At 37.3% G+C, this 144,179-nt stretch overlaps 3 protein-coding genes and 1 long non-coding RNA gene across 5 annotated transcripts; 3 read left to right on the top strand and 1 right to left on the bottom strand.

Moving 5' to 3' along the window:
• The first annotated feature begins 31,079 nt into the window (after positions 1–31,079).
• Positions 31,080–71,475, top strand: ARHGEF4 (Rho guanine nucleotide exchange factor 4). Of its 2 annotated transcripts, XM_083364553.1 has the most exons (10): positions 31,080–31,187; positions 51,810–51,989; positions 53,275–53,469; positions 56,319–56,498; positions 58,067–58,299; positions 59,060–59,189; positions 61,261–61,392; positions 66,216–66,459; positions 67,856–67,937; positions 69,803–71,475. In XM_083364553.1, the coding sequence occupies exons 2-10, from the start codon at positions 51,864–51,866 to the stop codon at positions 69,948–69,950; spliced, it is 1,470 nt and encodes a 489-aa protein (XP_083220679.1). In that variant the 5' UTR covers positions 31,080–31,187; positions 51,810–51,863; the 3' UTR covers positions 69,951–71,475. The 2 variants fall into 2 exon arrangements, with proteins under 2 accessions (XP_083220679.1, XP_083220678.1); XM_083364552.1 differs by lacking the exon at positions 69,803–71,475 and having other exon boundaries at positions 67,856–68,020.
• Positions 71,476–74,656: 3,181 nt separating this feature from the next.
• FAM168B (family with sequence similarity 168 member B) lies at positions 74,657–97,513 on the bottom strand. The gene is made up of 7 exons (XM_083363660.1): positions 97,228–97,513; positions 91,110–91,190; positions 90,310–90,393; positions 81,089–81,231; positions 80,434–80,611; positions 79,279–79,406; positions 74,657–79,174 (listed from the first exon to the last, which is right to left on the bottom strand). Exons 2-6 carry the CDS (start codon positions 91,177–91,179, stop codon positions 79,294–79,296), a joined length of 588 nt encoding a protein of 195 aa, XP_083219786.1. The 5' UTR covers positions 91,180–91,190; positions 97,228–97,513; the 3' UTR covers positions 74,657–79,174; positions 79,279–79,293.
• A 3,549-nt stretch (positions 97,514–101,062) lies between these two features.
• PLEKHB2 (pleckstrin homology domain containing B2) lies at positions 101,063–122,272 on the top strand. Its single transcript, XM_083364470.1, has 8 exons — positions 101,063–101,195; positions 104,346–104,391; positions 106,700–106,852; positions 109,479–109,581; positions 113,429–113,468; positions 116,738–116,827; positions 117,784–117,886; positions 120,359–122,272. Exons 2-8 carry the CDS (start codon positions 104,355–104,357, stop codon positions 120,493–120,495), a joined length of 663 nt encoding a protein of 220 aa, XP_083220596.1. The 5' UTR covers positions 101,063–101,195; positions 104,346–104,354; the 3' UTR covers positions 120,496–122,272.
• A 1,684-nt stretch (positions 122,273–123,956) lies between these two features.
• LOC310640754 lies at positions 123,957–131,721 on the top strand. Its single transcript, XR_014492600.1, has 3 exons — positions 123,957–123,967; positions 131,194–131,261; positions 131,650–131,721. It is a non-coding gene; the product is annotated as an uncharacterized lncRNA (long non-coding RNA).
• The last annotated feature ends 12,458 nt before the right edge of the window (positions 131,722–144,179 follow it).

Raw genomic sequence — 144,179 nt, 5'->3', positions numbered from 1 at the left:
AAAGCCAATGAAATAGAGGGCTGGTGAGCTGCAGGCTATAAGGGTTGTAGTGGTTGAATGTGGATTCTTGTGCTGAGATAGAAGTTGGATTCAAGGCCTAAAGAGTCCCTTCCAGTTCTGTGATTCCCTTCATAATATTTGACTCATACTTAAAGGGCTGGTAATCTGACTGCTCTTTTAAACTGTCATAATAATCTGTCTTCCTTTTCTATCTTTACTACTTAGGTTTTTACATGTCTATATTTGGAATAAGCAATTCTGTTGTCATGGAAATAATTGCATTTGTTACCGTTACATTAATATGACTTGATGCCATGATAGGTGATCAAAATGATTCATTGAAATTTAGGTCTATTTAATAACCATTATTAAACAGCTATTCTTCAGTGTGAAAGGGGTTACATGTTATTCTTGCTTTTCTATTTCCTAAAGACTTTTTTTTTAACTTCAGGTTTTTATATTGTAGCATCAAGGATTATCAATAGTGCTATAATATGTGACATCAAATTGTTCAATGGAAATTCCATTCCTGTCTACACTCATTTTCCCATTAATGATGTACAGTGATACCTCAGTACTTGACTACTTCAAAACTTGTTGAATTTGGTACTCAGTGCATTTTGACGTGAAAATGTCCAGTACTCATTGTTTGTTTGGTACTCAGTGCAATGCAAAAGAAAGTGGAGACAGCCACAGAGGGCAGATAGGAAATTGGCCATTCTGAAAAGATTGTTGACATAGAAAAAGGGATAGAAGTCCTTCCTGGCCAAAACAAAGGGTCACATGCTAAGTCACATGACTTGTTTGGCACTTATTGTTTTTAGTATTCATCATGCTTCCCTGAACCAATTAATAATGAGTACCAAGGTACCACTGTATTTACGTAAGAAATATTTGCAAATAGAGATAGGAAACTGTTTGGTTTATATTTAAGTATAAATTTATCTAATTGTTGCTTCTCAGATCTATACATGAACTAAAATTCAGCTATCTTTTTAAATCTGGAATTTTGTAGTATGTTTTTTGGCCTGTCCCTAAAATGTGCATTAGTTCAAAATGTATTAATAAGTTATCAGACAGACAGTTTCTCTGTGTGTGAATGTATGTGTATAATACACAATTTAGACACATTTATATAGGGAGTATGAATTGTTGGAAATAATGTACAAAATGGCATATAAAGGAAAGCTGTTTACAAAAAATGGATACAAAGCTGTACATTGGGAGAAATGCATATAATATCTATAACTGTATTTTTTTTTAAAAAAGTGCAGATTAATGCAAAAAGGTGAAATATAGATCAAAAAATCTTGAACGAAAACAAATTTAGTGAATAATTATACATCCGGAATGTCCTTACCTGAACTAGGCTGTTGATGGCCTGTTACAATTGCATTTGGGAAAAGAAAACAAAAGCAAATAACCAAAGTAATTCTTTGATAATACAATAATTAAAAAGTTATTCAATGTTATCTGAATTTCTTCCTTCTCAACCATTTATGCACTTTCTGAAGAAAGTGAGCATAATAATAGAATGCAGTGACTTGGCTCTCTGGATTTCAGTAGTTACAAGTAGACTACATATGCATAACTACCATAGCATAGCATGTTAGTTGATAAACTGGTGCAAATATTCAGTACAGAAATGTGGAAATGACCTTGATGAAGCAAAGCAGAAACCATGAAGGGAGATGAAATGACAATTAGTCCTGGGAAAATAGAAAACACGAGAAAGAGACTCAAATTAACTGTGTCTTGATTCTGTTTGGTATTAAAGAGGGCAGAGGGAAATTCTAGCAGGTTTTTAAGATTCTGCTGTTATACCCTACAACATTAAAGGAGCATTCTTGCAATTCTTATAGCATCTGTTTCTTAACCTGGCACCAGAAAAGCTCACATATTGACTCCTTTCTCCCATATTTTTAGCTCTCACTTAGATTGGAGAAAAATATTTCATGGTTCTGCTTGGATCTACTTTTGGATATTTCATGGTGTATCCCTAATTATTGCTGAGAAGAGAATTGTTATCATTTAGGGATGGGAAGAGTCAGGAAAGCATGAATTTGACTAGAAGGTATTATGGGACACAGGTTGCCCTGCAAGTAACCAGGGACTATGCTGTGTAGGACTTTATAGGTAACAATTAGCAGCTTGAATTGCACCTGGAAGCAACTGGTGTCGCTCATGAAGCACAAGTGTTACATGGACACACCAAGTCTTGCCCAAGTATTGCTTGTGCTGCTGCATTCTGAACTAGTTCAAGCTTCTAGGTGGTCTTCAGGGCCATCCCCATGTAGAGTATATTATAGTAGTCAAACTGCAAAGTGACTAAGGTCTGAGTGACTTTCAGAGAGGCTCTCTGATCTAGGAGAGTGTGCAACAGGTGCACTAGGTGGAATTATGCAAAGACCTTCCTAACCACAGCTGACACCTACTCTTCAAGCAAGAGCTGCAAGTCCAGAAGCCAATGTAGCAAAGAGGGTTCCTGGAAGAAAAAAACAAAACACTTTTCTTAAATTCCAGGATTCCCACAGCAGGAGACACTTGTTCTTGTAGAAGCACCTGCAGGAAGTCTTTGGAAAATAATTTCATGGAAATGTTGTGATATATTGAAAGGTACATTCTTTTACTGCAGAAAATCAGTTAAGAAAACAAATATTACTCCTGTAATACATTTATCCTATAGATCAGGGATGTCAAACTTGCAATGTCACATTGCATTGCTGGCAATGGGGTGGGCACAGTTTCGCTATAATGCATCCAGCCTATGGGCCAGCAGTTTGACTCCCCTGCTATAGATCTATGAACATGTGGTTGTAACCATCATCTCTCTTAGCCACATTGTATCAGAGAAAAAGAGCAATGTTGCTACAGGAAATAAAGGCAATAAATTATGATTGGAGTGAGACATTGTGTTGTTCTATGCTCTAGCCATGGTTTACTAAATATATCTCAGTTAGCTGGGTTTAGAGAATAGCTAAACATAAACCATGGATTACAGCCCTTCAATAGTTGAATTCAAAATCATTTAAGCAAGAAAACAAACAAGAAAATTGCATTGTCATTTAGTCTGACATGTGAACTCAGGGTATTGTTGGACAATCTTGCATTTAGAAGAGAGCCATTCATATATGTATGATGTCAGTAATCATTATACCAATCCCCTTCTTTATCTCAGATTAATTTGCAATAATAATTCATAATTATTATTTTAAAAAGTCTAAAAGAAATTGCTGATACCTCCATTTGAAATTGCTGATACCTCAATTTAAAATTATTTGAAAGTGAAGCATAGTCTAGAAGACTGTGACAAATTTATTTGATACAGGACCTTTTTCCCATTAACTTTAGTGATAGAAATTGTTTCTTTATTTTTTTAAAGCTACCCATGCATGAAGATGGAATGGTCACTAACTGTGTCTTGTAAAGTCATTCAACCAACATTATACCAATGCATTAAGAACAAAATTTGCATTCAGCTTGTTCAGTGCGATAGATTTGATCCTGGGCTGAGAACCCCAGCTTTAAATAATTATAGATAGGTGTTATGTTTCTAACCAGTAGACTATGAATGAAATCCAAAGTGTGCCCAATCTTACTTTAGTAATAGCTAGAAGTCAGTAGTGGTGAAGTGGTCTCAGACAGAAATAAGCTTTCATGCTTTTTGATTTGATTTGATTTCTGCTGACCTTAATCCTTGCAACTCATTCCACTTTGAGAATTCTATATGTATCTATCAAGTTAGAATAATACTGCAGGCAACTGATGAAACAGATTTTGTAACTGCTCTAGTTTTCTAGAATCCACTTCTACAAAAGGCCTTCAAAACAATTAAAACATACGATTTTAATTGTTTTTAGTGTCTCAGATTTTAATTTTGTTATTATTGTAAAGTCGCTGGGGCAACTTGTTAGTTTTTATTTATGTGGGTTTTTTTGCAAAGTAAATGGCCCATCTTAAATAACTTTAGGCAGGTAACAAAGCATAAACAAAAGCATCCTTATTAAAAAGGTAAAAAGAACAACAGATATAAATAATTGTTTTCTATTCATTAACAATGCAATACCAAGTATGCAAAAGAGACTAATTTAAGAGAAGAGTTATTTTTAAGCTCTTTCAGAAAACCAACAGGATAGTTGGTGGTATGAGTTTAGTAAATTAATGCATGAAAGTTTATGTCATATTTTAAAGATGTTCCAAGATTCTTTGTTATTAATAGAATAAATAAAAATATTTCATGGAGGAGAAAATATTGTCTACTTTTGTCCTTTTCTCTGTTGATGATTTTCTGACATAGTGAGAAAACAGAATGGAAATGTGACACTTAACCATTATAAAGTATCATCTGGATTCAGTTGGGGCTAAAACATGGATAGCAAGTCCCTAGGTTTTCCTCTTGACTTTGTCTGAAAGAAATAACTTCATGGTATACAAGGAGCTGGCTCAGTTCATGACAGCATTCAAGTAGCCAGAAGACTATTTAATGAAGTGTTGACATTCACTTGCTTAGTTGATGCCCGGGGTGTCTTACAAGGTTGGGGTTAGAACGACTGTGTCACCATATGGCAGACACAAGTTTTTTTTTTATTTTATATTGGTTCAGATTCTGGAGGCTTTGCTTCTAAAGACAGCTGTTGTTCTATTCTTTATGTTGCAGGCATATTAGGGAGCCTTTATATTCTGATCTATTCTGAGCTCAACCATTCTGCAAGGCTTCAAAAATATAATTGATGAGCATTTCTGTCAGAATGACTTAAGAGTTATTTCCAGACATGAGGACAAGTATCATGGTCTAATTTTGCTGATGTCTCCTCCTCTTACTGTCCCCATTTCATCATCACTGCAACATAGTGGAATAAGGAGAAATGCTTATTAATTACTTGGATCAATGATCTTAGGCCTAGTTTGGTTAACATTCAAGAAGTCATATAGAATGTCTTCCTACTGGATACCATAGTACTTGTTCATAGTGAAACAAGTCATATGTGTGTTTGCTGGTCACTCTTCTTCCTAGCATCAGTTAAAATTGCCTTGATAATATAGTTCCATGAAATTTGTCTGAAACTGTTATTTGAATCTGATAAGCCATTAACATTATAATATTGGTAGAAAACCTATTTGACACAGCTCTCCCCCTTTCAACAAATTTGGAAGCATTGCTTTCTTTTTTGAAAGATCATGCTGGAGGAAATAATTTAACAACTTATTTTTGTCATTTTGAGCCAATTATTTTGCTTTTTTTCTGGTTAGAAAAATCTAATCTTGATCTAGCCTATGTTTAGTCTAAATTCTAAATTGATACATCTTCTTGTTCATCTATTTATTTTAGAAAAAAAATTAACTCTTATTGAACAAAATATAAATTTGTTATGCAACATAATACAAATGAAATGCTGACAGATACTTTCAGAACATAAGTTATTTGAAAAATAACTTGTTTTTCATTTTGTTTCTTCAGGGAAATACACCTGAGAACTAAAAATATCTATAAATATAATTTTCATTTATACAGTCTTTCTATTTATTTTTAGAAGCCCTTTGTTATGATTGTTGCAGTGGCACCTAAACTATTTTTTGGGGTTAGTAATTGTAGCCTATCTACCCATCATCAGATGGATATATAGTTGCTTAGAAAAACAAATTCTGGTCATATCAAAAATAAATAGTGTAGTCATATTTTCTAGATTTAGATGTTACTTTGGGTAGGGATAATTCTAGACAAGATAGCAAACTTCTTTCTCTTCAGACCAATTGTAAATATCTGGCAGTTTTAAAACCTTCATTCCATATTGCATAAAGTTGTAATTGCTTGAAGGCTTGAAGGCATGGAGATACCTGAAATCACACTCTTGATGTCTTTTTCTTTGACAAAGTATCTACACAGTTGTATTATTTGTATGCAAGAAGGCTTTTTCTGATACATGAACATTTTCTTTATAACTCATCTAAGTGACTAGGTGACTAAGCTGTAAAACTATCTGTGATTCCATGAAGAACCAGCTCACCAATCATACATACCAATGAAAATGCCATAGGAAATGCCTTACTTACTGTATAGGGACACAGTGGCTCAGTGGGTTAGGACACTGAGCTTGTCGATCAGAAGATCGGCAGTTGGGCGGGTCAAATCCCGAGTGCCGCGTAGCAGAGTGTGTGCCTGTTACTTGTCCCAGCTTCTGCCAACCTAGCAGTTCGAAAGCACGTAAAAATGCAAGTAGAAAAATAGGGACCACTCCGGTGGGAAGGTAACAGCGTTCCGTGCGCCTTTGGCGTCTAGTCATGCCAGCCACATGACCATAGAGATGTCCTCGGACAAGCACTGGCTCTTCAGCTTTGAAACGGAGATGAGCACCGGCCCCTAGAGTCGGAAGCGACTAGCACGCATGTGCGGGGGAACCTTTACCTTTACTTTACTGTATGTTCCTCCTGACAAATAGATACCCCATTTCCCCTTTTCTAGCTCTTTAATCCTTTAAATGTTCTGATTATTGCAATCCTATTGCAATTTTGGCCTTTTCATACCCACGTAGTTTTTTCCCCTAGTTGTGTAAAGAGCTGTACAGAGGCAGTATCTAATACTGCCCTCTGACCAGGAGAAACGTTCATTTCATGTGTTGTTTTTTTTTAGACAGAGTCAAGGAGATTGTTTGTTGGCTCCTGGGAAATAATTAGTTTTAGTTCAAGTCCTATCCTTGCCTACATGTTTGAAAAAGTGGTTTGAGACAGTACAAATATGCCACTGATTATATTTAGCAGGATCATTGTCTCTGCAATAGTTATGTAAATATTTCTGCCTAGAGTTTTAGAAGTATATGGGAAGTACACCCTTGTTTTTCTTCTTCTTAACAGAACCTTTGTTAATTAAACATTCACTTATAATATCTTATTTGTAATTGGATTATTTGGTAAGATGACAATATAACCCTTTTTGAATTGATGGGGAAAAGAAATAAGAGCAAGAAAGAAAGTTGTGTGAAATTTGGTGAATTTCTCGTTTGCTCTTCTTTGTTCATTCTCTAAGACTTTTAAGGAGGCAGACATGAGAAAAAGAGCTAAGTATCTTGCTTAGAGTATGACTACCAGATCTGGGTTGCAAAAATCTTAACAATAACTAGGTGACGATAGGGAGTGACAGGTGCCAATTAGTAGTGGTATGTGTTTTTGGAACTCAAATTCGGTAGACTTAGCTTAGCGCAGTGGTCTCCAAGCGTGGCAGTTTTAAGACTTGTGGATTTCAGCTCCCAGAATTTGTCATCCAGCCATTTATCTGTAAACTGCTATCTTCCCAACAGAATTTTTCCCCTTAAAGGCAATACAGAATTGTTAGCTGTTCAGTGCAAGTTAAGAGGAACAGAGGTAAGATATAAGCCCTAGCTTTCTACCACATATCTTGAGTACTGAATTCCGTCTCATAATTGTTCAGCTGCCACAAAGCATAGAATTTGTTGTGTTAACCAGAATTGGGCAATTTCATGGCTCAGGCTGATTTCAAAAGACTCCCAATTTAATTTAGACTTCTGTGTGCAAGTCATTACTTTATTCCTCTGGTTTGTTTTATCCAGCCAGCCAGATGCTTGAAAGAAAACAGTAAGGATAGCAGAAATAAAGAATAAGATGGTATCAGAAAGGGAATGACTGATACCACCCACTTTTTTTTAGGGTTCTCCCAATGCTGGTATCAGTCCCCCCAATCTGCCTCTTCCTAGCAGGCATGCTAAAACAGTCCTAACAGAAATAGATTGCCCATGTTTACAATAAAGAGCTTATATAGTACAGTGAATTAGTCTTTTCAGCTAGCTTTTTCAAAAAACCTAATTTTGTAAAAATAAATAATATTGTAAATCATATTTGGAAGAGGGCTCTTATAATCTTTATGCCGTTACTAACTCACAGAGGTCTATTACTTTAAGCATCCTTTATCAATCTCAGCCCACATAGAAGTTCCTTAATAGAATAAGTCACCTCGTAACCTTCTTCATACAAACAAGCCGGCCTGGCCTGATGGGGGATGGGTTGGGATTTTATTGTTGTTTTTAATATATCTATTTATTGTTTTAGCTTGGGCATTGTGTTTAATTCTTTTTTAACTTTTGTATCTTTGTATTTTTATATGTTTGCCCTGTTCACCACCCTGAGGCCTTCGGGAGAAGGGCGGTATACAAATAAAATTATTATTATTATTATTATTATTATTATTATTATTATTATTATTATTATTATTATTATTATTATTATTATTATTTTGCTTCCTGCTTTGTTTAATTTATTTTTCTTTGTTTAAAACATGCAATCAGTTAAATACTTGGAGGGAAGAATCTACATGCAAAACCAGCATTAACCAAGAATAAAACTACAAATAGAACAAGGCTATAAAACTATCATTTGATAAAAGATAACAGGAAACTCTTATGTAAGAATCTTGTTGAAAGAGAAGCATGGACTACTCAGATATGGGGGCTGTTGGCCCTAGAGCCAGAAAAGCTCCAGCGGGTCAGAGTAGAGAAAGTTTGCTGAGATTTGTATGTGCCTGACTATTGTTTGTACATTATACTGAGAATGTCAGTCTGATTCTTTTTTTTAAAATTTTCTGAACTTTTGAATTGTCTGATAGAGAGACAAAGGTAGATATGATACGTCTGCATGGTAACCTTTTTGATCTGCTATCCACCCCCCCCCCCCAATTTCTGAATGAAGATCTGCAAAAAATACTATCTGCTTGCAGGCAAAAAACTGATGCCATCGTAAGACTGAGAAAGTAATAAAAAATGAAGAAGCTAAAGTGCTCTGGGACTTTAGAATTTAAACCGATAGGGACCTGCCACATAACACCCCAGAATTAATTATAGTTGCTAAGAAAGGCAAAAAAGTCTGGATACTGGATATGGCAGTGCTTGGAGATGGCAAAGTGGAAGGGAAGGAACCAAAGAAGATAACAAATTACAAATACCTGCAAATAAAAATAGAATGACTGTGGCAAAAATCAAAATCAAAATCAAAGCTAGTACAGTATCAATAGTAATAGGTGTCTTGGGTGTAATCCCAAAACAACTGAAGCACCACTTGATTATTATTGGCATGGACAAAATCACTGTCAAAGATTATGACAGTGGCAGCTTTACTTGGAACAGCTTACATCCTGCAGCAATAGCTTTAACACCATCAAGCATCCACATCTGTCTATCCCAGATCCAAGGGAAAGACTCTATGTAAGGCAGATTTTTTAAAAAAGGTAATAAGATATTTTCATACCATAAGTAGCAGAACTTGAGGATAAGCCCAACATTTCTGGGATGAATGTTCTGTAGGGCTTGTTGTTGTATGATAGTGTTTTGTTTAAATGGGGTCCCCCAAGGCCCTACACATCTTTCACCTTCGCAATTCTAAAGGAATGCTAGTTTTTGATATTTCAGTGAAACCGGGATACTTCCTTTGTAATTCAAGAATAGTACCATAATTATCATTTAAGATACCACCTTTATCCCCTATCATATTCCCTTTATTCTGCTATTATAATTGCAGATTGCATTCCTCATTGACAGGGTGAATGCTACAATTGACAAACTATTTGACTATAAACATTCTTTTCTATCACTACTGGGACATCACAAGTCAGCCTAAAATCTTATTTCCTTACACATCATTAAAACAAAAAATATAGGTCTACATAGCTTTTCCCTGTTACCTGTTGGTCCACTGAAATACTGTAAAATACAAGCTCTTATTTCTTGGAAAAAGAAAGTGGGATACAAATATATGAATTACATATAGAGGATGCTTTCTTGTCTATATCCAAGATTACTGGCCATGGATTAGAGCAAATGAGATGTACTTGTGAAGAGCAAAAATAATTACAAAAAAGAATTTCTGAAGCAGCCCTGATTATTTTCAGACCCTGGCTGTTAACCAGAAGCATTGCATTCCTTTTCTAGTGGCAAGTTAAATATAAAAAAAATCACTCACATCATAGCTGATTTTTTATTAATAATATTTTAATTTTTAAAGATTTCTTCAAATAAAATTGGTGCAAGAATACAACATGGGGATAAGGACTTAAATATGCAAGATAATAAACTTTGGTGGTTATAATCTACAAAATGTCATCATTTGCTAAAATATATCTTTATGTTATAAGCAGAAAAGAAAATTGGACCGAAGAAAAAATAGATGCAAATTAATAAAAGGAAACTATATGTCTTCAAAGTTACCTTTCTTGCTTTACCCTTTATGTTGATTTCCCTGCTAAAGGAATCAATTGTAGTTATCCATGGAGTACTAATTGTCTGGCTTTCCAGATTTTTGCCCCCCAGCAGTTTTTTAATAGAATACTTAGCACTCGATATTCATCTATGTTATGTAGGTATTTATGGACAGATCACTTGTGGTGTTTCGCACTAAAAAGGCAGTCCTCAACTTATGACCACAATTGAAATAGCATTTCTGTTACTAAGCGAGGCAGTTGTTTCATGAATTGCACCCAATTTTCGGACATTTTTGCCACAGTTGTTAAATGAATCAAGCAGTTGTTAAGCAAATCCAGGTACCACCATTGATTTTGCTTATCAGAACCTGACTGGGAAAGGTTGCAAATAGCAATCATATGACCCCAGGACACTGTAACTGTTGTAAATACTTGCCAGTTGTCAACTGTCCAAAGTTTTTTGATCACATGACTCTGGAGATGCAGCAAGAGTCACAAGAAGAGCTGTTGTCCCTACCTTAATGGTTGTAAGTCAAGTTAACAAATGATCCCTTAATCATTTTTGTTAATAGCCAAGGTAAAAGGCCATCTAAAGTCACCTGACGTGTAATTTATTTAAATTCCTTTTTAGTGACTGAAGTAGTGGATGTATGAATCAGTACTTTGCGTATCCATGACTGGCTGAATAAACCACAATTGACTGCATTACACAGCTTATTAAATTATAAGCCACCATTACAAATGACAATAGCAGAATTTCATTAAGACAAAAGGCTTACACACTGTGTGTTTTAGGTGAGTGTTTTTATGACTATAGCTCTAATCAACAAAGTGTTTTACGGTTTGTCTTCCTGATCTTCAAGGCTTTATTGCTTTGTTTTCGTTTTATAACTGCTGGATTGTTGAAGACCACCTAGTTATTTCAAACTGAAGGTAGCATTTGCTCATGAAAATTCTAATTAGTATTTATCTTCCAATGAAGCATTACAGTATTGTTTCTCATATTAACATGGAAATAGCAGTTTATATTACTTTCAAGATGAAATTATTGGGTTGAATCACCTGAGCTGTTTGATCTACAGGTATATTTCCTGTTCTTGTTTCTTCCTGCAATCTTGTTACATAATATGCATTAAATATGCTAATCATCATGGAGAATCATTCCTTGGGATTATCTTTGAGATTCTTTTCCTTTTCAGACAAGATTTTCAAACTCAATTACTCTTAACAACTGCTAAAGATGCTTGACATTTTTATTGGATGAAACAATCCAATTTTGGTATAAACTGAGCATTTATTATTTTAATAAGATGTAAAAAAAATCTTCTGTGTTTTGAGAATGATGTGTTTGTTAGGCAAAATGTTAGACCTTTCAAAGCCCAAAATGAACTTCTGAATGATTTGGAGGAAAGAAGCAGTTATTTGAGCACACTGTGCATTCAAAGTATTTATTTTATTTATTATTCATTTATTAATCAAATGTATATGGCCATCCATCTCACCAAAGATGACTTTGGCTGGTACACAACAAACAGATAAAATCACATATAAAAAGAACAAATACAAAAATTACAGATACCAACCCTATGCAAAAAGATGATAAGAATCAGCAATGGAGCATCTGAGCTACTCTCCAGTTGCCTAATAGGCATGATAACATAACCAAGTCTTCAGGGCCTTCTGGACTGTTAAAAAGGATGGTGTTAATTTACTTTCAGGGAGGAGGTGGGATAATATGTCATAACTCAGATGCCATGGCAGAGAATGAACATCTCCTGGAACCCGCCATAGGCAAGTCCCTGACTGATGCTATATGTTGCATGCCTTCTCTGCCAGACCTAATGGCGAGGGCTGGTAAAACTGGGGAGAGGTGTTTCCCCAGGTTCCCTTTAAAGGGCTTTAAAGATCAAAAGCAGCACCTTGAACTGGAGGCAAACTGGCAAACAATGCAGTTCATAGCATAGAGGTATACAACATTGTTCTAGGAGTGCACATAACCATCTGTGCTACTGCATTATGTATCAAATGAAGCTTCTGCATACCCTTCAAGGGCAGCCTTATAAAGAGCACATTGTGGCAGTCTAATCTGGGTGTCACTAGGACATGAATGACTGTGAGCACGGTCTGCCAATCCAGGGAGAGGTGCAACTTGTGCATACGATGAAGCTCTGCAAGGGCCCTCTTAGCTATGTATGCCACTTGTTCATCAAGCAGGAGTTGTGAGTCTAGGAGGACTTTTGCATTGCACATTTGTATGAGAATTATAGTACATGTAGCCCTCGACTTACGACTACAATTGAGTCCAACATTTCTGTTGCACAGTTGAGAAAGTCGATAAGTGAATTTTGCACCATGTTACGACCTGAGTCACTTCAGTTAGTATCATGGTTGTTAAGTGAATCTGGCTTCCCCATTGACTTTGTTTGTTGGAAGTTCACAAAAAGTGATCACATGACCCTGGGACATTACAACCATCATAAATATGAGGGAGTTGCCAAGGATCTGAATTCTGATCACATGGCTGCAACAGTTGTAAGTGTGAAAAAGGTCATGAGTCACTTTTTTCAGTGCCATTGTCACTTTGAAAGGTCACTAAATGAACTGTTGTAAGTTGAGGACTACCTATATATTTTTGTAAATTTGGAATTTAAATGAATGCCATAAATGTTAGAGTCCATGAACAATTGAATAAAATGAAGTAATAAAAGCTATGAGAATTCTGAAAAATGGTAAGGCTGCATTTGTAACTGGAGAAATGGATGTTATCTCTTTATCCAATCAAGAAAGTTGTGTCTAGATACAGTTGATGAGATCATCAGAAAGAGTAAAAAAAACCACTAAAGAATAAAAGGCATATATGAATTGGCATATGGACAAGGTATGAGCAAGAATGATTTGCAATAGCAGAAATACTTGGAAGAGTATAATGGTATTGATGTAAACTAGTTATGTACTGTATGTATGTATCAAATCTGGTGAGTTTAGTGCAGCTATTTCCGTTGCATTTACAGATTTCCTACTGATTAATATTGGATATGGTTCTCATTAAGTTATGGCTCCTATGGATATTATCTTTAAAGTTTTTGAAGTCTATAAAATCACATGTAGAATTGGGATATGTATTAAATGCTGTGCACATTAATGGATGATGTAGTGACTCCTAATCATCCACTCTGTATTTTATGCATGGTTGTATAAAATCAGTACATTGCATTGCAAATAAAATGCAATAAGTGTGTTCATGAAACAAGAGCTCATAGTCACTGAAAATCATTTAAAGTAGAGTATTAAAACATGTGTAAACTACTCTACTTTTTCATTATATGAAAAACTCTCCAGTGTACAACAGTAACACATCATAATTTGTTAACATTTTATACTGATGCAGGATCCAATCTGTGTTGGTCACCTGAACCAAAGGGTTAGTTTTCTGAGCTTTTGGACTTGTACTGGAGCCCATCCTTCAGTTCCTTGAGGATGGATCTCCAGCACAAGTCTGAAGGCTTGAAATACTAAACTTCTGGTCCCAGTGACCAATCCAGACTGGATCCTACAACATTATCCTGGGACACATATATTTGCCTTCATTCATTTCATACTGATTTTTCTTAGTTGACCAGCATTTCATAGTTGTAATGAAATGGGTTAGCTATTTTTCCTCTAATATCAGAATACAAGGGCATTTGTATTCAATTCTAAATGCCTTTGGGTACTCTCAAAAGTGAAACAAAGTTGGATCTGGTAGGGTACATTAAGATATTGGAAAAAGCTTGCAAAGGACACTGACAAATCACTTTCTTTTTGTTACCAAGGAAACAACATGGATGTTCCATAAAGTCATGAAATGATTCAGCTCAAAGGAAATTTTAGTTTTTTATCCATAAATCCAGGTCAACTTATTGTAACAGAACTTGCTGATTTTTTAAACCATCTATCATAGGTACAATTCAGTTATGCCTTTTGTTCTGCTAGCTCCAATTAGTTTTGCCAGCTGAAACTTATCTTTCCTCCAATCTAAAGGCTTTCTAAAACTGCTGCCGAAAAAAAGTCAATCTTAAGCAAGATTGTAATTCTTGCTGTTCTAGTATTTTCTACCTTTCTCTTCTTGCTATTTAAGAACCTACATTCTACTGAAGGTGAGCTGTCTCATGACTATTAAATCAATATGTTGTGTGGATTTTTTTAAAAAAAATCACTCCATTCTACTATGTTCAACCCAAGCCAGAACCTGCATACCCTTCATAAATATATAGACACACAGCGTTAAAAGATTGCCTGAAACAAATCATTCTGTATCCCACCCCCACCCATCTGACATTTAGATTCCATTTCTCATTTGTGATAATGAACTTTTTATGTGCACTTTGTTAAAATAAATTTCTTTCAGCTGCTTAATTGTTTAGTGAATCATGTCTTGTGTAGTACACAAGTTCTATTTGTTCAGCAACATATCGTAAGGTGGATGCTTGTTCCGCTTAGTCTAATACAACTTAATCTTCCATAAAGAAGAATATTTGTAGCTCAGGGTTGCAGTGAGGGGTCCTTGGAGCTCTCTGAGTGTGTTTGATTTCTTGCAGATGTTTCATTACCCAAACTAGGTAACATCATCACCGCTGACGTAGTTACCTAGTTTGGATAATGACCCTTCAACTTAACCTTGGTCATAAAGAAGGGATGATCAGGGAACCTTAATATACTGTGGTATCATGTTTGATATTACTGAGCATAACTATGAACATATTCAGGGAGAAATTAATTTTATTTTGCTCCTTAAGCATCTTTGGGATTAGATCACAGAAAGATTTTCTGTCCCAGCATTTTATGTATTCCAGGCATGGCAATTCCAGGCAGAACTCCCATAAATTAGACCTGAATGAGTGAGAACCTCCACAGACATCAATTGTAGTACTTTTTCCATGCAAAAGTATATGAATAGAGAGCAACCTACTTAATTGTAGGCCAAATCATCCATGAGTGCAGAGAAATGTCTTCTCCAATGAATTCAAAAATCAGTCTGCAAATTGCTCAGACTCAGATTTTAGAAGCACTTTATGTTCCAGTATTTCCAAGATATACTTTAGATAGCTTAGGCCACTTTGAAATGAAAACAATAATCTTTTAAGCCCCAGTCTTAATTTCTTAATTTCCATCCCTCCTAAAGTAAAATAAAAGTATGCTGATAGTTTTGAAATTCTACTTGAGATGTTTTGACAGAACAACTGACTTCCCTAGGGTCAAAAACTGCAGAAAACAGAGTTGTTGTTTTTTTTAAAAAAAATCATGTATTAGATTGTTATGTTTGTTTTTGTTTTTGTTTAGAAATTCATTATTCTTCTGGAAGCAGATGTGACATGAGAGATCTTTGATGACATCTGTTAATGTTATGATTTTAATAATAGAAACAGAAATCAGCTGGAAAAGTGCTGCTCAGTCCTGTTTCCTGCACAACTGCCTTGCTCTAAAACCTAACCTTGTGTATCTTCTACTTCTTCCTATTTATTTATTTGGAAGATTTATATGGCCATCCACTCACGCACAGTGACACTGGGTGGCTTACAAACAGTAAAAACCCAGTATATAAAAAAAACAATACCCCCCCATCCCCTGGTGACCACCCATAGTCAAATGAGCCACTTGATGGGCTCCATCCCATTCTGAGTTCCCCAGGTCATCTGATATTGGGCAAGTGATTACTGGACAAGCAAACTTTATTTTTAGCTAGGTTATGACCTAATCAGATATCAAAATAAAAAATAAAAAAAATTGCAAGTTAGTGTTCTTGAATCTACATATTCATTTCTTTCTTTACAAAAAGAAAGAAATTATCAGCAGAAACAAATATTTGGATTCTTTCCCCTTCATGCAAATGCATGACAGCTTGGGACCTTTTGTTGTGTTGTCTCTGTTTCTCTATGTCCCATGTCCAAAGCCACTTAGAATAGCAAGACTTTTGTCAAGTTTCAGCCAATCTAAGACAGGCCAGTTCACTAGCTGTCATAATAGGATTACTTATAGAAACAGAAAGTCTTTAGGATACCTGTTTAATATGGCATAAAATACTGTTTTCATCGTATCATACAATAGATGTTTTTACTTTTTAAGGTTACTTTGCTTTTTCTGCTTCAAATGGACTAATGCAGGTACTTTTCATCAATCTTAAATATAAAGATTGAACAACTGTAATACATAAGCCAGTTTTTCTAATATTTCACATGCCACTGTGAAGACTGTGCTACATGGTTTGTAGTACAGTAGCTGGGTAACAATGACCATTATTATGGTTTGTTGCATATCAGCTAGATGTTTAGACTAGATTTGGCAATTTTATCCACATACTGAGTCCTTCTCAATGACCTGGGATAGGCAAATATTTGATGGTGTTAAGAGCAGAGCAGAACAGAACAGAACAGAACAGAACACTTTTCAAGTGTGATTAAGACACATAGGGAATTTGTCTCTGGTGTGGAGTTCTCAGTGTACATGTAAAGCAACAAAGTAACAATAATCATAATAATGATGCCAATAAGAGGGGTTAGTAAAGAAGATGAGAAGGATAATAATACTAAGCCATACAACATATACTTATAAAATATACTTAGACATAAGATAGTCCTGTGAGAATTAGGTGTCCAGCAGAGTAATGGTAGCAGGGGGAAAAACTGTTCCTGTGTAGAGTTGTTTTGGCATGCAATGTGCTATAAGGATGTCCTGAGGATGTCCTAGTTGAAACACTTTGTGTCCAGGATGTTAGGGGTATGCAGATATTTTCTCAGCCCTCTTTCTGACCCATGCAATATACTAGTCTTTTATGGAAGGCAGGCTGGTTGCAATTGTTTTTTTTCTGCAGACCTATTTGTTGGAGTCTGCACCTGTCCTGTTCCAAGTAAAGCTGCCTTTTGCAACTGACTGATGGTGACTGTCAATTCCAGTGGTATTCAAGTGATGCTCCACATGTTTTGGATTCCACCCATGGCACCTACTGTATCACTGTTGGTACTGCCTTTCCTTTCTTTTGCCACAGACTTTCTACTTCCATTTGCAGGTCTTTACATTTTTTTCTTCTTTTTCTTCTATTCTGCTTTCTCCAGTTTCTGCTGCATTCACTATCCAGACCTTTCTGTCTTTCCTATTGACAATGATTTAAGTTTGGGGTGTTATGTATTATTATTGTTGTTGTAGTCATTACTTTTTTTTAAAAAAAAGTATTTTAGGATGAAAAATGTTTGGCAGTAAATTTGCCTATTTCTCTTTTCAAGTGTAAGGGGAATAGAAAGGGAATAGAAAATGCACTGGGTTTCCTTTGGGTATTGAGGGTTATTTTAAGGACCTTTATGCTCTGAGAAAGAAGACATTGCTGTTTACTTCCCCTTAGGAATTTCTGAACTTTAATAAACAAAAACAGCAGCTAGCATTTTCTCTTGGTGTCACTAGCTTCAACACAATAAGAACTGACAGCATCTTTGCCCAGGAGATGATTGGGCCTTTGATAGATGAGTAAAAGTGACACACTTCTTGGATTATTAATGCCATTCAAAGACATGTGTGTAAAGAAATCAAACCCCAAAATAAACATAGGTAATGCCTGGCACGCTGAAGGGAACAAATAGAGTAGTTTCGCTTTTTGATGGTGGCTCTTTCAACATGCTGCAAGGCAACTGCCTACTATATTGTGTTTTATAGTTTGGGGTGGTTCAGAAATCTGAGTTCTAATTTCAGCCTATCTGAAGAGTGTCCAGTTATGGGAAACTGATTTATTAGTATAGTCTGTGAATGGTGTCAGAATGATCAATGTTCTATAAAAAAGGCTTTCATATCCTTTGATATTGTTTATGTTGCTAATTTATATGAAGAGCGCAGGACCTGTTTATAAAAAGTTCTGTCGAGTGATAAGGTTTCCTGTTAATATTTCCCCCCAAACATGTTTTTTCCTATTCTTACCCTGGTCAGCTGTTCATTTTGTATGCAGTTCTGTTATTTCATTGATTTTGAGTTATTCTACTTTTAGTGTAAAAGGCACCACATCTTTTAAAACTATAACTATTTTGCATTCTTAGGATTTTGCAAGCACAACCTTTGAGAAACCACAATTGTGCTTCTTCTCCTTGACTGATTTGTATGGAATTATTTGAGAGCTCATGCAGTGTGACCATTGGAGTAACATCCTCAAAGAATTAGCTTTTTTAAAAAAAAGGTTCTAAAGGCTAATTGGTGATGTTCTGTTGGTTTGATACTATTTTTGATTATTTTTAAATTCTCAGCTACCAGTTATTGGATTGTAGGTTGTATACTTCAAGGGTTATATACACATATAAGGGTTTTACACACACACACACACACACACACACACACACACACACACACTTTGCTACCCAGATTTGGTGGTCATATACATTTAAATGAGATGAAAAATAAATAGTAATGTAAATATACAATGTTCAAAATGCAATGGCTGACAAATTGCAGTTGGCCAAGAGCTGTAGCCTCAAGCAATACTTGCTGTTATCAAAACTTCTGAATTTATTCTTAAAATGAAGTATAGCAAGTGAAGAATTATGTGATAACTCCTGGACACTTTGATAACTGCCATTAAAGTTTCTGCAGGAAAGAGAATCAGACAATGTGAAAATAATGAAGAAAAACCCCCTTATTTTTTCTCCTTTTTAATGATAGAACACCCTGCTGGGCAAAGGAAGTAGACAGATCCAAAGTCTCAAATCTATACTTCTTTGCTGTCTTGTTTTTATTACAAGTATCCCATTTCGTGTGATTTTTTTTATGCTGTTTATTCCAATAAACATTGTGAGTACAATGTGCAGTCTGTACCACATCCTGTTCCTTGTTCTAGACTGCTATCATAATATAATAACTTCCTTCATCAATTGATAGGACACATGGTTGGGCTTTCACATCCTATGCACCAGCTGCCTGTTTTTGCCTCCCCCCAATATATTTTGGTAAACAGTGTTATGGGTGCAAATACCAATTTACTTCCCAGTTTGCAATATATATTGTTTTCACAGCCCTGAACTCTTCAAACCTCAATCTGTTATAGAGACGTATATGTTCTCATTGTATTTTTGTTAGCATGTATGTAGATAAAAAAATCATTTAAGCATTCACCTCCATGCTAAATGAACAGGTAGAATAAAAAAAGATCCAGAAATAAATGCTTTAAAACACTTAGGAGAGTATGGTAGAACTTGAATATACATGAATATGCTTAGTAATATCAATAGGACACTAGACTTAGATGGGATATTGCTGTGAAGGCTATTAAACACAAAACAGGTGAACTTGTGTTACTCATATTACAAGAGTGCATTTCTTTTCCAAGGAAGAACAAATGCTAGCCAGACTTCATTCATTCAACCTAGTGTTTACTGAATGCAAAACATCAATATTTATTTGTTCTTTTTATGTTTTATTTTATGGTGAAATTATTTTTTAATCCCTGACAGAGATATGGTATAAGACTTGATAATCTCAATATTCAAATATCTCTGTGTTAGCTACTTACAATCAATTCAGAGAAAAAGGACATCATGCATGGGTTTGTGAAAGAAAAAGAAAGGCCCCCAAATCACAATCCAAACTAATTGTGTGTAAAAGCATTCCCTTTGTTTAGTTATGTCTGGTGCTCCAACTGAATGCTCTCCAGTGGGGGGGGGTATCAGTTATGATGTGTTCCTTTTGAGTGTTTTATTGGCTTAGGTATTTAAAACTATATTTCTCACTATTATTCTCACTAAAACTCTTTGATTCTTAAGGGGACATAAAGGTATTTTGGGGCATAGTCTCATTCTATATTTATTCCAAATTCTCAAGATGGCTAGCCCAATAAAGTAGTTTCTAAAATCAAAGTTAACTTTAATTTTATCGTATCACAGATACGCATGCTATCCAAATCTCAAATCCTGGCTTTCTAGAGCTAGTAACCTTGTATCCCTTAACATTAACCATTCTTTTAACATCATTTGGCAGTTTTAAATCGCTTTCTTTTACAAAAAACAACAACTATGTATTATATAGTCTAGAACAGGGGTGTCAAACTGCCAGCCTGTGGGCCGCTTGCATCATACGGATGCCATGCCCACCCCAGCTCTGGCAATGCAAAAAAAAAAAGTCGCAATATGTCGCGACACATCACGCAACGAGGCGAGTTTTGATACCCATGGTCTAGAAGTATAAATAGTTAAAGTACAGGGGAATCTAAATCTGGTCTCTGCTACAAATGGTCTCCCTTGTTAGTTGCTGTTTGCCTTCTTGGCTGATAATACTGGAGATAACCTTTGATCTTTCTAACTTTATATGTTTAGAAATGTTTAGAAATGCATAAAGAAGCAATGGATCAGATACCTTGAGGTTTATAAGAGTGACCCTGGAGAATTTATGTGAGACTCTGACTCATTATTACTTTGTCTGATTTCTGTGTTGAAGGCTTTCTTCAACCTATCTCTAGGAAGATCAAGTCACAGAGGCTCCTGTAGAAACTAATGTATTCTTGATAAAACTGTGTGAAATTACAAAGTTTCCATCTCCAACAACAACTGTACCGATTTAGGCATGCAGTATAAAATAGAAATAGAATGAATAATGACTGTATTTAGATCCAAAGTAGATCCTTGGAAACAGTTTGTTATGATTATCATTAAAACAGTTTTATCATGACAATTAAACCTGAACATTCTTTGCATTACTGTGGCAACTGGGAAGAGATTTGGAAAAGAAAGCAATTCAGTGGTGCTCAATTTTCAGTTACTATGCTGAAAAATAGTTTTTCTTAGAATAATAGAATGTAAGACTTGAAAGATCATCTAGTTCAGCCTCTTGCTTACGGCAGGAATTCATTGCTATAACATTTTCAACAGATGGTCATCTATCTACTTAAATGTTTACAGTGAAGGAGATTCCACTACAACTGATGCAGCCTATTCCACCGTTGAATAGTTCTTACCATTAGGAAATGATTCCTGATATCTGCTTCCTTATGATTTAAATCCATTATTTATCCTCCACCCCTTTTGTAACAACTCTGAACAATTCTTCTCCACTCTCTTCATAACAGCTCTGTAGGTATTTGAAAACAGCTATCATGTCTCTCCACAATCTTATCTTCTTGAGGCTAAATATACTCAATACCCCCAACAGTTCCTCATAGTTTTTTTCCTCCATGTGCCTTTTCTTTTGGTTGCACTCCTTTGGACACACTCTAGTTTGTCATCTTTCTTTCTAAATTGAAGAACTGGATGTAATATTATAAATACGTGCTGACCAAAGCAGCATAGAAAGAAACTGAATTAACTTGATCTTGATGCCATGTACTTCCATTGACATGGATTATGTTTGCTTGTTTTGCAGTTTTATCACATTGCTCATGTATTGCAGCTTAACCACCTTGTGTATGCATTGCTGCCCAGTATGAGTCCTGCCATCCTATATTCATGCATTTAATTTTTCTTACTGAACTATTGGACTTTGCACTTCTCTCTGCTGACATTCATCTGATTAATTTCTACCGTATTGGTCCAGTTTTTCAAAATGCTCATGAATCTTCATATTATTAAGAATTTGTTGAAGCTTTGCTGAAGTCAGGGCACATCATCTCATATGAACTAGTAAAAAAGAAGATTGTGTTAGTTTGGTTTGACTTGTTATTGATAGAACCATGCTAGTTCTTACTAAGCAGGGCATCGGTTTCTAAATAAGCACAAACTGATTACATTTTGTTTCACTGTTTTGGTCCACTAATGACAAGTTGACCGGTCCCGGGTCTTTTTTTTCCTTTGAAGATAGAAACAGTATTTAGTCTTTTCCATTCTTCTGGAACTATGGTCATTCACAATGATTTCTCAGATATTTTTATTTTATTTTAAATTTGTTTGCTGCCCATCTCACTGCAAGGTGATTCAGAGCAACTTACAACATTATATAGAAAGTACTATTAAAATAACAACCACAAACTCCTTCAAAATCCCTGGGTGTAAGTGGCCTAGTTGTCACCACTTAGACACATCACAGGTGAAACTCGAAAAATTAGAATATCGTGCAAAAGTTCATTTATTTCAGTAATGCAACTTAAAAGGGGAAACTAATATATGAGATAGACTCATTACATGCAAAGCAAGATAGTTCAAGCCGTGATTTGTCAGAGTTGTGATGATTATGGCGTACAGCTCATGAAAACCCCAAATCCACAATCTCAGAAAATTAGAATATTGTGAAAAGGTGCAATATTCTAGGCTCAAAGTGTCCCACTCTAATCAGCTAATTAAGCCATAACACCTGCAAAGGGTTCCTGAGCCTTTAAATGGTCTCTCAGTCTGGTTCAGTAGGAATCACAATCATGGGGAAGACTGCTGACCTGACAATTGTGCAGAAAACCATCATTGACACCCTCCATAAGGAGGGAAAGCCTCAAAAGGTAATTGCAAAACAAGTTGGATGTTCCCCAAGTGCTGTATCAAAGCACATTAATAGAAAGTTATGTGGAAGGGAAAAGTGTGGAAGAAAAAGGTGCACAAGCAGCAGGGATGACTGCAGCCTGGAGAGGATTGTCAGGAAAAGGCCATTCAAAAGTGTTGGGGACTTTCACAAGGAGTGGACTGAGGCTGGAGTCAGTGCATCAAGAGCCACCACACACAGACGGATCCTGGACATGGGCTTCAAATGTCGTATTCCTCTTGTCAAGCCGCTCCTGAACAACAAACAACGTCAGAAGCGGCTTACCTGGGCTAAAGAAAAACAGACCTGGTCTGTTGCTCAGTGGTCCAAAGTCCTCTTTTCTGATGAGAGCAACTTTTGCATCTCATTTGGAAACCAAGGACCCAGAGTCTGGAGGAAGAATGGAGAGGCACACACTGCATGATGCTTGAAGTCCAGTGTGAAGTTTCCACAGTCTGTGTTGATTTGGGGAGCCATGTCATCTGCTGGTGTTGGTCCACTGTGCTTCATTAAGTCCAGGGTCGACGCAGCCGTCTACCAGGAGATTTTGGAGCACTTCATGCTTTCTTCTGCAGATGAGCTTTATGGGGATGCTGACCATTTTCCAGCAGGACTTGGCACCTGCCCACACTGCCAAAAGCACCAAAACCTGGTTCAATGACCATGGGATTACTGTGCTTGATTGGCCAGCAAACTCGCCTGACCTGAACCCCATAGAGAATCTATGGGGCATTGCCAAGAGAAAGATGGGAGACATGAGACCGAACAATGCAGAAGAGCTGAAGGCCGCTATTGAAGCACCCTGGTCTTCCACAACACCTCAGCAGTGCCACAGTCTGATAGCTTTCATGCACACGGCATTGAGGCAGTAATTGCTGCGAAAGGGGCCCAAACCAAGTACTGAGTACATATGCATGCTTATACTTTTCAGAGGTCCGATATTGTTCTATGTACACTCCTTGTTTTATTGATTGCATGTAATATTCTAATTTTCTGAGATTGTGGATTTGGGGTTTTCATGAGCTGTACACCATAATCATCACAATTATGACAAATCACGGCTTGAACTATCTTGCTTTGCATGTAATGAGTCTATCTCATATATTAGTTTCCCCTTTTAAGTTGCATTACTGAAATAAATGAACTTTTGCATGATATTCTAATTTTTCGAGTTTCATCTGTACTTATCTTGGATTGCCACTCCCTTTGTGTCAATTGTTTCCCCTTAGATCCATTTGATTGCAGTCCTTCTTTGGGGCGATTGTATCTGCACCCTGAAAGTGCTCCTTTACCTCCAGCTGTTTCTGAATTCCTAGGGACATCAATGGTAAGAAATACATTTGCACAAATATATCTAGCACAGGAACTGCAACCATTCCTGAAGCCTTAAACCTGTTAACAATTAAAGATGCTTCAGTTATAATCCAGTTGGTGTACCACAATAGATTCTCTTGTGGCCACCTCTAAGGCATAGCCAAAAGCTTCAGCTGATTCAAAAAGTACCATTTAGGTTTCTGATTATCCCAAATACTGGGGTGTATTATGGCCATCTCAAAACCTTGCACTGATTGCCATTCATTCCTTGGACGCAATTGTAGCATTACAACTCTAAATCATTTAGGATGTGATTATCAGAGGAATTACTTCTTTTGATGTAATGAAGATAAGGACAGGCTATCCTAAAAAATTGTCATTTTCAGAAATCCATTCTTTTGTAACAATGGGAGTGGGTGTTGATTCAAAACTAGGTAAACACTTGTTGAAGGAAAAATCTTCATCATGGTTCAGTCCAAGCCAGGAATTAACAACATGGCGACTGCTTTAGAAAGAAAGTTGCAGTTTATTGAAGAGGAGAGGCAGACAGAAAGATGGCTCTGAAAGAAAAGAGAGAGAGCACATGTAGGAAGTGGGGTTTTATACCCTGTGGGGCTCTTGAGGTTGTTTCCTGTTCCTGTTTGAGGCTTTATATTTCCTGTGTCATGTATTTTGACCTGTGTCCCTTTGGCCTCTGTGGGTTAATCCTATTATGTCCTGTCTTAGAGTTTGGGTGGGGTATGTAGATTTTAGGTGTCTTTGTCTTCTTAATCTTCTAGCTTCAAGGTTCCTGAATGGTTTACATCTGCATTTCTACAGAGCTGGTTTCTGCTTGTGGGAGTGAGACTTGGGGCTATTAAGAAAAACTGGGCATGCTTTTCTGCCTTTTTAAGATCCCTTGAGGAAATATATTTTTCTGCCATTTTAATATTTCCTTCTCTGGGGAGATGACTTCCCATACACTTCTTTTGGATATCTGCTTATGAAAAGTGTTGAATCTCTATTCAGCCAGATCTTTCTAGTTTAATTTTAATAGTGGATTTATAGCAATTTTAATGACATAATTGTTTTATGCTTTTTTGAAAAAAAAATCTGATCCACATTAAGTGCCCTCATCAGAAAGGTGGGGTGCAAATTGTATAAAAATGTGATTGGAATGCAATGGCTTGTCAACTTTTTTCCTGCCTCCAAGTTTAGAGCATAAATTGACTGACTCTCTCTCCCTCTCTCTCTTATTTTCATCTTACTATTTGAAACAGCTTTTTTGCAGTTGCTGCAAGCAGCAGAACAGTTGGCTGAAACCTGCCACTGCAGTTTTCTTTAATTAAGCTTGAACAGCTAATCCAGAGTGAAATAACATTTTGTAGGATTGCTTAGCACACTGAAGGAGCTGACCCCTAAACGAGGGTTAAGCCAAAAAAACAAAATATGTGCTTGACACATTGGGTTACAATGGGGCTTAGGATAGACGGAATAGATTTTAGCATACATTATAATTTTTTATTTTCATATCAATACGATTCATATAGCATCAGAGTGGGCAAGAACAGCAACAAAGGGGAGAGCAGAAAGCTGTAAAAATGGCAGGAGAGATTTGTCTTAAAGCTGAAAATTATATAGCTCAGTAATGGAACAGGCAGAGACAGCACTTTAAAGAAGAAAATAATGAAACATTTGATGAAACAATAAAATTCCATGCTGTGGAAAAGGGAACAGTTCAAAAGGAAATACTTTGATCTAAGAAGACATTCCTCCCACATCAACCATTTATTTTTTCAAAAGCTTCAATGGCTTGGTTTAGTAACTGATCTTGTTAGAATGATTTTTTTCCCATTAGAGGTGGGGGGTGCAAAGAACTGACAAAATGGGGTTTACTGAGTTGGAGAACATTGCTTAATGGCTTAGTGGGCAGAGGCAAACCTGCATGTGCCTTAATACTATTCATATGTTTTACAGTATATATACACACACTATAGTCTCTATATGTGTATGTGCAACACACCAAACAAAGTTTCATTATTGCAACATGCATATGATTGCACACACACTATACTGATGTACTATTGTTCATACGAAGAAACCCTCTTCAGGCATTATTCAGACAAGTAGCAATTGACTCATGTTCAGGAGGTGCAAGGATGACATTGCTAATTCTGCAGCCCTTCATTGTTATCGTGTTTGTGTGTGTGTGTTCGAGTCTGCATCAGGGTTGACTCCTTGTTACTACCTGGATAAGTCCCTGCAGTTTTCTTGGCAAGAGTGCAGAAGTGACTTGCGAATGCCACTGAAATGTTAAGAGTACAATCATTCGTAGTTGTTGGTTTTGATAGTGATCAGTTGTATATAGGATAATGATGCAATACAGATGGTTATTCTGGACATGTGGAAAATAACACAGAGGGGCCTAGGCTGTGCTTTTTCTCTCACACACATATAATCAGACTTGCCCATTACTGCATTAGTAGGCTAGGATGGGGTTTTTAGCAATAGCATGTAGACACAGACTTTAACAAAATAACAGATTTGGAAGGAACCTTGGAGGTCTTCTGGTCCAACCCCTTGTTCAAGCAGGTGGTTATTGCCTCATGGTTGACTCTGATAACATAGTGGCATGATAGTGGAAATATTAGTAGTGCAGGCAGGCATGGAGGTTTAGGTAGAATAAGCAACTTCACTTCTTACAAATTGGACAATTAATGCACCTTCCTTCCTTCCTTTCTCTTTTGATTTTATTAACTTCGCAATTGTTCTTTTGTCTTGTGCTGTTTCTGTGTTTTTTGTCTTGTTTTTGATTTTAAATATTGCAACCAATGTAAATTAGTCAATGCTGTATTTTTATAAAATAGTTGGTCATATATTCAGCAAGACCATTTATATTGGATTTTGAGGTCCTGCCAGTTTATGCTTGCAGGCATGACTTTGTCATGTCATTGTTTTTAGACAGTCTGTGCAATCTTCTTGCAGCAACTAACTAGACAGTGCACTGTTTCTTCAGCTTCTTTGCAGAGCCAGCATTTGCTGTCACTCTTTTTCCAATTCTGACTTAGTATGAATTTGTTCTTACAGCTTGTTCTCATATAGCCAAGGATTCTTCAACTTTCCTGCTCTTAGTAATTGCCAGGACTTATCTGTTTTGCCTGCTAGTGTGTGTGTGTATTTATTGGCCATGTAATTCTGCCTTGCCATATCTTTTTTCTGTTCTTTATTTGGTCTTTCTTGTGGGCCAGTTTGGACTCTCCACTGTTCAGGAAGCCTTCATGGTATACTAACTTTAGTGCATCTTCTTCACTGCTCTTCAGATATTCTTCCAATGCTTTTTTATTTCTTTGTCAACTGTCTTGTGTACTTGCAACATTCCATGCCCACCTATGTTCCTTGGTAAGTAGAGTACATCAGTGTTGCTCAGTGGATAAAGGGCATAATTCATTGTCATTATTTTTCTAGTTTTCATATCCAGAGCTTTTAAGTCTGCTCGAGTACATTCCATTATTCCAGCTATGTATCTAATGACTGGAATACCCATATGTTAATTGCACTGATTGTATTTCTACCAGTGAATTTGGACTTTTTAAGATATTTTTCATATGATGTATTTACTTCTAATCTTCTTATTGACTTCAGTGTGCTTGATGTTATAAACTTGAAGAATGCCTGAGTATTTGTAGTGATCTTCTTCATCTAGACCAGGAGTGTCAAACTGCTGGCCCCTGGGCCAGATGTATCTGTTAAAACCACACCCACCCCATTGCCAGCAATGGAAAAAAATTCGCAATACGTCATGACACATCACATGACATTGCTAGTTTGACACCCCTGATCTAGACCCTGATGTTATTTCCATAGGGCCTCTTGATTCCTTTAGTTTTCACTATTTTCCCCTTGTTGATGGTAAGGGGGGAACATTTGTCCAATCAAAATTCTATTTCAATATCTTGATTGTATATATGGACAGTATTGAGCAGTGATTCTATTTGAGATGATGTTTTTCCATACAGCTTCAGATCATCCATGAAAAGGAAATGAATAGCCTAGCAGATGTTTTTGATATTTGATAGCCCTGGCTTGACTTGTTCAATATTATTGTGGAAGAATCAATGCAATGATGAACAGTAGTCTTGATAGGGAGTCTCCTGGAAAGATTGATCTATTGAGATTAACCTATCCCAATTATCACTATAGACCAGCAATTGTTACTTCTATTATGCAGTTGATCTTTGCACAAAGCTTCTGATGTTTCTACTTACTGTATTCTTTTGCACACAGCTTCTGATCGATCTCAGCATCCTTGTCATGCTACAATTTTCATTTGGATGTTGCTTTGTATATCACTGTTGTTGGTATTTAAAACATTGGAAAGCCTGTGTTGTCATAAATAAATGGAAGGAGCTAAGACAAGCAGAAAAATGAGATATCCAGACCTGGAAGGATTCCAGGAATCAAGGATAAGTAGATGGGGGGAAAGTTCAACACCTAGGCAGGAAATATTTTCTTCTTCCTATAACAAAAACTACAAAGCTGGCTTTTTCCTAGTTACCGTATACTATTGCTTTTTCAGGTTCATTAACCAGGAGTGTCTTTCCTACTATTTCAAATGGATGTATCTCTCAGTACTCTGTGGTGCTTCTGTGACTGAATTGGGATGATTGGTGTGCAACAAAAGTTTTCACTGAGGCAAGAACTGAAAAAGAAGGGCAACTTGTGATCCCCATAAAGGTAGTCCTCAACTTACAACAATTCATTTAGTGCCCATTCAAAGTTACAACAGCACTGAAAAAAGGTACTTATGACTGTTTTTCAAGCTTATGACAGTTGCAGCATCTCCATGGTCACATGTTCAAAGTTTGGATCCTTGGCAACAGGTTTATATTTATGATGGTTGCAGTGTCCCAGGGTCATGTGAGTACCTTTTACAACCTACTCACAAGCAAAGTCAATGCGGAAGCCAGATTCACTCGACGACCATGTTACTAACTTAACAACTGCAATGGCAAGACAGGTCGTAAAAAGGGGCAAAACTCACTTAACAAATATTTCACTTAGCAACATAAATTTTGGGCTCAATTGTGGTCGTACGTTGAGGACTGCTTGTATGCATTCTCCTGAGATAGGGCAGGGCTGAGCAATTGTTTCTCACACTTTCTCAGCTGTAACATTTTAATAATCCAAATAACAGTCCTTTTGAGGCCAGATACTGTTACTATCTTTGTGGTCCTTGTGTTTAACAGATTGCAGCTTCTTTTAAGGCCAGCCAATGGACTAGGATCTTCGGGTATTTCATGCTAATGCTTTGCACCACTTTAGAATCTTCTCTGCACCTGATGATACTCACAATGTCAAATATTTTAGAGAATGGTTTGTTTTCTTATTGTATTCTGTTTATTAACAGAAAATATGATCCTTTTCTTGGAATTTCTGTGACTATACATACTGTATGGGCAATCTGTTCTCCAATTTGTAGAAACTTCTGCTTCATTCTACTTTTGGCTCCAAGATTCAAGCTATCCCATAGAGATTAGCATCCTGTTGAACTTGTAACTTCCAATAGATGGAAGTGTAAAACTTAGTTATCTCTTACCACCATCATTCAGCTGCCTAGAAACATAAAGTGTTAGTGTCAATTATTGGGGAAAGCCTGGTTCTAAATTGCTTATGAACTTAAATTTCCATCTTAACTACTTTTTTTGGTTGTTAATGCAACAGAGAAATGACAGCAAAGGATCTCAATGTTTTTGCTAACTTTTTTTTTTACAAATCACCTGATTGCACACCTACACATATTCTGAAATATAGAGAAAGGAGAAATTCAATTGCAGTTTATTTTATAATGGGATTTTTTTTCCAGTCAGAGATAGGTCTTTGTATTCTGTCATTGGTCAGGGTTGGTGGTGATGGGGAGATAAACACTGTTCAGGATGTTGTACATTCTCTGCATTTTGAGATTGGCAGATGGAAATACAATTATGTCTGGTTTCAAGCTGTTGTATGTGGGATTGGGGTGAAATGCTGCTGAAGCAGAAGTGCCCTTAGAAGAAATTAATTTATTATAAGAAGATGCATGCTATGGTATAATAGATTCCAATTTTTTATTCTTTTTCCAAGGAGTACTAGCTAATGCACTTTCCTCGTAAGACCTCTGTAAAACACTCCTATTATATTTTTTATAAATTATTGACAGGGAAACATGCTGGATTCAGTAGCAAAAAAGATGCTTCAGAGTGTGGGGTTGCATACATCATGTTTCGATTTCTGGGAATGGAGTTAAGAGATGATCTGACATGGGGAGCAAACACCAAAGTTGTGATGAAGAGAGCACAGCAGAGGTTATACTTCTTGAGAATTCTCAGGAAGCATAATCTCTCAAAGGACCTGTTGTTGGCATTCTACCACTGTACCATAGAGAGCGTGTTAACCTATGGTCTGTGTGTGTGGTTTGGGAGTTGTACAGTCAGGGAAAAAACAATGCTGTCCAGGGTCGTAAAGACTGCGGAGAGAATAACTGCGTGTACTCTTCCTACTTTAGATCAAATCTATGCCTCCAGGTGTTATAAGAAAGCTGTGGAGATTGTGCAGGATTGCAAGCACCACGGAAATGATCTCTTTCAGCTTCTGCCTTCTAGAAGGAGGTATAGGGTCATAAAGACCAGGACCAGCCACTTGAGAAATAGTTTTTATCCAAAAGCGGTTTTGGCTTTGAATGCAGTAGAATGCAGTTTCTGAGAGAACTTCTGTATTTAGTTTTTAGCGTGTTAGAGTGTTTTTAGGGGTTAAATGTGTATATGTGGGGTGGATGGTATGTTGATATGTATTTTATTGTTTTTGTTGGGTTTTGTGGGGTTGATGTGGATCTTTCAATTTCGTTGTTCTGTATGGGACAATGACAATAAAGATTGTCGTATTGTATCTGCAACTCCTTAAGACAAAGGTGTCTTTTCCTGGGATTCTGCTGTGACAGAGCACATGCTTTGCAATATATTTTTGCCTGCACATCTAAAGCACTTCATAGCCCTAAAATTATTGCTTAATCACAATACTTCCATCCTGATTTTGCCAACATCTTTAAACAAATATGCCTATATATATATATGTATTTGTCATTTTAGTAATTGCTGATGGATCACTAGACAAAACCAGTGATGACATTGGGAGTGAAGAGGATTTATATGAAGATTTCCGAAGTTCAAGTCATCGTTATGGCCACCCAGGTGGTGGAGGAGAACAACTTGCTATCAATGAGGTACTGCAGCTCTTAGTAACTAAGGCAAATAAAATACATTTCATGTTGTGCATTTTCTAGAAACTCATTTATCTCATGGCAGGACTTAAAATTGCAGCTTAAAAGTATAGACTGATATCCTTATGAAACTGAAAACATATTTAAACATCCCTATCATTAACACTTCAAAAAGAAAATACTTAGTAACAATGCTTAAAACACCTCTCAGGAGAGATGGGTTCCACAATGCCAAAGCAATAAATGTCTAAACCTACCAGTGAGCCCATGTCACCAATTATAAAGCAGTCCTTTTAATAATGAAGTATCACCCATAAGTTCAAAGGAGTCAAGGGCCACATTTGGCATCCTTATCTTCTGAAGAATTGCAGGAACATATCTCATAATTGGTGGAAGTGACATAAACATTTTTTTATTTGATCTGTTTTTTAATTTTTTGGAAGAATCGAGTGAAAGACCACTAGGAGTCAAATTGCTACCATGTAAAGTAGGCAATAGATAACTTTTCAGGAAAGGACATTTTATATTCTATCTGACTCATCTTGCTGGGAGGAGTTTGAAAAAAAAATCTCAGTTTATTCTTGGATTGGCATGCAGAGGAAAGTCAGTCCTTAAGACAATATGAATAACAATAACAACAATAATAATAAAGTTGGAAGGGACCTTGGAAGTCATCTAGTCCAACCCCCTGCTCAGGCAGGAAACACTATACCATTTCAGACAAATGGCTGTCCAGTCTCTTCTTAAAAACTTCCAGTGTTGGAGCATTCACAGCTTCTGGAGGCAGGTTGTTCCACTGATTAATTGTTCTAACTGACAGGAATTTTCTCCTTAGTTCTAGGTTGCTTCTCTTTTTGGTTAGTTTCCATCCATTGCTTCTTGTCCTGCCTTCAGATGCTTTGGAGAATAGCTTGACTCCCTCTTCTTTGTGGTAGCCCCTGAGATATTGGAACACTGCTATCATGTCACCTCTCGTCCTTCTCTTCATTAGACTAAACACAACCAATTCCAGCAACCGTTCCTTATATGTTTTAGCCTCCAGTCACCTGATCATCTTTCCTGCTCTTCTCTGTACTCTTTCTAGAGTCTCAACATCTTTTTTGCATCATGGTGATCAAAACTGGATGCAGTATTCCAAGTGTGGCCTTACCAAGGAATTGTAAAGTGGTATTAACACTTCATGTGATCTTGATTCCATCCCTCTGTTAATGCAACTTAGCACTGTGTTGGCTTTTTTGGCAGCTGCAGCACACTGCTGGCTCATATTTAAGTAATTGTCCACCAGGACTCCAATAGTTGCTACTATTGAGCAAGGCACCACCTATACTATACCTGTATGTTTGGTTTTTCTTGCCTAAATGTAGAACATTACTTTTTTCACCATTGAATTTCATTTTGTTAGATAGTGCCCAATGTTCAAGTCTGTCCAGATCTTCCTGTATCTTAAGCCTGTCTTCTGGAGTGTTGGCTATTCCTGCCAGCTTGGTGTCATCTGCAAATTTGATGGGTTCCCCATCTATTACCTCATGAAGATGTTGAAGAGCACTTGGCCCAGAACAGAGCCCTGAGTCAATCAGTAAACCTAGCAATTTGCTGACCTAAAATTATTGCTTCATGATCATCATCTCCAATTAATAGCCTATTTTGAATTAACTGATTGGTCTGTAGTAAGTATGATGTAATCTAGTAGATGCACAGTAAAGGGTTCTAAACATTTTGATATTTATCTGATGCAAGATTTACTTCAAAAATGGTGCTAAGATGCTTAGCTCTTCCATGAATGAATCTAAGTTGTGTGTGTGTGTATATATATATATATATATATATATATATATATGTGTGTGTGTGTGTGTGTAAATTACTAACAAATATAGGAATTGTCCGGTGTGACTACTGCCTGTTCGATAGCCTTCAAGATAGGCTGAAAACAGGAAATAAAGATTTGCCCCATGTTTGGGGCCTAGCAAGGTAATCTAAAGAGTTAACATTTGAAACATATATATATATATATATATATATATATATATATATATATATATATATATATATATATATATATATATATATGTTTTCGTAGATTCTCGCGGGTGTCTGTATGTGTAGATCTAGAGTCGGGTTTCTTCCCACCTTCCTTTCATCTTCAGAAAGTTGTGGCGACATTTCGACGAAATCCCATCCGTCATCATCAGGCCGGAGTGTTCCTCCTGCTGCTTCCACGCATTGCTCCTGGAAGCAGCAGGAGGAACACTCCGGCCTGATGATGACGGATGGGATTTCGTCGAAACGTCGCCACAACTTTCTGAAGATGAAAGGAACGCGGGAAGAAACCCGAGACTCTAGATCTACATATATATATTTTGTTTGTTCCTGTTTGTTCCTCTTTTTTAAACTGCCAGAGGGGGTGTGTTCTGTGGAGGTGTGCTCTGATTGGGTAGGGGACCAAGTGTGTTCTGATTGGGTGGGAGTGTGTTTTGAATGGTGGGTGTGTTCTGATTGGGTGGGGGGGTGTTCTGAGTGGATGGGCTGGTCTCAGCTGCCAGCTCCAGACCTGAGCTGGTGAGTTGTGCTGCTTTTGTTCGGCTTCGTGTTTGTGGTGGTGCCATGTTTTTATAGTGGGTGTCAGTTTGCTTATTGTGTGGTTTGGAGGGGTTTAAAGTGGCTGATGTTGCAGCTGTAGTTAGGTTTCTGTTTTGTGGTTGTGTGTCTTTATCGTTGTGGGTTCGGATTTGCTTTTTGAATGGTTGTGTGGTGGTGATGTCATGTGATGTTATCATGAGTTTGGGTCTGGTATCATTCTTGGTGGTTGGGCCAAAATTGAACATTTTAACAACAGAATAATCAGAGAAGCCATTGAGATAGAAAAACGCCCCCACAGCATGAATAAACGAGATGATACCTCTCGTCTACCAGCCATTTGGAAACCCGCCTTGATTGACAGACGAGGCCCAACCACCAAGAATGGAACCTTGACACTTTTATTATATTGCACTATTACTAGACTGTAGAAGGTTGGCAGTTTGGCGGGTCGAATCCCGAGTGCCGTGTAGCAGAGTGAGCGCCTGTTACTCGTCCCAGCTTCTGCCAACCTAGCAGTTCGAAAGCACGTAAAAATGCAAGTAGAAAAATAGGGACCACTACGGTGGGAAGGTAACAGCGTTCTGTGCGCCTTTGGTGTCTAGTCATGCCAGCCACATGACCACGGAGACGTCCTCGGACAAGCGCTGGCTCTTCAGCTTTGAAACGGAGATGAGCACTGGCCCCTAGAGTCGGAAACGACTAGCACACATGTGCGGGGGAACCTTTACCTTTTTTATATATATATATACACACAGTATATATATATACACAGTATATACGTATATATATATATATATATATATATATATATATATATATATATATATATGTGTGTGTGTGTGTGTGTGTGTGTGTGTGTGTGTGTGTGTGAGAGAGAGAGAGAGAGAGAGAGAGAGAGAGAGAGAGAGAGAGAGAGAGAGAGAGAGAGATGGATTAAATCATTCTTGCTTCATATAAAAGGAAAATAACAGAAATTCTTGTGATATTATCTAGAGATTTTATGAGCAAAAGCTATATTCCTCTGATTTAATCACTACACCATATTGGTTCTCCAAATACATAATACCAAAATATCAAGCTAAGCTACCAAAATAATATTTGTCTTGTTATAGATAATACATACATAAAATCACACTATTTGCAATTAAAAGATTAGAATAAAAGCATTGTATTCAGAAACATCACACAATTAATTAAGGAGCCAAAGTAAATGTCGATTCAAATGTCAATTCATGACATCTCTTCACTTCAAAATAATCATTTTCTTTTGCCTGCAAAATCCTCTTCATTGTTATTGACAAAGGTCTCTTAATTCAGTCTGAACTTTTAGCAAATGTAATAAAATCTTTCCAAGCTTGATAAAAGGGACACTAATCCTAATATCTTGCATATTGCCTAATGTACCGTTGAGTTATTCCTATGAAATGGTTTCTAATAATATGAAGTACCAAATGTCTGAAATTTGCAATACTGGTTTCCTTCCATTTCTTGATGCAGTGACCTTGTGTATTTTTTTTCTTCCAAAGATTTTGACAGACATAACTCTCATATTGCTGGTACAGAGAGAGTAAACAAATCTTATTTATTTCTCTGAAATCTGATTTTCATCATTGGACATGATTATTATATATTTTTTTAAAAATTAGAGACTACCTTGTTTTGTTCCTTATTATGCATCATTACAGAATAATAATAATTTTAACAGGTTCAAAGCAAATCACAACATTAAAATAATTAATATCCCTTTTCCTGGCAATGTCCACAGAACAACCTTGACAGATCATCTAAATATTGAACAGGTGAGTACTGTTTATCTTCATGTGGGATCTGCTTCTATATTCACCACTCAGTTACCAGCAGCACATGATAAACCTATCATACAAGTCTTGGTACTTTATAAACAAGTATCTTCAACATAAAGAGGAAAATTGGTGTTATTTTTTAAAAATGGTTCATCTGAGAGAAAGGTAAGGTTCTTTCCACACTAGCATTTTATAATGTCCTCTAGAGCAGGGCTTTTCAATCTTTTCACCCATTGTATCACTTTTAGGATAAGACAATATCCGAGTACCACCAGTCCCCCAGCAAGGTGTCAAAAACTTGACCCCAAAAAAAGGAAAAAAATGATAAAATACAGGTAGTCCTCGACTTACAACAATTCACTTAGTGACTGTTTGAAGTTACAAGGGCACTGAAAAAAGTGACTTATGACCATTTTTCACACTTAGGACTATTGCAGCATCCCCAGGGTTATGTGATTTACATTTGGATGCTTGGAAACTGATTCATACTTATGACATTCTGTGTCCCAGAGTCATGTGATCAACTTTTTGACAAGCGAAGTCAATGGCTGGGGGGGGCAGCTCATCATCCAGGTTGCAGGGTGCCTGTGTGTGTGGAATCCATGGGTCTCTGGTAGAGGGGGGTGGGACTGGCGTGGGTGCCTTCCTTCCCTCCCTTTCTCCCATTGTCCCTACATTTCTCTCCACATATTCAAGGTGCTCCAGGTGAACATGGAACTCCACTGATGGAAAGGGGGCGGGTCCCCAATGCTCCCACCCTCCGAGGTGAAGGGAAGCAGGGTGTCTGTGATGAGGAGACCAAAGTGAGGCGGTGGCGGGAGGAAGCTTGATGTAAGTAAAGATCACCTTCAGGCAGGCAGAGCTGAGACTGGCTTGCGCTGAGAGCCGCTGCCAACCTCTCACCTTCCCGGCTGACAGGCGGGCTGGTTGGGCGGTCCAACCTGCTGCAGCCTTCCCGGGACCCCGGCTGCAGGGACCAGTGTCTCATACCTCTGCTTTCCTGAACATGGCATGCCGGGGCAGGCATGCACCCTGTCCCGGGCAAAGCCCACTCTCTGCAGGACCGTGTCGGCCAGCTGGCAGACACACTTCCCCCACAACCCCCTCCTCCACTCCCTCCAGGAAGGCGCGGTGGTCCCACCTCGCCATGGTCACTCCTTCAGCCCTGGGGAGTGTCCTCTGGGAGGAAATAAAGTCGCGCCCATGCACCGGCCTTGCTGCGTCAACCCCGTGCACCCAGGAGGCACTTTGGAGAACAGCTTACTTGTAAAGTAAGAAGAGTGGGGGAAGGGCAACATGAGAAGAAGTCAATCAGGTTGCTGAACAACGAGTCCCTGGGGAGGGCGGGGCCTCACTCTGCACCTGCGCTCTTGGCGCACCCTCAGTAGGGTTTCTGCAGGCCGCTGCCAAGCAGCATGTTTTCTGCAAGCAAGTGAGCTGGGAAAAAGCGGAGCAGGGGTGGAAGTGGGGGTAGGGAGGAAGGCGACGCCGGGTACCACCAGCCAGGTGCTCGCGTACCACCAGTGGTACGCATACCACTGGTTGAAAAGCCCTGCTCTAGAGTTATTAAATCACGATGGTTACTTGAATACCCAGTGCATCAAACCAATCAAGCCCAATTAAACTTATTCTCTGGCCCTCCACCACAATTACATCTAGGAGGCCCGAAAACCCTTTGAACCTGACAGCCAAAGTGGCCTTGCCTTTGATGGCTACCTGGGAATTTTGGAAGTCAGTTAAAATGATGTTGGACAGCCTAAGGTTGGCCCACCTCTTGCTGCGGTTGCACACGAACTGGAAAGTCTCAAGTGAAATAATGGATACTCCTGAACCAGTGTCCAGTTCCATCCTGAAAGGAACGCCTTGCAGCTCGACTTGAAGCCAAAGTTTTGGTTTAAGTGGGCGGCAAGCTCCCATGTGGCAGACAATCCTGCAACTGGAGCAGAACCCTATTCTATGCTGTCCCAGTGCCCTGGTACCTCTCCTGTATGGCTCATCCAGTTGTTGGTCCTTGTGATGACCTCTACAGACAGCTGCAATGTGGCTGGATTTCCCATAGGCCTGACATGTGGCTGTCCGGAATCGACAGTCCGCTTATTGGTGGCGGCCGCCACAGCCCAAAAATTGAAGGAAGGGAACTGCCTTGTAAGGGGGCTTCAGTTCCTTGTTGTGGTGCCATTGGATCTTGTCAACTATGTGGTTGGAGTCAATGTCTTCTTGATGTTTGGCTTCAGTTGAAAATGGTCGCTGAGCCATTTCTTCAGGTCCGCATAAGTAATGGACTCCAGCTGTGCCAGTGCGACTAAGTTCTCTGTGATGTCGAATGTTGCAGGCCCACAGACACAGAAACGTGTTGTAGCCTTCAGGCCATCTTCGGTGATTTGGTTTACATGGAGGTAGTTCTCTACTCTTGAAATGTAGGATGACCATCTTTCCGGGTGTGTGACATTGAATTCCTCAAGCTTTCCGACCTTTGACATGGTTAGACATCTTCGCGGCTCGTGTCTCGCATTGCCTCGTGCTGCTTCTTCTTCATAGGCCCTGGAACTGGTCCACAGGGCGGGGTGGTCTCTAGTGTGGCTTGCTAAGCAGATCAAGGGGGGGGGGGAACGTGGTTCCTGCCAAGCTCTGTGCTGGCCTCACCCCTAGTGACTTCAAGCTCTTTCAAAGAAGCATCATCCCATCCTCATCGCCAGTGTTGTATAGCCAGTTCTTTGCAGGCAATAAGCGAGATGGAAGGTTGCAAACAGGAACATGCTTTATTTAGGGAAACAGAAACAGAACTTAAACAGAGGCTGCTGTGCAGCTACTTATATGGTTGGCCACTAAGGAACCCATTCCTGCCCCAAATCATCCAATGATCTTCTTGGAGACATGAAGTCTGGCTTAGTCAGTGACTGTTACACAGACACACCATTGAGCAACCTTAAGCAGCATTCAAACAGACATGTGAAACAGTTCAAGTAAAAATCCCAATACATTACACCATTGGCCAAAGAATTTTGACTTGCAGGGTCCAGGAGGAGAGCCTTTTCTGGTGTGACCCTGCCTTCAGAAATATTCGCCCATTGGAGGTGAGATCTTCCCCCATACTCATGGCCTTCTGGTGGCCCAACGGGCCTACTGATAGGATAGAGAAGAGGTGGGCGGTAAAAGGTAAAGGTAAAGGTTCCCCCGCACATGTGTGCTAGTCGTTTCCAAATCTAGGGGCTGGTGCTCATCTCTGTTTCAAAGCTGAAGAGCCAGCACTTGTCCAAGGACGTCTCCATGGTCATGTGGCTGGCATGACTAGACGCCAAAGGTGCACGGAACGCTGTTACCTTCCCACTGTAGTGGTCCCTATTTTTCTACTTGCATTTTTACGTGCTTTTGAACTGCTAGGTTGGCAGAAGCTGGGACGAGTAACAGGCGCTCACTCTGTTACGCGGCACTCAGGATTCGACCCGCCAAACTGCCAACCTTTTGATCGACAAGCTCAGCATCCTAACCCACTGAGCCACCGTGTCCCTTGAGGTGGGCGGTATAGAAATGTAATTAATTAATTAATTAATGGCATGTTAAGGTACCAAAAGCTTCTCCTTGTTTTAGTTGCAATATATTTCAATATATTTCTATCTACATCTGCAGAAAAGCATCTAGTAATTTATGTATATCTAATGTGCGTGTGTATATAGCTATATTGTGAGAATGATATGACATCCATTTCTGCAGCTCTCCTGGAAAGCCTCATGCCCACCCTTTCTCTAGTTGCTAAGGATTGCCTGTATCCTAGCTACAGTGCTTAGCAAATAGCCGACAAGCTCTTTGGGAAGCCAGTCCAACTGCTGAGATCCCTGAGTTCCAGCACACAGAGGCTTCCTGCTACAGGAGCTTCACTCAGCTAATGCAATGAGGCAGCTCTTTTCTGGAAGATAAAATGAAAAGCTGATGATTTGCTGAGATAAAACAAAGATAAGAATTTCTTGGAAAGGGAAGACAGCGTTCCAGCATGTGCATGCATTATGCTTGAAAGTTGATAATAATGGTTGCAGGAAATTGATTAAGTTTTGCTTTCTGAAAGCTGACTCCATTGTTTGTACCCTCCCCCCCTCTTCCTTGGCTTTCCTTCCAGAGACAGTGCTGCTAAGCTGCTAAAATATTGTTTTTCTAGAGCCAGAGCTATTGTCAGCATGGCAAAGGGATCTAATCAGAGCAGGCACCGATGGAGTGCTCTTCACACATTCCTCCGGTGCAATATGAACCCGGACACTCAACGTGTGGTGGTGTTTGTCATTTTGCTTTTTCTCATCATCATTAACGTTGTGCTTATGTTTCTTCTGGCATTTTACTGAGAAGCAGGACTGTATGAGGGCTTCCAAGATTAATCAGCAGATCAGCTCTTCCTTGTCTGATTCTGGTTTGGCATCTCTTCTGTCATAACTGTCTACCTGCGCCTGTCTCCTGTTATTCATCAGCACGTTGTCTCCCAGCTCACCCTGTTCCTCTTGCCTATCCTTCTGCAAGGAAAAAAGACTGCAGCTAGATGGTAAATTGAGCAGGTGCCAATAACTTCTGGATGGATCCCTACATTGCTGAATGCAGAGGTGCTCCCCCTCTTTGGCGAGTGGGCTTTAAAGTGCCCAAAGGCTGGGTCAATGGGTTTTTTAAGGAGCACTTAATTGACGAACTATTACACAAGAAAATGGCTCTTTGTCTGCAACTACTGTAAGAAAACCTCAAACTGCTAGAACCAGGACTGCTTTATAATTGAGACTATTGGGCCTCTGAGAATATATGTGCAGAAATATAAGTAATGCTCAATTAGCTGTAATGGATTAATGATGGATCATTAGAGTACATTAGGAATCTGTGTTTACAACTGACAGCTGCACTGTGGAATGTATGTCTTCAATGGTGATTATCCCATTCTCTTAATTATTTTAGAGCATTTGTGTGTAGAAGGGCATGAACAAAATGACCAGTGGGAACTTTGGACACAAAAGTGATTTCTTTCCCCCTTTTCTCTAGCAAAAAGGCATAATAGCTGAAACAAGCCTTCTATAATATGGAAAAATCATTTTTTAAAAAAATAATGATATATTTTTATTGCCTACTTAGTTCCATTCAGAAATTCAGACACTGATGTATAAGTGTATAGGAGAAAGGTAAGGAAGAGGATTTGGACTTTATCAGCAAAAGCCATTAATTCTTCAACAAATACTTCAAGTTCAAAATAATCCTGCAGTAATGTTAAATGGAAAATATGAATGTGCTACTTGTTATCAAGCCTTTGAATAAATCCTCCAATCTCTAGAAACTCAACAACCCCTTTCTTAGCCTAAAGTTACTAAAAAAACTATGATATCTTCTTGTTTGATCCCATGTTTGCTAATGGAACTACTGTTTTTTTCCTAGGAGTTCAGCACTGATTCTAAAAGAACTGAAATCCAGTGCTAAATGCAATTTTCCCCTGTTTTTTTATAATATAGGCTAGACCTATATTATTCAAGAAGTAGTGAAATAATCAATTACAGATGTGAAGGTAGAGCAGGGGGAACCAGAATTTTATTGGTAGTCATTGCTATTAAAATCTTGAATTATGAAATAAATACAATGTATAAGATAAGGTATTCAGAACAAAACCTTTTCTCCTTCCAGACATTAAACATTGTATGATAAGACTTTACTACAAAAACAAACAAACAAAAAACAAACAAAAACGAACCTATGACAGGTTCTTTGTTGAGGATGAGCAGAACTTTGAAGAAAGTTACAGATCAGAACAAAAAAAAAAAAATCAGGACCCCCGATGTTCTTGCAAGTTGCAGTAGGGGTGGCATAGCAAAAGAAACTGGAAGGGCAAAGGAAGTTGGTTTTATTTTTGAGCACACAATACTAGCTACTAAATACATTTAATTGATACCTTGGCAATAGAAAAAGCAGTCTAGCTTATCTTCCTGCAAAAAATAAATAAATAAATAAAGGACTGTTTCCTTGGATATCTTCACAAAATGTAATTGTGGCTTTATCAAATTGTTAGCTATATTCCATGGATGCCCTAAGGCTCCTAGAGAACAGGCCAATCTGTGGCTTGAAGCTAAATATTCAGAAGTACTATGCTGCTGGAGCTTAGTTTTTGTGGTAGTGTGAGCAAGACCCAGGAGTAAACAGGGCCTCTTTCCTTGCCTTTATGTCCTGCCTGGGGAATCACAAACTGCATGGAGGATATGATTAGGGAGAAACATTTTGCAGGGAATTTTAACTCTGCTGATGAAGGGCCTTAATCTCTGTGGTGTATTCCATTCTATCTGTGAGTATAAATTTGTGAGTATCAAATTTGCAGACGACACCAAACTGACAGGAGTAGCCAACATCCCAGAAGGTAAACTGAGAATCCAAAAAGATCTTGATAAACTTGAACAATGGTCCCTATCCAACAAAATGAGTTTCAATGTGGAGAAAAGCAAAGTCTTACATTTAGGCAGGAAAAACCAAAGGTGCAAAAACAGATTGGGTGAGACCTGGCTTAAAAATAGTAACTGTGAAAGGGACCTTGGCGTCCTAGTGGACGATCACTTGACTATGAGCCAGCAGTGTGTAGTAGTAACCAAAAAAGCAAATACAATCCTGGGTTGTATAAACAGAGGCATAGAATCAAAGTCACATGGAGTATTAGTACCACTTTATTAAACCCTAGTAAGACTACACCTGGAATACTGCAGCCAATTTTGCTCATCACATCACAAAAAAGATATTGAGAGTTTGGAAAAAAATCAGAGAAGAGCAACTAAGATGATCAAAGGCCTGGAGACTAAAGCATAGGAAGAACAGTTACTGGATTTAGGTTTGGCTAGTCCAAAGAAAAGAAGAAATAGCAGTGTTCCAGTATCTGAGGGGTTGCCACAAGGCAGAGGGGGTCACATTATTCACCAAAGCACCAGAGGGAAGGACAAGAAACAATGGTTGGAAACTGATCAAAGAGACAAGCAACCTGGAATTAAGGAGAAACTTCCTGACAGTGAGGACATCAATCAGTGGAACAGCTTACCCCAAGAAATCATGGTCACTCCATCACTGGAGATTTTTAAGAAGAGACTAGACAGTCACCTGTCTTAGATGATATAGGTTCTCCTGTCTGAGCAGGAGGCTAGACTAGAAGACCTCCAAGGTCCCTTCCAGATTCTATTCTATTCTATTCTATTCTATTCTATTCTATTCTATTCTATTCTATTCTATTCTATTCTATTCTATTCTATTCTATTCTATTCTATTCTATTCTATTCTCCCCCTGCCCCCCACCTGGGCTCTAGAACTACTTCAAAGGAAAATCTGGTCTACAACCAAGTGCCATGGGAAACAAAGACTTTCATTAAAATATAAGAAAGGTGGCTGGAAATGAGTGCATCGTTTTGAAATATTTCAAGCTAGTCTGGAGGGATTTGAAGGTAGCAGGGAGACAACTGGAAGAATATAGGTGATCCAGTGGGAAGATGGAAAGTAACCCTGCAAAGAGGAAAGAACCAAGAACTACTGAGGTAGCAGAAAGCAATGGGTGAGAAAAGCTGTAAGGCAACCTGAGGGAACAAAGACAGGTTAGTAAGGGTTTAGTAAAGTAGAGCTACAGAAATGTGATTATAAGAGAACAACAGAGTTGGAAGGGACCTATACCATTTCAGACAAATGGTTGTCCAATCTCTTCTCAAAAATCTCCAGTGTTTTGGAGCAACCACAACTTCTGGAAGCAAATTGCTCTAACTGTCAGGAAATTTCTCCTTATCTCTAGGTTGATTCCTTCCTTGATTAGTTTCCATCCATTGCTTCTTGTCCTGCCTTCAGATGCTTTGGAGAATAGGTTTACCCTTTCTACTTTGTCGCAGCAACTGAGATATTGGAACACTGCTATCATGTGACCCCTAGTCCTTTTTTTCATTAAACTAGACATACCCAATTCTTGCAACCATTCTTTGTTGGACTGTGTTGGCTTTTTGGCAGCTACAGCACATTGCTGGCTCATATTTAAATTATTGTCAACATTGTGGTTGAGAAGAATGTTCTAATATTGTATTTAGAAATAAAATCAAGAGTGCAGCGTTACTCCATCTGCTCAAATATAAGTCAAAATGAATTGTATGGAACTCCTACTACATGAATATAAGATTGCAGCCTACATGTGGTTTTGTCCTGGAATAGTTATAATTTGAAGAACCCTGGTAAAGGTTTTCATACTGTAATTATACAGCTATAAATACATTGCAGATGTGTAGGGGAGACTTTCTATTCCTGGGCTTCTTATAATAAATACTCATAGATAAGCATTGTATCTACTCTTCCCCCGTTGCTCCCATATTCAGTATTCAATTTTGCCCAAAGATATCTATGTACAAATTGCATTTATCTCCAGTTTGGCCATGTAAATCAATCCATGTTCACAGATTTATTTGGTTTATTTTCCATATGTTTGAACAGAGCTTTAGTGCAAATATGTATGTTTGCAGCAAAGTATAAATATCTGCAAGAAAGGAAAATTGTATATTTTCCATAATTAAACTGTTCTCAAGAGCTTCTTATTTAGATTATCCTCTGTACACTTTCCAGTGTGTAAAAGAATACTGAGTCAATTAGTTGCTGATTTTAGTCATTATTTAAGATTAAAATCTATAAAGGGGTATCTATAAAGGGGGCTTCCTGATTTATTCTGCAACCTAAGGGAAGTTTGTTTTGAAATGAACAAATGATGGTGTAAGAAATATTTGAAATGGCTGTTATTGTTAACTAAAGGATTCACAGCATGGCATTAATCATAGGCAGAATGAGAAGCATAAGAAGCATATACAAGATGGTTGTTGACTTAGAACCAATTGTTTAAGGACTATTCAGAGTTACAGTGGACTCAAAAATGTTACTTACAACCTGTCCTCAAAGTTATGACTGCTGTATCACACCCACTGTAATGTAATTACATTTAGGATGCTTGGTAACAGGCTAACATTTATGACTGATTGTTGAGTCCTGCAATCATGCGATCACATTTTGCCATTTTCCAGCAAAAACTGGCCATTTGAATAAGCTTGATTTGGACTTCTGACAATGCTTAACAACTGTGGTGACTGTTGTAAAAATTATCATAAAATTGAATCTGGTCACATAGTGACCAGTCACCTATGACTGCAACAACTTACAACTGAAATTCCAGGTTCAGTTGCGGCTCTATGTCAGGTACCTGTGTGTTGGTACTTTTCATGAGCATACAAAGCTTTGAATAAAGTTCCCTAAAATTATTTTGAAATGCTGGTCTGATTCTGAAAAGCTGTAGATATTCCAGCATTCCCAAATATTCAGCATTTTCTGTTTACATTTTTGTTGTTCGGTCAGTTCTGACTTTTTGGGACACAATAGACATGAGTTCAGAAGGAAACTTTCAGAAACTGCTTCCTTGAATTCTTGTATGCTCATGCTTTTGTCATCACTGGTAATGTCTATCTACCTTATCTCTTCTGTTGGCCTATTTTTTATTGCCTTTGATTTTTCCAGGTCTAGGGGTTTCTCCATTGACTCTTGGTATTATATATTGTGTCCTAAACTTTTAAGCATTGACTTTGTTATTAGCACTTCCAATGAGGAGTTTGGTTTCACTTCATCTAGTATGAAATGATTTGTTCTTTCTACATGCCAAAATATTTTCAACAGGTTTCTCCTGCAGTCTCCATTCATTCAACCTTCTGATGCTCCAACTTGCAAAGCTTTGTGCTACATAGAGAAAAGCTGTGGTCAGTTTATATCATTCACTTAATGTCTTAGTATTTTAATGTTTTTTCTAGATTCCTCATGTTCTTTCTCCCAAGCAGCAGATATATCTTTATTTTATGGCTAGAATTACTATCCCTATACATTTTTTAGCCTAAAAATCGGGACTTTGGAGGAAGAAATTGGGACTTTGGGGGAAGAAATCGTGTACTGAAGACAGGTCTGCTAAAAGCAGAGCTGTCCACTATGGCTGAGTGAAGAGTGGGCAAGCAGACTGGTTCTTCGTAATTCCTCTCTGGACAAAGAGAGGACTTGAGATCACCCATATTGTTCCATACAGTTGCTCCTTGCAAGGAGACCCCAACCTATCTCTGGCATGTTTATTGCTTTGGGGGATAAGGGAATAGCCATCTTTCTCAAACAATGGTTGGCGCCTTTAAGGTTCACGTAGTTCCTTTTCTAATAAATTTTGGAAATTGCTTGTTAACTGCTCTTTAGCTATTAGCAATATTTGGATTGAGAAATCTGGAAAAGACTGGTGAATTTTTTTCCATCTCATTAATCTAGTTTAGACATACACTAAATATTTTATTGCATGTTTACTGGATACCTTGGGACATATTTAAGAAAGACTGATGGTGAATTTCATTATGATGGAATTGTAAAATTACATGGGGAGAAAACATGTACTCCAAGGTTTTGGACTTGTCCTATTATTTGTTGTTATATTTTTAAATTCATTGATAACAACGTTAGAAAGATTGATATCATTTAAATGTGAATATATTTTTGAACTTTATTCCAATGTTTTGGCATTCATATGATGTGAAGAATTATGGATTTGCTGAATAGCAATTATTCTTTGATGTTAGAAAGACAGTATGAACCAGAGGATCACAAACTTTATCCATTTTCTGTTTACTTTTCCTTTTTGTTCATGGAGGCAATAAAAATTGGGAAAAGTATATAGAACATGACTTCTAGGATTCTTTCTAGCCACTTCACTGAGTGGCTATAGGAAGCATCTGTATTTTTCCATTTAGCATTACTCTCTCTGTCTTTCTAATTTTATACTAGGGTTGTACCTATGTTTTTTGTGCTGGTGGCACAATGGTTAGAATGCAGTATTGCAGGATAATTCTACCCACAGTCTGGAATTTGATCCTAATGGGTTCCATCCTTCTGAGGTTGGTAAAGTGCGGACCCACATCCTCTCATGACTATTAAGAAAGGATATTGGGCCAATGAATTGTCCTAAGAATGCAGCATGTTCAGGCCCCATTCATTAGGTATTAATATTTGCTAGGCTATCTCTGTGTATGGGGACATATTAACAGGTTTTGCTGGGAAAGAGACCATTGTTACTTGTTGCTTAAAGTCACTTTGAGAAACATTAATATGGTGTAATTTCAAATACTATAAATAAATGAAATGAAACAAGCATGAGCAGACAGTATTTAGCCTTTAAAATTTATATTAAAAAATTGCAGCTATTCTCATTAGGATGGGAACCAGGAAAGACTTTTCTGCTGTGGCATCCTTTCTTTGAACCATCATCTCCCAAGAAGAGATTAGCCCTGAATCTATTGGCCTTCTGGAAGACCCTGAAAACTTGGTTGGGGATCCTGTGGAAAGATGGAGTCCCCCAAAAAGCTGTATTGTGTGCAAGAGTCTAATTGAAGTATCTCGTGTTTTATGGTTATAGTTTCTAATTGTTTTAATAATTTTATTATAATTGCTAGACAGTTGTTTCCTTTTGCATTTATATTGTGTATGCTGCCTAGGGTCACAGGTGAAATGGGTGGCTACATAAATTGAACAAATAAACAAACCACTGTAAGAATAATACATTGAAATAGTTTTACTGTAGTAAACAATAGGAATACATAATATGCTTGTGATATTATTTTTAAAGCCTTCATTCTTTTCTAGAAATACTCTGTGGCATGAATGGATATTCAAGTGCAACCCAGTATTCACTAACAGGAAGGCTCTGTGATAACATGCTTAATTTTCATGATTTGCTTATAAAAATTAATTTGGAAGTAAAATGAAACAATTGTCAATTTTCATCCGTTTAATCAACTGTGAGATCAAAAAAGGTGTAGTGTAAAAATAATTCCTTCATTTTGCTTATAAAAGTTGATTCTTATAATTGTAATCTTGACTCCTAAAAATGAAGATATTGCTGTTACAGTATATGATTGCAAAGGCATTCTGCAGGTTTTTCTTACAGTACCGACACCAGAAATGTGGGTAGATTCCTTGGAGAAGTGCACCCAAACACACACACACAGCTTATTGCTGTAAATCCCCAAATGTGGATCAATGAAATAGAAAATGTTATTCTTAGAAGGGCTGTGTAGTCATCATCATCAGGACTGCATTGATATGAGCTTCTTTGGAAAAAAAGAACTCAGATTAATTTGATTTACCTATTATATATGAATTTCAAATATTCCTTTTCTGGGGAAGAAAAGAATATATGCTGGCAACCCAGATTTCTGACTTCAGTCTAGATCCCTTCTTGTCCCCTCTCATATCAGCTGATTGATGGTTGGATAAATGCAAGCAGGAATGAAGTCTGTGTTTAGCACTAAGTCTTTCCCATAAAAAGAAAAATTGAAAAATGCTTACTGTTGCATACTTGTAGACTCTTAATTAGCAGTTCAATGCAAATTTCTGCTATCTCTTTAGCAGAGGCAGGTTTTCATCATCTTCTTAATTCAATTATTCGCAAGAGCACACCTAAAGTCATAAAGAATGATTATTCAACTATTCTTTCTCAGCTGGGCCACTCATCCTGAACAGAAATGCAAATATGCTGAAATTTTTGTCACAAGAATTTTGGGGTAATTTTAGTCCAGCATAAGGCTCCAAAATACATGCAAACAGCCATCCAGCATTCCTGAGCTTCTATAACCAGAGGAAATTATGAAATGAGAGTCCCAGATGTTTACAAGTATTTGGTATGTGTATTTTGTTAGAATAATCTTTAGTATTTTAAATGCCAAAGACATTACCGTTTCTGGTTTTTAGGATGCAGGAGATGGGAATCTGTGATCCTATATTGATGAAATTGTAAAATAATTCTAAAATAATGTATACAGAGTATATATAGTATATACATTATACAGGTTTGGGGGTTCATCTGATCTCCAGAGGGACAGTGTTTCAAACAGCATGTGACAGAAAATAATATTTTCCTGGGTCCCCCTGATGGAACTCTTTAACAGAAATTCAGTAGCATATCCCTCCGGCCAGATCCGATGGTATGAGTAGACAAAATCAGCTACTATCAAGGTAACAGTCAGATAAAAGAAACAACATAACCCAAGAAAATGTCTCAGACGAAACTGTCCCTTGTTTATTCTCATGGTGATAAAGGGAGGGAGAGGGGAATTGCATTCCGACTTGAAGATACTGTTACAGTAAGTTTATAGTAAAAGTAGTACTGGCTGGCATGACTTTGGTTTCCTAGTATGGTCTACCTTGAAGAGCTGCCTTCAGAGGACAATTCTCAGCCAGGTGAATAAACTCAGATTACAGTGGTGATGTGGGTGCCGTTGCAGGACCTAAATAATCAGGTTAAGGATAGATCATGAAAAATATTTAGGTGGTCATTAAGAGTCAAAACAACTTGATGACAAATGATCAATCAGTTATATTTTCTGTAATATAGGACAGTCTAAATACTATTTGAAATATTATTTGCCTCAATTCTAGAAATATATATATTCTGTCAGCCATCTCCTTCAGCTATCTATTCCAAGCTGAATTTCACTTTGAGGAAAGAGCAAACATTTTAATTTCTGAATCATAATTTGGTAATGACTTTATTAGGATTAACTAACAGTTTTCATGATCTCCAAAATTCTTCATTATGTAGGATGTTACAAAACATACAGGTGAAACTTGAAAAATTAGAATATCGTGCAAAAGTTCATTTATTTCAGTAATGCAACTTAAAATGGGAAACTAATATATGAGATAGACTCATTATATGCAAAGCAAGATAGTTCAAGCCATGATTTGTCATAATTGTGATGATTATGGCGTACAGCTCATGAAAACCCCAAATCCAGAATCTCAGAAAATTAGAATATTACATGCAATCAATAAAACAAGGAGTGTACATAGAACAATATCGGACCTCTGAAAAGTATAAGCATGCATATGTACTCAGTACTTGGTTTGGGCCCCTTTTGCAGCAATTACTGCCTCAATGCGGCGTGGCATGGAAGCAGCACTGCTGAGGTGTTGTGGAAGACCAGGATGCTTCAATAGTGGCCTTCAGCTCTTCTGCATTGTTCAGTCTCATGTCTCTCATCTTTCTCTTGGCAATGCCCCATAGATTCTCTATGGGGTTCAGGTCAGGCGAGTTTGCTGGCCAATCAAGCACAGTAATCCCACGGTCATTGAACCAGGTTTTGGTGCTTTTGGCAGTGTGGGCAGGTGCCAAGTCCTGCTGGAAAATGAAGTCAGCATCCCCATAAAGCTCGTCTGCAGAAGGAAGCATGAAGTGCTCCAAAATCTCCTGGTAGATGGCTGCGTTGACCCTGGACTTAATGAAGCACAGTGGACCAACACCAGCAGATGACATGGCTCCCCAAATCAACACAGGCTGTGGAAACTTCACACTGGACTTCAAGCATCATGTAGTGTGTGCCTCTCCATTCTTCCTCCAGACTCTGGGTCCTTGGTTTCCAAATGAGATGCAAAAGTTGCTCTCATCAGAAAAGAGGACTTTGGACCACTGAGCAACAGACCAGGTCTGTTTTTCTTTAGCCCAGGTAAGATGCTTCTGACGTTGTTTGTTGTTCAGGAGCGGCTTGACAAGAGGAATACGACATTTGAAGCCCATGTCCAGGATCCATCTGTGTGTGGTGGCTCTTGATGCACTGACTCCAGCCTCAGTCCACTCCTTGTGAAAGTCCCCAACACTTTTGAATAGCCTTTTCCTGACAATCCTCTCCAGGCTGCGGTCATCCCTGCTGCTTGTGCACCTTTTTCTTCCACACTTTTCCCTTCCACATAACTTTCTATTAATGTGCTTTGATACAGCACTTGGGGAACATCCAACTTCTTTTGCAATTAGCTTTTGAGGCTTTCCCTCCTTATGGAGGGTGTCAATGATGGTTTTCTGCACAACTGTCAGGCCAGCAGTCTTCCCCATGATTGTGATTTCTACTGAACCAGACTGAGCGACCATTTAAAGACCCAGGAACCCTTTGCAGGTGTTATGGCTTAATTAGCTGTTTAGAGTGGGACACTTTAAGGCTAGAATATTGCACCTTTTCACAATATTCTAATTTTCTGAGATTGTGGCTTTGGGGTTTTCATGAGCTGTACGCCATAATCATCACAGTTGTGACAAATCATGGCTTGAGCTATCTTGCTTTGCATGTAATGAGTCTATCTCATATATTAGTTTCTCTTTTTAAGTTGCATTACTGAAATAAATGAACTTTTGCACGATATTCTAATTTTTCGAGTTTCACCTGTACAGGCTGGAGAGTTGGAAATCCTAAGAATGAGACCAGATGCTATAATTATGAAGTGTGTGGCTATGAATTCTAGTCTTAGGCACAAAGCCAGGTAGGTGACCTTGGACCAGTCACTTTTCATCCATATGAAGGAGGCAATGGCAAATCACTTCTGAAGAATCTTGCCAAGAAAACTGCAGAGACTTGTCCAGGCAGTCTCCGAGAATTGGACATGACTGAACAGAAGAAGAAAAAAAGTAGTTTGAACGCAGTGGATGCAAGTTTTAACAACAAAGCAAGCTTGACATTACAAAACTGTGTTGTTGTTAGCTGCAAAGTCGTGTCCGACCCATCGCGACCCTATGGACAACATTCCTCCAGGCCTTCCTGTCCTCTACCATCTTCTGGAGTCCATTTAAGCTCACGCCTACTGCTTCAGTGACTCCATCCAGCCACCTCATTCTCTGTCGTCCCCTTCTTCTATTGCCCTCAATCTTTCCCAGCATTAGGCTCTTCTCCAGTGAGTCCTTCCTTCTCATTAGGTGGCCAAAGTATTTGAGTTTTAGCTTCAGGATCTGGCCTTCTAAAGAGCAGTCAGGATTGATCTCCTCTAGGACTGACCGGTTTGATCGCCTTGCAGTCCAAGGGACTCGCAGGAGTCTTCTCCAGCACCATAGTTCAAAGGCTTCAATTCTTTGGCGCTCAGCCTTCCTTATGGTCCAACTTTCACTGCCATACATTGCAACTGGGAAGACCATAGCCTTGACTATACGCACAAAACTAAGTAGCTGCTAATCAGTTTCTAATCATTTGTAAACTTTAAGTTCCTGGTTTGACAGAAAAGAGAAACTTAACAGCACTTATATTAGCAAAGCCATAATTTTGTTGTTTGTTAGATCAGTGACAACATCTCCATTAAAGCCTACTGAATAGATAGGGCAAAAACACCCCTCCCCCTTTTTGCTTTTCCCCTCCCCAGCAAACTGGATCATCTCTCCAATATAACTTTGTGAAAAAGTTTGTGTTCTCTGTTTCAGCTCATCAGTGATGGTGGTGTGGTCTATGCAGAAGCACTCTGGGATCATGTCACTATGGATGACCAAGAGCTAGGTTTCAAGGCTGGCGATGTTGTTGAAGTAATGGATGCTACTAACAAAGAATGGTGGTGGGGCAGGATAATGGAGAATGAAGGCTGGTTCCCAGCCAGCTTCATACGGGTAAGAACCCATGTAACTTTTCATCAATGAACTGGGGAGAGAAGATAATTTGAATGCATCGTTGTGTGGTTTAAATACTGCTGCCTACTAGTTTTAATATACTTTTCATACAGCAATAATTAGTAGTTACCTGTCTTTATTTTTAAACTGTGTAAACGTATCTTTGGATTTATAGTGGATGTTTTGTATATTTCCCATGTTTATTGAGAAAGACAAAAAAAAAGTTTGGCAATTGCATTGGTCCTAGAAGAACTGTCATTTCCCATGATTTCAACACCATATCTCTGTGGATGCAATCCAAGATTGTTAACGATATCCTTAATGTTCCCTTTTATACAGCAATAATTTGTAGTTACCTGTCTATGGTGCTTAGTTTGAGTGGAAGAGGAAAAGTTATAAATACTTGATGTATAAAACAAAAACATATTTTAGGATGAACATGCACAGTTGAATACATGTTATACAGCTGTCTTATGTTATTCATATAATATGCTGTCATTTGCTCTGTATCCACATTAGTAAAGACACTGTTGGATAAGTACTTCCAATGGATTCTTTATATACTGGAGATAAAGTCCTTGATTTTTTTTCTAAGATAAAACATTGATCAATGATCCTACCAGCCAATTACCTAATTCACCACCAAGTAAATAGTTAACCTTTAATATCATAAATTGTGATATTGCACTGGATATTCAGGAGGTGCTGAAGTACAGGGATACAGTAAGAAAATTTGAACTATGCAATTTTAAAAACATAGCCAGCTCTAATCCTTGACTTCTGGAACATAGAACCCCTCCTTGTGAACCCCATATCCTTTATTAAGATAGCTTCTGTATCTCTTTATTAGTAAAACTTTCTTTCTTCTTCTTCACATCTGTGATATGGCTGTGGCTCATTACAATTACATCTAACTCTGTTACCTGTTCCTTCTAAGATGCTTAAAAAAGTTTGTTATTCTTGAAAAAAATAATTGAATGCAGCAGTACTACAGATATTGGAGAAAGGATAGTCAGAGTACTTTAATGGTTTTAGAAAGAAAGCAGAATTACTGCATTACTGTTGAAATAGATGTAATAATAGCAAAACAAACAAATGGATTACTATATGAAATAGAGCAGAAATTAATTAGGGATTTTTAGGTCCATACCGTAAGCCAAGGCTTTTCAAATTCTTATTAGACAGAATACATCTCTCAGGTTTGATATTTTTACATGGATGCCCAAACTCCACCTTCCTCTCAGTAATTGAATAATGTTAAGATAATAATGCATATTTGATATAGCTCCGAGTAAACCAGGATGAACCAATTGAAGACTATCATCTGAAGTTAGAAGATGGTCGGGAAGAAGATGGAAGAAATGCTGCTCATCGCTATGGAATGGGGCATACAACAAAGGGTCAAATGAGAACCAATGTTATTAATGAAATTCTAAGCACAGAGAGAGATTACATCAAACACCTAAAAGACATCTGTGAGGTAATGAGACATATAAATAATATGTGTTGTTTGCTAGTGTCAGCATCGTTTTAGACATTGTCTATCCACTGGAGGATGAAGGCCTCTTTATCCAACATGTCAATTTGGCCTGTAATACTTGCCGATGTCATTGATCCATCTTGTTTGCTAGTGTACTTTGGTCGAAGATGTTAATTGGCTGATGTTTAAGAAAAAAATAAGAATTCTAAAAAGCTCTAGAAACATAGAAAACTGACAGCAGAAAAAGACCTAGTGATCTATTGAGTCTGCCCTTTGTTTTTATTTTTGTTGTTTTTGTTTTCTTTTTAATGCATTTATGACTTTTAATTTAAATTTTTTAATTTTATTTTTTAATTTTTGTCAGATTATGGACATGTGTTTATCTCAAGCATGTTTAAATTCAGTTACTGATGATTAACTTACTATCACCACTGGAAGTTGATTCCAAGCTTCCACTCTTCTTTCTGTGAAGTAATACTTTCTAACATTACTTTTGAACTTCCCTCCTGTCAGTTTAAGGTTATGCCCACCCCGGTGTTCTTGATTTTTGCTTAATATTGAAAATACTGCCTTATAGATCCTTATTCCCACCCTTAATATATTTAAAGATTTCAATCATATCACCCCTCTTCCTCTTCTGTCCTCCAGACTGTACATTCTCAGTTCCTCCCTCTTTCCTGATATGTTTTGTCTCTCAGAGCTTGTACCATTTTTGTTACTCATCTCTGGACTCACTCAATCTTATCAATATCTTTTTAAAAGTAATCTCTCCAGAGCTGGACACAGTTTTCCAAATGGGGTCTAACTAATGCCCTATATTGCAGGATTATGACCTCCTTTTTTGCTGATGTTTCCTCTTGTGATATATCCCAGAATTTTGTTTTCCTTTGCAACTGCCTGTCCATGCTGTTTACACATTCTGTAGTGTTCTGTCCCAGCCTACGCGAATACTGCTCAACTGCTTACACGCAAGAAAAAAATACCCCTTGCATTGAACAAAGCAGGACTTGGTAAAATAAAACCCTTTCATTTTGACACAGCTTTTATGGAACAAACTCCAACCAGTCCTTTAGTTGTTGAGATGAACAAGATCAGTCTCTGAGTTCTCAGCTGGAATGCTCAAGGTTTAAGCCACTCAAATACACAGAAATCTGACAAACCTGGTTAAATATCCAAGAATCCTGAGGCAAGAAATCCAATAACAGAAGCACAAAGCCGTAGCATGAATGGTTGCCTTTGGCAACTGGTCCCTCCCATGCCTCTCCTCTTTATAGTCCAGCCAAGGCATGGCTTCTTAGAGTCTTTTACCTTTCCTGGAGAGTTGCCCCACTCTCCTTTGCTGTCCTGCATGCCTTTCCTCTCTGTGCATCTGGAACAGGCCCCAGCTGCTCCTCATCTTTGTTCGGTTCAGGCCCCCAACCCAGGTCTCTCTCTGCCTGAGCGTGAGTAGATGGGCCTGGTGTCACATCTAGCTCTGAGTCTTTGTGCTCCTCAGAGCCTTCCACAGACTCCGATGTGACCCCTGGCAACCCTTCCCCCTCATCTGATTCATCTGACTGGATCTGCTGGCAGGCAAGGACTCACCACACTGCAATAATCTGTTATGAACACACCTAAATCACTTTCTTCTGTTGTTCCAACACTGTACCCCCAATACTGTACCCCGCCAGAGGATTCATTTTGACCATTATCTTAGAAACATTGAACTGCAGTCTCCACATTTTCTGACTAATTTTCCATCAATGCAAAATTGTTTTCGATAATACGAATACTCCCAGGAATGTCAACTCTATTACACATCTTCATGTCATCAGCATAAAGACAAACCTTACCTAGCAATCCTTACAAATACAAATAAATTGAACAAAACAGGACCTAGGACAGAGCCTTGTGGTACACAACTGGTGACTGGTCTTTCCTCAGAGAGTGTCCCATTAACATCACACCCTGGGATCTATCCCTGAGCCAACTTCCTTTCTACTGAACCAAGGAGCTCATTATATGGAACTGTATCAGATGCTCTGCTAAAATCGAGATAGGCTATGTCCACAGCACCACCTTCATCCAAAACATTTCTGACATAGTTTAAAAAGTCAATCAGATTAGTTTGATGTGATCTACCCTCAGTAAAGCCATCCTTCTTTGGGTCCATCAAGTTGTGCTCTCTTAAATGTTTCAACAGCTGTATCCTGGGGCAATCTCAGCCTCCTGAGTTGATGCAGGAAGAACATTCTTTGTTGTGCCTTTTTAATGATGGTTCTAATATTAAGTGTTCATTTCAAGTGCTAGATTATAGAATCCCAAAACTTGATTAACTAGCTATTTAGAACAGAAGAGAAAATAAGTTTTTTTGCTGAAATATGCATATTTCCTTTGTGACTTATCATCATCCTATATAAAATTTTATCAGGAACCTGAGAAAACCAAACTGAATAAAATGCCAGTGAATCATTTTTTTTCAACTGTAGAGTATGTTTCTTTGAGTATGACATGTAGATGCAATTTAGTTTTATTTAATACAAGACGTGAATTAGGTCTGTCTCTAATTATGGGCATCTTAAAAGTAGAGGCATCAGTCTTTTGAGTTTTGAATGCAGAAATTCCAGGTTTTGTTTTTATAATAGTTGGTTTTTTTCATTGCATGTCAATAATGTGCTAAGCACATTGATTTGTGCTTTAAATTGTAAGCCGCCCTGAGTCTTCGGAGAAGGGCGGGATATAAATGGGATTAAAAAAAAAGTTGCTGTAGCATCATTGTATTGTTCTTCTATCTATGTAGCCTTTTGACTAAGACAGAGTGGAACTGCAGATTATTTTGACTCTGCATTACACATTTTGATCCTTTCTAGGGCTATATAAAACAATGCCGTAAACGAGCAGATATGTTCACTGAAGAGCAGTTGAAGACTATATTTGGGAATATTGAGGATATCTACAAATGCCAGAAAAAATTTGTTAAAGCCTTGGAGAAGAAATTCAACAAAGATTGCCCGCATCTAAGTGAGGTTGGCTCCTGCTTCTTGGAATATGTAAGTTGGCATTTGTGCAAGTAAGTAAGCTAAAGGCCAGGTTTATCAGGTTCTGGAAATTGCACTCAAGTGATTATCCATACCCTTCAGGTGCATGAACTTCACTCCAAGAATTCCGAGCTATTTCTATTCTGGACAGGAAATTCTAAGAGAAAAAATTCACACACCTGTGATGGAGTGGCTGATGTATTAAGAATGCTCAATGCAAAGTTTCATTAAGCTCAGTCAACCCTATTCTTGGAAATTATATTTACAGTTGTAGCCCGAAAGAAGAAACCATTGACAAAGACATTTAGATAATTGTAGTAAATTATTGTTTTTATTTAAACAATAAAATGTTTAAATAATGAAGTTTTGCATTAACTTCATGTTTTTAGTTTATACAATGTTTATCTTTTATGATTGTAAGCCAAGTTACCCTGAGATAAGATGACAGATAGATAAATAGATAAATAAATAAATAAATAAATCTATGCTAAAGCTTAAACTCTGACAACAGAAAAAATAAGGACTAAAGAAAGAGTATTGACCAATTTCCATTATTTTTACCTAGCAGTGAATACTAGTGTTGCAATCCATACATTTTAAAGTTTCTAAGTTTGAAAAACATTGCTTTAAATTCAAGGAGAATTATTGGAAATTGTACTACATTTAGAAAATGTCTGCCTCAGTCTTAAGCCGTAGACTGGAATGTTTGAGTGCCTCCCATATGCATGGTTACAGAGCTGGCTGTATCTACAAGATACACCATTTTTGCCTCTTTCTCTCTCTTAACTGGGACACTGTGCCTCAGTGGTTAAGACACTCTTATATCATTAAAAGTCTACAGCTCAGCAGTTCAAGATCTGAATGCTGCAAGACAGAGTGAGCTACCATCCCTTGTCCCAGCTCCTCCCAACCTAGCAATTCAAAGCATGCAAATGCAAGTAGATGAATTGGTACTGCATATAAGCATGCAGGAATGTAACAGCATTCCATGTTTCACCATGCTCTCTTTGCTGGGGTGTGATGTCATCCTGGCCAAATGACCATGGAAACATTTCTAGACAATGCTTGCTCTTTAGCTTAGGAAACAAGTGACTATTTTCACTTGTCCATAAAAATAAGAAATAACTAACTAAGGTGTCATAATGTCCATCTAAGGCAGCTTTTCTTAACCTTTCCTCCCTAGAGAAAACCCTTGACATAATTTCCAGGGAACCCCTACATAAAAAATATTATATTGACAGTTCAAGAAACATTAGCATACATTGCAAGCTGAGTTGAGGTGTGTAAAAATTCCTATTACTGTGAGAACTTGTATTGTGTGACATGCGAAATAAAAAACAATGTGTTTTTTTAAAAAAAATCACAACCTCTTGTGGAACTCCAACTGAGAAAGGCTGACCTAAGGTATTCTGTTGTCCAATTGAATTAATGTTATTGTTCAAGATTTCACATGGTGTTCTATTCATTTATTTTAAACTACAGTACTTTCATTTGTATTTTGTGTTAGGCTGGATTATTGTGATTTCAAAAATAAAATTGATCCTGTTCTCCATAATACAATCTTTTGGCTTCCAATTCAGCAAAATGAGTTCCAGATCTATTCGGAGTACTGCAACAATCACCCAAATGCTTGTATGGAACTTTCCCGGCTTACCAAAGTGAACAAATACGTCTATTTCTTCGAAGCATGCCGGCTCCTTCAGAAGATGATTGATATCTCTCTGGATGGTTTCCTCCTAACACCAGTGCAGAAAATTTGCAAGTATCCCCTACAGCTTGCAGAATTGCTGAAATATACCAATTCACAGCATAGGTAAGGAGAAGTGAGGATTAAAAAAAATGGAAAGAAAAATTTCATTATGTTTTAGTTATCCTAACAACTTTTGTTTATTACCTACTGGTAACATTCCTTTGTAATTAAATTAAAGCAGTATTTTTCTCAGAGACCTAACACGTTATTCATCTTGATGGGCACATTTCATTCTTTTCTGATAGCATTTAAAAACTAGTTGCCTTGTAACAGAACAATGATTGCAAGTGATTAGTGTAGGTTTGAGAAGTTCTTTCTATAAAATCCTGAGATTCTGCCCACAATTTCCATTGCCTTTATCAGAAAGCGGCATAAATTGCAACAGAGATAGGAAAATAATAATCCATTTCTCTGCAGAATCAACAGAGTGAGGGAGGGTTAATACTACTTCAACACTTGGAAAAATGAATCTTTAAGAACAATCAGCATAACTGGCAGCCATTGTAAAGGTTCATAGTTTAGAAAAAATAATAATCCAGTATCAAAATGTTCAGTATAGTATTGTTAGTTCTCCAAATAAGTAGAGAGAAAATCAAAATTGGGATGATTACATCTTCATTGCTCTCTTTTTTCTCTCCCTCTTCCGCCTTCCCTCCCTCCCTCCCTCCCCTTCTTTCTCTATCAAATGAGATAGAGGTAGATATATTTCATTCTGACCCATAATTTTCTTGCCAATTTCTGGTACATTGCAGTAGAAGGCTAGTTCTTTACATTTTTGTTCCATGTTTGCTCATATCTCTAAAGGAATCTATTTCTTCTGTAGGGATTTTAAAGATGTTGAAGCTGCTTTGAATGCCATGAAAAATGTAGCACGGCTCATCAATGAAAGGAAGAGGCGTTTGGAAAATATAGACAAAATTGCTCAGTGGCAGAGCTCAATAGAGGACTGGGAGGTAAAATGCAAACGTCTTTAAAACAAGGAGCCACATGAACATTATCCTTGCTTATGTGCACAAACTCATAACTCTTCTACTGGGCAAGGGAATATCATATACTATCTCACCCAAATTAATAACACTTTACATATTTTAGTTGATGAATTAATCTGCTATTTCTGTCTGCTTGTTATTAAATTAAATAACCCTATTTATAGGTTTGCAAATATTCCTATATGTTGGGGCCAAATGCTTAGCAATAAAAACCACAATTAAGTTAAATTAATTCTTAGTCTGAATTACAGTTACCCAGGAATCTTTTGACTGTAATGAATGCCTTCCGGTTTGTTTTCAAATGGACTGCATTTGTTGAAAATAGACTCAGCTTCTATTTCTAATGTTCTATACTTCAGAGCCTTAAGTGATATGAATTGTCACTGTTTTCTTAATAGGTATCAACACAAGCACATCATATGGTCATCTGTCAAAGGATAAAAAAAGTTGAGAAGTATTTTCTTCTATCTGGAAAAAAACAAAACAGGGTGGATAAAGGGAAGATCTTCTTTTCAGTTAGTCATACACTGGCCACAATCTAACACAAAGTTAAATGCACTGAAGCCGTCCACAGTAAATGCTGTTAGAGCTTTTGAGTAAATGGACAAGCCTGTACATATATACTGTACATGTGCTTTGGATCTCCTCTCTGTTTGGATTGTGACCTTTTAGACACCATAAATGAAGATTAAAATACAGTGTAGATTTACTGTACAAATTGGTCATCATACCATTTTGGGAAATAAAGTCAATTGTAGTACAATAATAAAATCATATATTCCATGGGAATATTTATTTATTTATTTATTTATTTATTTATTTATTTATTTATTTATTTATTTATTTATTTATTTTATTTTAATCCCATTTATATCCACCCTTCTCCGAAGACTCAGGGAGGCTTACAATTTAAGCACAAACCAGTGTGCTTAGCAATAGCCTTCATTCTATGTATATGCCTGCTTATTAGGGCTTTTGCCCCCCCCCAAGCGTCATTATTACAAAGTCAGCTTATTGCCCCCAACAATCTGGGTCCTCATTTTACCTGCCTCGGAAGGATGGAAGGCTGAGTCAACCTTGAGCCTGGTGGGATGCGAACCTGCACTAATTGCAGGCAGCTGGTGTTACTTAAGGAGGCATTAGCCCACTGCTCCACCAAGGCTCAATAATAGAATAGAAGACATACTTGTACCAAAGTTCTGAATCTGCTCTGGGGTGTGGCTCAACTTCAGGGAGGCTTATTATCATTGAAGCATGCTTGTCTAAATTTAGCTCTAGAAGCCCTTCTGCTCTCATTTGCCAAAAGTAGCATCCTCTAGTTATGTTGGATCACAGATCCCTTTATTCTCAAAGCACATTGCTTAGTAGAAAATATTACTCCAACTAGATTATTTTCAACACTTACTTTAGAATAGGGAGTCAGCTTAGAGTAAAAAATCTCAACAAAAGATTATCCTCACTAAGCTTGAGTGAAAGAGCCATTTCAGTCTGACTTACATAAGAGAGATGATGTAAAACCTATGGGAAGCCTCAGGAAAGTATGGCTTAGACTTATTTTCAAAGTTATATATACTTAGTAATTCCAACTAATTTTTGGTTTGCAAGATCATTTGTCTACCTCTCCATAACAAAATACAAAATAAAATGATTGGCAATGATATGTCACCTGAAATAGACTAACTGATTTATGTAGGATTAATTGCGCCAGTTAGGCACTTCCCAAGTGGAGTCTTAAAATAAGAATAGCTTAAAAAATAACACTAAGATCATCACACATTGTTTCAAACACTTTCCATATTTCCAAAGGGCAGTGGAGAAAGGAAGAAAAATTGATTTAGAATAGTAGCAAACGTATTGCCTCTTTTATGTGGATGCCCTGATTTTTAGTCTTAATGAAACTAACCCAGAGGGTGAAAGTTGGAAGATGGATAATAAGACATTTGTGACCCTAGAGACTTTCAGTACTAAGCTGCTGTATGTTGCTTATCTTCTTCTGTGGAAAAGAAAGTGCATGCCCTTCTGTTTTGATTGACAGGGTGAAGATGTCCTTGTTAAGAGTTCTGAACTCATCTACTCTGGAGAGTTAACCAAAATTTCCCAGCCTCAAGCAAAAAGCCATCAAAGAATGTTCTTCCTCTTCGATCACCAACTTGTATGCTGCAAGAAGGTAAGCTAAGAGCAACTGCTGCCTCTGCCCACATATACTGTCTCCTGGTGGCAGCAAAATTACATCTTTTCTCAATTGCTTTTAACATTTAGCATTCAAGTATTTAGTTTAAAGAACATGACAGCGTGTTGGCGGCTGACTTATTACACTAAGCATCACTGTTTAAATAAATCAAGGAAAGAATCTGAAAGAGAGGCAGAGAGAGAACTCTACAACAATGCCTATAAGGCTGAAGTTTCTTTCAGGCTAGCTTCCTGTGGATTTGTACTAAGGTCATTAATGAAAAAGCCTGCTGTGAACTATTTTGCAATGCTGCAGGAAAGTTATGTATTTAGCATTTATAAAAGAAAAGATGCAGATGAAAATGCTATCAAATTAAATCCACCAGTTGCCACCCATGTTCTTCCTTAGAATTTAAATTCTACTGAAGGTTTCTGGATTTAAAGTAAATATACAGAAAACCAAAATTTTGGCTAGAAATATGACAGTTTCACAGAAGGTTCTTTTAGAAGGATTAACTGGATTTAAGATTGTTAAAAGGGTTAAATATTTGGGGGTGATTTTATCACCCTCTAATACAAAGTTATATAAAAATAATTATGAAAAATTATGGGGGAAAATTCGAAAAGAATTGGAGAGTTGGGAAAAATTGCAATTGTCTTTGTTGGGACGGATTGCAGCAGTGAAAATGAATGTCCTGCCCAAATTTTTATTTCTATTTCAAATGATACCGATTCTTAAGAAAGATTCTAATTTGGAGGAGTGGCAGCGTGGTATCAATAAATTTGTTTGGGCAGGGAAAAAGCCACGAGTTAAACTTAAGATTATGCAGGATACTCGTGAGAGAGGTGGCCTTAAATTGCCTAATTTTAAATTATATTATGAAGCTGCTGCATTAGTAGGAATAAGTGATTGGATTAATTTGACGCAACCGAGGTTATTAAATCTTGAGGGCCATGATTTGTTGTTTGGCTGGCATGCTTATTTGTTGTATGATAAGAAGGTAGATAGCGTGTTTAGGGTGCATATTTTAAGACAGGCGTTGTTGAGAGTTTGGAAGAAGTATAGATATAAGTTAAGTTGTAAGATACCATTGTGGGCAATTCCAAAACACGCAATAGAAAATATACATGCTGGCTTCAAACATGATGTGACTACCTACAAGGAGATTCTTAGTTTGGAAAAAAATGCTTGGTGTTTGAAATCATATAGCTTCTTGCGAGAAGAGAAGATTGTTCAAAACTGGTTTCAATATACTCAGTTACGGGCCAGGTGGAAAGAGGACCAGAAAAATGGATTTGCAATGACTGATGAAAATTTGATAAAGCAAATTAGAAATCAGGGACCAGCACATATCAAACGGATATATCTTGCATTGATAGAGATCGATTCAGAAACAGAGCTTGTTAAGGATTGTATGATAAAATGGGCCCAAAATATTCAGGAAGTTATTACAATGGATACTTGGGAAAAGATTTGGGTCAGGAACGTAAAATTTACTCAAGCTCAAAATTTAAGAGAGAACTTTTATAAAATGTTTTACAGATGGCATTTAGATCCTAAAAGGCTTGCAAGTATGTATCCGAATTATCAGCCTAAATGTTGGAGGTGCGGTGATGAAGACGCAACATATTTTCACATGTGGTGGACTTGTAAAAAGGTTAAGGCTTTTTGGATAAAAGTCTGGTGGAACATGCAGAAGATTTTTAAACAGAGGATAAAGTTTTGTCCGCAATTTTTTTTGTTGGGAATAATTACAGGTGTTACAGTTGTGGACACTAAGCTGATGTTGAATTTAATTACGGCAGCAAGACTTTTGATAGGGCAGTATTGGAAAAAAGAGGAACTGCCGACTATAGAAGAGTGGACTTTAAAGGTTTCCGACCTGGCGGAGATGGCGAAGATTTCGGCCTATTTGAAAGATTATTCACAAGAACGCTATATTATGGAATGGAGAAAATGGATTGAGTTTATCCAGAACAAGTATAGGGTCAAGAAGTTTCATGTATTTTAGTTTTTTTTATATATATTTTATATTGATAGGGTTTGTTTTATCCTATATAAGCTAGAGAGTGATGGGTTTTAGAATTTATAGTTGTTAGTATACGGTTGTTTATGATTGTTTTTTTATATATATATACCTTGTATTTAGCTCTGGGAAGTCGGGGGGGGAGGGGGGGAGGGGGGGAGGCAGGGGGGGCGGGAGAGGGGGGGAGGTTGGGGGGGAGGAGGGTGGGGGAAGGGGGTTTTTTTTAAAAGGAAAACTGTATTTTAAAACTTTTCAATAAAGAATTTAAATTCTACTGATGTATGGTAAAACAAAGAATTCTACAAATATTTCCAACTATATATGTATCCATCCAGTTAAGCATTAAAGTACATGCCTAAGTGAGAATCCTGAAAGGATATGCTATGGTGGTGGAGTAGTTAGAATGCAATATTGCATACTAACTGTGCCCACTGCCAGGAGTTTGATCCTGACCGGCTCAAGGTTGACTCAGCTGTCCATCATTCTGAGGTCAGTAAAATGAGGACCCAGACTGTTGGGGGCAATATTCTGATTCTGTAAACCAAAATTAATAGTGACTTTTTAAAATTGCTGAATTTGTAAATCAGATTAATAAAATGGACTATTTGAACTATTTGAACTTCTACATTTATGCAAGCTTTAAAGAAAACCTGGGTGTTGCATTGTTCCTTCCCTCCCCATACTCTCATAGCTAGTGAGAAGAGGTAATCCATTTAACCAATGAGCATATACAAATTCCTGGAGTACTGTATATAATAATTACTCCCCTAAAATGGCTATCATGGGAAGAGGTGTCTGTTTACAAAATGGTTGCCATAAAAGACAAATTAGTGAGAATATTGTTGCCATTTCCTCTAGCCCTTCAGCATGTCTGTATCCCTGCTTATCTTTGTCCTTTTCTAAGCTCTGCATAACTTTTGTATGTTACTTATTTTTATTTCCCAAGTGCCAATAAGCTATTCTTATCAATAAAAAATGTTAGATGTGGTGCTTTCCTGTATACTATACATCTTTTCATAAAGCACAGTCATAAAGCACAATCTTTAAGTGGTAATATGTCAGTGTATAAAACAACAAAAAAGTGTTTTTATGCATTTTTCTACAAAAGTATACCTCCAAATATCTTATATTTGCAAAACAAATCCCATGAATAGGAAATTAATTATAGGTAGGGGTGGATAGTGAAAAAGTGTGGTTCAGTGGTGAATGTATGTGATTGGACTGAATTGGATCCACATCAGTGACCCATATTGATATTCCCCCTATTTGGTGAGTGTTGGAGGCACGAACAACTGGGAGTGGTTGTTTATGGTGTCAGCTATGAGAATGGGATAACTGGAGGTTGGCAATGAGGGAAGAGGGCAAGTGGTTCCAACATAGTTGTGACAGACAAAAGAAAATAAGAAGGGAGGTTCAGGGTAGGTTGCTCATCCTTAGGACAGGATTTGTCCTAAGGCCTGTGTGGCCTTAGAAGGGAGAGTTTCCTTTTGGAGATAATGCCATCTGGGTTTAAGTTTAGCACCAGCTGTTACCGGGAGGGGGTGGCTGGGATGCTACTTAAAACGGGTTTCCACCCCCCAGGCTGCAGCCCACTACTGTGCCCTGTCCTGTTCAGAACCAAACTGCCAGGCAGGCTTGTGCATGCATGCAGCTCCACTTGTTCTGACTAATGGACCTTGCTGGATTCCAGATGAAACTTGGAGGTTTTCTGTAGGATTCAGCATTCCTTTTAAATATGACCTGTTGGGGAGGGATGAGGCTGTTTGTGAGGAATATGCTAGGGATTTGGCAGATAATTCAGATTTGTTCAGAGTAGAGCTTATCTAAATGAAGTGAGGGAAACAAAGCCCTGCATGGTTAGCTGGAATGAGCTTCAGATAGTAGCTCATGACGAGGTGGACAGAATCCTCAGTATTGCTAACCCAACCGTTTGTTAGATCCATGTCCCTCCTGGTTGGTGAAGGCTTCCCAGGTGATATACGATTGGTTCCATTAGGTAGTATTGGCTTCACTAAAGCCAATAAATATTTAAATATTAAATATTAATACCAATCTTTGCCAATGTCAACAAACAAAACAGAATTTTCTTCTCATTAGGAGATCTTTTTCAGATGTTTGATTTCCTTGGATAATTGAGGGGTTTAAAGGCTTCAAGCTTGCAATAGGGACATGATTTGCTTTACATAATTTGCTAATTTCTTCTTTCCTGCTTGGAGAATTTCATATCCAAATAGCATTCCAGTCTTTGAAGGAAAGAAAAGTATATTTCCTTTATCAGTTGTCCTTAAAGTACGTATATACCGAAGTATATTTAAAAACAGAAATACTTTGTCTTCAGAGAGCATTTTGGACCAGATGCTTCCTAACCTAAGTAAATTTTCTTCAGAACTGTATGAATTTCTTAAAGTTTGAATCATTCTAGAGACAAACTAGGTGTCCATATGACTATAGCAAAATATCTTTTAGAAGCAGAGTTTGTAGGCAATATCATTTAGTCAATCTTACAGTGTAAGGCTATTTTGGACTACAGTTTCCATAATGTCTTGCCTTTGGCTGGGGTTTATGTTCTAGAACTTCTGAATGGCACCTACCCTCTCACTAAGTGAAATCTCCCCCAAATCTTTCCTGGAAAAGGAATTTAATGTAAATCCTGAAAGTAATTTTTGTTTCAGATAAGGGTTTAAAAAAACTCTGTACCATTATTCTGTACATGGGAAATTGGTGTTCTTTGGCTAACCATTGTTGCATCTGAGAAGTATGCACTAAAATATGCTTGCTTTTTTATTTTTCTTAGGATCTCCTACGGCGTGACATCCTCTATTATAAGAGTCGGATCAACATGGATCTTATGGAGATTCTGGATGTGGAAGATGGAAAGGATAAAGATTTTAATATTACTATTAAAAACGCATTCAAACTGTATTGCCAGGACACTGAAGAAGTTCATTTATTCTGTGCAAAGAAGCCAGAACAGAAGCAACGCTGGCTCAAGGCATTTGAGAATGAAAGGAAGCAAGTTCAGCTTGATCAGGAAACAGGTATGCAATAGCCATGAACTATCACTGTGAGCCACTATGCTGAGAATGTCTTTCACTGAACTTTCCTATACCTTAACTATGTATTACATTTTTAAAATGTTCCCACTACATTATTGACTCTACATTCTCAAGAGTCACATACTGCAAAAATTTCGATCACATATAATTTTTAAATTTTTCCTAATCTTACTCAAGTGCTTATTTTATAAATCTAGGTTTACAGAGTACTTATGAGTAAAAGACAGAGAACAGTGGCCCTTAATATGTTGCGGAGTTATCAGTGAGCAAGGCAGTCCTCAACTTATGACTGGTCGCTTAACAAAATTTTGAAGTTACAACAAACTGAAAAAAAAAAGTTAATTATGACCCATCCTTGTTACAATTGCCATACCACCTCAGTGGTTCTATGACTGCATTTCGCAGGCTTGGCAACTGATGGCATTTATGGATGGCTGCAGTATCATAGGGTCATGTGAGTTTTTTTGCTGTTTTTCTGGCAAAAAAAATGAACTTAGATTTATGATTACATGGTTTGCTTAACAACCAAGGTAATTCACTTAACGGCCATCATAAAAATGGTTGTAAAATTGAATCCAGTCACAAAATGACTCAACATACAATTACCACAACTTAACGACCAAAATTCTGGGCTCAATTATGAACATAAATTGAGGACTACCTGTATGGCCAACGATGAGGAATGCTGAGAGGTAGAGTTCAGTAAAATCTGGAAAGCCACAAGGACGCACTAAATTAGTATCTTCCAGGCTAATGCACTTCCAGTCTGTTGGGTCTATAACTCCTAGAATTGCCAGCCAGCACTGTGGATTGTTAGGCTGACAGGGAATTATAGGGATTATAGGGTCAATATATCTAGACTACATCAGTTTGAAGAAGACTGCAGTAGCATATCCCTTTATCTGGTCTCATGGAGACCCATTCCCTGAAGCAACTTTTTAGCCTTACCAATCGAGTTCTTCCTCTTAAAAAAATCCTTCCTGAAAACTAGACTGTTTTCTTAACAGTTGTAGTCTAATTTTTTCATAGTTTCCATTCTTATCACTTTCCTTCTCAGACCGTAATCTATATTTGTTAATTCCTATCTCCTCTCCTCTATTTAGTTAAGGATTGCATACACTGTATGTTCTTTACAATACCTATTTGTGGAAGTTGAACAAAATAGTACATTAGTTAGATTGTCGTGATATACAGTATGGACTTTGAAATAATAATGAACTTATTTTGGAGATATAAAATTGAACTGCCTGGTATAGTTTATATTGCACACATTGGGATTTTCTGCTTGATATGCCCCTCGTCCCCCCCCCATGCATATGTTTACATTACATAGCTAGAAAAGCCTATCTGGATTAACAGCTTCTCTTTTATGTTCAAGGTTTTTCCATCACTGAAATGCAGAAGAAACAAGCTATGCTTAATGCCAGCAAACAAAATCAGAGTGGAAAGCCAAAAGGCAAGTCAAGAGAGATGTCTGCCCTCCTTGTTAACCTCTCCCCTAAAATAAGTATCACAGCTTAATGGCCTAAAATTATTTGAGTTAAAAGCCTATGATCCAATTCTTGGTTATCTTCAGAAGCTGCAGGTTTTTTTTTTAAAAAAAATATCTATTTAGAAGCCAAGTAATTACTTTAGAATATTTTGGCTTTATTTGGTGGTACAGGAATCAGAAAGGTAACATCTTTGTCAAGCTGAACTTAATCAAGCCGGCCTAGCCTGATGGGGATTGGTGGGGTTTTTGTTCTTGTGTTTTAATTTTAACTTGGTGCTTTAGAATTTGATTCCAACTGTTTTAATATGGGCAATTATTTAATCTTGTTTTAACGTTTGTATTTAGTATTTTATTCTGCCCTGTGAACCGCCCTGAGTCCTCAGGGAGAAGGGCGGTATATAAATATTATTAAAATTAAATTAAAAATTAATCCCAGGTAACGTCAAGGCCATATCCATGTAATTTTCATGGCAGTAATTAGGAAACACTTTACCACTGCCTTCTTGGAGAATGTGCTTTTTAACATGTCAGGCTAGATCAGCGTTTCTTAAACTTGACAACTTCATGTGGGGATCAACAGCCAGAATTCCCAGTGACTGGGTTATAGCTCCAGTATTAGCCATTCCCCAGCCCAGACAAATAATAATTAAATTGCCTTTGCCTAACTTTTGAGCCTAGACAGGGTTGGCTGGATGCTGTCCCCTGCTGGGGCAGGAAAGTCATAGCATAGACTCTTTGACTGAAAATAGTCATGCATGCAGGATTTTACATCATCTTGATTTTACTGACTTTCTAACTATTTTAAAACGTGAAGAGGGAACTTGGTGGGCCTTTCTAAGTCAAATCTTCAACTCTGCCCCCACCCCTCCTGTAAATGCCAGCATTTTGCTCATTATTTATCTTTCTAGTAGGGAAGTATTTTTAAATTTTAAATGTAATGAGGAGATGGCACTTGTCTGGAGAAACAAGAGACGTACAATAAGTGCTAAGTTTCTCACCTGTCATTTCCAGGGTAAGGACAAGCTGGACTCATGTTTCGAGCTGCTTAAATTGCATGGTAGGCGTAACATCATTCGGAGCCCCTTGAATTGTAGCAGTGATACACTCCAAACTGAGTTAATTGGAGTCTGTATTAAGAGTGTGTTAGTTTCCAAAACTCAGATATGACAAATCTTTAATTGCCCACTTTAAAGAATGCTATTTTTCAGTTTGACATCCTAATGTGTTTTGGGTTGTTTTACAACCTAATAATTAGGCTCCATATCCTAGAATAGCTGGCACTCTCCACATGTACGCCAAATGCAAATTCAGTAGGAGTTGTGGTCCCACCACATCTAGAGGTGTGAGAGTGAAGAAAACTGGTAAATAAATTTAGAGAGAAATAACCGAGAAACAATGCCAAAGATGCTTTTTTCATGAGACAATAGGATTTTCTTATTTTTCTTTGAAAACATTTCGCTTCTCATTCAAGAAGCTTCTTCAGCTCTAACTGGATGGTGGGGAATGGATGAGAAGCGAAGCATCTTCAAAGAAAAACAGGAAAGTCCAGTTGCCTCGTGAAAAAAGCATCTTTGGGATAACTATGACCTGGATGACTGAGAATCCGCAGAGACATAAACCAAGAAACAACCTCCAGACGATGTAGTCCTCCTCCTTTCTTCCCAAGTATTCACAATAACAGTCTGCTGCTGAACAACAGTGCTTAAAGGTTGGAATTTGAGTAAAAAACATATAGAGAACAGGACACTCCTGTTCTCAGAGGAGGCAGAGCAGAAGATACAGCTGTAAAATATTTTTTTTTTCTTTGCTCATTTCATCAGCAGTGATCACTAGGACGTACTACGATTTCTTGATGCGCCAGAAACACCCTACTCTGCCTACAAACCTTCCCCAGCAGCAAGTCTTCATGCTGGCAGAGCCCAAACGCAAACCTTCAAACTTCTGGCAGAATATCAGCAGGCTGGCACCGTTTCGAAAATAAAGGGAAGCAGCCTGACCTTGTGCCTGAATCCCTTTTGAGACAGCACTTTATGCTTCGTCCTGCAAGCCCAAACACTGCCTCCACCTCTGGCTTAGCATCCTCTCCTTCCTCCCCCCCCCACTCCTTTCCTTTGGATCAACTGGAAGAGCTTCAAAGTGTTATGATCCTGTTGTGTACGTGTGCATGTGTGTATGTCGGTGAAAATGAACTGAGACTGCCCATATAGATGAGTACCTAGGAGGAGACGGATGTCAGAATATATGTATTTTTTAATTCTTTCTTTTGTCCCTTTTATTCTGGACCACCCTTTCATCTGGGAACCTTTATCTGGGGATTCAAAAAGACTGACAGGAAAAGACAACGGTAGATGAGCAGCTACCACCACTTCTCGATCATTTGCTCTGAGCAGCTGTTTGACATTCTTACTGGTGCCCATTTTCCTGGGATGATGAGGTTCTCCCTTCCTCTTTATCCAAATTTTCAGAAATCCAGAACAGCCTGAACATTCCCGGAGATCAAACGTCACCTTCTCTTATGTCAAACAGCTGATCTGGAACCAGTACTTGACTAAATAACCTGAAGTGTGGCTAACAGCCAGGACATTTTTAGCCTAATTCAGTTAATGTATATAGGGGAGGGGAAATAAGCCTAAATTACCTTTTAATTTCTTTTTACTTTCTATAAACATTTTCTCATAACTCCTGGCCAACAATATTTTTTTTCCAGTGTTTATAAAATGTTTATTTATGTAACAGTGCAAATAACTGTATTTTGTAAGTTTGTAATCTGTCATGTCAGGTTTTAACTTGATGCCTCTTTTGCCTCTTTTTTCCACTGAAGAAAGCCAACATTCGGAAGCTTGTATCAACCTTCCACAACTTGATGTCCTCTAATTGTGTGGAAGTCCCATTCCAAGAATTCCAAAATAGGTGCAGTGAGCTTTTGTGGATTCTGGGAGTTATAGTCCAGGCATATCTAGGAGGCACAATATGGAAGAAAGGCTGATCTATATTCCTAAAGATACAATATGTAGATTTATCTAAAGATTAATTTCAGACATGCCAGGCACTTACAAACTAAGCAGTATTATTTGGAACTATATCACCTATGCAACACTGTGCAGAGGAAGTGAGGGTGCGTAAGACAGGGACACAGATTCACCAATTTTTATGGAGAGTGTATATTCAGATACTAACCACTTAAAATTGATGGCACACTCTCTCTTTCAATATAATCTTTTGATTAGATAAAGTTTTGCCTTACAATAGTGAAATAGATAGAAGCCATAACTGACTGAATCCCATTGTTTAGGGATTTCCTGGTACTGTGAAATTAAAGTGAAGAACCCAATCTACCCTGGCATGACATTACTCCAGGGGAGTGAGCATTCAGCAATGTGATGCAAAAAGTTGCAGGGTCTAACTGTAGCTGACCAGCCTTCAGTTATAGAAAGCTAGAAGCATGTACAGAATCATTCTTGCACTTTCTCTTTCCCTCTTTGGAGGGGTTACATTTAATTTCATAAAGAAAATTGTAAAACTGACTTTCACTCTGTGTCTTTTTTTCTTATGCAAAAATGTCTTGTAACCCAATAAGCATGTCCTCTGCATTTGATTACCCTTAAATGAACAAGTAGTAGTTTGCCTTGGAGCAATCAGCAGTTTTTATTTCATACTGGGTGTATCCTTGTGTTTAGTATGTATCATTATGTATCTGTAATTCTACATATTGAAATTGTAGTTTCATTCCCAAGAAAACCAAACAAAGGGTAGGATAACAGAAGCATATACCCAAAGTTTCTAGGCCATCAAAGCTCATCTTTTACCTTAAAAATAATATAAGAATAAATTAACATCTGGTCATGCTGAGTCTCAAATAGCAATCATGTTAATTATGCAGGTCACTCACTCTTGTGTTAGTGTATGAATACATACATCAGAATACAATTTCAATAGATTCACAATGATCAGGGAAAGTTGCAAAGATAATGGCCAGATATTTTGTCTTTGAATTAACGCTCAATTGTCATAACCACATAGACACAATCATATTGTTTTCTTGCCTTAATGCAGAAATGGATCACCACTGTCTTCTAGGGTAACTTTTCAGCTTTCCAATCCAATCTACAGTCCTGGAATTCCTTCCATCCCCCACCTCAAATAATCGGGTCTGAGGTTTACTAATATTTTTTAACATTAGCTACCTTCAGACAAGTGCTGTGTCCTGCTGCAATGCTAACACAATATGCTTAGCTTGAAAGCTCGTTCAGTAGGCACATATGCCACAAACACACATCAGATGTTTTAACCATTCTGAGACTTTCCAGGTTGCCTGAACCTACTGCTATCTGGAAATTAGGAACTGTAGTCTGTAACAAAACATTCCAGTTTTCCAAAACTTAAAAGTGGTCATTCTAGTTAGAATGATATAATGAAGCATAAAGCTAATTAAACTGTGATGTGGGCGAGATAATATCTATGCACTTGCTTGAGTTTTTTTTATAAAGATAATATTATAAGGTAGCAGTTTAATCACTCAAGAATACAGCAAGTAGTAAAAGAAAGCTGGCAGTGTTGCTAGTGTCATGGCCCAAGGTATTTTTATATTTATATGGTTACATTTAAAACCTCAAAGGTCATTGGTTGCTTCTACAATAATTGAGAGGAATAACAGATGAAAGTCTACCGAGTCAGCTGAGACTTTGACAAATTGAATGGCATATTTTAACAATACTACAATTTCACAATTTTGTTTTAAAAAAGCTAGCATATGTATACAGCCATAAACATTGTTCTGAGATTATCTGGAAATAGGCCAGATTTCAGAACTTAACGCTCTTTCTTTCATTTAAATGGAAAGAATTTATTGTTTTATTTGGATAATTTTGACTGATAAATGAATTTGCAAATTATCTCTTGCAGGAAAAGGGGAAAACATATACTTCTTAATTAGGAAAGAACAGTATTCTTCAGAAATCATTAACAAAAATAGGACAAAGTATATATATATATCAGTTCTCCATATTGTCTGCAAAAGATCTAACTGAAAAAAATTCTCTAGAATGACTTATTAGAGGCTGCAATGTACAAATTATGTTTTAGTTGAAAGCATTTGTCATATTTCAAAGCATTTCATGAAATGATGCAATACTGTATGAAATAGATTACTAGTTTTAGCCTGCACCAGGGGTGTCAAACTGCGAGCCCGTGGGCCAGTTGCATCATGCTGAGGCTGTGCCCACCCATTCTGACAATGCAAAAAAAGTCATGATACATTGCAACACGCAGTGGTGGGATACAGCCAGTTTGCACTTCAGCAGAACCGGTAGCTAATTTTCTGTTGCCCAGGCCTAGAATGGACTTCTGGAAGTGGCATCCAGAAAACTGGTTGTTCACATATTTGAATCCCACCACTGTGTCAAGTGATGTGGAGAGTTTGGCACCCGTGGCCTACACCAAAGCCTACAACCTAAATTTGGGGTCCAGTGGTACTGTAATTGCAACACAGGCAAGGCTATAAACTGTTCTATATAATAGTAATCAGACTTGAAGAAAGGTGAAATAAAATCATTAACACATAGACCAATTCTTTTTGTTGCTTAGTGCTTTGCCACCTGTTTCACCTCACATTCTTCTAAATAGCATTATTTGCATCAAATGAGTGTGGCAAATAATTGGTCACTCTACTTGGCTTTGAGCAGGCTTTGCCTTGAATTCTAGGCCTCACACATTTAAGGATTCAGAGAAATCAGAACAGGTTCAGGGAAAGATGATGAAATTAAGCCCTATGAAGAGGCTGAAAGAGCTGGATGTGTACAGCCTTGAGAAGTTGACAGTGGCATTTTCCAAATATCTATTGTACCCCGCCCCGGAGTCACTTCTTTGTGAGATGAGCAGCTATATAAACTAGATAAATGTCACAAGTGACATGAACTCTGAATTCTCATTAGAGAGTGCATGGCACCAAACAGATGTAAGTTACAGGAAGGCAGATTGTTAGAAAAAGTTTTCATTTGACAAGAATCAATTACCTGGAGTATGGTGGGTTCTAGTATGTATTTCAGTGGTTAGGTAGGCATTTTTCTGGAATGCTAATTTAAATCCCTACCCTGAATAGGCAGTTGAATTTACTGACCTAAATTATTCCTTTTAATATCAATCCCCCTCCCAACTTTCATTAAACATGGTAAAATTTCAATTCTCTAAAAGTATGTGAAATTTAAAATTAAGACATTGCCAAGAAAGGAAAAAACCTGCTAATCTCACTTTGTTTTTCTTTCATTGAAACCTGCAAATTGTTTTATAATTTTATGGTGTAAGAGACATGTCAAACTCGTGACATCACGTGACACTGTGCAATGTATCAGGACAGTTTTGCCATTGCCGGCAATGGGTGGGCATGGCTTCTGGATGATGCATCCGGCCTATGTAAGATGTGAAAGAAACTACTGTTCCTTAGTAAATTAGAGGCAGGTAATGTGAATTCCTTCAGATGTTTTAAATCACAATTCCCACAATCCACTATTAATAGCTTTGCTGGCTAAGACCGATGACAATTGTGATCCACAATTTGTAGAATGTGCCAGATTGCCTATCTGTCAGGGATGAACAGTTTCTAGCACAGTGCATATTGAAAGGCCTAAACATCATTTAAATGTAACAACATATTTTTGAGGATTGTAGTTGCAAAAGAAAAAAACAATAAGCAACACAGTCAATCTTTATTGAAAACTGAAGTATTAATACATAACAATTCCTGTTACATAAACGTGCTTTTAAGAATTTAACTCTGAGCTCATCTACTCATTCGATTGTATAATAGAAATGAATTTTACACAATTGGCTCAGAATGGAATTGCCACTCCTATGTGTTGATGCAAAAGATGTGATGCTTTAAACTTCTGGAAGACAACATTGACCTAAACTTGGGAAAAAGTACCAATACAACTGTTTTAAGACAGTTTCTTTCTTTAAAAAAAAGTTATATAAAAAGGAAACCTGTGCCTATTTCATAACAACACTATTACTGGGGCCTCTTGCACTTCTGTTGCATGCACTCCCCTTTTCACCCCACAAGGGCAGCCAATAATAGCACTACAATAAAATCCCACTAACAAATCCATTCTACTAAAAACAAGTTTGTACAGCAGCAAGCTAAGTGAAACTTCCACAGTTTGCTTGCTAAGTGCTCAAAAGTCATATCAGATTAGAAAAAGTCATACAGATACTGATGACAGAGAATTGGAAGTCAAACTGTTCAGACTATCTTGGCATGTTGGCTCCTGATATTGGGATGCTCAAATAGCTCCATGTCATTTTAGAAAGAGTGCCCATTTCATTTAAAATAGCTACCTCAGTATCTCATAAATACCAATGTCTTCGGTAGGCTGAAGAGAAAATTCAAGGATAATACAATCCCTCCACAGTTACTTGTCACTTGCTGTCTTTCAATCTCTACTGACAGGTTGAATAAGAATTAGATGTTTAATATAAATGCAGCTCCCTTGCTGCCCTGCTGTCTCCATTTTGTTATTATTCCACATGGATGGGATTGTTAGATATACTGAGAATGACTACAGAGGAAAAAGTTGAGAGGGAAGGCCAAGTGCAAACAAACACTGCACTGGTTAAAAGCAAATCACAAAGTGATATCTAGAATGGGGCTCAGTGTTTGCAGGCAGAGGCAGAAAGGGAAAGTACTAAATTAGCAAACCACCTAATGCAGAATGCAGTATGAACCTTCACTGTCAGAAAATGATTATCAATATCTATTTTTTTTCTTGCCCCAGAACAGACCTAGTGTTGGGTGTTTGCTTCATAGAATCAACACAACAATGTAATACAAACTAGTTGAAAATGTTTTGCTTCCCTGCATTTTGACTGGAACAAAATTAACTTAAGTTTTATAATGCCAAAACCAAGCAATAAGAATGCTCAGTAGAAACACATAGGAACAAAAGGTTTTCCCTAATAAATTCAAAATTTTCCACTGAAGTTAAAATTACTTTGCAATGGTCATAGAATATTGACTATATGGAATCTGTGCCAAGTTTGAGTCGTGACAGATTAAAAACTCTGCTCTCACTGGGTTACATTTCAGGAATCCAAATAAAGCAAAACTTCTTCCCTCCATTATCTCCATCGTGGCATCAAGACACATTTTGTGGTAATGTATGAGCTTCTCAGAGTATTTCACTGTATGTCTACAATAATATTTTAGTTATACATTTATTACCTCAATTAAAAATGGGAGATTCAGTTTCATGTCAGTTGGTTAGCACTAATACCACTGATTACATCTACAAGTATTTCTTGGCCAAATATAAAGTAGAATGTTTATATTTTGCTATTTTAAAAAAAAAAGACATTACAAATATTGTGTTATCTAGTTTGAAAATGTCTCCTAAACAATGCCTTCAGTATTATTTAAAACATAGCCTTTGAAATCAAACTCAGATCTTTTGTTTTCTCTTTTATTGCTGTAATATGTTACTGTATTCCCCTCTAGAGGCTGCATTTGTTTCAAAGCAGCTTGATTGGAGCCTTGTCTCTGCTGCATCAACCTCCTTTGAAGGAAGAGTTTCAACGCAGCTACATACTAAGAATTAGAGGCTTTACCTCACTCAGTCACCCTCCCATATAGGAATTCTAACCAGGGAACTAACAACCAGAAGGAGAAAAAAAAAATCCACAATATCCTGTCTAGTACATCCATTTGAAGTACAAACTTTGTTTCATAGTCATGCTTTTTTTTAATTATTTGCAACAATATACCAAGCTATATACATCCTCTCATCACTGTGCTTTTGGTTACTTTCCTACTGACTCTATAGGAGATATGGACTTATCTCCAAGTAAATATCATTGCCCCCTCCCCCCAAATTCTGGAAGGTGCAGTAATTTTTGCAAGAAGTACTATTCCTCAACAGACAGCATAGTACGATTCCTCCATTGCAGATGAATCCCACAACACAACTCAGAAAAAAGTGCTCAAAGTCTGATTACCCTAAAAGCTGTTACTATCACTGTATTTTTTTTTAAAAAAACAACCAAGGAAGTATTTGGAAACTGAAACTTGAGGAAAATCAAGTACAATTAATCTTTACCATATACAAAGTGCTGCACTGGCTACAGACATCAGGACATTTATATAGAGATAAGCTTTTATTTTCAACATGTCCCTGGCAAAACTATTTTTCAAAACTCACATCTGTGATAATGTGGCAAGAAACATTTAACTTTAAAAGCCTGCTACACTGGCTAAGTCTCCATACTGAATAATCGATAAGTTTAAGGAGCACTCTTCAGAATGACGACAAGGTCACAAATGGAATAGCTAAGCAGACCCAAATGGCAAGAAAGAAAGAATTTGCTTGTTCTATGGATACAGAACTTTCTTGGCTGCAATAAGTGCTCAAGTTTAAAATGTAAGAATACATACAATTATGTTGTGTCACTGGCATTTGGATAAAGATGTTATATAATGATCCAAAGAAAATACATTTTATGTAAAACAAAAGAGCATCTTATTGTTCAAACATCGTAAAAGCTGTTTCAAAGGGAATTGAGGCACACAAGATTCTTGCCCCAGAGGAAAAATTAGGATGGTAGTACTAAAATCAGTTTCCAAGCTACATATTAAGTAGTTGTAATATCTGATTTAAAAACTTATCATCCCAAAGTTGGGATGCTCAGTCTCACCATTAAAAAACACCAACAACTTGCAAATATTTTACCAATACTATAAACTAATCTACAAATGTTAAGTTTAAAAGGGAACATTTTAACCTTTGACTACACTATTTATTGCAGACAGGAAATACTGGGAGTAATAATTGGTGCCAATTCAAAGAAAGCCCTTGATTGCTTTTAGCACTGAAATTAAAACCTAAAATAAAAATTTAAAAATCCCATAATAATTTTGGTGCACAAACTGGTTCCAAGACTAGCCCTATATCGCCACAGCATTGACTGAGGTACTTCTAAAAGATTCAAAGCTGCAGGTAAGGAGTTCAGAAGTGGTTCACTGCAATGAAATACTGCATCTGCTTTAATTTCAATTTTTCCAAATGCAATTTAGGAGGTAAAAAAGTATATGCCCAAGATTATGCCAAAAGAATATTACCAATAAGAATCTTTGTACTTGATCACTTTTGAATTTAGTCCTACTTTTTAGGTATATTCTAACAATTGCTTCCATACTTAGTTCATATCCATGCTGCAAGGAAAATAAGTCAATAAAATGATTTAATTAGTTTGTTCCCCTTATATATATATAAAAAGGACATTTTTCTTCAGAATATGTTGAATTCTTTTCTATTGAAATATTGATATGACTATGCTTTTACAAAAGAAAGCTGCTCAAACTATCAATCTGGCCAAGATCAGCCCATTTTTGTTGGAAGGGTGGACCTGAACAAAATTCTATTTTACAGCAGTGTGGAAATCATTGACATCAATCACTTAAGACTGTTCTTAGGAGGTAAATCATTATGTGGATGATTTTCCACCAAACATTCCACTGATGATTAATGATTTAAATAGCAAGACTTTTAACCATATTTTTCCTGTAATATGTTTTTGTCCTTGAGAATGTCTATAGTAACACTGAATCCAAAATGTGGAAATGGAAAGAACTTACAAATAACAAATGGTTCCTTTTGCAAGACTTCTACAAAATCATTTTCCAATCACTGAACCAGAAAGAAAAATACCACCATTTTTTCTCTCTTTACCTGGTGCCTTAAAAGGTTAACACACTTGCTAATTAGAATGATGAAAAAAAATCACTGTCACAATTCTACCTCTTTAAGACCCTGCAAACATTACAACAGTGCATTAGTGATATAAACTGTAAAATACTTTTCGGCTCCTTTGGGTTTTGCATATGACAATTTTTGCATCAGTCAGAGCAGGTAGGTTGAGCAAGCTTTGCGAGTTTTAGACATGCATTCGACTAGATATGAATCAATAAATTTATACTCCCTTTAATCATTATAATTAGCTAAAAATTGCAAGACAGTCCACGAAACAGGATTTGCTTTAAGACTAACTGCTGGAGTTCCAAGATGTAAGATATGCAGCACTGGGAAGTCTTCAGTGGAATTAGTGTTTAGCAAAGGATTGCAAGCATTCAGAAGAAACAAGTCCTGGTTGGAGGCATGAAGGCTTCAGCACCAACTTTTAAACCTCAATTACTTGATTGCATATCTCCCATCTTCAAATCTGCATTCAAAAGGAGGCAAAAAAAGAGAGCTAAACATCCAGTCTGACTTTTGATAGTCCTACACTGGCGAAATCACTACAGCAATAAATACATGAATACTTACACTGGGTAATGGTGATCACCACTGTGGGGGCACATAACTATAGGTTGGAGTTCCTGGAGCTCGATAAGTGGGCATTGTAACTGGGTGGGGGGCTACGGGAGTTGGGGAATGTGTTGTCAACAAGGTACCTGGGGAGACAAAAATATTTCCACACTTAATTGCTTCATAATTAACACTCTTTGAGGTTTATAAGTAATTTTGAAGTTGGCACAGTCACCAGAATTTCTGTTACAGAAATTAAAGAAATTATGTTTGCAAACTCTGCCATCCTGTTTTTGTTTCCCCAGCATTTTGTATCAATCTTATACAGCCTATGTCTTCGAAATATTTTAGGACTCTAAGTCCCAGAATTCCCAATTAAAATGATATTAAGACATGGCACATAATTAAATTCACTTCTTGCATTACCATGTTAAAAGTTCTCTCTGCACTTTGACAGACAACTAATAAATATTCTACAAATCAGAATACAGGTAGTCTTCCATTTATGACCATAATTGAGCCCAAAATTTCTACAAATCAGAATACAGGTAGTCTTCCATTTATGACCATAATTGAGCTCAAAATTTCTGTTGCTAAGTGACAGTTAAGTGAGTTTTGCCCCATTTTATGATGTTTCTTGCCAGTTGTTAAGCTAATCACTGCAGTTGTTAAGTCAGTAACCCATCGTTAAGTGAATCTGGCCTCTCCATTGACTTTGCTTGTCAGAAGGTCACAAAAGGTGATCACATGATCCGGGAACATTACAGCCATCATAAATATGAGTTAGTTGCCAAGCATCTGAATTTTGATCATTTGACCATGGGAATGCTGCAATTGTTCTATGTGTAAAAAACAGTCATAAGTCACTTTTTTCAGCCCCTCTGTAACTTTGAATGGTCACTAAACAAACTGTTGTTAAGTAACTACCAGTACTTTGTATACAATTGACTTGTGAGGCTGTCACAGAAGGGCCTGAATTTTAAACTGTGTTTGATAGATGAAAGATTATTAGTTACAAGAATCAAGAATGTTAGTGCTATGTGCCAAAGAGATTATGCTCAGTGGTTGTCTGAGAATTTAAATGTAGCACCGAACTGGCCACACTAATGAGTATCAACTGCTCTAAAACACCAATACATCACAGACTGTTGGAATGAAAGAAAATTCACATACCTGCAGACATTGCCATTGTGGTCCCAGCCACCATTCCCATGGTGACACCATTTCCTCTGGGAGGTGGAATTGGTGCTGGATACATAGTTGCAGGCATTCCATTGGGCTGCACAACTGTAGTGTGATGGATTACGTGGGGTGGTGCTGCATATAAAGGCTGTGTGTAGTAAGTGCCTTGCTGTTGAAAAAAATGATTGGTTTACTAAAATTCTTTCCAGTACTACTGATATATATTAAAAGGCCACATGGTTTCAAGGAAATGCCATTATTTTATTTATACACATCAGGTATGAGTCGGGCCCTTCAAAAAGGAAAAAAAAGAACTGATTACTGTACACCAGTAATAATGAGTTTTCAGTTCTCTCAAAACTATTCCTAATTAACTGCTCAATCAATCTGAACTAATTGGGAAGCAGAAGCATGTTAACCAGAATTGCTGGCTTGTATCTCTAAACAAGCCAGAAACAAGAAGCCAACAATCATGTTGTTTTGAAGGCAGATTATCAACTATAAGCCAGAATTCACTAAAATTCTGATTTATAATATACAAATGATTAATGATTAAACCCCCACCCCAAACCATCACAGCACTAAGAATCTAGAAAATGACAACAGTTCCACTTGTTATATAATTAACTCAAAGAACTCTTTTTACCTGTGCATATGGATTCTGCTGTGGATAGGCACTTCGAACTGGGTATACTGCAGTTTGGTAAGGATTGGGAGATGAAGAATAAGGAGGCACTGTACCACTGGTAGGTGAGCAAGAGACTTTATATGGTGTGCCTGGTGTATAACCTATATTAAAAGATAGCCAAGTGTCAAGTTGTGTTTCAATAATTTGCAATATTCATATTATTAAACAATGAGAAACAGCATGATCCATTTTTTTCCTAATTAAAATAGGAAGAAATTGCTGCCCACCACAAAGTATTATTTATTTATTTACCCATATCTGAACGCGACAATTGTGGGCAGCTAACAACAGTTAAAAACACAATATTAAAATAAATATAAATTGGCAGCCAAAGTTAAAAACCCTACAATCAGTATAATCATCGTCTCAGGCTCAGCCCTCATGCCCAGAGATGGAATCTCTATAAGGACAAATAGAACATTAAAATATGTGCAATGATCAAGAATAGTTAAAAAAAGTACTGTTTAATATTTAGAAAAACAAAATAATGAGCACAATGTAAAAAGTAATGTTTCTTATCATTTATTCATCAATTTGTATGTTGCCCGACTCTCAATGACTCTGGGAGGTTCACAAAATGCATAGTATGTTATGGCATAAAACTACATTCTAGATTACTACTATTGTCATAAATTCTGGATTATTGCAATTACCGGTACAAAGTTTGATAAAAAGTATTTACAGGTAGTCCTCCAGTTACAAGGGCTTTTGGTACTGGAATTCCCATTGCTAAGTGATCCAGTCATAAAGAGCAATGTCACATGACCACATTGCTTAGTAGCAACAATTCCTGCTTTTGTTGTTAGTGAGGATCCTGGGGTGTCAAGTAAGCATCTCCCTGCAACATCCTGCTGGTTTCTAACAACCAAGTTAGTGGGGAAGCTAGCAGGAAGTTACAAGTCCCAGGCGGCTTGCAACCAAATCAGCAGACAGATAAGTGGCTGCTGAATGGGAGAGGGAGTGAGAGAATGCATTTGTGACCAGGAAGGCATGGCACAAATGCAGTAGGGTTTGGGATGGTTGCTGCTGGGTAGGAGAGGGTGTGTGCGTTACTGGGGAGGTGTGGCAGGAGTGCTATGAGGCTTGGGGAGGGTGTGTGGGTGATGGAAGAGTGTCATCTCAGGGAGGGTGGCATGGGGAGGGTGTAAGGTCAGTGAGGCTCAGGGGGTACACGAGTGGCTGGGGAGGTATGATGTGATCACAACAATGCTCATGGGTGTGCAGGTGGCCAGAGCAAATTAAAGGAGCTGGGGAATGTGCACCAGCTGGCCAAACTTGCCTAAGTGATTCTGGCCTTCCCCATTGACTTGCTTGTAGAAATTGGCAGGAAAAATTGCAAATTGTGATTACATGAATGCAGGACACAACTGTCCTAAGTGAGAGCCAGTTGCCAAAAGTCCAGATCATGATCACATTACTTTATCACTGGGGTGCTGGGACAACTGGAACTTCAAGAAACAATCATAACCACCTCCATTCAGCACCACTGTAACTTAGAACTGCTGCTAAAGGAGTGGTTGTTAACCTAGGACTATCTCTACTACTGTGGGTTAAATTATGGTTGAAATTAGATTTATAGTTTATTTTGGAACATTCTAGTATAGATTTGAAGTCTAGAAACTGATTCAGAATGGATATAGGAACATCTGATATAAATTAGAAAGAACAAAGCTGTTAAAGGTCAAATGATTGGAAACATTCCTTGCTGACTGTGGGTGTTTTTAAACCTAGATCATAAGAAGTTGCTTACCTACTGAATGTAGTTCTTTCTATAGTACCTAAATACTGGTTGTCCACTTAGTTCATCATTCAGTTCTTCCTTCCCTTTTCCTTTCTTTCAACTAGCTTTAAACTACGTATTTTAACCTTTCTTTAGATTTATTTTCTACACTTGCAGTATTACCATTTTTCAATTTCAATTACAGCAGTTGGGACATTCTCTTCCATCATTTTTTTTCTTGGGCATTAAGAATTAAAAATATTCATTTATATATTGCTCAACATATCACTATAATTCCCACAAAAAGCTCTAAAATAACTGGCATTCCTTCACCTCAGCTTCATTGCTGAAGTTTCTTTGTGCAGCCCTTTTGTGCAAAACCCAATCTTTTTGCTTTCATCAAAATTGTGCTTCCTTTTGTCTCCCTATTTTCATCTTAACCATCCCTTATATATATTATACGATGTATTTCTTTCATCCTCACTTTTTTTTCAGCCATAATTTTCTTACATGCATTTTTTCTCACCCACATGGCAATCACTTGATCGTGGGACACTGCAACTCTTATAAATGCACACCAGTTTTCAAATGGTGATGGTGATCATGATTGTGCGAGGTGGGGACTTTGTGATATTCATAATTTGGAGGACTGATCGTAAAACTCTTTTTTCAGCGCTATTGTAACTTTGAACAGTCGCCGTCAATAAGAGGACTATTTGTACTTTCCTTCGTGTATTTAGATTATCTTCATTCAAACCTATTGCATCTTTACTTTTTTCTTAGTATACAGATATGTAACGTTCCTCCCTTCCATTCTATTACCTTCTTGTTCTTAAGCATTCACTCTTCTAATGTTCTAAATTACAATATTCTATGTACCATGGTCATCACCAAATAGCCCCGTATAGATCTCTGCCAGTTAATATAGCTTTGGACAATCAAGGTTTTCACATGAAATTTTTAGTGAATAATATAGAGAAGGCTGTATTATTTTACTTAGTCAGATCTGTGTGAAAACCAAGTTCTCTGTTACTAATGTGGACACTCAGTTCTGGCATATTTTGAATAACATGCCACCAACACAAGGCCCAGCTTTACCCCAAGCATGGTCACACTATTCCATGCAAATTAGGAGATTTAATCTAGAAACTAACTTGTGACCCAATATACTGTTGCACACATACCACCAACCTGGAGGTGCTTACAGTGCAACACTGAACTGCTCTTACTGCAGAAGGTACAAATAATGACATTGTTGAATTGCTTTTACTGTTACAATTTTTTTTGGATTGAATACTGAATCAGAATCTGCCTTCCTGTAACTTAAATCCATTATTAAGCATCCTGAGCTCTGGAATATCAGAGAACAGTCTTTATCTTCTTCAGTATCACATCCTCTCAGGTATTTGAAGAATAATATTATGCCCCCCCCCCTGTGTCTTCATTTCTCAAGGCTAAACATTCCCAATTTCTTCAATCTCTCTTCATGGGACTTAGTTTCTTGTCCCCGATCATCTGCGTTGCGCTTCTGAGACTGTTCCAGTTTGTCTGAATCCTCTTTAATATGCAGTAATCAGAACTGGACACAATACTCAAATTGGGGGCCTGACCAAAGAAGAATAAAGTACAACTATTACTTCCTCTGATTCAGAAACTACCAGTACTAATATACTTTAAAACTGCATTTGTCTTCTTTGCAGTAAAAAAACCCCTACAGATTCATATTTATAAATGAACAATTGCAATTTTTATAAGCATTATCACCAAAGTACTTTCCTATCATATATCTTCTTTTTCCTAGGTGAAGAACTTTGTGTCTATTACATCCTATTATTTCTAGCCCATTTTCTTTCCTATCAAACTATTCCTGATTTTTTCCCTATTATATATTACCTACTGTACCTATTTTGTGTTACCTAAGTTGATAACCATACTTTCTACCTCAACCACACCCAATTTTCAAATGTAATCTTTCAATATCCTAGTCAAATCAGATGTAAAGCCCAAGGAAGCTTTCAAACAAAGAGTTATTGATATGGCTGCAATACTTAAATGTGTCACATCTTTGAAGTGGCTGATTCAATACAAATCAGCCTCTTGATTAGAAAAATGTTACATGTCTCAACATTTCAGAAGAGCTTTCTCTCTAGAGCTCAGTTTAAACAACTGAACTCCATCAGACATGGGAGATTTCATGGAGCCCCACTTAAAAAAAGACACTGCATTTGTGGAGCACCAGCCATTAAAGACACTGGATACATTCTTGTTGACTGCAAACTGTGTCTGTTGTGTACTTAGATTCCTATTTAAAAACAAAAAAATAATGGAGCACCTAGGACAGGGGTAGGCAACCTCGGCTCTTTTATGACTCATGGACTTCAACTCCCAGAATTCCTGAGTCAGCTATGCTCTCCCCTGCACTAGGAGAAACAATAATACTGTGTTTTCCCCAAAATAAGAACAGGTCTTATATGAATTTTTGCTCCAAAAGACACATTAGGGCTTATTTTCTGGTTAGGGCTTATATTCGGGGCAATATGGTAGTAGATGCAGCCGTCTGGTTGATAATCTTAACTGGGGATTATTTTTGGGGTGGGCTTATATTATGAGCATCCTGAAAAATCATGCTAGGGCTTATTTTCTGGTTAAGTCTTATTTTCGGGGAAATATGTTATTTATTGCAGGAAACACTAATAAGACTGCAGTCTTCATTTCAAAGGCCATTATGAACAAGAGAAAATATCCAGATCAGACTGGAATTAATTATAGGGGTGATAACATTATGAAAGTGGGAGCTTCCGGTAGCGCTGGCGCGCCGAATGGCAGCGTTTCTGAAGCCGCACGATCTTGGGATGCGTTAGAGCGCCTAGAGGCAGCAAAAATCAGCTGTCCCGTGGCGCCAAAGTCTCTCCCTTGGGAGAAGAGGGAGAGGCAAACTTGTTTGGGTAGAGCTCCTCTGTGATTCCCCCAACGTGTTTGGAGGCTAACGGAGTGAGTTCCCTCGGAGCCCAGGCTTTCTCCGCTCCTAGGACGCTTTCACTCCAAGGAAAGATTTCGCTTTTCTGTCCGATGAGCTTAAGAAGCGACAAATTCAGTTTAGATGGGAAATACCCAATGGAATTGTGGTGAATTATGCAGGGACGAGGTACAGATTGGATACAATTTTAAAAGCAAAAGATTTTTATACTAAGGTCCTTAAAGCAGGCTCACCACCGTCTCCTCGAGTCAAAAGAACAGAAGACAAGAAGACAAACAATTGAGTGAAGGGGCAATATTTGGATAAGAACAACCAAGTCCCTGCAGCATTGATATTTTTGGATGCAGAGAAAGCTTTTGATCAATTGAATTGGCAATTCTTATTGAGAGTTGTTGAGGAGATGAATTTTGGAGAAGGATTTCTACATTCTATTAAAGCTATATATCAACAACAAACTGCACAAATTATAATTAATGGGGGGCTAACAGAGACGTTTAAAAATGAAAAAGGTACAAGACAGGGATGCCCCCTATCACCATTATTGTTTGTTCTAACGTTAGAGATTTTATTAATTAAAATTTGAGAGTCCTCTATGATAAAGGGAATTAAAATAAAACAGAATGATTATAGATTGAGAGCTTTTGCTGATGACTTGGTTGTGACAGTATCTCAACCGATACATTATAACTCAGTATGGTAAGGTTTCTGGGTTTAAGGTGAATAGTAATAAGACTAAGATATTATCTAAGAATATATCCATGAGTGAAAGGGAAATGTTAATTAAACTAACAGGTTTTGAAATAGTAAAAAAGGTTAAGTATTTAGGAGTGTATATTGCAGCTTCAAATGTAAAATTATATAAGAATAATTATGAAACACTATGGTTGAAGGTACAAAGGGATTTAAATAATTGGAAAAAATTACAATTATCATTATTGGGAAGAATCGCAGTTGTTGAAATGAATGTTCTGCCAAAGTTTCTCTTTTTGTTTCAAATGATACCTATATTGAAAAAGGATGCCAACCTTGATGAATGGCAGAAGGGTATTAATACATTTATTTGGGCGGGGAAAAAACCAAAAGTTAAATTTAAGATTTTACAAGATGCTAGGGAAAGAGGGGGACTCAAGGCGCCGAATTTGAAACTGTATTATGATGCGGTGGCCTTGACATGGGTTAGCGATTGGCTTAATTTAACTAATAAGAGAATACTTCATCTTGAGGGTTGGGATTTGGTATATGGATGGCATGCATATTTGCTTTATGATAAGAAGGTGGATAGGGCTTTTAAATCTCATATTCTTAGAAGTGCCTTGCTGCGTATCTGGAAAAAGTATTATTATAAGTTAAATTATAAAATACCAATTTGGGGAATTCCTGGACACGCGATAGAAGGTGTATCTATGGGAGTGAGTTTGGATATGTTTTCCTATAAGGAATTACTTAGATTGGAAGGGAATGATTGGCAACTTAAATCATTAGAGGAGTTAAGAAAACATAAGTTACTCTTGGTTTCAATATACTCAATTGAAAGCTAGGTGGAAGTTGGATCAGAAGGTTGGCATCACAATTACAGATGAAAATTTAGTAAAACAAATTAGATTTAAATTGTGCACATATCAAGAGGATATATAATGTTTTAATTGAACTGGACTCTGAAACGGAATTAGTTAAAGATTGTATGATAAAGTGGGCACAAAATATTCAGGAACCAATTCCGCTGGATACTTGGGAGGTAATTTGGGTTAGAAATGTTAAATTTACTCAGGCTCAAAATTTAAGAGAAATTTTTTATAAAATGTTCTGGATCCCAAAAAGTTGTCTAACATGTATCCTAACTTACAGTCTAAATGCTGGAGATGTGGTAGTTAGAAGCCACCTATTTTCATATGTGGTGGACTTGCAGAAATATAAAAGCTTTTTGGGTTAAAATTTGGTGGAACATTCAAAAGATTTTTAAGAGAAAGATAAAGTTCTCTCCGCAATTGTTTTTATTGGGTATTGTTGTAGATTGTGATGGTAAAGAAACCAATTTGATGTTGAATTTGATAACAGCAGCACGGTTACTGGTGGGACAATACTGGAAGAAGGATAGTTTGCCTACTATAGAAGAATGGGTGTTTAAAGTTTCGAATCTTGCAGAAATGTCTAAAATTTCTGCGTATTTGAAGGATCATTCACAAGAAAGATATATTTCAGTTTGGAGGAGATGGATAGATTATATTCAGAACAAATATGGGACTAAAAAGTTCCATTTAGCTTATGAGTAGATTTTAGAGGGATATTGTTATTAATTTTAGTGTTAGTAATTTGTATGTATCTATGTTAAAGGGGAGTTAAAGCACATTATGAATTTGGTTAATTTTATATTATGGATAATCTTTAGTTAGAATATGATTATTATAACCATAACCCTGTATTTAGCTCTGGGAAGTGGGGGGAAGGGGGGTAGTTTGGGGTGGGTGAGAATTGGGGATGTATTGTAAAATCTTGTTTTTGTAAAACTCTTTAATAAAAAAACATTATGAAAGTGTTTATTTTCTATGCATTTTTTGTATTTTTGTATCAGTTTTATATATGATATGGTCAATTAATAAAGTTCCTACAGCACTAGATTCGACCCTGTGCAATTCATTATCTAGTCCACTCTGACGCAGAATTATTGAGGAACATTCTATGTTTTTCCAGTTAGTTCTATACACTTGTCATACCTTACAGTTCACAATTAGCTTGTTTATCAGAGCGTCATGGTGTACTGTCAAATGTTTTGCTGAAGTTAAGATATATAATGACTACAATATTCATACAATCTATTTAAATTTATCAGATCAATTACTCTGGCAAGTACAAGTACCAATACCTGTGCATGAAAAATCCTTCAATTGTTTTTAAGATGTTTGTAGATAATTTCTTTACCAGTTGTTCTCATTTTTTTTCAGGTATCAATTCAGACCAAGAGTCAATTATTGTATATATTCTCATTTTTGAAGAATACAACATTAGCCTTTTTCTAGTTATCTGGCACTTCTGTTCTCCAGAAATTAATTTTGTAAACAGAGCACTGTACTTCATAAACAGGTAATTTTTATTGGATGTTATTAATGTAACATTTATCCTGGAATCACATACAAATTTCTGAGATACACTTGAAAACATGCATATATACATAGAGGCAGAAATTTCCAGAATTAAGGTTAACTGTAACTTCATTGACAAAGTGGGAAAGTATGCATGTTAGTGTATCTACCCTTCCCTTTGGGGTGACCTGGTTTTCAATTTACATTTGTTTTCCATCAATACAATGTTACACTATTTTAAAACCACAATGGGTAGTTATATACCATTATCTCAATAAACTGCTTGAGACCACCAGTAAGTGGAACAGAATTCAGTTCATGATGCAGATAGACCAGATACTTTAGTACATTCTAATTCACAGCTAAACTCCGAACTCCCTTAATGTACTAATTCCTTGAATAATCATCAGGAATTCTCAAACTTAGAGGAAGAAAGTTTATATATCAACATAGACAGGAAGAAAAACCTGCACTGCTTTCTTCCTGATAATGGCCAAGCTTTGATCTTATGAGACAAAAAAGAGGACTAAAAAGTTCAGATTATTCTAGTCATTCCATTCAACTCCTAGGGCTTCCAGTAAAATCCACCTTTTCCAAGATGATTCCTCCTTGTTCTTTGCCACTGTGTACTTGTGAATCATAGCAACCTGTGGCTGTCATACTAAGCCTAAGAAATAATGGTGAATGTGTATTGAGGGCAAAATGGCTCTCAAGGTACGATTATCTTAAAGTATCTCTGGTTTGATGAAGGAATGTTTCTATGGAGATGGTCTTAGTTTAGCTTGCACTGGTATGACAACTGGGTACTTTGGATGGGAACAAGGATATAACCCGCCTTAAAGTCCAATCCTGTTCCTGACATCATTGCCTAAAGGACTTTAAGAACTTAAATATAATGCCCAATGGGAACTTCAACTCAACACAAAATCTTGTCTTTAACGTTCTATAATTGTAAAAAAAGAGGGCTAATACAACAAGGCGCTCCATCCCTTCTCAGTTTTAAACTGCTCTTTCCACAAAGAAATGGACTGAATGAAAATGAACTGTATGTTCCTATTATCAAAAACGTAGTGAAAAAGCTACTCTGAAGGCAATACCCTTTCTAACAAATAATTTGGGGATTCAAATCCCACTTACACATTAAGCACAATGCTTAACCCTCTGAGGGTTACCATGCTTTTCTAAACTACAAGATGGAGAAATGTAACCAATGAAGAAATATCCAGCATATTACATTTTCCTGCTCTCCTTTGTGTTTGACATTTCAGACATAAGAGATTCTGCATGAAAGTATTTGGCTACTTAGTGTTTATATGTCTCTTACACTATCACAGATATCATCATATTCAATATTGGAAATAACTTAAAAGTTTACATTACTGAAATGTGGAGTAGTACTATATACCTGTTTGGAATGTTGGATTTGCTGCAGGATATATATTAGGAGAATAAGCAGGAGCAGCAGCTGCATAGCCCATTGGGAATCCAGCTGAAAGGAACAGTTGAAAATTATTTTCAGATGTATCAATATTGTACCTGTACTATTATCCAACAAACTTAATACTATTATTTAACATAATTTCAATCCATAACATGAAGTAATATCTTATATTTTGTCATACATCATTTAAATGCCTGAACTATTTATTTAATTAGCTCTTTGATGCTTTTCAAAAAGAGCTTTGTTCAGCTGCATGCTCTCCATAGTTGTGACTTGCAACTCAGAATTCCCAACAATGGATATGCCATGGAATACTGAGAACTGGTTCATATATCTGGTGGAAACTAACATTGGGGAAATCTGATCAAAATTCATCTTTTAACTTCAGTGCAAAAACCTAAAGTTTATGTCCTAATCTTTTAGCCATAGAATGGAAAACAGTATCATGATTTTTCATTTTCTATACCAAATTGTATATACATAAACAAAACTATTTTAAATTTTCATGTCCTTACGTAAAAAGGAAAGAAGTTGATGGCACACTCCCAAGTCAATACTTTCTTTAAAGCTATTTAACAATTCCAACATAGAACTCTCAGATGGGTTTGGAATTTAGGGAACTTAGTCCCAATACATCTTGATGCTATCATGTTCGGGAAGTCTGTAGGTCATTTGTGCAAACTCAATTCAGAATTTAGATAATAATAGCATCTGGTCTGATAAATAAGAAATGACAAGAAAGTTTTATGGATTAAGTTGCCTACCTGGATACCCAATTCCTTTGGCATTTGCAAAGGGTACCCCAGAGGATCCAGGACTATAAACAGGATTCATGATTTCAATAACTGAAGGGGAAAAGTCACACAATTAGTAGACTATAATGCTTTAACAGTATGAATTATTTAAATCTGTTCCCTTCTCTACTATGAATACGAGAATATTACAAAGCACATCTCTGAAAAAATATTCAAATACCTAGCTAGTAGTGCATCCTGTAATTCACAACTAGGTATGACTGTGAAAGTAGTAGTGATATTTGAACAATTTTATATTGTACCAAATAGATTAACTGATAATATGTCTAACAGTGCAACTCTGAGACTGACATTTATTCCATCTCAGATTTCAACAGAACTTACTGTCTCATGACAACTTAGATATAGGGTTAGTTATAAATATTTGGGTTTCATAGGACTTCATAACTGAAAACAAAAAAGTAATTTACTGGGCAAGCATGAAGCACCTTTTCTTGTGTTTGTGCTTCAGCATGGAAGGCAGCCATTCAATCACACAAAATATGCAAATGCTTCAGTAAGTTGCAGAACTTATGCATGAGCCCCAAGTATGCTCCAAAGTACCTTTCTATATCCAAGTCCAAAGTACTGAATGTTATTAAATATTTTCATAAATTAGTACACTTAAAATTGCAAACAAAAGATATTTACAAGTACATTTCACATCAACGAGTAAGCAATTCCTATAATCTGCAAGATTTCAATAGCTATAAAATATTTTTTAGTAGTTGGATTATGGATACTATATTGTAAATATAACCCTGTAATATATCCATTTGTGTTATAAATTTTGAAGATAGGTTTTAATTTTAAAAAAATACAATACAGATGGTACTTGACTTATAACAGTCATTTTAGTAACTGTTCAAAGTTACAATGGCACTTACAGTTGCAAGAAAAAGTATGTGAACTCTTCGGGGTTACGTGGAGTTTTGCATGAATTGGCCATAAAATGCGCTCTAAACATCATGTAAGTCACAACAATAGAAAAACACAGTCTGCTTAAAATAATACTACACAAATTGAACATAAGATGGAAACATTCACAGTGCAGGGTGGAAAAAGTATGTGAACCTTTGGACTTAATAACTGGTTGACCCTCCTTTGGCAGCAATAACCTCAACCAAATGTTTCCTGTAGTTGCAGATCAGACCTGCACAATGATCTGGAGTAATTTTGGACCACTCCTCTTCACAAAACTATTTCAGTGTAGCAATATTCTTGGGATGTCTGGTGTGAATCGCTCTCTTAAGGTCATGCCACAGCATTTCAATCGGGTTGAGGTCAGGACTCTGACTGGGCCACTCCAGAAGGCGTATTCTGTTCTGTTGAAGCCACTGTTTTGTTGAATTACTTGTGTGCTTTGGGTCATTGTCCTGTTGCATCACCCATCCTCTGCGGAGCTTCAGTTGGCGGACAGATGGTCGTATGTTTTCCTACAAAATGTCCTAATAAACTCTGTAATTCATTTTCCCATCAATGACAACAATCCGTACAGGCCCTGAAGCAACAAACAGCCCCAAACCATGATGCTCCCTCCGCCATGTTTTACAGTGGGGATGAGGTTTTGATGTTGGTGTGCTGTGCCTTTTTTTCTCCACACATAGTGTTGTGTGTTTTTCCCAAACAACTCAATTTTGGTTTCATCTGTCCACAGTATATTTTGCCAGTAGTGCTGTGGAACATCCAGGTGCTCTTTTACAAACTTCAAACATGCTGCAATATTTTTTTTGGACAGCAATGGCTTCCTCCGTGGGGTCCTCCCATGTACTCCATTCTTGTTTAATGTTTTCCTTATTCTAGATGTGTCAACAAAAATGTTAGCATGTGCCAGATTTCTGTAGGTCTTTAGCTGACACTCTAGGATTCTTCTTTACCTCATTAAGCATTATGTGCTGTGCTCTTGCAGTCATTTTTACAGGACGACCATGCCTAGGGAGAATAGCAACAGTGCTAAACTTTCTCCATTTGTAGACAGTCTGTGGACACATGAACATCAAGGCTTTTGGAGATACTTTTGTAACCCTTTCCAGCTTCATGCAAGTCAACAATTCTTGATCGTCGGTCTTCTGAGAGCTCTTTTCTGCGAGGCATGGTTCACATCAGACAGTACTTCTTGAGACCAGTAAACCCAAAACAGGTGTGTGTTTTTAAAGGGCAGGACAGCTGTCAGCAACACATCCAATATCATCACACTGATTGGAGTCAAGGTTGGCTCACTCCTGGCTCCAATTAGCTGTAGGAGAAGTAATTAGGCTAGGGGTTCACATACTTTTTCCACCCTGCACTGTGAATGTTTCCATCTTATGTTCAATTAAAACATGACAACAACTAATGTTTGTGTAGTATTATTTTAAACAGACTGTGTTTTTCTATTGTTGTGACTTACATGATGTTTAGAGCGCATTTTATGGCCAATTCATGCAAAACTCCACGTAATCCTAAAGGGTTCACATAATTTTTCTTGCAACTGTATGACCAATTTTTACATTACAATCACTGCAGCTTCTCCATGGTCATGTGATCAAAATTCAGACCCTTGGCAACTGACTCATATTTATGATAATTGTAGTTTTCTGGGGTCATGTGATCACCTTTTGTGATCTTGACAAAGTCAATGGGGAAGCCAGATTCACTAACAACTGTGTTATTAACTTAACAAATGCAGTGATTCATTAACAATTGTGGCAAGAAAGGTTGTAATATGGGCAAAAAACTCACTTAAAAACTGCCACTTAGCAACAGAAAGTTTGGGCTCCATTGTGATTGTAAGTTGAAGACCACCTGTATTCTAATTGGGGAACAAACCGTGCTTCTATTTTGGAGTAGAGTCATGCTATTTAATGGGAAAAAAGTCTATTCCTACCAGCTACCAACCAAGCTGATATTAAGAACTTCTAATGTCTAAGGACAGGTTGACGGGGAAAAAAGGGATTTATTAGTCAAATACCGCACTGAATTATCCCTTACAAAATTAACCATAACTAGGAAAACTAATACTGAATCAGTGAACTACACTATATCTAATTCACCAGGTTGCATTAGCAGAAATTTTCACATAGCTTTCAAAGACAAATAATTTGATTAATTTTGATGCAATTACTGTGAACTTAACAGAGACTAATGTTTTCTCTAGTTGAGGTTTTAGCTGGCAAATAACTTCAAACTTCATTGTATTTAAAAACGGATTCCTAAGCATCTGCTCAAGAATTCAACATCTTTCTAGACAATTACAAACAATATAAAATTCGACTAAAAATATTCACACAGCTTATCCCAGCTAATTTATTTAGAAACAAATATTGCACAAAACATTTAAGAGGTGCTTTGCAAAATAAGTTGCCATGAGTGAAGCACACTCCTCCTTGAAGCATTAAAGCACCTACATTCTCAGTTCAATTGCTTTAAAAGCTTTCCCACTGAGTGCAGTAACATGACACAGTTGCTTCAATGCTCTCATCATTCCAGAGAATATAGCTTCTTTAACCTTTTTGAAAGATGCTTAGCTTGTATCAATGTAGTTTCCAAGATGCTCCCTTCAAATGCTTTACACAGTCCTATTAGAAACTGTACAGGACAAGACAGAACCCTGCAAAAACCTCTATGACCTTGTTCAAGTGTTTAATAATACAGAGGGCCATGATAAGTTGCACTGCAGCCATCCAGTCCAAATTCTGGTAGGTTATCTCTCTGGCACCCAGGAGCTTTTGGAACTAAGTTACCAGTCTCATTCACACTTAAATATATAAAAATAATTTTGGTGTCCTGCATTTTAACAACAAATGAATCAACTGTCGTGATCTTCCTTGAATGTGTGTAGAATGTGTCTTGCTGTAAGATATTACAATGATCTCTGTACATTTATATACAGAAATAAGGAGAAGGTTTGGATTACTGTTCTATTGGCCATAAAACCATAATTTAGGTCCCTTTGCAAGGAAGCTTGCTTTTTTAAAAAAATCCTACACACAAGAACCATTCTGATAAGTTGGTCCCTTCCGCATTAAGTATTATGTTTTAGTTTAACAGTAGCAAAACATCCAGCATCCAATATTAGATGCACAGATACCAACTGCTGCACCCTATAATATTTAAGCACGTGAATCTGCATTTTTAAGGTGGAAACTGAAGCTGAAAATAAAAACCACAAATTTTATAATAATTAATCAAAAGTTATTATTTAGATAGTTCCACATCACTATAGATTCACCATAGGCTGCCTAAGTTTCATTTTCAAAGATCAAATTCTTTTGTAGTTTGCATCAGTGTATAAACACTGATAAACTATTTAAATGAATAAAAGTTTATCATAAAAGCATTACATATTATTTATTTTAATAGACTTCAAAGCAGGAACATTTGTTGGCAAAAAAATCAAGGGGGGGGGAAAGGTTTTTTTCCCTCCCAGTATCCTGAAGCTTTCTAGTCTTTAACTGTAATGTACAAAAGCAGTTGAAAAAGACATAGTCTCAGCAATCTTAGCAAGTCATTTCATTTTCACTGGCAAAAAATAAGAGTTAATATATAAGGCTATAAAAATAACATACATTTGTAAGAAATTATGTTTATTCAGGGACTTAATTTCCCTAAGGGCAAAATTAACTTGTAAAATCATTATTTTGTCCCTCCAGGGAGAGGATGACATACAGCTGTTTTGATGCCATAATCTAAAGTGTAAAAGAATTTCAAGTCATCCACTGTTAGAGCAGGACACAAAACAAATAGCATTGCCCAAGTTTGTCCTATTGCTGGCTATAATCATGCAACACAACGAATCAGTGTGCCAATTACTTTTGTTTTGCACAATGTGTAAGCATAATATTGAATTATACTTCAATTGGTCAAGCAACTGGATGAGAAAACCATGTGTATGTCTTCTCTAGTACCATCACTGTTAATTTTAATTTTAAATTCTAGTAACTGCCAGTAGCTTAATATTAACATTAGTATTAGAACAACTCAAACATCAGCTGCACAATTCATTTTATTTTCTATTTTGATAGGGAAATAGAAGGATAAATACCAACAATCTACAGCAATCTAATCCGTTACTTATACATTCTTCTTTACAAATATCTATGGATGAAGCTGAATAAATGAATGTATGCATTCATTCACTGTTTTACGATAAAATCAATGGTGCTAATTGATTTTACACAACTTGCTCATCATTTTAATTTTGATGTCCTAAATTAAAACATTTCAGTTTTCAAGATATATTTTGAGAAAGGTGCACTTTTTTCCTGCAAGTCATTCAAATATACAACCAGAATAGATACAAATTCTGGATAAAAAAACTAGAAATAAAATAGATGAAGATTCCACCTAAGAAACATATTTTATGCAGTTGGGCTGTGACCTTGGAATGATTATGAACTAGTTCAAAAAGTCCATATAAATATGCCAGATTAGAGCTGAAGCACCTACACTTCAAGTTTAGTACACCCAACATATAAGGGCATGATTCTGACTCTCAACAAACATACTAAGTACAAATTTGAATACAAATCTATTTTAATTCTTATGTAATTTTTTTGTCAGCACTGAAATACAGATTAGATTCAATTGCTCCCAATAACCCAGGCTAATAAATCTGAATTTAATCTACCTCCAAGTAACTGTTCTGCTACCTCACCTTCCAGCTTAGCATCAAAAGCTGCTCCCCCCCCCAAAAAAAAACAACAATCCACCCTTTATCAGCAGCCCCTCGAATAGGAAAACAACAGCGAGGTCTATCTACACTCTTTGCAAGCATCGCTTGGCGGACCCACAATGAGCTGCAGAGCTGGAAGGCCAAGAGACGTGAAGGCAAGCGGGTGCCTCAGAAACGTCTCGAGAGCGCAAGGGCGCCCACAAAACGCGAGGTCTGCCGCCGAGGCCTCAGCTCGGCCAAGCATCCGCAAAGCTGGTGAGCGAGAAGGCCGGGAGCAGAGGAGGCAACTCCTCGGGGTCGACTTTCATTCGCGATGGGCCCCTCGGCAAAGGGAGCCAGCCTGAAAACCACCTATAGCCGCCCCCACCCCCGTCCCCTCAGGCAGCGGTTAGGGAAAGGGGAGGGGAAGGGCCGAGGTGGCGCTCCCTCACTCACCCCACAGCGTTTGGTCGCGGCGGCCCCTGCCCGGCGGTCGCTCTCTCGCTCTCGGGGACTGAGGCGGGAGGGGGCCAAGCCTGGGCGAGGGCTACTGCCGCCGAAAGCTGCAGCAAGAACGAAGCCTTCCCGAACGCGCCTCGCCGTCTCGTTCTCCTTCTCTTTTCTCCGGAGAACTGCGCAGCAACCCAGCGGCCCAGAACGTCACATCCGCTCGTCGGCTGTGTGCAAAGGACGGACGATGCCCGCATACGTATGAAGCCCCCAAAGGCGAGCCAAGAACTGTTGTCACATGCGGGAGGAGAGAGAGAGAGAGAGAGAGAGAGACGCGGTTCCCGATCACGTGGTCGGAGGGGGTTTGGCGCCCTTGCCATTAATTGCGAATGGAAGCAGCGTCATCTTTCTTTCTTTTTTCTTCAAAACAAAACAAAAGAACTTCAAATTTAGAGATTTTTTTTATTAAAGAGTTTTACAAAAACAAAATTTTACAATATATCCCCAAATCCCTCCCGCCCCAAACCCACCCACTTCCCCCCCACTTCCCAGAGCTAAATACAGGATTATAGTTACAATAATCATATTCTAAATAAAAATTATGCATAATATACAATTAACCAAATTCATAATGTGCTTTAACTCCCCTTTAACATAACTACAAACAAAGTACCAATAACAAATTTAGAGATTTGAGAGTTACTCTCTCCTGGGTAATTAATTAGACCCGTGTTTACGATAATTCAGGCCATAATTTTATGCACAGATATGCACATTATAATAAGAGGCCAAAAGACTGGAGGTTGTTAATATGTACAGAAGTCATATAATCTTCTTAAATGAAAAGGACATGCCGGGGTGTAACTTCTCTAGGGTTAATTGGTTTAGTATCTCGTTCAGGAAGTTTTAAGTAAAACTGATCCGTAGTTAGCTGAATAGATAAGTTTATTGCTGGTAGTATTAACTGTTGGAAGATCAGCTACAAAAATATACATTCAGAACACTGATATAAATTTATTGTACAATGTAAATGTACACCTATATAACAAAAGTTGATTAACCTATTATAGTCACAGTTACACAAAGTGTTAACTTACCAGAAACAATTGCAATATTCTGTTGCAATGTAATTTCTCTAACCTAGAACACATTTTAAAACAAAATATGCGTAAAAAGGCTGCACAAAACTGTGTGTCTTACTATTTGATCCAGAGAAGGGTGTGACTGTTTTACTTTCAGCAAAACTGGAAAAAAACATTGAAATGTTCCTGCTCCATTATTCTTTACCTTCATTAATACAATGAGCTAGCTAAAAGTAAAATGTGCACATGAAAAATATGTGCAAGGATGATTCTGAAGTCCTTAAACTTAAACATGAATAGACAGATGCGGGGGAATTGCTACTGTACTATCAAAACTGAGCAGTAGATTTATATTATAGAGAAATGGATGCAAAACTGTACAGCTGTAAAGCTATCCTTGTAAAATTATGAATTGTCAAAACACAAGATAGATGCAAATAGGAAGTGTTCCTTCTTTTAGCTTTTTACAGTGATTATACAAGGAAAATTCAGGTGCCTCAAAGGGAGACTCTGCAGTTTTTGTCATGAAAGCCACATATACGAAGAGAGGAAAAATGACACACTCCTGCAGTTTCAAACCATTAGAAGGTTGTGGGTTGCTATTGGCCATACTCAGTACTATTGGGCCACCAATGCACAGTTGGTCTGCAGCCTTTTGGGTCTATGGTACCAGAGGGCATGAAATTCCCCTAGTTTCGTCTGCCACAGTGCATCTTTCCCTACCAAGGCTGCAAACCAAGCCCACAAATTCCCCAAGGCTGCTTTGTGTGCAAGGAGATAATGCTTTTATTAAAATGACAACCTGTGTCATTTTCTCTGTAATCTCCATTAGGGTCTGGATAGTGGGGGAGTGGGGGGAAGTGCAGAGATGGACCTAATGCTAGAAAGTCACACTGAAGAGGGCTGGGCACAGAGCTCACATCACAGCTGTGATGTTTGAGATAATAAAACATAGCCTGACTTAGTACTGCCCTTCATATTGATCCTTGTCAATCAATATGGTAAGTGTTTGCACCCAGAAGAGGGAATGAATGTGATGGCACTCACATTTTCACCAGCCACAGGCAACCTTGTACTGAGGCAGTATTAACATTCAGCCTTCCAAAGGCACACTCTGCTAAGTTCCTGCACTGGTTGAATATGTATGCTGATTTGCCTAAAAACAGCTTTATAAGCCACCAGTGCATCAGGTGTCATCTCCAAAGGTAATTGTTTGTATGGAAAGACATCCATTGGCCCTTGGGTTTTCCAGAAATGAATAATATTGCCAACATGTACGACAGAACATCAAGCACTGGGCAACAAAACATTGATGTCAACGCATTCACTCATGTGATTATCAGTTTCCTACATGAGATTCAAGTAGATTTGCTTCTAATTTGATCTGCCTGTGTGGCTGGTTGATAGCTGTATATATAAGTAGTTATAGCAATTATATGTATGGATGACCGCAATTATGTGTGTTTATTAGCCAACATTTATGTTTGTTGGATGATAGTAGACTTCTTAAGCAGCAGCAATTTAAAACAGTTGTAATATTACTATTTGTTGTTTTAATTGTTTAGTGTTTTATTGATTGTAAGCCACCTAAAGTTGCCCCTCTGGTGAGATGGGTGGCCTATAAGGTAAATAATGTACCATAAAATCCCTTCAAGAGACACTTATTGATTGAAGACAGGATTGACTACATCAGAAGCGCCATGTGTACATTACTTCAGATTTTCAGAACTTTTTCTTAGGCTAACATTGGCAAAAAAAATATGTTTGTCATGGTAGTTGAAGAAATAACATTGTGTTTCTCCACCTATTGATGTTAATACACTTTTGGAGCAACTAGGAATAATATTCTCCTTGGTGGTTGTTTCTGCAGATGTTATTTTAATATAGACTGCTATTTGAGTGGTTTTTTGGTATCTGATATATTAATATTGTAATTAGTGCCCAGTTTCATATTTTGTACACATTGATCTGTATAGTTGCATTCTTATACATTTTAGGACCTCAATATCCCCAAGATGTCCAAACAACAGCAAGCCATTAAATCACTGTATATTTATGCTCAACACTCTTCCTTTCTCTTATATCATTTTATGGATTATTTTAATACACTGCCCTTGATAGTAGCAGTGCTATAGAAGTCGCTATCACAAGAAGCTGTTAATGTGCAAGTTTTACATCTTCCTTTAATTTTTTAATAGATTAATTTTTACATTAATTAAGCATTCTTACATTACATTAAGCATTCTTCATAATGATTTTTTTCTTAATATTACATTTCTGCCACTCATTAACAAAAGAGAGCACTACAGATATGAGTTCACTTTTAGCATCCTTCATTTTGGGGAGTTAGCCAGCCTCCTGACACTATCCCTTAGCAGATAATTGTTACAATCTCTTCTTGGCATAGTTTTTTTCTCAACTTGTGTTTAGATATTAGCAGAAAATTGTTGAAGAGCAGTATTTCTCAGACTTAGTAATTTTAAGATGTATGAACTTCTACTCCCAGAATTCCCCCACGGATGCTGGCTGGGAATTCTGAGTTTTAAGTCCACAGATTTTAAAGTTGCTTAGTTTGAGAAAGACTGCAAATGGTTCCATATAGACCTCCCCTTTATTATTGCAACATAATACTATATTGCACAATGATTTACTTAAAATAATGACATGTGTGTCACCTTCCTTCTTTTGCTTTGGGAAACTACAATTCCCACCTACAGTTATGAGCATGTGCAGATGCATTAAGTGACGCAAGCGATCACAGGACCCATCTGACGAGAGAGTCCTGGGCGTTGGGAGGTGGTTGTGTGGAAGGAAGCTTTTCCATTTCTTCGCAACAAGGAAGAAGGGAAGCCGGAATTCTAGGAGTTGTGCGCTCTTTCCAAAGTGTAAGAGGTCAGTGAAGTCGCTTTTGCCTCCTCTTGTTGAAGTGAATAACCGCTTCTATGGTTTCTAGCAAGCGGAGGCTCCAGGGGTAACTTTTTAGGGCTCGGAAGTTTAGCTGCGCTGGAGGTCGTGTTTTTCTAGACAGCCGAACGACGGGGCGGTGGTGCGCTTTGTGTGGGTCCTTACTAGCGGAGGGGAGGACAGAAAGAAAGCCGTACTACCGTGGTGGGGTGGGAGGGCGGCTGTTTGCCCCACCGGGTATAACTCGTCTAGAGGAGGCAGAGACAAATCCAACGAGGTCACGCCATCCTGTTTTGTAATCCTTCGAGCTCACGGAGTCTGAATCGCTTATTTATATTTTTTCCCCATCTTAATGTCAGAGAAGGCGGCTGTGGAGTTTTAAATCCGGAAAGGGAAGATAGTTTAATGGCACTTCAGCGTAGCCTTTTTAGCAGAAGGAAGAGAGGGTTTTCCAGGTTTTAAAACCAACTTTCACCGGTATAGAATTTCAGACTCAGGTGAAGTAATTTCTGAATTGCCGCAGAAGATAATTCGAGACTGTAGTGATGCGCTGATCTCTTTCTTAAGAACTGCGTAATATAAACAAACATTGGACTGTAATAGAAAAAATGCTTACCTGTTTTAAGTTTTTGCTTGATGTTACTCCCATGTCCAAAGTTTAAAAAATCCAGCTCAAAACAAAAGAAAAGAGCTGGGACTCTGTACTTTGCCATTAAGAAAAAGTACAGCACAATCAGATGTAAGATTCTCTTTTATAAATCTGAGGAAACAAAGACTGGGAAATTATTACTGACATCTACAGAAATAAATGTGATTTTATTTCCTAGATACATTGATTATGATTCCCATTATCACTAGTCAAGATATTAGGATGGTTTTATAGTTATATTGTATGATGTCTTTGATTAGACAGTACAGTAAATATATTTTGATTGATAATGATTGGTGATAATTATATTTGTGATCCTGAAACATCTGGAAGAAGCAAGCCTGAAATAAAGTAATTATGAAATAAATCATTTAGCATTCAAGGGGCTGATAGAAAGTTAGCATTTTTTTCCTCAGTAAAGTGATTTATTTTGAATAGTGCAGTTTCCATCTCAAATGGATACAGATGTATTGTCTCAACTTTGGTGGGTCATTATAGTAATTTAGAAATGTTAGGATGAATTATATATTCAATTTACCTAGATACAATTTTTAATCCACTAAGATCAAGCCAGTAACGTCTATCGGTTTTTATGAGGTAAAGTTTAACCGAGTGGTCAATATATTGGTGTCTCTCGCCGAAAGAAATTCCAGGAATATTTATGGTTCTAAATCTTGTTTTAAAGAGCTTATGCCAGTAATAAGGAACATGATTGAATTGTAGAGCAAATCTTTTACACAGAATATATCAGAGATGTGCGACTTCTTTGAAAGGGGTATTTAAAAGGCACATGAACTTTTCACACTACTTTTGTTTCCCAACACAATAATCATGTAGAGACAATTGGAAACGGCTTCCAAAGCAGCTGTGAGAGTCTGGGGGGGGGGGAACCCCTATTCTATCTGTTTGAGAAAAATTGCATTGGAAATTTCTTGTTCATTTACTGATGAGAATTTTTCAGGCTGCAGGTGTAAATCCTCTATTTTCAAATACAGGTGTGGTTTACCTTTCATCTACTTTTTGGGCTTTTGCTGCTTATCAATTGAATTTGCCTTTAAAACAGGGGCAGGCAAAATTTGTGCCCAAAAATGGTTTTTGACAAATCTATACCTGGGCTGAATGGAAAATTTAGGATGGCAGGTGTTTTTATTCTCCTTTTCAATCAACTCCCACTTCAGCATTAACCATAGCATTAAGCCTAATATAATAGTTTTATTTATTGTCCAGTATTGGTGGTTGTTTACAGCCAGTTTGGTGTAGTGGTTAAGACCCCAAGTAGAAAGCAGGTGACTGGGCTCTAGTCCCTCCTTAGGCACAAAGAAACTGGGGGACATTGGGCCAGTGACTCTCCCTCAAATCTAGGAAGCAGGCAATGGCAAATCACTTTTGAAAAACGTTGCTAATAAAACTGTAGGCACTAACCCAAGCAATTGCTAGGAGTTAAAAACTGACTCGAAGGCACTCATATGCGCACACACATACACAAAATCATGGACATTAGCAGCAGTGGATCTTGGAGTAGTGTCCATGGTTTGAAGACCTTGTTTTTCTCAGCTGAGACTGCAAAATTAGACATATTTATTAGTTTCGAAATTAATTTCAGTTTCTAAATTGATTTCAGAAACTTGAAAATAGGTTAAATCTCTAAAGTACACATGGATTAAATCAACTTGCATATAGGTAATTGATTAATATATTTCTCAATTTTAATTTACAACTTTTAAAAATTCATTGTCTTAGAATTATAACATTAAGTAACATCTAGGCTAATTTGGTCTGCCATGTTCGGATGGTGCTTGGCAAGTCAGTTATGGTGCAAATTCTCTAGCTGTTCTGATTAAATAATTAAAAGGAAATAATGGAAGGAAAGGGAGATGTATGTACATTCAGCATTGTTAAATCTTGCTTATGATTTTCCTGAGTCTAGAATGTTAATTTTTTTAACTGTTTATTCTTCAGAAACAGAAAAGTCCTTCATATGGTATGATATTTTGGATTCTTAAATGAAATAGCCTAATTAAAAATAGTCCTAAAATTATGGACAGGAGCCAGTTTGATTGGTTAAGGCACCAGGCCAGAAACCAGGAGACACTGATCTTTAGTCCTGAATTAGTCATGAAAGCTGGCTGGTAAAGTTTGGTCCAGTCACTTTCTCTCAGCTCAACCCACCTCACAGGGTTGTTGTTGTAGGGAAATAGGAGGAAAAAATATTAGTTATGTTGCTGCCTTGAGTTATTTATAAAAAATAATAAAGGTGGGATAAAAATAAGTAATAAATGTCTACAATAATTTCAATTATTCTTTTAACCTATCAAGAGAGAAGAATGCATTTTATATCAACTTTCATGAATTTGGCATCCTTTAGATATGTTGATAACTTCCAGAGTTGGGATCCTCTTTGACAATTGTGACATTGATCCATTATGTTAATGTCATTACTGCTATGTTTTGCTTTATCTCAGAGGTCTATCATATTCTTTTTGCTCTAGGGATTGGTGATGGCATTGGTGAAAAGTGGATGGTTGCTCCGACAAAGTAAGTAATTTTATTTTCCACTCTTTGCTTTGGGGCCAAATAGCTTGATATTAAGAAATAATGATTAGATCACTTCATATTGTTTGTTTTAAAAAGTCTGCAACTACAGCAGACAGCATCCTCTATGCAAGGATTTTCTTCCTTTTTTACCCCTCTTCTTCCAATCAGTAAGAAGTATTTTCTTCCTACAGGACAAATTACAATGGCCATGGTAGTGGGGAAGAACTCTCACATTGGGGAGAAAGGGATTAAACAGCTGTTCCCAGCAGATACCTCCAGATATGCAGAGCTACAACTCCTATGTAAATGAAGACTCAATCATCCAAGCTTTTGACCTGAATGATTGAGTCTTCATTTACATTTGCAATATGTTTTGAGGAGAAACCCCTGCAATTGGTATGGCAAGAGTTAGTACATTCCAACGACTCTCTGTCTAACTTAAATTTTTCATTTTGACTGAAGTTACTTGGATGAGTAACAAAATGTCTCAGTTTAATAAGCTTTGGTCCAATTTCCATGATTTAACTTTTTAAGATACAACTCCTTTGATTTCTATTTGGGAGATGGAATTCTGGAGTTGTGGACAACATAGTAGGAGAATATGATGCTGGGAATAGTGGATTAGATGTATCCTCCCAAAATAGGGCTCTTTGGATTCAAAAAGCACTTCAAAAAGTGCTGCTTGGCAATGGTCTTGGTGGCTGCATGGACTAAGGTAGAAAATGTCAGGTAAGCCAATAACTTCTTAGTTTATTTTAGTTCTTACCTGATCTATAATTTGGTTCTTCTGTCTTTCAGAAAAGCATGTGAAAAGGCTTTTATGTTTGCATTATCATATTTTAATGATTGCCATTATTAAAAAATATTATGTAGCATTTTGGCCACACAGTGATTGTAGAGATGTCTGTCTCCTTCACTGGTGTTAGAGGAGAAAACTTAATTGCTGGCTTTGATGAATGGTTTGTCAGAATGAGTCAGCTAGCTCTTAGGAAGAGCCAGGAATTATTTCCTGGCACCCAAGCTGTGTCTTAACAATATAAGAATAACTTAGCAGACTCAGAGTTTGCAGAATTTGTTCCCTACATCTCTAATTATGGGAAGCTCACTTGCTTATGTTTCACAGTAGTTGATATTCAGAGGAATCAACAACCTTCCTGTGATCCTGAAGATAATATGAGGTGTAGGTTTATTGTTCAATATCCAGGGATAGCCTCATCTTCCATGAGCAATTTTAATCTTTCAAAGATTACAAAGTTAATGACCATTCCTATATCCTGAGGTAACACATTCTAGTACTTTTTTCAAAGTGTCTGAAAGTGTTTGAATTTTTCTTAAAGCATTGTAGAATGTTCAAACTTATTAATGATTTTAGTTACTTAAGTATAACAAATAATAGAATAATTGAATAATAGAGTTGGAAGGGACCATGGAGGTCTTCTAGTCCAGATCCTTGCTTAAACAGAAGATCCTATAGTTGTCCAGTGTCTTGTTAAAAACTCCAGTGGTGGAGCACCCACAACTTTTGGAGGCAAGCCATTTCACTGATAAATTGTTCTCATGGTTAGAAAATTTCTCCTTAGTTCTAGATTGGATTTCCATCTGTTACTTCTTGTCCTGCCCTGAGGCCTTTTGGGGAATATGTTGAAACCCCCCCCCTCTTCTTTATGACAGCCCCTTAAGTATTGGAAGACTGCTGTCATGTCACTCCTAGTCCTTGTCTTTGTTAAAGTGGACATACCCAGTTCCTCAGACTTGAGACCCAGGTTTTTTGCTAACTTATTTATTTAATTTGAGGGAACACCTGCTGCCAGCATCAAGTTCCCTTCGTCCAGTGCGCTCACACAGGGAGGGTCTTCTCAGGGTGCTGCCGGTAAAAGATTGCTGACGGCTAACACCCAGGGGGAGGGCCTTCTCTGTGGGTGCGCCTGCCCTCTGGAACCAGCTGCCCGTGGAGTTCAGGACTGCCCCTGACCTGCGTTCATTCCGCCGGGACCTGAAGACTTGGCTCTTTGAGCTCTCCGGCCCAGGCTGAGAATTTTTAACTGGAGTTTTTATTTTCAGGGATAATTTAATCTTTTTAATTGTTTTTTTAACTTTTGTATTTTGTATTGGTGTGATTTTAAAATGCCCTGTAAACCGCCCTGAGTCCTTCGGGAAAGGGCGGTATATAAATCTAATAAAATTAAATTAAAAAATTAAATTAATTTATTGGCTGGGTGGCTTAAAAGGATAAAATGATTCAAAACCTATAGTACGAATAAGTTACAAGTCACCACCTTCCATGATTATTCTATATGTATTTCTTTAGGTACTATATTACGACGCTGGAAGAAAAATTGGTTTGATTTGTGGTCTGATGGGCAGTTATTATTTTATGATGATCATCATCGACATGATCTAGAAGATAGAATTCACATGAAAATCGACTGTATCAATGTTAGAGGGGGAATTGAATGCCGGGGTGAGTTTGTGCTTTTTATATGACTTTCCATTTCCCTTCACATGCCTGTGTCTACTCCCCCCGCCAATATCTAAGAGAACTTAGTGTCACCTGTAATAACAGTGTTAGTGGCGTAGGTCTAGAACTAATTAAATGCAGAGAAATTGTTTTAAATGGAGATAAGTGATGGCTGTTTTTTTTGGTGTGTGTGTGTATGTGTTTTCAAGCACACAGAATCATAGTCTTCATTGATTTAGTGGGACTTACTCCTTATGTAGGCTTGGATAAAATTTTAGTGTTATAATAATTGGTTTGCCCGCAGTGATGACAATTCCCTTTATTTTTTAAGGATAGAATTTGTATATCTGTCTTTGATTATTTGGTTTTTATTTCACAAGAGAAATAAAAGGATATTGGAAGTTTCAGCTTATATATTTTGTAACTAAAGGAATATATTTAATGACCATTAAAGCAATTATTTTGCCCCACTTGGCAACAGTTTCGTGTTATATAATGTGGATGATGACTGCCCAACTCTTCTTTACTGCCTTCTGCTTAAAAGAGTTGAAAGACTGCATGGTGTGTTTACTTAGAAAAGAGAAAAAATAAGGAATATTTGAAACAGTGCTCCATAGGAGGTAGAACAGATTTGTTTTCTGCTGTTGCAGAGGATAGGATTAGAACTGATGAGTGGAAATTGCATGCTGATTTCAGATACATCTGAGGAAGTAACACACTCCAGTTCAAACTTTGTTAGATCCTGGGAAAATGTTGAGGATTCTGCAGTTAAAGTGGACACATTTGCAAGGTGCCTAGGCTGGGAAGGGCTAGTCTAGATAACTCCTCGCTTGTGATTCTGGATATTATTTTGAGTCAAATGGTTGTCCATATTACATCTCAAGTTCAAATGTCTTATTTTACTTATGATTTTTAAAAAACCAAATTCTTTTTTTGTGTTATTTAGTATTTTGTATGGGTATTATGAGCTTGCATTTTGGACTCTGTCAGGGGAGATATTTCTATTTTATTAGGGAACCAACATTTTGGGGGGAATCTTGGCTTGGAATCTCAGCTGCTTTTGCTGAGATTACTCCTACCCCCTGCAAGCAGCTCTTCAAGAGTGAAAGGACTGCCTGCCAAGTGAAACGGGATGCCTCTGGAGTACTGCACAAGTGGAGGGTAGATCCCAAATATCTGAGTTATGTTCCTGCAATGCTTCGGAGGAGGACTCTTCATGTATGGAGGGGAACTGAATTTGACAGGCAGCTCTTTCACTTTGTCTGCTTAAATGATCTGGGAGATTGCTTAATGATCACAACTGAGAATGCTGGATTTGTGGTCATTTAGCAAAGCAGTCACGTGGGAGTCTTGCTTGCTTAACAACTGATTCCATTTGTGAAGTGGGATTCAAATACCTGAACAACCAGTTCTCTCTGTGGACACCACTTCCGGAAGTCCGTTCTGAGCCGGAGAAGCCTCCCAGGCCCAGAACAGCCCATTGGAAGTGCATGGACGCCACTTCCGGAAGTCTGTTCTAAGCCTCGGAGGCCTAGAGGAGGCCTTCCAGGCTCAGAACGAACTTCCAAAAATGGCGTCCACACACTTCTGGCGGTCCATTCTGGGCCTTATGAAAAAGGGCTAGGCATCAGCCGGTTTGTCGAAGTCAACAAAAAATTAGATACCAGTTTTACTGAACCGGTGCAAACTGGCTGAATACCACCACTGCATTTGTGGTTGTAAATCAAGGACTACCTGTTTAAAGCAAAGAAAATGTATATATTTCTTATATTTGTCAGTCATGGTTTCTGGATTTTGCTTTGACTGGTGAAAGATATATAGCGTGAAAAAAGAAGTATTTTTCCCATTTTAATTGTCAAGTGCCAGGAAAATCAGGAGATCCAGAAAGTTCAATGGCAAAGGGAAATTTAAGAGTCAGAAAGAATTCAAAGTGGGCTGCACTTAAATCTCTTGTGGGCGTGAAGGGATTCATGACTGATGATGTGTTTGACCCCTTCCTTGGGCTCAGCCTGGTCATCTACATTAATTCTTAGTTTGCTTATAAAAGCTTGATTGCTGTATGAAAAGCATATATTATTGAGACAATAATTTATTGATTGAATATTGTCAGGTCATCTACCAGTATATTTTAAAATAGTTTTAATCTTTATTAAAAACTGGAAATGGCAGTTACTGACTTGCCAACACTGCAGCATCTTTTATCTTCTTTTTATTTAGAAGAATTAGGCAGACAAAAAGTTAGGTCTGAAAATGAGTGGCAAAAAAACCACCAACACATTTAGAAACTCCCCAAATTAAAGAAAATTCTGTATGAACAGATTTTGTTTTCTACAGATATAGAAATTGCTTTCAGATATAGAAATTGCTAGTTTTCAGAAAGAAAATTAAGAAACCTGGTTGATGAAAAGAATGCAGTACTCAATTATAAGTCTCATGTAGGCAAATCAATCTTATTTTTCCAAATCTCAATTACTATCAACTTTTGCAGTTTCTGAACTTTTTAATTTTAATTTAATTTAATTAATTTTTATAAAATCTTTTTTGTTTTACCAATTGTTAAAGGTAAATATCTGTTCTTGAACTATTAACTTTTCATCACAAGGTGTAAAACCATCTCTATTTTGGACAGGTTTTCAGCCTCCAGAGGGCAAAGCTAAAGACTGCTTGCTGCAGATAATTTGCCGTGATGGGAAGGTGCTCAATCTCTGTGCAGAAAGTACCGATGATTGCTTGTGAGTTTTGAATGATTTGCCTTTTCTGCTTTGATTCAAATATAGGAGCTTAGTTACTTTCATAATGGAAGTAGCTCATATTTGCACAATACACACACACACACACACACACACACACACACACAGAGAGAGAGAGAGAGAGATTATATATGTATACATATATGAATTAGGTAAAACGGTAACAGTTTTGCCAATTGCAAAATGCTACTCTTTTTGTTTGCTCTTTTTTATAACCCCCAAATTCTTTATTTTTTTATTTTCCTGTATCTGTATGTGCATCTTATCAGCAGCTAAATATAATTGTACATAATTTTTAAAACGTATTGCTGTACTTCATGAAGATATAGATGTTAATCCTACCTTCCATGACCTGTTGACTTTCCCTGATGACTTTTGAAGTTCAGGAAATGAATCATGCTAGATTATCCTGAGTATTCAATTGCTTTGTTAGCAATTGTATTTGCTTTCTTCTTTCAAGTTTAGCATATAATAGTACATAGCTGCTAAAACAAACATAAGTTTCTGTGTCCGTTGGAATGTCACCAACATTATGTTGCGATCCTCTAAATCCTCAAGGTGAATATCAAATCATAGGTTGCAAATGTTTTCTTATAGAAACTGTTGGTCACCAGAGTCATTAGGAAAGGATTAACTCTTTTGGGGGTGAAAAGGCAGGCTGATAAAGAATCCTTCCCCTCCTCTGCCTCTTTAGCCATCCCATTTTATATACCGGTATTCTCAAAGGTGACATTTGAAATACCGAGTTCATCCATAGAAACCTTGATCTGAGCCCTAATGTCTTGTGATACCTAAGGAGCAGATTGACAGTGGCAGTGACAGGTGAACTGAAGTTGCTCTGAGGCATTCACTATGAGTGGCATCTCTAACAAAGCACGTAGCAGTTGTCAGCTCAATTATGGCTTGGTTCTCTGTTTTTTAGGACTGCTCTTAGTCCTGAGGTCCCAATGCATGAAAGATGTCTTAAGGGGAAGTTGTAGTTGGTGAGGGCTTTTGAGATAAGGGCCTATTTTCAATGGACTGCTTCTAGTTCTCTGCCCCTTCAAGCCATTACAGTTTGCTGAGAGCAATGACACAACCTCTAATATTTATTGTATGTCTCCCAGAGTCTCTCTTTCTCTCTGAGTCTCTCTGACATAAATACACATCCCCACACACATGAGGTAATAGAAATTTGGTTCCATTCTATGAAACACTAATCTTTCAACATTTTTTCATATAGAGTTCATAATGTTTTCTTCCTGCAGCCTTTCTACTTTCACTCTGCTTTCTTTCATTCCTTTCAAGTTAATTCCCCCCCCCCCCGTTTTTTATTCTTGAGACTACCAAATATGGGCAGTTCCATGCTCAGAATTACTAAACATACTGGGTGACATTAGTTTTGTTTTCCTAATATTTAACATTAACATAAATGGAAGATGTTTTCATGATAGTGTGAACCTCAGTGGGGAAAATGGGACTGTGTGCATTGTCATTAAGGGGTGTGAATTTTTCATAATGATAATGAGGGATTGAACCCTTTCCCTTCTAATGCCTTTAGAAATCAAAAGACACCGTGCTGTCCAGTATCTACCCGTACTTATTGGGTGCCAGAGAACATGGCTTGCGCATGAAGAATTTATCTAAGCAAATACTGAAATTCTGACTGTCCAGATAGTGAGTTAATTTTCAACGAGCTATTTGTTCATTACTATTTAAAGAAAAACTGGTTCTTTACTCCACTATTAAACACATTACATTGCTTTATTCCACAAATTGTAGGGAGATTTCAAGGATATTGAGATGACTCAGGAAAGCAACAAATAACATGGGCCAGTCTTCCCATAATTATCAAGCAAATAGCCAAGGTACAATTTTATTGCTTCTAAGCAGCTTTTTGGCAACATAGGCTGCCAGAATATGCTGTATGTTGCCCTTGTCTATCCTAGAGGATGGTACCATAGTACATTTTCAGGTCAGCAGCATTGGTATGATAATCAAGAACTTAGATTTGATCATCTTTTTGATCTGCCAAAAAGAAAAATTAATCTTAACTTATATTTTAGACAGGATGTGTATCTGTTTTACTTTTTACTTATTGTCCTTAGAGTAGTGAGAAATGGTTTATAAGTAATGTATTATATATGGCTGAAATGGATTCCTGTGACTGAGAAGAAATTCTTTTTGGACCTGTCTTCTCAAATGAAGAATAGTTGACCATTGGTGATCTGAGATGACTTGGGAGAAGTGGAAATGACAACGTAGCTAAGACCAATGGACTGGTGATGAGTTTGGGTCAAAGGAACCTCTCTGGCTAAGGAGAAAATGAGAGAGCACCTATTTGTACTCCAGATAGCTACTCCTTATGAAATGGCTGCTGGATAATTTACCTTTGAGTTTAAGCATTTAAGGATACTGGGCTCATCCAAACTCACTTTTTAAACACTTTTGGATTTATTATTTTAAAGTTGAAAGAGGTCTTCCAAGCAACAATTTTGGAAAAAAAATACCTGAAAATGAGAAACTAGAGGGACTAAAGATCCAGGTAGTAAAAAAAGGAAAGAGAGAGAGAGAGGCCTAGCTTTTATTCTTGAACCAAAAGAGGAACAATGAAACTGTGAAACATACAAAATGATAAATTTGAGACATTTAATTTTTTTTGAAAAGTTGAGAAATTTATAAATTGACAGCAATAATTATTGCACCTGTTAATATATTCTAAAGAAGAAATGAAAGATGGGAAAGAAAATAACATGAAAGAATTTATAAACTGACAGAATGAAAAAGTGAAACAAATTCCAACTGATGTAGAAATAATGGAAAATAAAGAAATTGTGGATTACAAGATAGAGATAACAGCCAGATTGAAATACATATGATAAGTCAAGAGATGAAAAATGACTTGGGCAAGACTTACTGGATTTAGAGAGGAGATTTTCTAAGCCTTAAAGAGATCTCTGAGATGGGAGAAGGAAAAATTGATTGGAGATTCAATCCTACTACAGCAGCTTGATGAATTAAAGATCAAAATTGTCAGAAGTAAAAGAAAGGAATATAAAGTTGACTTGTTTCATCAGAGTTAAAATAAATATTTCTATAAAATTGTGGAAACCCTTTATGGACTTTTTGCCAAAACCTGGACAGAAATAATGACGGGTTTGCAAGTGTATGGAGGAGGGGGTTATCAGAAGAAGTGAATTATGTATGTAATGTTATGTGGGTGGGGACATATTAAACATTCCTGCACTTATTGCAAGGAATTACTTCTTTAAATATTTGTAATAATTTTTTTTCTTTTTCCATTCTTTTGTGCACTTTATATTTCATTTCTTTTTACTTTATTTTCTTTTCTGATTTTGGTTTATCTTTTAACTCTTTAATAAAAAGGAATTTAAAAAAGAATAGTTAACAATTTTCTATAAGATCTATGAACTGGTGACCAAAGAAAAACTTCATAGCACTGTTAAATCTACCATTCAATCTTTTGAGCATGAGATTTTAATGCATTGGAATAGAGTCACAGTGTCTAGACATGGGAGAGTTAACATATGCGCTGCCTTCTACTGTGGTTTGATATATCAGATTCAGATGATTAACCCACATCCCAACCTGAATTGTGGCCTTGGTCTTTACTGATGTCATAAGTCTTTATAATGCATCCTGAACACATCACATATAGTTTCACTTTTAATATTATTCCATATTCATACATTGCTATATAAATAATTCAAACATTAGAATTTTTATTTATTAAACTGGTTCAGTTATAACTGGTAATTGCATACATAATTTGATCTTTGCTAGTGATTTGTTTCCTTTTCATGCTTTACTTAGCTCATGTTTCTTGTAGGGCTTGGAAAATTGCTCTTCAGGATGCCAGAACAAATGAAGTGAGTATTTTTCTGTTGTTGTTATCTGTGGTGAGAGACATAACTATTTATTTGTTATGAATTTTATTCCACTTTAGTAATATAATTCTAGGCTGCTTACAAGCTTTACTGTTACTGATATTTTAATAATTAGTAAAAACGTAATAAATAGATGTTTCAGAAGTCTTTTTTAGTGAGATTTGGTGCACTCATTTTTCAGTTGAACAGATTTTGTAAATCCACAAAGAGAAAAGGAAAAAAAAAAGCCAACTGCCTTAGGCTACAATCCAACCATGAAAAAAGCCAACTGCTTTAGGCTAATCCAAATGTTCCCATTATTTCAAAAATATAATAAGCCCTCTATTTCCAAATAGTTTCTATTATAGTTATATCCAGGGTCAGAAGATATGATTGTAAAAAATCTTTTCTAGTATAAAAAGGTTCCCCCGCACATGCGTGCTAGTCATTTCCAACTCTAGGGGCCGGTGCTCATCTTTTCAAAGCCGAAGAGCCAGCGCTTGTCCGAGGACGTCTCCGCGGTCATGTGGCCGGCGTGACTAGATGCCAAAGGCGCATGGAACGCTGTTACCTTCCCACCGTAGTGGTCCCTATTTTTCTACTTGCATTTTTTACGTGCTTTTGAACTGCTAGGTTGCCAGAAGCTGGGACGAGTAACAGGCGCTCACTCTGTTACGTGGCACTCGGGATTCAACCCGCCAAACTGCCGACCTTCTGATCGACAAGCTCAGCATCCTAACCCACTGAGCCACCGCGTCCCTTTTCAGTATAAAGTCACACACAATTCTTTTTTGTTTACAACAGGTGTTAGTCCAAGGTCAGCAACTTCTCCAATTCTTTTTGTATTGTAGTATCTCCTCTCACCACTAGATGTCCGTATTAACGGTAATGTCTATGTCCAGGTTTAAAAAGATTTTTTAAAATGCTTTCTCACAAACAAAATAAACAATTCCCACATCATAAAGGTTAGCAAAATTTTCTTTAAATCAGTCCCAGTTTCATTTTTGTATATTCTTTTCTATTCCTTAATTTTGTTCCCCAGTTTAAAAATTTTTGCCGCTTTTAGCTACCTTCTTCCCAAGTCTTCCTGGTGTCTTTGCTTTGGAAATTATCAAATCTGGGGATTTATATTTTTAAGTCCACAGGGAAGAGAAATAAAAAATAGTCTCACCCAGATCTTAGCACTTTTTGACAATCAGCTTTTTGGCGGCATGCCATGGCACGCTGCAGTTCTTCACTTCTTTCTGGGCTGCCTGTGCATTTACCTGCAGCCTTTCTCCTGTCCTTTTGAAGAAGTTCCTTGGTTTGTTTGGGCTGACCGTCATCGGCTCCAAGCTCCCAAGGCTTCCCTTCCTCTTTGTCGCCTCCCCAGGGCAACTTTCTGACTTCAGACAGAGCGAAATCGGATTAGGAAACCAGAGCCCTGATTTCTTTTGCCCATCTCGTCATGACACCCCAAGATGCTGTATTTTGTATTACTTCTAGAATCTTGGTCACCTCCAGTGGCAAACCACCTATAAAGTATTTTGGTAATCAAGTCAAGTGATGAATAAGACTTGAGCTACTGACACCAGGGCATCCTGGCATAGGTAGGGCATTAAATGGCACACCTGTCATGCTGGGTAGAAGCTCCCATGGCTGTGGCTTCCACTGTTGTTAAAGCACAGTTGCTTTAACTGGGAGTCCACTAGTAGTATCTCCAAGTTGTGAATCCCCTCCTTTAGGAAGAGCACAACCCCATCAAGACCAACAGTATTGGATCGCTTTGCTGTTTATTGATGAACAATAACAATTAGCTCACTTTTCCATTTGGGGCTGTTGAGAAAGAACTTGCAGACCAGGTTAGCTGTATGACTAAGTATAAGTCTTTCAAAAGCAACACACTGGGCAATATCTGAGCAGCGCTAGTTGACAATGTGCATTGTTTCTTTGAAGAAAATTGGCAAATTGCTAGGATCGATGCCACATTTAACATTGTTCATTATTGCATTTATTGAGTAGCCCAATCTGAGGGGGGGGAGTAGAACATAATGATGCTGCTTACCACTTTTCATCATGTTTGTTAGAGATTGTGATTAAAAGGGATTATTTAAATGCAAGAGCAGAATCTGCAATTCAAGTCCCCTGTATATGTATAATAAAACAAGCATTTGGGGATAAAAGAAAGAAGTGAACATTCCATATATATGGCCAACTATTTACTTTCCCGAAGTTAGACGGTAGGGAACTTTTTAAAGAGGCATTTCCCTTCCCTTCCTTTCCCTTCCCTTCCCTTGCTCATGAATCTAAAGTAAACCTTGGGTAAGGGACAGTGGAGGCAGAGTTAAGTTCATGAATAGGTCTGTTCTACCAATTCAAGCAGCTCTGGTGACTGGTCTACTCAAGGTTTGTTGGATTACAGGTCCTGTCACTTTGCTGAATGAGGTGGTGGGACCTGTAATCCAATACACTTGAAAGGAGAACCAGGATTATGCAAGGAGACTTCAGTGTCAGTTGAATGTGAGGTTTGTAAAATAACAACTTGTTTTGTTTGGAGAAGTGAAAAGAGGGAAAGAAATAGCCCCAGGGAGAGCAATATAGCAAGAGCCTTTTTTATTATTATTATAAATAGTGGGTTATGTAATACTTTAAAAACAAACAACGGATTCAGTCATTACCTGCACAAAGCTAACAAAAATCAAGTTGTTTTTGAAGAACAAAACAATTTTTCAAAACCTGGTGGGGCTCCTGATTGGGATTCTTATTCTCATTCTTACGGTACTTATCTGAATGGCAGAGTGGGCTCTCGAAAATAGTTTCCTGCGCAGTGCCATTCATTGTAGCATTTCTCACCTGCTGAAATAATTGTGTAATTAAAGACACCCAGAATTTTGAAGGTCTTCTCTTTTTTGTAAGAAGTCTGTTGTGTGACCATAAGATTAATTTTACTATCGCAACTACTGGCCAGCCTGATCTGTGTTACTTTACAGCGGTATCTCCTATTGTATTCCTCTGGATTTTTGTATGCACTGTTACATTTGTCATATTTCTGATATTAAATAGAAAGCAAAACCAAGAGGCTTAACTTGTATAATAATTTATACTAAGTTATCCAGCTATTAGTTAGAAGCACTAGTTGAAAAAAAAACCTATCTTTGTCTTTTTCAACAAACACCTTCTTTGTGCAAAAGGTATTAGTTTCTTTGCCTTTCTTAGGTTTGACCTGCTTAGTTGCAGTTGTCGTTTTAATAACATGACCAAATTTTGCTGTATTTTTATGTTTATCTGCTCAGGCTTATGTTGCTCCTGAGGTGATGTATGATGACAATGTGATTTCTTCAGCACCCCCTCCATACACAGCGTATGCAACACCATCACCTGAGGTACTTAAAACCAAATGTGTAAATAATTTAAAATAGTAATTGACATGTTTACATCATCATTGCATTAAACTTGCCAGCAGGATCTCTGACTTGAAGCAGGACTGTTAGAACTATTTATTTCTTCATACAGGTGCTTTATGCCCCAATTCCTAATTAAAGCATAGTCTGTGGCTTCCTAGTCCTGGGACCCACCCAGACAGTTGTGGGCACCAGTGGATATAACTCAGCCTTCCCTTCCCTGTCCACTTTATTATTTTGATTGAAAGCCAATAAATGTGAAGAGGTGTGCAAAGTATTTATCTCAAGTTTATCCTTTGTTTCTGAGGATTAATCTGGTCCCCGTTAGATCCTAAAAGCACTCTTAATAAATGTAAATTGAATGGTGGCCTTTGTGAGTGCTAGCCAGTCCTGAAAAAAAAAGGCCTAGATACTAATGATAAGGGATGCGGTGGCTCAGTGGGATAGGACGCTGAGCTTGTCTATCAGGTGGTCGGCAGTTTGGCGGGTCGAATCCCGAGTGCCGCATAACAGAGTGAGCGCCTGTTACTCGTCCCAGCTTCTGCCAACCTAGCAGTTCAAAAGCACATAAAAATGCAAGTAGAAAAATAGGGACCACTCCGGTGGGAAGGTAACAGCATTCCGTGTGCCTTTGGCGTCTAGTCATGCTGGCCACATGACCACGGAGTTGTCCTCGGACAAGCGCTGGCTCTTCAGCTTTGAAACAGAGATGAGCACCAGCCCCTAGAGCTGGAAACGACTAGCACACATGTGCGGGGGAACCTTTACCTTTACCTTTAGATACTAATGACAGAGAGAGCATCCTAAAAAGGTAAAAGTGGTGGTGGGGAACAGCCTAATCTGCTTGACTTTCTGGTAAATAAGTGTTTTGTAATTGGCTATATTCACTCTCAACATTTCTTTCACAAATGCTTCTAACATGACTATAATTTCCTTAGGTTTATGGTTACCCACAATACAATGGTGCATATCCAGCACCTCAGATCATCTACACTTCTAATGGACAGACATATGCTATACCTTACCAGTACCCAAACCAAGGTACTTGCTCTTTTTATTTTTCTCTTGAACTGATTCATAGTTTAGAGTCATTTTAATAAATTATGTACAAGTATTGTTTTATGCTACCTTAGGGGAGAGCAATCCTTTTGCAATCCAAAGCTGTAAAAACCCTTCCATCTCGTTGTTTCAAATTAGAGAAGGCTAAGCAAAATAGTTGGATTAGGTCTACTGAGAAGCTTAATACTCTTATTTTAGAGTTATTGGTTTTTTAATGAATAATTTGTTATTGAAATTTGAGCCATGTAATCTTGCAACACCAGGCAAGGAATCCTATGTAGCCTAGAGGTTGTCTGCTTTTGCTGTTTATTAGGAAATGGGGAGAAAGTGGGGTGGAATCTCCAATTGGAGTGGAGAGAAGGGTGGAGTAAAGACATTGGCAAGCTTGGAATCGCTCCAGGGGAGAAAGCAGCTGAGGCCAGAGCCTCCTAAAATTCCTGAAGCCTTTATCTGTTGTTACCAAGAGAATGCAGTTTGGCGAGATTATTATAAATAGGCTAGCAATAATAAGGAAGCACCTCTATTTAGCTCATGGTATCATTTCATATTCAAATGAATTGACCTTAATGGTGCTACATCTACATGGAGGGAAGTAAGCAGTGGGTTAACACAAGTTCTATCTTAGGCCCAGTACTCCTCAGTATCTTCATCAATGACTTAGATGAGGGAATAGAAGGGGAACTCATCAAATTTGCAGATGACACTAAGCTGGCAGGAATAGCCAGCACTTCAGAAGACAAGCTCAGGACCCAAAAAGATCACGACAGACTTGAACAATGGGCCCTATCCAACAACATGATATTTAATGTGGAGAAAAGCAAGATTTTATACTTAGGCAGGAAAAACCAAAGCTACAAGTACAGATCAGGCGAAACCTGGCTCAAAAACAGTAACTATGAGAGGGATCTTGGAGTCCTAGCAGCCAAAAAAGCTACAACAGTCCTTGGTTGTATAAACAGAGGCACAGAATCAAAATCACTGCTTTATAAAGCCTTAGTAAGACCACACTTGGAATACTGCATCCAGTTTTGGTCACCACATTATAAAAAGGATATTGAGACTTTTAAAAAAAGGGCAAAAAAGAGCAACTAAGATGATTAAAAGCCTGGAGACTAAAAGACATGAAGAATGTTTTCAGGATTTGGGTTTGACTAGTCTAGAGAAAAGAAGGACTAAGGGGACATGATAGCAGTATTCCAGTATTTGAGAGGTTGCCACAAAGAGGAAGAGGTCAATTTATTTTCCAAAGCACCAGAGGGGCAGGACAAGAAACAATGGGTGGAAACTAATCAAGGAGAGAAGCAAGCTGGAATTAAGGAGAAATTTCCTAACAGTGAGGACAATTAACCAGTGGAACAGCTAGCCATCAGAAATTGTGGGTGCTTGATCACTGCAGGTTTTTAATAAGAGACTGGACAGTTACTTGTCTGAAATGGTATAGGGTCTCTTGCTTGAGCAGGAGGCTGGACTAGAAGACCTCTAAGGTCCCTTCCAGCTCTGTTCTGATTAACGTGATTTCTTGCACCTGAAAGAATTTTATTTATCCTATTTTATATCTCATGTGTTTACACTGAACCAGTAACTATTTTGGAAGCAGTTTTATACATACCTAATGTGAAAGTAATTGCTACTGAATTTACTGATCATTTATGAGTAGATACTTAGGTTACACTACTGAGTCTGTCCTCACAGCGAAATGTACTCTATTTAATAGCTTAGTAATTTTAGGATTAAGTTTTAGTTTCGTAGTTACCGAATTGATTCCATATGACAAACACATTCAAACAAGACGTCCTGCTCTTCCTAAATATTTTTTTTTAATTCCATTTATATCCCGCCCTTCTCCGAAGACTCAGGGCAGCTTACAAGCTTAGCAGTAGCCTTCATTCTATGTATATGCCTGCTTATTAGGGCTTTTCACACACCCCCCCCAAGCGGCATAATTACAAAGTCAGCTTAATTGCCCCCAACAATCTGGGTCCTCATTTTACCTACCTCGGAAGGATGGAAGGCTGAGTCAACCTTGAGCCTGGTGGGATGCGAACCTGCACTAATTGCAGGCAGCTGGTGTTACTGAAGGAGGCATTAGCCCACTGCTCCACCAAGGCTCATTAGTGAAATCCTCATTTTGGAGGATTGGGAATGAGTCAAACGAGAGCAATATCTGAATACACGTGCAGTCTTAACTCTTTTACTCATGCTCCTTCACTTACCCCTTTTTGTGCATATGTGAATATGTTAGAGAACGTTATGTATGTTCTCTCATGCTCTTTGCTATTAAATTCAAGCTCTTCTACTTGACATTCACTACAAAACTTATTTTATTACTTCCTGATAGGGTGTCCAATTTTATGGAGATCCAACATTCCTTGTGCTAGAACAATACAAAAATAAACAGAAAAAAAGAAATTATTTCAAGTTTAGTTCACTGATATCCCCTTTTGTTTTCTTCAGGTACCTATGGCCCGCTTCCTGCAAACCATGTCATCATTCGAGAACGTTACCGAGATACTGATGGAGACCTGGCACTGGGCATGTTGGCTGGGGCAGCAACAGGAATGGCCTTAGGCTCATTGTTTTGGGTGTTTTAGATTTACTTTGGAGCGTCAGGTTGAGGGAGATTCTTATTATCTTATGTGTATAATAATATATATATTGGTAAAGTAGTGTATAGGGGTTTCATAAGTTCTAACAATATTTTGGCTAATGATACACTGGAATTAGTTAATCACATTTTTAATCATCCAGAAAGTTCACTTTAGTTAAGAAAGGTCAAGTAAGTTTGAGCCTATGTAATGATAAACAAGTAGCAGTAATAACAAGTGAAGTATTACTAATGGTGGCTAAACAACCACAACTGACTTCATTTTACAGTGAATTATTAACAATTCTCATAAAATTACTTCAGCTGCTGCCTCAGAAGAAAACTCCAATATCTTTTTAAACACTCCTCAGACACAAAACATAATAACTTAGTATACACTCTGTGGAGAGGGAGAGTCTCTGTGTGTGGATTCAGGTGGTTCTTGTATTTCAACAGTTGGTAAATATTCATCATAAAGGCAGATATAAATTCTCCTAGATCATTAAGCCACAAACACTCCCAACATTTTGCTTTGAAAAAATTCCAAAATTCTGTACTTGAAGGAGTTTGATGACCATGCAAATAATGCCAGTGTCATATAAGTTGCTATCTTAATTAGTTGGAAGATTAGCAAAAGCCTGGACAAGATCCTCTGGATGTGCTGTGCACTCTTAGCCAAGTAGAGATTGTTATTTAGAACTCTGGGAGTTGCCATTCCATCGGGGACGTTAAGTAGGGAATGGTGACTACATATTAACACCCTCAATTTGAGAATTTTAGCTGTGCCAGAATTAATCAAGTATCAAAATGTTTCAACCCTCTTGTGAAAATAATTTGGCTTTGGGTCGTGCTAAATAGTAGGAGATGTTATAGTTCTACTGGGCATTTAAGTTTTTTATATTGTTCAAAGTAGAATAATTATACAGAATAGAGGCTAAATTCATTTCTTTTTATTGCAAATTATTTTTAAAATTATTTACTGTTCTGGGACATTGTAAAGAGGCTTGTCCTTGGTAATTAAGCCTGCTGTGCACACAGGAGTTTCTGATGAGTTTCATTTTCTACTTTTAGCTAGCACACAATATTAACAGTAAGGTAGTTTTATAAACAGTGCTTGCATGTCCTGTTGAAATCTTAAGATCTGCATACAACTCTTCCAATTGTCTTATTGTCTGTTCTTCGTTTTGTAAGTTGAAACTTTCACAAAAGCAGACTTGGGTGATGCCAAGTACCATACAGGCAAGTGCTTATACAGTTTGCATGATATCCTGTTGAGATAGGATAAATAAATCAAAGCTGGGGGCTGGCACAAGAAATCTTATTACTGGTTTCTGTAAGCTTTGCATTAAGCATATGCGGTTACTTTTTGCCTTAGGTATATATGCAACAACAAAATTTAATGCGAGATATGGGTGTCATTCATCATTGTTGAACTTGGAAGCTTTCTTTTAAAGAAATGAATAATATCTCTGCTAAGATATTTTTATTGTTTTAATGAATAGATCCAGTCCAGGACATTTCATGTGATCACACTGTAAATTGAAGATAATAAATGATGCGTATTTAAATAATTTATAAGTTACTTTGGAATATATAGGTTACATTGAAAGCATTTAAGATTTAAGAAATTGATTATATAGTGAAAGTTAATACTAGCTTTTGCTCTTTTATGTAACTTGTCAAGTGTACCTTTTATGTCTTTCATAGTTTTCTCTGAATCCCCTATTTCTATGTACCGTATTTGTACTTTGAAAAAAATAAATAAATTTAGTCTTTGAACTGCTGGCAAGTTTAAATTGTACATATTCCTGGTGTTTCCTGATAATTAAGTTAGGCACCAAAGATTATCACATGATAAAACAATAAAAGTAGTCTTTTATTGGAACATTTATACTCTATTAAGCAGAATTCTTTGAAGTTAGAACTAATAGTTTGATCTAATGGTTAAGGCACAAGGCTAGAAACCAGGTAACTATGACTTCTAGTCTCACCTTAAGCATAAAAGCCGGCTTTAGGCCAGTCATTCTCAGCCCAAATCACCTCACAGAGGAGTTGTTTCAAGGAAGATGGGGAGAGAGAAGAATAATAAGTATGTTAGCTGCTTAGAGTTATTTATAAAATAAATAATTACATATATATATATATATATATATATATATATATATATATATATATATATATATATATATATATATATATATATATATATATATATATAACATTTTCTAACAGGATTTTAAATTGCAGTGGATAAATCAGATGAATCACTGTTGGATTTTAGTTAAATATAGAAGGAAGGAAAACAATCCTGTGTATTCATCTATAGCAGCGGTCCCCAAACTTTGCGGCTTGGCAGCCTGGCTGGAGGGGAGAGAGGGGAACTGGGTAGGGCTAGTGGCGAGCTGGCACACACACGTACAAGTGCCTGCCAGCTCGCTGCTCACGCAAGTTGAGCCCTGTGTGACCGCTCCAACCAGCCACTCACGTGTCCCAATTCCGAATAGGCCTCTGCCTAGTAGTGAGCTGCAACCCAGGACTGGGGACTCCTGATCTCTAGAAGTGATTTTCAACCTCTTCTTCACCACAGACCCCCTTTAAATACCTTTTGTGACCATGGACCCCCAAGATTTAACTCAAGTTTTAAATCATAACATTTCTTCAAGCCTTTGTGGATTCTCTTATTAAAACATTACAGTCCCTGGGGGGGTCTGTGGACCACAAATTGAGAACCACTGATCTATAGAATTCTTGGGGCAGGTCAGACACTGAGTTTATGCAAGGGAACATACAGTGAAAGAAGTGCTATTTCCATATGCCAAAAGGCTTAGGGCTACTCAATGCTGAAAAGGGGTGTGTGTGTGTGTGTGTGTGATGATTGGAAGGAGGGAAAAATATAACGAACATATGTATGCAGGATTTGTTTTGTTTTTATTCTGAATGTTGGCTGCTGTGAGAAATCTGGATTTTGAAAAAATAAAGTCCATTTAAGTGAAGTGGGGACAAGAAATTGGGAGATGACAGATAATTTTGCAATTCTTCTTGAAATGTCTGAGTACATAGTGGTTGAAAAACAGACACCCCAAACTATAATATGGAAATACAATTTAGGTTTCAAAACAGTTATTGGGGAAAGAAGACTTTCTATGCATAGAAGCCACTTATGGACACATTCAAAGATAAAGAGGGAGCAAGAGGCAAAGTTACTCATTTTAGGACTTTGTCCTTACCTGCTTCTTTTCAATATGGGGCAAAATCTGTTAAGTTGCTTCCAAACAAGAAAAGAAAATAGAGGAAGATAGAGATTGCTTTCATGAGTAAGGCATGTAAGATGTTTTCCAGAGACCAGAAAGTTGTGATGTTCTTGCTATCTCAGTTTTCAGGCTTCAACAATTATTTTTTCACTTTAAGATGCATTTGGAAACACGAAAGAGCATCAAGTCAGAGACAGAAGAAAATCATTTTTCCTCCTTCAGTCTTGTGTGGGTATCTGGCTGGGGTTTTTTTTAGCATACAACTGGAGCGTCCATTTTCAATAGAACCTTGGTTTTATTCAATATAAGAGGAATATATTGGCAATTGTCTCCAGCCCCAATTTAAATAACTGAGTAAAGAGCAAATTGTGGTAGTGAGCTATTGGAAAAAAAAAATTACAGTTTTTTTAAATGTCTTACTGTGATAGAAAATAAACTGCTTGCAAAACAAAATACAAAACAGAAGAAGATGGTCACATGTTTGATGTGTTCTTGCACTTAATTGGAAGTGTGTTATAACAGTGATATAATTACTCTGCCCTGATCATCTTATAATTGGGTTACGCCAATGCACTCTACATAGGACAGCCCTTGAAGATAACCCAGAAGCTACAACTACATGAGCTGCATTGGTTGCCGTTTGGCCTCTGAGTGCAATTCAAAGTGCGATGTTATTACCTACAATGCCCTGTTTAGCATCGGGCCTGGATATCTGAGAGATTGCTTGTCTCCAATCATCTCTGCCCAGCCCATGTATTCGGCAGAGTGGGTGAGCTCCAGGTCGCCTCCATTAAATATTGCCATCTTATGGGACCTTGGAAGCGATCCTTTTCTATTCCAGTTCCCACTCTCTGAAACAGCATCCCCCAGAGATATGGTTGGTGGCTACTCTCCTGGGGTACTGGAAAGCTTTGAAAACTTGGTGGTGGTCCCAGGCCTGGGTTCAAAATAAATTTGCTGATTTTATTTTTTTATTAAATCATTTTAGGCTGGGCTCTGATTTAATATTTTTAGTGTTTTTTTATTTTTATCCTAGTTTTGTACACAACCCAGAATCCGCTGAAATTTGGCAGCCAGTAAATTTACATAAAAACAAGACACTAACAGGCAAATTATATGAATATTTTGTCACTATTGTACAATCACACTCCAGATATCTTTACCTTCCCTGGCTTCATATACTTGAATTGGTTTTATACAAAGATATAGTCATGAAGCAACTCTTCTCTGGGATTCCTTCAGATCACAGGCTATAGGAAGGTGGGAGTGAATGCAGATTCAGAAGAATAGAGAGAGGGAAAGATAAAACCACTGGCATTCTACCAATAGGCAACGATAAAGGTCAAAATTTCCAGCCAAAGAATTAAACTAACTGGATAGAAAAATCATTCTCTCTGTTCTGGGGACAGCAGAGCTTTCAAAAGCTTACACTGTTGGAATGTTCTACTTTCTGAATTCAATATGGCTTCTTCCCACCTTTCCCTACAAGATATTGACATTTGAGGGTTTGCAAATGTCAGTAAACAAAATTTATGCTTTGGCCTTTAAAACAGGGCTTAAGGGAGATAGCTGAAAATCAACAAAATATTATTTGGCATTACTTCCATTTACTGTTGCCCCAAAGCAAGATTTACAGTTTTGCAAGTATTAAGAGAGATAGGAAGAGGCAAAGATAAAAGCATCAGTTAAATGCATGCAAGACACTGAATCTATTTCCAATTATATGAGCTTAGCTTAGGTTTTAATAAGGAAGATCCTGCCTTTTCCAAGATCAGAAGAGCTATCTAAATATTTTTTTTCTTAAATAGCAGAATTTTGGATCCCTTTGTAATAGGACAAAAAAATAAATGTTGACTATGAGACAGGATATCACTTCTAATTTTATCAATAGTGATAAAAGTATCCAGTGGATTTTTTTTAACTTGAATTAAGTTAATGAACTCTGGGCTGTATAGAAAACAGAAAACAACAAAACAATCAAATGAGCTAAAAACAATGATCAGGGACAAAGATGGTGAGAAATTACAATACAGGCAGTCCTTGACTTACGACCACAATTGAGCCCAAAATTTCTGTTGCTAAGTGAGACATTTGTTTTTGCCATACTTTACGACCTTTCTTGCCACAGTTGTTAAGTGAATCAGTGCGGTTGTTAAATTAGACACTTGTTAAGTGAATCTGACTTCCTCATTGACTTTGCTGGTTAGAAGGTTGTAAAAGAGGATCACCTGACCCTAGGACACTGCAAGACTCATAAATATAAGTCAGTTGCCAAGCACCTGAATTTTTATTATGTGACCATGGGTATGCTGCAAATGTCATAAGTGTGAAAAATGGTCATAAGTCACTTTTTATCAGTTACGTTGTAACTTTGAATGACTAAACGAACTTGTAAATCAAGGACTACTGCAATACATTTTTGTAGTATTGATCTAATTAAAATATCTTAAGACCACACCATATAAAAATATAAGTTAGATAACATATCTAACTTATATAAGTTTATTACAGTTCAACTGTAATAAAAATAATCACAGTCTTAAAACTATATTTTGATCCTATATGTAACATATTCTGTTTGTGAAAGAAAATGTTCCTGTTTTGAAATGTTTTATGTCATTCTTGAACCAAACTCTATCCAATATTGAATCAGCAGTCCTTTTCCTGCACAGGAGAACCACAAGATGGCAGCCAAAATCAAGCAATGTAACAATATTAGAGATGCATTTCACATATTCAGCACAAATGAGGAAAGCTTTCACTAAGCAATAAAGTAAAATACCTTCCTATAATTCTAATTTTTATAGATTGATTCCAAAACCAATGTACCATAATTTAGAGTTAATAATTATGAAAATTATTTTTGGTGAAATGAACACACATGTGATAAACAAGGGAAAGAAAGTTGCCTGAATTTTACTTACCCGGTAAACTATTATCAAGATGAGACCAGCAAATTAAATTCAACTTACAACCCATCCATTTAGTTACCATTTGAAGTTAACAATGGCACTAAAATCATATGACTTATGTACTTACCACCCTTGCAACATCCTCATGGTCACATGATCAAATTTGGACGCTTGGCAAGTGGCATGTATTTATGATGATTGCAGTGTCCCAGGGTCCCTTTTGTTATCTTCTGACAAGCAAAGTCAATGGAGAAACCAGAAATCACTTAACATTATTAACTTAATTACAGTGATTCACTTAACAACTGTGGCAAGAAAGGTCATAAAATTGGGCAAAATTCACTTAACAATTGTCTTGCTTAGCAACATAAATTTTGGGCCTAATTGTGGTCATAAGTCAAGAACTACCAGTAATTAGGTAGTGGCTACAGTTAAATAGCAGAAATAGAGGATTTCCAGAATGCCAAAGGGATTGAGAAAAGAGTAAAGTAGAGGATTCAGACTAAGAAGGCCAGAGTTTTCAATAATCTACAGTATGCCAGCCTGAGTTAATGCTGGATTCCTTACAAACAATCCTGATTGATGATTTTAATTCTGCATGTGGTTTGACATAGCAAAGCACCTTGTTAGCAAAGCACAAATTGGAAAGAGGGGAGTAGGATATGGTGTTTCTCTGAAGAGGTGTGTGTGTCAGACACACACGGAATACTTTGGAATAGCAGCTTTTAAGATGGCTTAAATTTAGTAATTTTGAACAATGGCAGAATGCCAACAACTTAGGACAGAGTATTGACCTTGCCTCCTCTCCATCATTCTACTCTTGGGCCTTTCAAATATCAACATTTCCCAATCTCAAAAACCTGTGCAGAGGAAGGAGGAAACATTGATACTGAATTTCACCTCCTCCAAGAATGGTAGATATCCACAAGTTCTATGACACTGTTTATAGAACACCCTTCCTATGTTATCTTTTTTATATACAAATATTTTGTTATTTTTCTAATTTTACAATCATGAGTACTTAATAAACAACGTGTTGTCTGGGTCCATGGGTAGTTCATTGGTACATATTAACTTTCTCAGTCTAGCTCCAATACTGTACCATCCAGTGCTTCCTTGGTCCTCTCTTCTTCTGGTGGTATGCATTTTTCCACACTGGGCAAATACAATTCTTGTTAATGTTAATACATGTATGATTAAATATAGACATCTTAATCACATTTTTCTGGTGTTATACATAATATCAATAGTGTCAATTTATAATATCCTTTTAGCCAGAACATATCGCAATTGTATTTGCACTTAAATCCATTTGTTCAATCAATATTCTGTTTTTCCCGCTTTTTATTTTTTTATTTTTTTTATTTAATTCCATTTATATCCTGCCCTTCTCCGAAGACTCAGGGCGGCTTACAAGCTTAGCAGTAGCCTTCATTCTATGTATAGGGCTTTCACACACACACACCAGCGGCATTATTACAAAGTCAGCTTAATTGCCCCCAACAATCTGGGTCCTCATTTTACCTACCTTGGAAGGATGGAAGGCTGAGTCAACCTTGAGCCTGGTGGGATGTGAACCTGCACTAATTGCAGGCAGCTGGTGTTATTTGAGGCATTAGCCCACTGCTCCACCAAGAAATTTTTAATTTCCCATCAATGTTCAAAATATCTCTATCGCTTATAATTTCCTCATAATAAATTATATTTGGGTAACCAAAACCTTCCCTTATTCACACCCTTTTAAAATTTTCATATTTCCCATCTCATAACAAAATATAATATTCTAGTTACAAATCCTATCCTTCTAATTATAATAATACTTATATTTCTAACAGTTATCTATTTTCTTAACCATATTCAAACATCTGTTTAATAGTATAATATCACATCTCATAGGTTAAAACCTCTATTTTCTTCAGTCTTACTCTAGCTTTCCTCCTTTTCCTAATAACTTTCCAAGTTAGTACATTTGAATCATCAAGTAATTCTTTATCTGTTTTGGTATATATTGTTTGGAATGAGGAAGAGAATTTGATCGAAGTATTTTTGGAAGAACGCTCAACCCATTTATATTCATTAAACAGCCTCCGTCCTTCTTCAGTTTTTCTTTTCATTTCTTGTTTGTCAATATTCAGCATTTCTCCTAACAGCTTTATCATCCGTTCAATCAGCTCTTCTTCCTTATCCTCAAATGTGTTCTGAGATCTTGACAAGTAAGATATATTTTTCATTTCCATTGTTATCACTCCATCTTCTAATTATTCATTTGTCTGTATCTGTCTGTTAATTCCTTCCTTTAGGTCTTTCATCTTTGGATCTGTTTCTTCTGATTTTCCTTCTGTTTTCTGGATTACTAGTTCCTTCTTTGTATTCATTGTCTGGATTTGTTAGTTTAGGTTAGAAAATTGTTCTTTTATCTCATTTGCATTATTTTTAGTCTCATGAAATAAAATAATTGTCTCTTGGATTGATTTCAACATAGAAAAAATTTCTTTCTGAGATTCATTAACATTTTTTTGTTGGTATATTAAGCTGGGGGCTTCGGAGACAAGTGTTAAAGATGGTTTTTTACCATTTGCAGCTAAGTATGGAACACCCATTTTGTTTTTGTATGTAGTCTTTATAGTCCAATAGTTTTTTCCCCTTCCCAGCTGCAGTCTGTAAAAGTGAAAGTTTCCAAAAACAACAAAGAGTCTTATCTAAGTCTGGGCTTCAAGCTTCAAGTTTCCTTTAAGCATAATAAATTGTAGTGCCATGATTAACCACTAGATGTCATTGATACTATCTTCCAGCTTTCCAAATCCAAGCCTATTTTACAGACTTTCAAATATCTTTTCTAAAAAAAAGTCTCAAAGGTACTTTTAGTCTCCAATTTTCAAAGCTATATATCTGTATTAATTCCAATTGATCTTGCAGTTTTCTCTATTTTCCCCCAAAGCAATTAATTCACCACTTTTCTTTTCGTGAGGGAGCAGGGCAAAAACTTCCCTTCCCTGTCTCATTGGGGAGGATACTTTGCCTTGGGCATTCTTTTTTCCAGGAAAGTAGTATTAAGGTCATAAAAAGAGGATAAAGTCTCACCCTGTTCCATCCAGGTTGTTCAAAAACTGCTAGTTAGTCCTTATCTTCAGTTGTCAGCAGCTTCTGACTGGCCATACGAATGTAGCCAGTCTTTCCCCCACCAGTTTGGAGGGCTTCCTCAGATCCAGTGGAAGGGCCTCTGCCCCTTTGTGATCGACAAGGGTCCCATCCTTTGTGGCTCCCTCTGGGGCAATGTTCGACCCTTTTTAGGGTCCCCAGCGGGCCAAAATCAAACATGGAAGACAGAACCCCATCTTCCTGCGTCCATCACCCTGTGATGCCTAACCGGAAGTCCCCTTCCTGTGTTATCTTGATCATATATATGAGAATGCAAGAGAAAACGCCATATATATCCTTGAGCTCTTAAAGGAAGTATGAGATGCTAATATAATGCATATGTTAAACATAAAACACATACTTTGATATATGGTATTAAATTACAGAAATAGAGGCATTTCCTTAAGGGTAAAACTTGAGCATGGCTGGAATTACTACAGCATTTAATGCTATAAGACAGACATGTCAAACACAAGGCCCGGGGGCCAGATCCGGCCTGCGAAGTGGTTTCATGCGGCCCGCGAAGCCATCCTGGAAACAGTGAGGGAACGGCCCCCGCTGCCTTGGCCCTGGCCCAGAGACCCTCCTCCTGCCAGAGACCCTCAGATCTGTCCCACTCCTGCCCAGGCCCCCATAGGCAGCCTTGAGGCGAACGATGTAGAGCTGGCCACACCCACCCAGTAGGCCACACCCACCCAAGCCACACCCACCTGGCCCCCTGAGGGCAACCACAATGCTGATGCAGCCCTCAATGAAATTGAGTTTGACACCCCTGCTATAAGATTTCTATTTTGTATGTATATATTTACAATATGTATATATTTACAATATATATATATTGGGCTGATATAAGCAAAAGATTCTTCCCATATTTGGGCCGACAGGGTGCATCGAAAAAACACTATATATAGTGTCTGCAGAACAGTCTTCTCTCTCTCTCTCTCTCTCTCTCTCTCTCTCTCCTCTCTCTCTCTCTCTCTCTCTCTCTCTCTGTGTGTGTGTGTGTGTGTGTGTGTGTGTGTGTGTGTTAAGACATCTGGTCTCTTGAACTATGAAATCTGTTCATGAAGCAGAGAGTATTTTATCCCTTTTGTAGCATTAGTTTTTAATTGGGTTGGGCCATTGCTTAAAACATTGGTATTGAGCAGATCAAATACTGCTGCTGGAATACAAATTGTGCATCAACAAACAAAAAGACCTTGGTGTACAATGCCAAGTCTTTGAACTTGAAGATGTTTCTGAACAAGAACCATTTCCTTTCTATTGCTTCAAGAATACAACTCTTTTTTAATTGTTATTATTTCTGAAATGCTCAGATGTACATGCAACATCACAGAATTAAGGGCAAGTAAGGGTCATTCTGATTGTGGCATCAGACTAAAGAATCCCTGCTCTCTTTTCCAGCAAAGGCTTTTCCACCTATTCCAAATGGGCAAGACAAAGAAGGAACTAAACAGGAAAGCAGCCTGCAGGTACAGAAAACTGAACACCCACCTATGAATGATTTCTGCATTTGCTACCTGAGTCTCTTTGTGTCTTTTCATGCAATTCTCTATTATACTTTGTAGTGGGACAGGTAGTGAGTAAATACTTATTTTTATGAAATATTAAGAGGTATTCCAGGATCTTTTCTATTGGATGGTTAAAGAGAATAAATGCTCAGGTATGCTGTGCAAAACTCTCTTTTAGAAGTGGGTAAATTCACCTTGCTCACTTTCAAATTATCTCAATCACTAAAGCACACTCAAAATAAGAAAAAGAAGACAAAAATAATTATACCATTGCAATATTTGAAACTGTCTTCTCTGTTTGTCGGTTTGTCTGTATATGTTTGTGTGTTGACATATTCTTCCTTTTTAGTAAGATATTTTTATAACAGTTCTACCCTGGAGCCATCTGGCAATTTTCCCTCAGATGTTTGGTATACACAACAAATTGATTTTATGCAACTTATTTGAACCACAGTTCAAAGTGTGCATTATAAGGTAAGTGCACCTATGTAAGTGATGCAAATAATAAATATCGATTTCTCAAGTATATTTATTAATTTCAGTGAAAATAATTTAGCAACCTATTAATACATCTACATGAATCTACAAAGGTACTGTAGTCAACTTGTTTCTTACGTAGCTTACTTAGTGGATCTTAGCGGAATCATACGTTGTAGAGAAGATGAGTAATCAGGTATCTTCAGTTGCCCCCCTGCAATCTTTTATATTTGCCATTGTACAATAAACTACTTTGTACTATTAATCATATGTGAATATTTAAAAAAGCATAATACTGAGAAATTTTGATGTACCTCTTTCTAAATAATTTAAATGAAATTGCTGTTTGCTTGGACTTTAGATTTCTAGCTAGTGACATTTTGGGAAGGCTTTTTCTTTTTTTTCCTTTCCTTTTTTAAATTTACTTTTTTAAAAATTACTTTTACTGTACTTGGATAATCTTTAAGGTGTCGCTTCTCTCAAGAAAAAGTTGATTTTAATCCACTGCCTGATAGAACCTACCCTGCTCTTTTCCAATATGACAAGCAGTATCCCACATCAGTTAGCTTCCTGATAATGTCCTCTGTTTCGCCAATCCATCATTCAGGAAGAGCCAGAGGCGACAGAGATTGTTGATAGGAAAGATCCATTCAATGGAAGACAGGCACTGGGGTTGGAGTACTGGAAGACAGCTTGAACCAAAGGAACAGAGGGAGTGACTGAGTCAGGGAAATTCGTATCTTCTGAAAATGAAGCTTCTGCATGTTAGGACTTCATAGATGTGGCTCATTCAGTTTCAGGATGATACTTTTGTATTTTCTTAATTAATTTTCAAACCAAGTTGCCATTAGCTTGCCCTTCTCTTTCTTGCTAGCATGTAAAAATATGGAGATGTGGAGGCCTAGTCCATAATTTCTAACTCTCCAAGCTGAAGTTGTTTATCCAATGTCATGAAGACCGCTACTGCAGTAGCTCTTCTGTCTTTTTTCTACTACGATGGCTTCCCAACCTCTAAAATTCTTCATTTGTAAGAGGAAATGTTCGCAAATGTCTTCATCTACTAACTGTCAATTTCCCCAGGCTGTTGACTTTTGAAATGTGGTGTGATTTGATCTGGGAGAATGGCTCAGTAAGAAAACAAATAAACTAGAAGCAAGCAGGTTGAGAAAAAAACAACAACACAGATTATGAAATAAGCACATCACTGTGTTTTAAATGTGTTGGCTGGGGTTCTAAAAATTAACCCCCAACCTGAGTCTTAGAATCAAAGCTTGAGATCTCACTTTGTTATTCAGCTATTCCCATCCCACATTTCTCTCACCCTATTTCCACCGTCCCATCTTCTTTGATGGCAACAAGATATTTTAAAGAGAGGGTTTTGTTTCAACTTTTGTTAGATTTATTTGCTCACCTTTTTTCTCTTGGGGGAAAGGGCTTCCAAGCTGCCTGCTGATATATCCTGCAACTCTGCAGAATATATCACAGCATGCATCCAGTGGCTCTCTAAGTCTTAAATCAAAATGTAGCTGCTGGAGCTTTGCAGATCTGAACAGCAGTGCACCATGTTGTTATTTTTCTTATCTCTTGTTTTGAGTGTCTTGCATATGCCCTTTGAACGCTTCAGATATTCATACCAGCAATCTAAGGATTTCTAGTGCTTTAAGGAGCTGTCAGACATTTCTATGTCAAATTCCAAGGTGTGTTTACCAGCAGTCAGGAAAAAGTAGTTTTGTGTTAATATCGTAAGATACTTTCAACTGCTGTAATCTGACTTTTAGTAGCACTGTTCATTTTTTATATGTCAGGTTTTATTTAGATACTTATGCAGAAACTAGTTTATATTTGGCAAATGTTCCTTGGTGCAATATCCCTTATGTTTTCTCTCAATCCTGATTTGATTTTAGTAGCACAGTTGTTTCAGTAAATTTGAATTCTCTGAGGGTTATGCTGTGTCCACATGTCCTATTTAATGGTAAATTCCTCTTGTTTGAAAATGTGTTCTGTTGAGGGCTGATCTGAACTATTAGCATGTTCCAGTAAGGCTACAGGCCTTGGATCATTTCTGAAGACAGGACAGCATGGTTTCATTATATATACACACCTAACCCAAAGGAAAGGGAAAATCCACTTGTCTTTTTCTGCTATGCTTCAAAAGTTGGGCTTTTTGACTTTTATAAGCTCAATGGTACTGTGTGGTTCACTTTTTGAGCTCCATTTCATTGAAGGCCAGAATCACCATTCCAACTACCTGTTGTACGCTGAAGAAAGAGTGCCTCTTCCCTTCTAGTCTCTGGCCATTGCCCTCTGCAGTTACTTTTTTAAACAAGCTTACAGAATATACAATAGCTTTAAAATAAGTTTGTTGATGAAACAATGAAATGTCATACTTTTTTTTTTTTACAATCTCACTGATGGAATAGTAAAATTATGGACCTTCTGACAAGAGTTCTATCACATTCCCCTTTTAGCCCAAGTGTGAGGAAAATGCTAAGGCTGGTAATTTCTATTCTCTTCACAGGATTCCAAGAAACGTAAAGGTAAAGAAGCAGAGAAATCAACTAATTTGGTAAATGTGCTCTGGAGAGAACCTCAGGCCATCGCCAGGGTCAAAGTGGAAGAAGAGGGTGAAATCTGGAAAAGGAAGTCTAAATAAGCTTTATTTCCAACCAGTTTACATATGAGAAACAAACAGCTTAAGGCTAAAGTGCAAAATCCCTCTGACTTAAAGAATGAAAAGAAAGAAGAGAGAGAGAGAACAGGAATCTCAAAGTTACTCATCAACACTCAATGCCTGGAAAGAGACTGAGCAGATAGACAGGGTTATGTAGCCTCAATCTTACACACTGTGGTGACATAGGTGTTTATTTCTAAATTTACAGCTAGGCATAGGGATTAGGAACTACATATTTTATGAAGTATTAAACTCTGATGATGGGCAGCAGCTAAATTATTTTTCTATATACTTTTGCTCCATGTGATGATTGTTTAGAATCTTTTTTTAAATGAATGATGAATGAATGTCCTTTTTGTCTGAAGAATGCAGAAGCCAGCCGTGAAGACCAGCAGAATGCCCAAGGTCGGAAGGCTGCAAGAATTCGACATCAAGAAGCCAGAAGCATGGCCCTCGTACCTGTCCCAGGTCAAAAATTACCTCCGGGCGAACCAGATCGCATAAGATGGACTGAAGGCTGCCACGCTGCTCTATGTGTGCGGCCCAGCGACATTCGATCTGGCCGAAAGTCTTTTTGTGCCCATGCCATTGGAATCCATCTCTTACTCCGATCTGAAGAAGCTAGGAGAACACTTCCAACCGAAGATGTCGGTGATTGCCTGGCGCTACGCCTTCGAACAGCGAACACAGCTATCGGGAGAGATGGCATCAGAGTACATTGCAGCACTGAGGCAGGCCGCACGCCTGTGTCAATTTTCAGACCTTGAAGAGCGACTTCGGGACCGGCTCGTCTGCTGCCTTTGGAACCGAGAATTGCAGCAGAAACTTTTTGCTCATGAAGTCCTGTCGTTCACAGATGCCCAGAATGAGGTCATGGCAGATGAAGCCACTGGGGGAGCCGTCCGAACAATCCAGCCCACTAAAACAACACATAGAGAAGAAGCCGTTCATCACGAAGACGCAGAGCTCACTGGAGACTCCGAAGAAGAAGAAATTGAAGTCTACAAGTTGCAGAAGCATCCTGACCGACAGTCCCACAGCAGCAACAAACTAGAGTCCACTTACAAGGCAGATCTTTTACCTAGATGTCCAGGTTGTGGTGGCCGCCACCAACGCGCGGACTGCAGGTTCTGGTCAGCCACATGCCGGGCCTGCGGCAAAACCGGCCACATTGCAGCAGTATGCAGAGGTCGCCAGAGGGACCAGCCATCGAAGCGCCTGTCGGAAGATCCAACCAGGAGAGGTACCAGGGCCCTGGGGCTGTTCAGTGTGGGGTTTTGTGCAAGCCGCAGAAGTGTCTGCCGTACCGGGGCCTGACGCCCCCTCAGACCCAAATTTAGACTTCAGGTGGAGCTTCAAGGTGTCCCCTGTAAAATGGAGCTGAACACAGGTTCAGCTGTTTCCATTATTTCTCTGTACACATTTAATTTTGTGTGCAATCGCAGTAGAAAATGAGCCAAGCTAAGGCCCTCCGACATAATTTTAACAGATTTTCAAAATGCTAAAGTCACATTCAAGGGTGAAGCTACCTTGGCCATTAAATTTAAAGGATTTGGGGGGCACCTGGATGTCATAGTAGTAGGGGGCCAGAGAACGAGTCTAATTGGACTCGATTGGTTTGATACATTAGGCATCCAAGTAACCGGTATCAACCGGACACAAGTCGCAAGTCTAGCATCAGTTTGCGAGGACTTCGCAGATGTATTTGATTCAGCCCTAGGAACTTAACAGGTCTGCCTATAACATTCAAGCTAGACCCCAACGTGGTCCCCATTAGAATTAAACCTCGAAGGGTGCCCTTTGCCCTCAAACACAAAATTGACACGGAAATAGACAAACTTGTAGAACAGGGCATTTTGCAACCAGTAGATGGTACTGGTACTGCACAACGAACCCAGTACACAACATTAGGATCCTTCCATATTCAGCTTTTGTATCATTCTTAGATCTGCCTGTGTCTGTGTGATCATTCCATTGTCAGCTTGTCTAGCAGAAACAATTAACTCCTGACTTTGGTATAAAAGGCAACCATATTTTCTCAAAAATCACTTATCTCAGGGATGATTGATAAACTTTATAAATTCCATAGACAATAAAAATAATAATGATATATTGGAATTTTTTTAAAAAGCTGGTGTTGTGTAGATAGATGGTTTTCTATTTACCCACCAAAAAAGTGATTGAAACTGTTGGTTAATTTTCAGATAGGTGCTTACGAACTAATATGTTCTCCAAGAAGACAAAAGGTAAAATGATACATCTGGGATAAAAGAAATGCTCAGCTGGATGAATCCAGGGGTCATTTATATCCAGCAATTATCAGTCATATTAGACAGTTACCCATTGGGAGTTTGGAAGAAATGAACTTGTTATCGTGTGGTAATAAGGTGGTCTAAAGATATAGGTATGCCATTTCTGTCTGTCTTTACAACAGGACTTAAAAACTATAAATCTTTGCAGTGGACTTACCGTAGTTTCCGGCGTATAAGACTACTTTTTAACCCATGAAAATCTTCTCAAAAGTCAGGGGTCGTTTTATACGCCGGGTGCTGAAAATTTAGGGACAGGGCTGGCTGGAAAACCTGGAGCGGATCTCCCATTTAGTCTGCGCAGGGAAAGCGGGACCAATTGGAGAAGAAGCTGCAGTCTGTGATTTTTTACAGGCTGCGGTCTGGGCGTCTTTTCTTCTAAAGTTGAAGAGCAGCTGTAGTATATCCCAACTTGAAAGGCAGGTGGGGAAGGCAGCAGCCAGAGCAGCGGCTTAGCTCTAAGGACACATTTGACTCAGGAACTGGGCGGGCGGGCTGGCTGGAAAACCTGGAGCAGATCTCCCATTTGGTCTTTTTTTTTTAAAAAAAATCCCATTTATATCCTGCCCTTCTCCGAAGACTCAGAGTGGCTTACAATTTAAAGCACAAATCAATGTGCTTAGCAATAGCCTTCATTCTGTGTATATGCCTGGGCTTTCACACACACCCCAAGCAGCATCTGGCCTTGTGTTTGACGTGTCTGCTCTATGGTGTTTTTAGGCACTTGTGTGCACTTATGTTGGTCCTACAAAGGACCAACAGGACTCCTTCTGAAATTAAAGATAATAAGTATTCTAGATTATCTTCAGAAAAAAATAAGAAAGGAAAGAATTATTCATTGTTTCTGTTACAAGAACTGGTTCAATGATCTGAATTTTTTTCTTGAAGAAATTAATAAAATATCAAGAGGTAACTGGATCAAATGTCCCCAGACAACAAAAATTAAAATATTACTAATAAATATAAATCACATCAGCTTTTTAAAAAGATCTATAGAACTGCATGCTGCATCTTCAATAATCCTGAATATTCCATCATCCTAAACCTTGGAATTATCATTAAGTTTAAAAAGTAATCAATCTGTTCTCCTTTCTTAGTAAATAACACTTATTTTTCATATGATGAATCCTTTGAAGTTTCTGCTTTGACATTTAAGTTTTGGATCCAAATGACTGAGTGGAAGCTAATAGAATCTGCCTTAATGACAGATTGTATATTAACTTCTTAGCCTCTTTTCCTCTGTCATTGTCAGCATTTAGTATTTTATTTTATTTTACATGCTGAAGGTTTGTGTAGTTTCTCAGAAATATTTATATTACGGAGTCTTGAGAACAGATGACAATTTTCAAGGCAGTCTTCTAAAAACTGAAAGATATTTATATGCTCTTTTTATAGGATTTTTTTCCCATTGGCTCAAGCACTTGGATTAAGGACTGCCATGTTTCTCTAAAAGTTGATCATTAAATTGCTACTCATATTTTATTTTTCCATCTATCCTGCGTAATTTAATTCCAATCATTTCAATTATGATGTAGGAGAAGGAGAGGCAGAATCTGGGGGTGGAGTCAAGACAGGAATCAGCCTGGTGTCGTTATGTTCCCACAAGCACTCCAAGTCCAGCCCCTCTTGTATTATGTTAACTCTTATCTAGTACCAATTCAGTGCTGAACATTACTTTTGCGTATAGGTGTGAGCAATAAATCAGCTTAGCTGAAACTTAATGTGCAGTCCTGATTCTTTAGGCCTGACATACGTACATCGGTTAATAATCATGTAAAATTGGGTGTCCTCATTTTTCTGAACCTAGACATATTTAAAATATTGGAAGCTTACATTGTAAATGTAACAAAGATGGTTTTACTTAGTTGATAACAATAAGAATCATATTAATTTAATATGAGATAGTAGATATTAAGGGAAAAAGAGAGGAAATATTTGATGTTGTAATTTGAGATTTGTGCTAAAGATTTATGTATGTTATGGAATCATTGATTACCCAGTCACCAAGTTGCTTTTTAAATGTTTAACTGTAAAATTAGAAAGTTAATAAAATATTATAAAAAAAAGAACTGCAGCATCTCTTCTTATAAATCAATCTTATTTGCACTGTGAAGGTAATGAAATAACCTGACATCATTCACTGAGATGACCCAACAGAACTGAACTGAAAAGAAATCCAATCAATTCATATTTGGGAAAAAATCCATTCCATCCTTACTGAACAGATACAATTTCAACAATTATTTCTACTTATAGCTTATTTGAATAACTCCAGTACTAGCACAAGCTATTAATCAAAGAGCTATTCCAGTCTAAACAATTGGCTTTAAATAATCAGAAATAAAGCAATTGATTTTAGTAGGGATTGTTTTGTTCTTTTCTGTATTGGTTTGTTTGTTTTAAACTAATCAATCACTGACTTTTCCATACAGAGAGAAATTTTTGAGGATATTAATTTCAAAACTGGTGGTGTTTCTAGCACTTTCACAGGAATTATTATTGTTCTCTGGGGGATGCTGCTTAAGTTAATATGCTGCACCAACCATCTGTGATCACAGATGCTTTGACCTACAGTTTAAAGGAGCATTGTCAACCTTACTGTGCAAAATATAGATTAGATGTCTCCTGAAGATTTTTCTAAGTTAAAAGTCTAGGCTGCTGAAAGCTGGATTCATGCCATGATAAAGTAGCCTTTCCCATTGGCTTCTAGATTTATAAGTGTTTTTAAAAAACATTGTGGCAATACATTTCTTCCATCTGGGAAAGATACAGGTAAAGACTCCGTTGTATACCTTCCTGGTTTAGACTGACCATCCTTTAGTACCACAATGGCAATTTAAAAGCAATTGCTCTCTGGTAAAATAAACAAGAAGATAAGAATAGAGGCAAAACCAGAATCACTTATGATTTTTCGCCATGAATATGCATTGATTTGGAAGTATAGAATACAATAATAAATATTGTAGCTGCTCAAAAATTCCAGTCAAAAGCAGAACACAAATAAAATCAATGGTTGAGTTATCAATTATTAAAGAGGCAAGTTAGTGACATCACTTTTTATGGATGCTTAAAACAAAAGCAGTAAAAATCTCTCAAAATATATTTCTAAAGTAAGAAAATTGACATTAAATTAGGAAATGTCATTTACTAAATATAAAATTAACCATAAATAGATGCCCATTAGATGATAATGTCACCATATATGTATATTATTAATAAAGAAACAAAAAATTAAATATCATAACATCACTTACAGAAATTGATATGGTCTGACAAAGATGAACAAGAAAGGGGTTATAAAATTGTACTGAATACCTGAATGTGTGCAGATAAGGATTTTGTGGGAAAGAATGGAAAATAAGTTTATTGAATATCTATGTCATAAAATAACTTCAGAAAATTCTCAGAAAATATGAATGCATAGAACTGAAATCTTGGGAGGAGGACCTAACTCAACATCTTGCAATGAATCCTAAAATTTTAGCTTTACACCTCCTAGATTCTCCCTTTTCTGCAGCTGCCTTAATGGAGTTTGCAGGGTTTTTTAAAACTCAAATCATATAAAATCATGTCAAAACTGTTAAAGCAAGGACAGAAGAGCAACAGAAGGAAGAGCATATTTCTGAGAAGAAGAAACTTACTATATTAGGCTTTTATTAATATTGCTCATAAACAGAACAATGCCACTGGCAAATTGCTTTACAGTTCCAAAACAAATACTCTTAAACAGAAATATGCAGCTGTTAATGCAGCTGTTAACTCTTGATTTATTATTGTATAACCATGGCTTTTCCAAAAATATTTACCTAAGCCAGCATAGCATATTATTCCTTCAATCCTGGATTAAACCAAATATGAGTTATATCAAATCATCTCAAAGGAGTTCAATGGAGTTCAACATCAATATAGAATGAGGCCAAGACAGAAGTAAATTGAAACATTATAGTTCATTATTTGCTGGATGTTCCCTTATCCTATCTCAACTACATGGATAGAATAAATATGTGTTTATCTGAAGATGGAAATGTGTGAATCTGAGGGAATGAAATAGATTTTGTTCTGGAAGCATTATTCTGAATATGCAATCAGTCTTTGAGGAGCAACAGTATTTTTTAACTAAAAAAATAAGTAAAATATAGCTGTAATTGTTCCATTTGAATTCAAGAGTATCTTGATGTATAGCTTGTAACTAAAATAATTTAAGTATATCTCTTCAGTCTATTTCAATCTGCTGTTGTGGAGATACTTTGACTTCATGGGTCACCAAATACTGAATCTCAAGATCTCATGTATATTTTGATTCTACATTATTTTTCTTAAGAAGCTCTTATTGAAAGTTGTTTTGGCCATTGTATATGTAATTTATCCACAAGAGCTTCTTTCTGATTTATTACACTACAATTATGACAATGATTGCTGAAGTTTGGAATTATAGGTTTTATAATTGCCAATAATGCAAGAATACATTCCAAGGAGAATGTGTGTCACAAAATTCATATTGTACTTCAAATGTAAAATGAGATTATTAGTATCATATTGATTTTGCATCTACTGAATGTAGTCTACACTTATCACTTTAAAAGCTCAACAATAGCAGCTGGTGCTGAAACCTAACCAGAAGTATCTGGTTTCAACTCTAAGTGCAATTATTTCTGCAATAGGAATGACATTTATAAACCAATACCTTCACTAACATGCAATTAGTTGGCCTGTGAATGCCTAAGCTTAAAAAAAGTGTCAGCAGATGTACCCCGTCCCACCCTAACTTTAATTTATTTTAAAAAATTAAACCAAAATTAAAAACTGAGTACTGGAGCCTAATGTTGTACATGATCTGATAAAAAGAAAGGCAAAATGAAAATTTCTATTGAGCATTCCTAAGAGATAGAGGCAGTGATGGAAATCAATCATACTTGTTCTGCTAAAATAAAGTTTGTGTTTGGCTACCTTTTATGGGCAAGGCCCCTGTTTATCTCTCTTCCCAGCATTTTATTTAAGCACCTATGGCATGACTTCAAAATACGCTCCAAACGTTGGAGACATATTGGCATTCAATATATAAATAAGTTCAACTTAAGGAGACAAAACAACATTCAGAGTATTGCTTAATGTGCAATGTGTCTACTTCCATTTAAAAGAAAAGAGAAAAAAGAAGATAACGTACCAATAACATGAAGATCTACTTGAACAGCAACTGTCAGCAGTGTTTGTTCAAAGCTCTGTATATTTATCTACCACATGGGGAAACATGGTATGTATAATACCTAAAAATTAATAACCATAGAATCATAGTGTTGGTAGAGACCTTGGAGATCTTCTAGTTTAACCTCTTCCTCATAGTAGGAACTGTTCTACTAGTAATTCTAAAGTAAAGATGACTGAGCCAAATTGAAGCTTATGGCTGATAGAAATGTGGCCAGGAATATATAGAGTATTTATTTTGAATAAATTTAAATCTCCAATCCAGCTAAATGCATTTTAAGATATTGAAAGAATTTGCTCATAGTTTGGCTTAAATTTCATACATTTTTGTTCATTTTGGGTTGTTTAGAGACATACCAGTTCTTAACACCATGCTTTCAGAAGGATTGAAACAGATTTTGTTTGTTTGTATGAAAAATTTATACTACCACCTGCTTGCTCACAGCAATTCAAGGTGGCTTACAGGAAATAAAAACAATATAAAAGAAATAAAAATACGAAAACAATACCCCCCCCATCCCAGTGACAACTCATACTAGCCATTTAATGGGCTCCATCCTGCTCTGGGTTTCTCAGGCCTGCTTGCAGAACTCCGTCTTCAGGGCCTTTTGAAAGTGTGTCAGAATGGGGGCCAGTCTAATTTATGGAGGGATGATGTTCCAGGAGGAGGGAGCCACCATGGAGAACACTCTTCTACATCTGGGTGCCACCAGATATATCTCCTTAGGGGACAGGACTTACAACATTCCTTGCCTCCCCACTCTAGTGGGTCAGGTGGATGTGATTTGGCAAGAGACAGTTTCTCAGATAACCTGGTCCCAAGCCATGAAGGGCTTTAAAGCACCTTGAGTTGCACCCGGAAGCAAATTGGCAACCAATGTAGCTCCTGCAGGAGAGGTGACACATGTGTACACTGAGATCTGCACAAAACCATGCGGGCCAGTGCATTTTGCACTAACTGGAGCTTCCAGATACTTTTCAAGGGCAGCCCCATGTAGAGCACTTTAACAAGGACAATTCGGACAGTCAGGTGAAATTTCAAATATACTAACTATATTAATAAAAATGTAATTTTAGAATGTGGTTGAAATGTATTTTGTTAGAAGATTTATGTCCTTAATATGAGGGAGATGGGTATTTAAGAAATTTGATAAACAAACAAACAAATAATAGAGGTGGAATGGTTTAGTGCAGATGACAATGTTCAGTAATCTTCTCTAAAGAAATGCTAATATGTTAATAAAAGTAGTCACATGTATTGCTGTGAAAGATTGCTTCAGTGTACTGCTAACAATAATTAGATTTTTTGAATAATTAAACATGTGATTATTCCCCACCCCCTCCCTTGTCAATTTTGAAAGAAAAATGTGAAAGCTTCTGGCCATATCCAAAAGAGTGAGTAATATAGTTTTTGGACCCTTTTTCTTTTTTCTTTCATGGTTCCATTTAGCGATATTATGTTTGTTTATATAATATCTTTGCAGTGGACTTCATGTGGGTGAACAAATGGAAGCTTAACACAGTCGCATGGACATATTTTGTTAGGTGCATTCTGTTGATTTGAATATGAAAGGTGCATTCTGTACTAAGAATCAGCTTTCTGCTTTGGTAGATTTCTTAGATATATCACTGGAACTAGAAAGTCAAATGACACTGGTAGACATAATGGCTTCTCCTCCACCATTTCCCAGATCCCTAATGTTCTATATAGTATAACCAATAGGACATAGATTTCTTAATTCCTGGAAACCAATTGCTCATGTATCACAGCCTGTCCTAGGAAGAAAGATGCTGCTACAATGAATCATGTCTTAATACCATAGAGGTATTATGCCCAAAATAATAACCATGCCTGAAATATCCCCATCTGCTTTGGCCCTACTTTCTCCATTACAACATCAGCTGAGTTGAAGGACAGGATCTGAAACAAGCAGACATAGTTATTTATGCCACTGCAGTTGTATAATTATTAGTGATGTACAAAAACACAAAAAATGTCTATGCTAAATACAAAATAAAAATACAATAACAAAACAAAAAATAAACCAAAATAAATTGAACAATATATAACATTGATTTTCCATTATCCAACTAGTTAAGATAACTCTCCAGAAAAGCAATGCTTTGATTTGCTTGTAGAAGATCAGCAGGATTTGCCAAAGTCTTATTGCCAATAAGGTTATTCTGCAACATGGCAGACAGAATATACTTTCTCCTGGC

The sequence above is a fragment of the Vipera ursinii genome (genome assembly GCF_947247035.1).
Source record: "Vipera ursinii genome assembly, chromosome: 5".
Lineage (NCBI taxonomy): Eukaryota > Metazoa > Chordata > Lepidosauria > Squamata > Viperidae > Vipera > Vipera ursinii.
Note: the sequence above shows the minus strand (reverse complement) of the source record. Positions and strands in the feature narration are given on the sequence as shown.

Coding starts and splice junctions, on each gene's coding strand:
- FAM168B (XM_083363660.1), bottom strand. CDS start 91,179: ATGAATCCTGTTTATAGTCCTGGATCCTCTGGGGTACCCTTTGCAAAT. Junction 81,232..90,309: donor AAATCCAACATTCCAAACAG/GTATATAGTACT, acceptor CTTTTAATATAG/GTTATACACCAGGCACACCA. Junction 80,612..81,088: donor AGCAGAATCCATATGCACAG/GTAAAAAGAGTT, acceptor TTTTTTCAACAG/CAAGGCACTTACTACACACA.
- ARHGEF4 (XM_083364553.1), top strand. CDS start 51,864: ATGGATGACCAAGAGCTAGGTTTCAAGGCTGGCGATGTTGTTGAAGTA. Junction 53,470..56,318: donor ACCTAAAAGACATCTGTGAG/GTAATGAGACAT, acceptor GATCCTTTCTAG/GGCTATATAAAACAATGCCG. Junction 56,499..58,066: donor GCTCCTGCTTCTTGGAATAT/GTAAGTTGGCAT, acceptor CTTCCAATTCAG/CAAAATGAGTTCCAGATCTA.
- PLEKHB2 (XM_083364470.1), top strand. CDS start 104,355: ATGGCATTGGTGAAAAGTGGATGGTTGCTCCGACAAA. Junction 106,853..109,478: donor AGGGGGAATTGAATGCCGGG/GTGAGTTTGTGC, acceptor TATTTTGGACAG/GTTTTCAGCCTCCAGAGGGC. Junction 109,582..113,428: donor GAAAGTACCGATGATTGCTT/GTGAGTTTTGAA, acceptor TGTTTCTTGTAG/GGCTTGGAAAATTGCTCTTC.